Here is a 144,179-nt window from a genome sequence, read left to right as displayed (position 1 = left end):
AAAGAAAAACTCTTCAGAGTTCAGCACAGCGCAAACTACTATGCAAAACACTGTGTTGGAAAGAAACTGATGGCAAAATAGGTCAAAATGTGTGACATGTTTTCACTGTTGAAAACATATCACTTTGATTTAAAAGTAATCCCTAGCCTGATGAAAAGTTATCGAAATAAATGTAACAAAACACACATGGATCAAAGTTAGTGGAAAAGGCAGTTTTTTCTAGGCCTGAATCTCCGAAAACCATTGCATCCCAGGCAGTATTATTATTAGCCAGGTAATTTCACCTTAATAGCAATTTAACTACATGACCTATTAATTTTTGAGCACTCCACCCTAATACCTGACCTCAGCTGCCCCATATACCAAGGAGGCTTCTTCTCAGAAGCAAGTACTAAGCTGAAGTTTACTGTGCTGCAGGAGATTAGGTTGTCATTTTAACTTCAGAAGAATTCAGTATTAGCAGACAGATCTGGGCTTTCTGTAGTGCAGGGCTTTCTAACACTATGGCTAAAGAAGCCACTACAGAATGACATCCTAGTAGTTGTAAAGACTGCAATATTAGCAGCAGCAGAAACAAAAAATTGTAGAATCATAGAATATCCTGAGTCAGAAGGGACCCAAAGGAGTCATCAAAATTCAGCTCCTGACCCTGCATAGGACAGCCCCACAAATCACACCATGTGCCTGAAAGCATTGTCCAAACACTTGAACTCTGATGGGCTTTGTGCCACGACTACTTTCCTGGGGAGCCTGTTCCAGTGCCCAACCATCCTCTGAGTGAAGAACCTTTTTCTAATATTCAGCCTAATCCTCCCCTGACACAACTCCATGCCATTTACTTGGGTCCAGCTCCAGGGAATCCTTCCTACTCAGGAAATAGAAGAAAAAACAAATAACAAAACGCAAACAAACCCCACACCAAAACCAAAACCAAATAAATAAACAATCAAACACACACATTAGGAAGATAAAATATCTCACCTTTGCCTAGCATTAAAAAACTGGTTTCCAAGGAATAGATATTAATTTATTGATATACTGTAGATTGTTTCATCTTCTATTAAGGTTTTTTCTTTTATCACTGGGGTACATGGGTTCTACCTGGATTTATATATACATACCCTACTGATTTGTTTGTTGGATCAGTATGCTGTCATATCACTGCCATTTTAGTTTCTACTTATGTTGGCAGCAGAGCGACACAAAAGCCAAAGGCTCTGTCACAAAGTTATTACCTGAAACTTCTTTTCCCTACTTTAAATTACTGTAAATTGAAAAGACTACCATCATCACATGATGATTAGTTAACTACTGTGAATACATAGGAAGCACTATCCAGACAGATAGCCTTTTCCTTTTTATTCCCCTGTGATTGCAGTCACAAACCCACTGGAAAATTGCATATAATTCAGGATGAGCCCACAACTTCCAGGAACCAAATGCAGTGCAAAGGATTTTATGACTGACTTTAAAGCTCATTACCACTAACTACTCTTGGCAAACAATTTCTTAATGATATGATGGCTCTGTTTTTTTGATTTTTTTTTAATAAACTGCAACTATGCATTTTCCTGTGCGTTTCTGTTCATAAAACAGATGATCAGAAGTATTTAAATACATGTTTTCTGATCTCAGACATCGTGGAACCTTTGCAGACTGATAATTTATAGAAATTCAAGTTATTTCTCATAGCTAGGTCAAACTGTCTTTTGTTTTCCAGTCTTTATCTTCTGTTTTCATATCAGGACAACAATGCTAAATGCTTCCTTTCATCAATCAAACAAAGTGACTTAGTCCTATTCTAAAAACTATCCCAGCAGCTCCTCCTAGCTCCACTGAGAAGGACAATACAAAGACATCCTCCTAGAAGAGCTCCAAAAGAAAGCAGAAGTCAACCACAGCTAGAGACCCAACCAGTTTCTTTTGGATTATTCAACTGGACCCATGCCTCTTCAGTACAACACCCCATTCTACTCCACTTTTTGCAAAAACAAAAGGAAAATAAAACATCATCATTTGATCTTTCTGATCTGGTACCATGATTAGTCTTACGGATAGAGAACTACTGATAGCTTCATTTGGGTTTTTGGTTTTCTAATAGACATGTTCAGGAAGATAAGTTTTCTGAAGGATTTATCATTCTCAGAACCTCTTGCTCTGTATATTTTTACCACAGTATGAGGATGGAGTAAAAAGCCAATAAAAGATAGCTAAACTTTAAAAAATGAAGCATTAATTTACCTTGAATGAGCAGTCTGGATCAGTGAGCATCCAAAACAGTATCTCTCACCAACTTTAGGAATCATGTTTTTTGCAATAAAGGAATTGTTTCTTTTTGCAATGCTGTTAATTGGGGTAGTGTGACAAGAACACTCCAACAGCAATTGACTTCAGGAGGGAAGTACTTGCTACCTTACAAAATACAAAGCAGGAGAAACTCAGAGCAACTGCTTGGTAAGTTTGCAGCTACATTCTGGTGTAAGAAAACATTCTGGGGACAAGGCATTGAGAGGAGAGCAAACAAATTTAGGAACTCTAAACTTTCACTACTTCATCAGTCAAATGAAACTGTAAAGTCTTTAAAGTCAGACACATTAATGTGCATTAGTGCCAGCAAACTACTCAAGCCTTCAAAGCACAAAATCCCCTGAAAACTCAGTCCTGCTGCCTGTACTGGAGGTTCTCATGCCCTCTACAATCACCAAATGCTTCAGCTTAATGGGGCCTTTAGGAACAGGGCATAGTATAGATTTTAAAACTTCTATGATACGAAGTTAGAACTTAAAGAAAAAAATGCCTTTAAAGTGGTGCCATCAGGAAGAGTTGAGAACAAGCCTTTTGCAAAGGGCATTATCAGTTGTAAACTAGCATATGAGGAATATATCCTAACAGAGTTAAGTCCAGTCTATATTTGTTACGGCCAAAAACCATAGTGGTGTGAGAAATTTGTGATCAGTTAATTTTTCAAGAGAAAAGACAGAATAGTGACATAATTTTTGGCATAGAGGATGAACATGTCTAAGAGGAAATGGATCCCTTCAATCCTTTGAGGCCAAGAGCTGACTGCATTAAGCAGGGCATGAGCCACACTCTGAAGACCATGGGAAGGAAGCCCACAAAACTCTTCCCTGTTATACCTTCTCTCTAACTAGATAGCAGCTTCCAGAATTCAAAAGTCCTTTTTGTCATTTTCTCAGCTGGACTAACTAAAGAATATTTTTTACGTTGAAAACAGGGAGCAGTGTGGGCTATGGACTCTTTTTGGAAGAAACTGGGTTGATTTGAAAAAAATGGAGAAGTTCAGACATTTGGCTACATCCTGTCCTATCCACAATAGTAAATATAAGAAAAAAGGTCATCAGCCTGTGAACAACTTCTTGTGGATCTTAGAACAGTCAGATCAGGTAATAATTACCATTTTGTAATTAAGGCAGAAGGTAGCCTCCAAATACCTTTGAAATTTTGCATTCTCTCATTTCAAAACCAACTCGTCATTCAACATATCCATCGAAAAGGTGAAAAAAAGTTACATTAAAAATGGTGTGAATTTAATTTCTTGATAAAAAGGCCAATTTCTTGATAAAAAAGAAGTTTCACCAAAAAATTCTTTGCTTGTCAAAGAATATTTGAATATTGAATTGAAGATAGTAGTTTTAGAACAATAGTACACGTACATACCGTAAATAGATTTCTGCAGCACCAAGCCAAATAACACTATGGACAGCAATTAAAATCCCCTCTGTTTCCTGATCGCTTCTAATATGTGGAAAGGGACATTTTTTCCTATTGCAAAAAAGTGAAGGATTTTGTATATTTCTCTGCTCTTAATATTTTAAATATCTTCAAAGAAACATAAATTTTAGAACACCCTTGTGATAAATCATTAAATGCCTCCAATGTAAAAGGAAACTCTTTTTACATGTCAATTTAGTCAGTTCAGCCACTAATTTAAAGCATGCAACTGCTTCAGTTACCAACCAAGACCATGGCAGAAAATTACCTAGTTTATTTTGATTTATAAAATAATTGATATACCAAAGGATTGCCTAGGAAAGGATGTCTTTTCAATCAAGTATAAGAGCACAAAGGTCAGTGAGAATCACTCTTACTAAACCCCCTTTAGTCATTCACACTTTACTGCTTTTTTTCTCTAAATCATAAGTTGCTGTTTGAATGTTTTTATTACTTGTACATAAAAACAACCAATATTTTTGAAGAATTTCCCCCTCCCAATGCAATTGTAGCAATTTTTGTTCACAGTGTCAAATATTTGAATTCCCTAAGAAGAACAGTTAAAGGTGGTTAGGAGGGGGGTAGTTTCAACAGCACCAAAAAGTCTATTGAAACTAGAAAAGTGATTTTTATTCAATTCAGAACATGTAGCTGAGTTTTAACCTGATCTGTCTGCTACTATTACAGCTGAAAAACATTTCAATGTTTTGAACTAACAGAGGTTCAGTTCTAGTCTCTGTATAAATATAAAGAAGTCTTGAAATCACTACTGAAAGTCAAGAAACAAAACCACAAGCTCCTGAAACACCACCTGCAGTGCCCAAAAGATAATACGTTGCCTACTTGCTGTTTCACCAGTCCATTCATAAATCATAAGGCTTAAGCATCAGATGTGAACTGCATTTATGTAAGAGCTTTAACAGTCCCACAGAAGATGTTGTAACACAGCAAGTAAACAGGAAACCAGCTAAAGAAGGACATTAAACACTTAATCAAACAGCAGTGTAGGTTGTATTTCAGATCTCATACAATTACAGTTACTTCGATTTTTGTTTGTTTTTTTTTTTAATCTAAAAGTTTGGGCTCACTCAGAGGAAATGTTTTGTTCTGTGTTAAAGGGTATAAGCAGGCATATTGCTCTGTACTTACAAGGTGAGTATCCCTAGTCAGAAATTCTTAATCCTGCAACAGCTACAGTAGTTCAAGACCTTTCCAGTTTATGAAGCCCAGTAAAACAAGATTGCTCTGTTTACTCTCCCAGATAGCCATGGTACCTTCATGGTTTCAGTTAACTGCTGCCTGTGTTTGGAAGCAGATTAAAAAACCCTCTTTTATACAACTTATTCAATATAGATAAACCCAACAGACCAACGTGCAAGAGTTCCCTGAAACACCACTGTTACTCAGAATAAAGAAGCCACCTACCATGTCCTAAATTAGATGGTTACAAATAAATGGGAGGAGATTGCATCCTCTCAAGACCATATTTAAAAATTCTGTCAATAAAGTTAATGCAATAGTTTTAGAATGGGTTGTTTTGGTTTTTTTCTGTAGCTGGTGATCTGTAGTCATCTAACACTATGTTTGTAATGTAAAACATTGCACTATTTGTAGACTTGATTGACTGTTGGAAAACCAGGGGGTAGATTTTTCATTACAAAATTGGAAGCAGTTATAGGAGGAGTAAAGTTTCTGAAATTTATTTTAGCATCATACTTTAATAATAGTTTCTTCTCAGACCTTTCATCCCAGATTGGGCGCCTGCAAACTCTTCCGCTTGCTCTGTCCCTCCCAGCATCAGAGACATCCTTTCTCTGAGTTCTTGTCACTGCTTCTGTTAACAATGAAATTGCCTCACACTCTCCCATCTCTCTGTCTTCAAGAATTTCTTTGCTGCTCTTTCTTAGCCAAAAAGCCTTTACTGTGCCTTTCAAAGTCCTCTGAATTTACACTAGCAGTGTTCCTTGCTTAACACGTTCCTCCCACCATAGGCAATCCTGAGCATCAGTGTCAGACATGGACGAACACAAATAGTCTGAGATGTCCTGAAAATGATCACACATGAAAAAAAAGCCCTTGATCATGTGAAGTAAGATTGCAAAAGGTAGCCTAAAAACAAGAGGAAAACTTGGTGCTGTGGTAACAGCATACAAAATAACTATCATAGAAATAACCAGTGCTCCAGAGCATGTAGTCAAGAAATTTCTCTGCTCCTTCACTGTTAATACAGGACAAAGTAGACTTTCAAAGCTTTTTTCACCCCAAGTGCAATTCAAGTATTCATAACATACTGCCATGAAAAGCTGTGAAGGTCAAGAAATCAGCAAAGTTTGAGGAGTGAGTGGTCCCTCCTGTGGGTGACAGAACATCCATAGTATCATAAATCATTACAACTGATTCAGTGCAAGAGACATTAAACTACAGCTTTCAGGATTTAAGCCAATTTCAAATGATTACAACTCAGAATAAGCCTTCAAATGTCTCTGCATAAGCAAAGGCCACGTAATCCCATCTTCGTCTGATGTATATGACACTAATCATTGCTGCTGACATGGTATGGGATTAGGTGGGGGGTTGGACCTAATCCAAGATGGTATATCCTATATGCCAGCTCAATTCTACTTTTAGCTTTTCTGCTAACCCCCTTCAGGGTGCCCAGAAGCAGAACAACCATTGCAAGCATTTGTTTTAGCTTGCAACCTTCAGACTAAAATGCTCCCCCAAAGACACAAAAAGAACCAGTGCATCACATAAGGGTCAGAAAAAGAATCCTTCCCCCAAGCAAGAAATGCCATCAAAATATCTCCCAGTTTTCATAATTTTTAATTCTGCAGAGAAGCAAATATTCAGGAAAAACAGAGAACAGATCAAAACTTTTAGAAATTTGAATGTGCTGACTGAACTACAATTATCTATTTAATCTATCTATTGTTTCTGAACTCTGATTTTTTCATGCTAGACTTGGAGAGAAAGGGCAAAGACATCTAGCCAACTTTTGCAGCATCAAGAAGGCTGTTTTAAAATACATCAGGGTTTGAGAAACCTGGTGAGATCCAAGACTAGCTTTTCCAAGCATTCCAGTACTATGAGTCAGCATCACTTCATACACTTACAAGCATAATAATTTTTTAATTCTTTCAACAAATAAATTTCTATCTACTAATATTCTGAAATTAAAACATTTAGTCAAGCTAATTTTCTAAGTTTACAACTACACATAAAGCATCAAATTCTGCAGTTCAAGGTGTTTGTTTTAAAAAAGTCATCACAAGATTACAAGGACTGAGAGTTCTTAATTCTAATGACACTACAAAACAGCCACAGTACCAGTACATTTTTCTTTTTTTTCCTCTTTTCTGATCAAGCTGTGAAAAAAATGAAAAAGCAGGGAAAGTCCTGATATCAAATAAAAACCTTCTATTTGATCTCCTGCAGCCAGACTTTCATCTCATGAATTTTTATAACATGGCCAGCTACGTTCAACTAATCCAACATCCCCTTGACAGCAAACCCTTGAGATTCAGTGTAAATCAGCACCCAGAAGTATGAAAGGATTCTTGGGAAACCTCTAAGTCATCAACTCTGTTAGAAATAAGGAATGTGATTAAAGAAAACAAAAGTATAAGCAAGCCCTCACAATATTGTACTTTTATTCCTAGAACTTTCCTTTATCTTTGCAAATTAAACAATTCACACAATATCTTTTTTCCTCTTTTGCACGCCTTGTTCACAAGCACATATTGCATCTGTCTTCTCCTCCAAATTCCTTGCTGCCTCTGGAGCTGCTGAAGCTTTTATCTTCACCTTTTTGATATTTCCTGACTGCTAGTATACTTCACACATCTGTTTTTCCAGAGTAACAGATGTTGTTGCTCAACGAAGACAACAGTCTTTATGTTTAGACTATGAAGTGCAGAAAAAGCATTTACAGCTAGTTTCTGCTTTTTCTCATGAGATACTTCAAAAATATAAATGCTGCAAATAACGTGTGTTTCCAGTGCATGTGCCCAGGGATAAAAAGCAAACCAAACTGCAATGGACCTAGATCATTCTTGCTGCTCAAGAGGGCAAAAGGTGGCATCTTTCTCATACAGGAAAAAAATCAAGGCTTTAGCCCACAAGTGGCTATTAATTGCATGTAATTAAATCCAATAGAACTATTTGATTTTGAACAAGATAGCAATGTAGGATGCATTAATGCATACTAATGGTATTGTCGTGATTCTGCTCTATTCCCTTATGTTTTGGTTTTGGGCCTTGTTGCTCTCTAACATAGTGAACCATCTAGAAACAAAATACCTCCAAACTGAGACAGAGAAAATAGATTTCATCTGACATCTCACAACCAAGTCACAAGTGCTCAGAGATTATAATTCTGCTCACAACTGTAATTTCTCCTCATGACTGCTAAGTTATTTTCATATATTAAATGAGTGTTTCCCTTCCTGAGATTTTAATACCGTTTTAAATTAATCCATTTCTTCAATGAAACCACAGGTGTGCCCTATATGTGCTTGCAGTATACCTTTAAAATTATGTAGCTCCATAGAAGAGTTCCTAAATTCTGCTGAAGTGACATGACCATGTTAGAACTTAACATAAAGATTGCTACTCAGTCAGTAGAACAGTGGTCTCTAGGGACCAGCAGTTTCCCTCCCACATTTAGAAACATGCAACTGATATGTAACATGTCCAAGGACGTAAATGCATCTTTATTTCTATGAGAATCAAATATCTCCTCTATTACTGACTGACATGTTTTGAATTAGGAGGATTACAGTCTTCTCTTGGCTTTTGCTTTTAACTTTTCTTCCTTTAGTTTTAACTGTGGAAATTATAGCTGCTGTATGTATATATATAGCATTACATATAAAAGGTATAAATCCTCATCAAACTCATAGAATCATAGAAGTGCTGATTGGAAGCCACTTCTGGAGGCCATCCAGTCCAATCCCCTGATTAGTGGTCCATCTCTAGCACTAGAGCAGGCCTTGTCCAGCAGAGTTCTGAAAGGCTCCAAGACCACCAATCACAAGTCTTCCTGGCAACCTGCTCAGTACTGCAACATACTCTAGTGCTGCACCACCTTCCTAGACAAGAAAGGCCACTCCAAATGTCCCAAGAAGTGATTTGTCCCTTGCTTTGCTGTCTTCCACTATCCAAAAAAATCCTTCTCTACTGTGCTTGTAACTTCTCTTCAAGTAATCTGAGGCTGCCACAAAGTCCGCTCTTAGTTTGCTTTTCAGTAGTCATATGCTGCCATCAATAACCCTTTCCTGGCATGATCCATTGGCACCCTTAACCTCTTTCCACAAGTCTGCTCCCTCTGACTATCTTGGTATCTCTCCACTAGACCCTTTTTTTCGAAGCAGGGGACCCAGAGGAGGATACACTACAGCAGCTTCAGCAGGAATAATACCATCCGGCTGGTCACACTTCTTCCAAAGCAGCTCAGGATAAGTTTTGTCTTCCAAGGCAGCTCAGGATAAGTTTTGTCTTACTAATGATGAGAGACCACTGCTGACTCATGTTCATCCTCATGTCAGGATTACCCATATTCCTTTAAAACTGAATAACTTACTCCTAAGCTTCCAGGTTATTTTCTTTGAAAATCAACTGCTTTCCTGGGCATCATAGCAGCTCCTCAGATGATTTTTCCTGGCTATTCCCTAAACAAGCCAAAGTTTGCACTCCTATAAGGCACATCAGGAGAACAAGCAGATAGTCCATGTCTTTGTGGTATCTTTCCATAACATTAAATTTCCTGAATTCTATGTTGACAGAGAAGTTCTTAGCAGACACTGCACTTCTTTTGCTGCTTTATGTGTGTATCTTCCCTTTCACATATCTTCCTTCTGCAAACATCCCATTTCTCCTTCTCACTTTCTTTTTGTTTTTCCTCCAATAAACTGGAGATTTTTTTGTCGTGCAGCCTTGACTATTCACATAATATTATGTGGAACTGCTTTCAAGTTCTACAGAAGAGTAGAATAAACTGCTCTTTATGCAAATATTCCCTCAATGGTACTTTATATAACAGCTCTTGAGGACAAAATACTGAGAAATTTATTACTTGAAGAGACACAGTATTTCTTCTAGTGACTGCCAGGCAGTGTTTTCTGATATTCAGTAGCACAGGATGCTGAACTTCTGGGAATCATGGAAAACTAGGCACAATGTCAGTGGGCATCAAGGGCACAACTGGCCATGTCACAATGCACTGCACAGTGTGTACGTATCTGGTACCGTGGGTTCACTCTGTAACATGGTGCAGGGTCTGCCCCCACATGTACCCTGAGCACAGGGCATCAGTAAGGGAGCCCAGAGACTCCTTGCCTTCTCTGGTATGCTTTCAGGCATCAAAAGACATCACTCTCTATCCCACTCCAGATACATCAGATACATCTTGGCTGCTTCTGGGACCACACTGCATGTAAAACAGAGCAATAACAGACTATGCAATAACATGGTCTACAGACACAGGCCAGCTGTCTCTTAAGTAGAGATGTTAAAATAATATAAACAATAGAAATATAGTAAAGTGCTCTTAGAAGTAAATGTCTGTGATCCAATAACTCAATTATCTAATTTTCTTACAACTTTGCTGTTTGCCATCAGAACTTGCGTGCACTTGGAAAAAAAAGTGTTTGCCCATTTGGGTTTGCTCAACAGCTATAATAAGAACTTCCTGAATTTCTGTACTCCTTCTGTGGAAAAGATGTCAAAGCACTCAATTGAAAAAAAAAAATATTTCTAGATCATTATGGATGTTTTCCCTTTATAGAAACTTGCTGATTTTCTCACTATCACATTTTGAAGACTGCCAGCCATTTTGTTAAAGTATTCCCCCCACCTGTGTCATCTCTAACTCATTCTGCCAAGTATCTACTTTTAAGAATATTGTTCCAACTTTATCCTCACCATTCTCCTTTATTTACTATTAGGGCTACTTTCTCCTATGTGTTAGTTTCTGCAGATCTGCTGCAGCACTGCTTTTTTATTACCCATATTTGGGTAAAATTCCTTCCAATTTTATTTGCCTATCCCTCCCAGTTTCAAGAAGAAGGGATAAAAGGCCTGAAAAAAGTGCACAAGAATTATCAAAATTATACCTTAACAGAGGGTAATCTAGTTCCAAATACTTGATATTGTTATTTCAAATCAGCTCAATGCTTAAACAATTTACACAAGGCCTCAAACTCAGATTGTAATTAATTAATTCATATGTACTTATGAGTACTATTGTTATTCTAGGAGAGAATTATTTTTATGACATAGCCATATCCAAAACATATATATGATACACCTAAATGTTACTTACTAATCTATAATTGAATCTATTACATTTATAAAAAGACCCTGCATGTCAGACAGTAAATGCATATAAATTCATTATGCCCTTCTCTGAAAATATGTCCTTACACTTGTAGCAGTGTAAAAGCTGCACCTTTCAACCTGAAAATAACAAAATGGAAACGACAATACTGCCCTCTACTTACATACCTCATTGCTTTCAGTGGAACCCAGCACAGATTTCCGAAATAACAAAATGCTATATTAGCCAAACGTGTATAAATAAGGGTCTGGATTATGAAGCACTTCGCAGCTGGGATGCACTTGACTCTCACAAGATAAAACTATCAAAGCTGAAAGTTTCTTGAGACAATTTACATTTTGTGATGACATTCCCTTGAATCTTAAATATAGCAGCCTTTCTTGTTTGTGGGCCTAGAGCTCTCCTCTGGGAATGGAAACATTAGCTACTGATGAAAATATTCATGAACTCTTTGTCATGCTGTTTTTATGGAAAGAAATTCCATCTATATCATGATCATGAACTGACAAGTAAACTAATCTTTGTTCTTATGTATTAGTCACATTTTCCCTTACGTTCTTTGTAGAGCAACTGGTACATGCGTATTTAATTTAATTCTGTATAAATATTCAACAGGGCCTTTATCATATCACCTTGATAGCTCATTTGGGCTAATAGCAATTAGCCTTAGAGCCAGAGAAACAATCAATTTTTTACACTTAATACAACAGCATGTGACGTTTATCAGCACCCAGCCTTGCAGAAGGGAATGCTGATTTAAGAGTAACTAATCCTAAACTTGCATGTCTTAAGGAACTGGCCAATGATAACTAGGATCGCCACTTTTCTGTTCACTTTCAGTTACAGTATTCATCGATTTATTTGCAGATTTTACTCATTCTTGTGTGCAAGCATTATTCAAAGAAGCCTTCAAGTGATGATCCACTTGAATTTTCCAGTTAGTACATCAGATGATCTTCTGTACATTGTTAAATGCTACAGGATATGTCCTGCACATGATGGTGACTGTTTAATATTCAGAACAACTTTGTGACGCAAGACAAATAAACAAAATCTCTCTAATATGCTTATTGCCCTCAGAACAGTGTCTGCAGCTTTCTGAAGGGATTTGTGTTTCCAGTTCACCAAAGACCTCTGAGACTGCAGAGGGAACTTCTCACTCTCATCTTCATTGACAGGACATATTTCTACATTACTATGAACACTACATTTGCCATTAAAGGTGCAGGGCAGGCACTTTCACTGTATGTATCTGTAGTTCTCCTAGGAAGTGATGGAGGGAAGCTTCCCACATAATTTGCCTCTTCTTTGGAGGATATACTCTCCGGTACTATAGCCCCTCAAAATGTAAGGGCTAAGAGAGATGGAAGGGGAGAGAGTCATGACCATGCAGTTGCACTAACTGCATGTTGGATGGGGCACAGAGAAGATGCCTAGGAGCTCTGTGCACTAACTTTAAATCCTTGGCTCTACTACCACTTGCTATTGCCAATATAACATCACTGTACTGGGACAGCGAGACCAGTTTTCAAGTTGCTGTTGAACTAGAGGATATCTTTTCCACCTGTACTATTTATATGCAGGATTTTCAGGAAGGTTATGTTGCACACTACTCTATTTCTGACCAGAACACATGCATTCAAGGCAGCCTACAATCACATACAGCTTAGAAATACAGTGGGATGAGGGAAGAAAAAAATTCTTACATAAGCTACAGCATCATTTACTGTAATACCAATTGAATTTGCCCTACAAGCCAATGATAGTGAGCTCAGAGTTATCAAAAGTGGGTTCAACTATCCAAAGAATGTCTCTGGGCAGCCTATTTCCCTGATTACTTGTTCTGCTCCCTGATGCCTTTCTTATGTGGGAAGATGCTCTAGCTGTTTAACTTCATCTCACTGGAATGTGTTTTGCAAATGTTTTAATAAGTTATGACCCTACTTGTCTATGCAATGCAGTTCCTCAAATACCTCAGCTGTGCTCCCCTCAGCTGTTTAAGCTGCAAATTCCGTAACGTCTGTGATGTTTAGGAAAAAAGGAAGTTTATATCTAGTTAAATAGGGCTGTGACAAATTCTCTGGATGGATTAATATCTAAGAAGAATTTACTTTTTTTTTTTTTTTAAAGAAAGTATATTTATTACCTTTCATGATTCCTAGGTATCTCTCAGGCTGTGCTGGATGTTTTCCACCTCCCACAGTGTGAGTGTCACAGGAGATGTAACCTGTTTGCACATCTCTCCATACCTGGCAGCCACAGCAGCTGACAAGATGCTCACAGAGGAGGAGTACACTACCTACTGCTTAACTGCTCCTTCCCAGCATTGGCATCACGTTCCACTATGGTCCAAATACTAAGGTGTGGGAACCTTTGCCATTCATTGGCTGTCAAGGAATCTTGATATTACTTATACCATCAAAATGCTTAGCTAATCATTTTACTTAACCAGATTAGAGAAAAATCAAAAGGCTAAAAAAAGTAGCTTCAAACATGGCTGGGGGAAGACAACCCCAAATCCAAACAATAAACCCAATGTATCATGCCCATCACATTGCAAGAAGGTCAGCATGAAGAGACTGATAAATCATTTTGCCATCACATCTAACAAGGTTTGGAGGAAATTATCTCCTCGGAGTTTTGTCAATCACCTGTCTCTGCATTGACACTTAAAGTCATTTTTTGTCAGTATTTAACTCACTCAACACACCAGTTCTGGTTACTGCCTTTGAATATAATAGCAACTAATGTTAAAAATTTTCTAATATTTCTAAATAAATCCTTCAGTATGACGTCTACACTTCCAACACAACGAGAGCACCTTGAGCCATTTTCTCCCCTGTCAACAGAGCACTTATCCAGTGCAAATCTGCCACTAGAGATAGTTTCATATCCATCTTTAGGATTGGCCATCTGCTTTGGGATTTCTAGTCACAGACCTGGACACTGGACAAACACCAAGTAGCACATGCACAGATACACACAGCAGACACAGAAACTGGACCACGTGTTCCCTCCTGAGAGATGGGAAATCTTTGCCCTTGGGGGTGCACCTGGTTAGGGCAGTCGGTCTGGCTGGTAGATTTTTGTGAAGGCATCTTAGATCCCCCACATACAGAAAAAAACCCCAAACTCATCAAACTAAAAACAAAAAACCCAAACCACAAACTTCTTACACACTTCTAGAGATCAATTTATGTAAGTCAGTCAAAAAAGAGGAATAAGACACAAGGATCTTCAGGAAGGGAAGATGCTTTCTTGCTTCCCATAGCCCAGCAGACACAGGGTCACTCAACCATTTTTGAGTGCAACACACCCCCCCCCAGGGCCCTCTCTAAAGTACCCTGGGACAGCAACTAGCAAAATGAAAACACGAGCTGGAAACTAAGTCATGTGCATTAGATTTAGAAGTCAGGCTCCTTTTTTTTTTGTTTGTTTTTGTTCTTATTTTTAGAAAGTAGGATTAATCACTGTAACAAATAGCTAGGAATTAGTGGGAGTTTTGACACTGAGACCAAGTGCCCTTGTGGAAGACGGAATCATGTTTTTATTTTTTATGTAGGCAGCTTGTGTTCAATTCTGTCCTAAAGGAGAAAAAAACAAAATGGCCTATAGACTGCCAAACTAAGACGAAATTAAGTGATCTAATCAGTTTCCTGACTTAAACACTGTAAAATTAAAAAAATTAAAAAAAAAATATGAAAACACTCATTACAACAGCAGCAATAGAACTTACCCCTAACTTTCCTGGCACATGGAAGAATTGCTCATGCTGGCCTTCCCTGTAGAAATAGACCAGCCTAAAGACAAACTAGTTACTTACTTCCTAATATAAGGACTTTTCTTGAATTACCTAAAAGGAATTTGTATTTATCCATAATTGAGACACTTTCTCACCACAGAAATTACTTTAGGAACATACTTGCTAGCTAATGTTCACAGCTCAATGAGTGTTTTTGTTTTTTAAGGTACCTCATCTAATTAGCTTGTAGTGGAAGACCACTCTAGAGGGCCAGCTCCCAAAATAGTTATCTAGATGTTTAAGCTTATTATAATGAATGTTCACTTGCTTAGTCTCACAGCACAATGCCAAAAGTTTTTTAACATGACTTATTTTTCCCAAGGTAAATTAGCATCAGCTTTTTCCTCCCTCCCTTTTTTTTCCTCCTCTTTTCAGTATCTTTCCTCGAGTATCAGATGTGCAGGATGATTTTTAAAAGCACATTTAGCACAAATCTGTGAAAAAGAATTTTAAATAAGATTAGAATATTTTAAAAAAATTTTTTTGAAAACCCAAACATTAAATTAGGTAAAACAGATAGAAAGCTTTAATAAAATTCAAAAAGGTAGCCTTTCTCACAAAGTGTATTTTTATTTTGGTACATCTATTTCCTTATAGATGTTTGTTGGTTCCTTTTATTATTTTAAAGATGTTGGAGAAAGGCTGCTACACCAATTTTCTGACCAAGTTGCATGATCTTGCAACATCTCCCATGGTGTGTTTAATATCTGGGACTGTTTGAATTCTTGCAGAACACTCCATATCAGTTAATAGACTACCTTGTCTGTGGCACTGCAGATGTTAGAGGAGTCAAAGGTTCATCTCAGCAAGACACTCATAGAAACCATTCTTACTAAAGATAAGGCTTCTCATGAATAATGAAAGAAAAAAAAATAAAGGCAATTTAATCCGTTGTCTTTTGGTTCATATTTCCTGTCATAGATGACTTTTTTCTAATTTGGAAAAAGTATTTCAAAGCAATAGCAGGTTTTTTTATTGGTTTCGTAACTTCATGGTAATTTCCCACTATTGTGGTTGTGATATTCAGAGCTATAGAGTATCAAAAAATATCCACTTTCCTCACAGATGCCCAGCCAGTTGACACTACTTTCCCTCAGAAAAAACTCTATCCCATTCTGTAGTAAAGAAACAATTGTACAAACTTACATATTCTTACTACTGGAAAAAAAAAAAAAACAACAAAAAACAGCAACAAAAAAAGAAAATTAATCTATGCCTCGTAAAAATTTACAAAAAACATTTAAAACTCTGAATGCTAGGATCAGTCCTCTAAATTCAGCTTATAGGTGATGTTTTTCTGTTGCCTGGACTTGTCCTTTAAATAGCACTGCTCTGCCATCAGGAGACACCGCATTCATTTCATTTGGCATCACTGGGCCTCAAAGCAAGAGAGATGCTTTCCTCCAGCAGGACAGAAGACCTGGTAATTTTAGTTCACCTTCTTGCATGTTTTGAAGTCACTTAATCCTCTATTTGCCCGTCTCTGAAGATAATCTCGTAAGAAAATGAAGGTATCTTATTCATAAACACTGTTATCAGAAAGCACCACCTTTCCCTCTGCATACATCATGCTACTGCCACAGTGTCAGCTGCTGGCATCCTAAATAACCAAGGATTGATTTATTTATTAATTTTTAACCATTGTATGTTTTGACACTTCAGTGTCACATGAACCACAGTGTCAGATGAACTTCAGATGGGTAGGTTTCTAACATAGTTGTTCTGGGTTTCCTTTTAAACAAATCAGAAAAAGGTAAAAAATGTTGAGAGTGCAGATTCTTAGATCTTTGAAGGCTTTGGACATCATCTTCCCCCCATTGCTTTGGGATGAAGAAAGTGAGCATCTGGAATCATGTATCTAAGCCTGAACTTCCCTGCAAAGCCAAGCATTTAATGCTCAAACTGTGACTCATTACAAACATTAGACTATCAGCTATGCTTCATCTGAGGTCACTGAGGTGTTTCTCTGTAGTAGGTGTCTGATTATTATTATTATTATTGCAGATAATGGACAATTATCTGCTGTTCTCCCTTATTGATTTGTTCCAAAACTCAAAAATTTGTGGATTTTGCTTCTTCCAAAGGAGAACTGTAGCCTGTATAGCCCCATGCTTCCCTTATAATTCTTTATATATATTTTTTTTTTAAAATAGAATATATGGTCACTCACATATCAAAATTAGAACTTAGGGAAAGAGACGAAACAGAGGTTAAACTAATGCCTTGCAGGAAATTACTCTTTTTTGATGTCCATCTTCAACACATGCAACTTTTAAAAGCAGGCCTAGAGGAAGCTAGTGTAATGAAAGGACTAATCTCAAATCAGATAGAAACAGACAAGAGGAATTACCAGCTTTACATTAAGCACATTCAAAACATTACATAGCTATCCAACAGCAATACTATGTTCCTGTTTTCATGCTAAATAACCTATATAGAAACATATGTTAGAAGCAGAGCTCAAGTATACTGTATTAGTCACAAAGAGGAAACACAGAAGAAAGCAAGAAATTCCATTTTAGAGGTTACTACATTTATTGTCTACTTTTACTGATCACAAAAACAACCAAAAAACTGCCTCAAACCCACAAAATAACTGTTTAACTACCCTGTATACATAATTGGATGAAGTTCAATAAAGGAGAACCTTATTTAACTCTGGTTTTAAAATAAGAAAGCACCTAATTCTATATATTTAAAAATAGATTTAAATATTACTTATGTCAAAAAATGCATGAGAATAATAGCATGCTTTTTTCCTTTTCATTGAAGTAACCCACAGATTTCGTGCTATAAAAAGACTCACGGATTCTTGAGACACATTTAAAATAGTAACTTACCACGATTCATTTTATGCACTCAAAAATGTAATAATAGACCTCCCCTGCATTGGAATTTCATTTTTTTTTTCCCACATCTAAAAAGGTTTTAAATGAAAACAACTACTAAATCAACTCCTTTGACCTTCATGTGATAATCACATGCTTGTTTAAAAAGGAATAACTAAGCATGCAGAAATGGAAGTGCTACTATTGCTCTGTCATTTATCTAATAATTGTGTTCATAGACTTAACAAAAATATTCTCTCGGAAAGAACTCAAAGAAGGTTATGCAACAGTGACAGACATCGTCCAGTAGAAAATACTTATCTATTTTAAGAAGCTAAAAATGTGGAGACTGTACTTTCTGCAAGTGTATTAAAGATATAAAAATGCCACAACTGCAAGTCACTTGCACTCTGAATATTTGTGATAGGGAAGTGTCAGAGCTGGCAGAGCAGTAGACTGACTTTTTGAGGGGGCTCAGAAATCCCTACCACTTGCAGCATCACACTTTGTAGAAAAGGGGGTGAGATTCAAACAGTCTTGGGTTTAGTTTCTTTGAGAACAACGTGTTGCAGAACTGCTTCACCACTGATCCCTCAGAGGACACACTCAGCACTCAGTTGAAGTGTTTAACTTCAAGAACAGTTTCAAAAATTACTTTTTGTTCTCCTGGCTAAGGAGCTAAAAGCAGTGCTAGAATGTTTTGGACTGTCTGGGTACTAATTCCTGGGTTTTATGTTAAGAGGAATCACAGGAAGTTTCTGACACAGATGCTTCAATCCCTACATTTACCTCCTCTTCCTCACACCTACATTCAGGGAAAACATAGCCACAGAAGCCTGGGTCAATGCAAGAAATGGCCAAAGGCAAAGCAACATCCTAAAAACCTGTCTGTGACCCTGCATCACGAGTACGAGCACAGGACAGTGCCAGAGTCAGAGCTCTGGTCTCACTGAGGTCCACTGCTCCTTAACACATACTCCAACATCTGCTCTCTCCTTTGCTCCATAGTTACCAAAAATGACAAGGTATAGCCATAAAGGAAAATAACATCCAGCCTGTAGCAAAGCAATTCAGCTTCTGCAGAAATCCCCTTATGGACAAAAATAATTATAATCCCCCACTGACCCAGAGAAATAATTAAACAATTTAAATGTAATAAATTCAGAGCCATTGAAAACATGAAAGGCAGGTGAAGAGTATTTACGAAAGGTGGTGTAAATTCTGTGACAAGTAGAAAGCAAAAGGTTACTAATGAAGATGGTTATTATAAACTCTTAAGAATACTCTTCTCACACTGTGTAAAGTTCAGCAAAAGAGAAATGTAGCCATTAGCCCAACATAAGGGGCTTGTCATTTTTCTCATGCCATCTTTTAAACCAGGTTTCCAAGAACATCTACGGGGAAATGACTGAACGACCTCATCATTAAACTTCCTTCTTAGATTACTTTATGCTTAAAAGTACAAGACATACTTTACAGATTTCTTTTCCTTACAATAAAAATAATGCTTCGTAGTATAATTTTGGTTCTCTTTATCATTGTTGAGGATGCTTGAACAAAAATTTCTATGAAGTTAGAAAAAAAAAATCAAATTATGCACTGAACACCTGAACAGGTTTACGATTTCATCTTCTATAGCTGTTATAGGAAGCAAGGAGAGAATAATAGACAACACCATCTCTAAAATGTTGATTTTTGTCTCAAAATCTGATTGACAGTGAAATTACAGCAGAATTACCTAAACTAGATTGAGATTCAATGACTTCCCAAGATGTTTCTGCAGAATAAACTGCTATGTAGCCTGTTGTTGAAAACAAAATATCCAAGACAACAGATGTATTGATTTCAGTTGTTCAAGAAACACATAATCAATAAATACATAATTTTCTGATGGGTAAAGGAACACAAAAAATAAGTTTGTAGAAAAGTTTAAATTACACTTTTTTAAATAAGTACAGAAAAGGAAATAATTTTAACCTCTCCTCTTTCTCATAGTTTTTTAACGTATCTGTGAAAATATTTGGTTATAAGAATGTTTTGTATGAAGGAGAGAGACTGGCACTACCGATGCCTACTAAACAGTTATCCCCTTGCATATAAAGTATTGTAGTTTTATCTTGCAGTTAAAGAGAGAAAAAAAACAAAAAACCCCCAAATAAAACCCCAAACACTGGTACCCCTTGGAGAAAGCTATTTTCATAGAGTTCACAGAGAACACTGACGGAATATTCTGTTTAATAAATGGTCTAGTAGTTAGACAGCAGATGATCCCCTTCGTGCCAGACTAGGTTGTGGCATGTCTACTCATAGTAGTCAGATGTACTTCTATGGGACGTTTCAAGTTCCTAAGAGTTGAGATTTTCCAAAAAAGAACTTTCTCCTAAGACTAACCAACCAGTTCCATCACCAGGGCATTAAAGTTTGTGCACTTTTTTTTTTTGTCACCAGTGAATAGGTTAAAATTACGTACGTGTCATGGAAAATATTATTCATCTACACAATGAGACAAATGCATTTGCTTCATTTAACCATACAGGGAATGCACTTCAGTTGTCAGCAGTAAGCTCCTCTTTCTGAACTCACCGAAGAGCTGGGAAAAGTGAGACTAAAAAGGCAGAAGAAGAAAGATTATTGTAGACGGTCCAAAGGTACTATACAAGAATCATGGCTCATCCTGCTTCCTGTCCAGTACTGGTTTAACAAAAATTTCTCAGGATGATTGCTGGGTGACTATATGAACAGAAAGTCTGAAAGTTCAAGATGGCACTTGTAGATTAGCAAAAAGTAATTTGGCAGATGGAAAAGCACCAAGATTGATTTTTTCTTCTTTTTTTTTCAAATACTCACATTATGAAAGTCTAATACAAAGCTGAAAAACACAAAAGATCCCTGTAGATAGAAATCAAAACCTACAAAAATCCACTGAAAATTAACGTTTTTCAGATAAACCATGGTAAAAAATTTGGGTTTTTTGTGTGCGTGTTACATCCCACAAGAAAAACCCCAGAAGGGTATGTGATTCGATACACAGCACAGTATAACCGCATGTGTTGTATTAATATGGGAAACCGGTTTATGGAGTAAGAACTGAGTCATGCAGATTACCAACATACAGTTCCCAGGGGTACCTGAGAACCACAAGTGTCAATCAGGACACAGATGCAAGGCTGTAATTTTTATTTCAGGTGTCACATGCCTTTGCACACACGACTTTCTCACTTATGTAATGGAGAGAGCACAAACGGTGAGAGCACAGTATTCGAAGATATAAACTGCTACGCTCTGAAACATCAGTCCAAGTATCTCAAATTGGTCACCCTGGTTGTCAGGGACCAAAAATAAGTGAATTATCCAGAGACACTCATGTCTTACGTAAAGAGGCACATAGCAAGTGTTCTGCTCGGAAATTGTCATCATAAAAAGGACAAGAATGTAATCATATGTTCAAGGCAAGGTTTTAATGCATAACTGAGAACAGATGTGGAAACACAAGCTGAGCAAAAGAGCACCTAATTAGCTAATTGAAAAGTGCATCCTCAGGCATATGAAATCCAAGTCTGACAAGCAGTCATAAGCTGACATTTCTCAATTTTTCAGTGCTTAAAAACTTAAGCATTGCAAAAATTGAAGCATATGCCATCACAGTATACACACCCATGCGCACACACACAGTAATCATACATAAAATTATGGAATATTTTGGGTTGGAAGGGACCTTTTAAAGGCCATCTAGTCCAACTCCCCTGCAATAAGAAGGGACATCAACTCAGTCAGGTTGCTCAGAGCCCCATCCAGTCTGACCTTGAATGCTTCCAGGGATGGGGTATCCGCCCCCTCTCTGGGCAACCTGTCCCAGTGTTCTACCACCTTCATCATAAAAAATTTATTCTTTATATCTAGTTTAAATCTACTCTTTTTTAGTTTAAAACCATTACTGTTTGTTCTATCCTATACACGGGTTCAAAAGATCTCATATTCTGGACTAGTCGCAAATCAGGAACAACACTTACATGTACTTACACTTTACTGTTAATCTGGAAATTTTTTTCAAACTCTATAATGTAGTGTTAGATGGTCAACAAAGGCACATTTAACTGCATGTCTCATATCTGTGGCAAATTCTTTGTGTTTACAGGAATTCACTTATCCGTAAGAGCTACAAACACAAGGAATAGAAATATGAAGAGTATTACAAGGTCTAAAATTAAAAGAGGATATTTTACTGCTTAGCTGTTTTGTTGATTAAATGTTTTTAAAGACACAATCTCTGAAAAAATATTACAGTCTAATTCAAGAAAGCTTATTATATACCAAAAAAGGGTAATTCCCTTACAGCCTTTTAAAAGCAGTTGACTTTAGGTTGTTGATCTCAACTGAATCTAAAATACCTTTTTTCTGTGTATAGAATAAAATAAAATAAAAGCTCTCTTCAGAAGTTTAGAAAATTAACAATTTTCTACAAAATTATCATCTACTTTGCTAAGCTCAGTATTCATCATAAACTTTTTCTACTATTTCAGTCGTTGTGCTAAAAATACACCCCACCATTCACAAGAGACATGGTAGTCAATGCTGACCAGAACCCCACAAGAGGCATAGCTCAGCTGTCTCCTCATTACTTTGATTATATTAGACATTAAGTGCCAGCATTTCAACTGCTTAAATAATACAGATCCAGAGAGGTGCACTGGTTCTTAAAACTGACGGTTACTCCCTAAGTATCCAGGATCTTTACACTATGTTTCTTTGTTCTTCCTTGATAATTAATACATAAACATAACATCCTTGATAATGACTATAGAATGTGTAAGCTCGTAAGTGTTAAACTCCAACACAACAATTTTTTTGGTTATACATAGGTCTTACCTTTGTACTTAATCTTCAAAGAATAAAAATGAGCCATTACTTACTTTATAATTTTTTCTGCACCTCTAATACTCCCAGCACACGTAAACAGGACCAAAATATAGCAGCTTTGATTGCAAGTATCTGCATTTGCTAAAGGTGTGTTCACAAGCACACATCCACGTGTTCAGAACAGGTAGATCTCACACAGAGATTTGAGACAGAAGAAAATACTAGAAATGCTCACCCCACCACAGAAAAAACCTTCTCCTTACTCAGTAATCCTGCCTAAAAAGTAAAATACAGTGAAAAAAAATCACCTATTAAGAAAGTCCCAACATAAACAAGTAAAGAGCAAATTTAAGTCCAAAAAGCAAAACTTTGGGAAAGGAAACCAAGGTTGCCACCCACAACTAATTTCAGAGAATTGAGCCAAAAATATGGAGCAACTATTCATAAGCACAGTGAAATACCATAAATTCACGGTACTTGAAAAATTCAGTTAGAACTATGAAACGGAATCACAGAATCAGTCAGGTTGGAAGGGACCACAGTGGGTCAGCTGGTCCAACCTCCCTTCTTAAGCAGGGTCATCCTAAAGTACACAGCACAGGATTGTGTCCAGATGGTTCTTGAATATCTCCAGTGAGGGAGACTCCACAACCTCTCTGGGCAACCTGTTCCAGTGCACAATCACCTGCAGAGTAAAAAAGTTCTTCCTCAAATTCAGGTGAAACTTCCTGTGCATCAGTTTCTTCTTATACAGAATAATCATCTAATATACAGAAAAATAGTCTGGTGTGTTTGCTGGGAGCAGCTGTAGAAATAACTACTTGGTAGCTGCCACATTTCTTGCATTTCCAATTAAATAGAAAACATTTTACAGTGAAAGCATGTTAAAAGCTAGCATTTACCTAACATAGATTTTGAGGGGAGAACTTAGAAATTACTCAAATTACACTATCAGTTTCAAATGAGGCTTCAAAACAAAGGACCAAATTGAATGTTTGCCAAGTTAGCTGTAAACTGAAGACCTGTCATAGCAATTCAGTCTGAGCAGGGAGTTGGACAAGACAACCTTGGAGGGTCCCTTCCAACTTCAACTGTTTTCCAAGTCTGATGCTGCTTGAGTGCATCAACACTGAACTCAATTCTTAGCTGGTATTTGGGGACTAGACTTTCCCATGCTCCTCAGTATTTTATGTGGATGTTGTTAATATGACTGAGTGTTAATACAGTGAGTGCTAAAGGAAGTAAGTGTTTATCCTTCATCATTTATCATTGCTGCTTTAGGACTGCAAAATGGCTTGTAAAGTGAGCTGAAGACATCAGTGACCTTAAAATACAGCACTGACATAGCTCACCAAAGTTTAAAAGGCAAATGTAGCTTGAAAAGGCAATAGAGGCAATATAGTTCTTCTCCGTTTCTAGAATTATTAATTTGGCACTAAGAAATAATTCCCTGCATTATAATTTATTAACGAAAAAATTATAGGAATGAAAAAGCACTACAAAGTACTAATCAATTTTTGCCATAACTGCTTACAGCCAATCTGGCTTCTAGCTAAAACTCCATAAAAGAAGAAAGGATGCAATATTAGATCACAAAGAAAACTAGCACTGCAAAAAGGCACACAATAATTTTGCAGAGGGCAGACTTCCCAGTCCTACTATGCAACATGTGTAACAACAAGTATATTTAGAGAAAAGGGTATATACTTCAGTGTAAACTGGTCCTACTCATAGACCACCTTAAGACTCAAATGAAACAAAACTAAATTCTACACAGCAAAAGTTCCTGACCCGAGACTTACTGCAGAGCAGTGTAAAAACTGATATGCTTCTCAGAATATTCAAATTGATACGGCCTTCCAAGAACATTGCAAAAAATTCCTTTTAAATTATCACATCCTTTTTGTGTTGAATCTGCAGGACAATATCAACTTTCTCTACCATTCACTTTCCTTTTAGCAATTAAAAAAATTAGCTGCCTTTGTCTAAAGCCAACCTTATGGACTAAACATGTATTAGCAGTAGCACAAGAGGCTTTTTTAGTAATCGCTAAATTTCCAACAGGCAGCTCCACAAAAGAATTAGGGAAATCTGAGTTCATCAAAAACTTACCCCCCAACTTCTGCCCTACCCCTTCTGAACATGGCCCTCATCCAAATCATATAGCTATACACAAAGTTTTATTATGGAGCAAGATGAACTACATAGGTGGTACGTAACAAACATAGTTTCAAGAACTAGTAAGGCTGTGACATACAAAAAATATGTAAACTACATTTTTCTCAATGACTGTTCAGAATCATTACTGAATATGTTAGGAGTTTGTTTGACAGAATTTCCATTTTGAATATACATAAAGATTATAAAATGAAACACATGACAAATACTCTGAAAAACCAAAGCCATTGCTGTTTATTTATATTTTAAAAATATGATGTCATGTAACAATAACAGATACATCCTGGTGTTCTTTTAAGTGGCAGATATCAGCAGGGAAGGACTTTTTCTTCCCCCATAGTTTGCATTACAGCACTTTATTTTAATCAATTTATTTAGGTGCTTCACAAGTTCACTTTCATATATTGTTCATGTGTTTCTGAGTTATATAAATGTCAGTCATGCCTCTATCTTAAACTAGAAATCAAGCTCATTTTCATAGCACCACAAATCATCACTGCTACTGTCCATAAGCTTAAATATATATTTTTTTAACCTAGTAACAATAAACTGAGACTAGAAAGTTTAGATTTTTTAAACAAAGACAAAAGAATTTCTGACTTTAATTCTCAGCATGGTGTTCTGTACTCACCTCTCTTTGGCACTCAGGTCACCATCTCCAGAGCCTGCAACAAATGAACTTGACGGTATGTCATCAACACAGAGCAGCAAGACACACACACAGGCCTTAGTGCTTAATGACATTAGATTATCAGAAAAACATTTATTTTTGTATGCCCTAAAGAAACTGCAGTGTGGAGGTACTCTGTCATGTAGGACCATCATCAAATTAGCAGTTTTATCCAACTTGGAAGAACCTGACAAACAACACATCCTTTCCTCCATGAAGAAAATTCTACAGGTCATTTCACTTATCTTTGAAGTAGACTATTCAATAACAAAAGAGTGGGGTCTTACATTATAGTGCCAGGTTACCCACTGCCACACAGATCCATTGCTCCTACACAAGGAATAACTGTCCTCCCAGAAATGGAAGGATTCTGTGCCTCTTAGCAAAGCCTGATGGCTTCCAGGAGACAATTAATCACTGAAGAACAAATAATATTCACAGCAGTAGAGATTATGAGGCTGGGAAAGTTTTAACAACAGGTTAAAAGACAGAGGCTTCTAAACACTTGGTATATTAAAAGGAACGAGTGTGTGTACAACTTCTTAAACCACTTGTGACTCAGTTGACTATAGGAACAAGACTACACCAGTTGCAGACAGAACTGAATTCCCATTTAGAAGGTCAAAAATTCAGTGATTAAAAAACCCATTGCAACATGGGTTGTTGGTTTCATTTGGTGGTTGGGTTCTTTTTTATGCTTTAAACCTGTCCTGTAGATCTATGATATTTATGTATTTGACACTGGGCAGTACTAAACTATGGTAAAACTATTTATTGAAGAATAAGGTCCATTTCTGAGAACTAATTTTAAAAAGTCAGTACATAAATTAGTACATTTAACAATCAGAGAAGAACACTACTTGATGAAATGACATTCTCTTTTCCAGAGATCAAATGTCTCAGATTTATATAATCAAAGATATCATACAGTTACAACCCCATGCATTTCATAAAAATCTGAACTTAAAATTGTTATGGAACAAAATTTTAAATAAAGCATATACAGAAGTTTCTGGGTATTCAAGTGGACTGGTTAGTCTGAAGAAATATTATATGCAACATATGGGCAGAAGCAGATATTTATCTCTTTTCTCTCGTTTATCGCTTTTCTTCCACCCCACACCTTCTGAAGATAAATCAAAAGTTGATTAACTCTGTGAATTAAGTCCTAGACATCAGCTCACAATTGAGCCCATAACTTCACTTTCCATTGACTACACATTTATAGTACACCCTTTTATGCTGTTATTAAAAATAAATAAGACATTTAAAAAAGGTATCTAGTAAAACTATTTTTAAAATGTCCTTTATTCATTTAATATGCTGACAAAATTAAAATTTTTGTCTACTTAAATTCTTTTTTATCATTACAAGGTAATTCTTGCAATTCCCAAATGTTGTTGAAAATTACTACCTCTCGTAGAAAATTTGGGTATTTCTATGTAATGAAACTGCTGGAGAAATCACAGAGAAGCTGCAACAGATTACCATGAAATAAATATCAGAGTTAATATTTAAAGGCACACAGATACTTCAAACACATACGGTTTCAAATCTTTATTGTTTTAAAATTCTACATGTCTTTTACAATTACAATAATTTGTTACTTAAATGACTCTTGTATGGTTAATGTACAATGAGTTTTTTCCTGAAACTCAACCATGAAATACAATTTCATCAATATGATTTTTCTAAATAGATTAATACAAGATTTCTGTTTTGTTGAGAAGAACAAGTGCTTCACTTTCAACAAACGGCACAGGTGTCTTCCCTTCAGAATCTGTGTGATCAATCCATTGAAAGTGCTTTTGAAGATTGCAGATCTAACTTTGACTGATTTTCAAAATCAGTCTATCAAATTACAAGGGTTTTTTTAACATTAAAGAGCATTTTCATGTAATGAAACAAGCTGCAGTAGTTATTTTTATTCATCTACTGAGGCAAACTCATGTTGAAGAAAAATTATATGATTATCTGCATGCAATGAACACTCCTCTTTAAATAGTTGATGAATTTTACACATATAAAGAATCTGTTAAAGAGTGCAAGTACTTTGATAATGATTTCACAAAAGGACATATGCTGGTAATAATGGTAACTAACATTTAACATCTAAATACAAGCTAATGTATATTTAACAGGCAATTAACATGGTTAACAAACCATGTTTCAGGTGGTTGCCCTTCGAGAAAATGAACTCATTTGGTCCACACTCTTAAAAGTTATCTGGGTAAAAAAAAAAAAAAAAGAAAAATCAAAGCAGTTAGGGCCAGAGTTTTTGATGAATTTCTTGTTTCTAAAATGTCACCTGTTAAAAAGTAAGAGCAGTACATCAATGACGTATCTTGTCTCATGACCTCAGTATAAAAAGATGGCCTGGTATTCGAAGCGATGAATGAGCACTGAAGGACAAGTCAAAAAAAGAACGGAGACAAAAGGAACTAAAATTTTGTTGTGTTATACTTTCTTGTTCCATGGTACTGCTTTCACTCTGTAGAATTTTGTACCCAAAGGAACTTTAAATCTGTTTTGTGCCTACAAGAAAAAAAAAACCGAAACAACAAATTAGAAACCCATGTGGGATTATTCCTCTGATTTTCATATTTATAAGCAGAAACTGATTCCCACCTCTCAGCATTTACTAGACCCTTATGAGTCTGGCAAGGTTTGGGCAGTGTGAATGCAAATACCTAATCCACTGTTCACTGAACCCTTTTCTAATTCCCCCTTCTCTTGCTATTCACTGATGTAGAAGAAGAACAGGAATAGCAGAACTTAGGGCAATTTTCATCTAACTTGTTATGCAGAAAGTACTTGTCACAATTGTTACAAATATTTAAACTGATTTTCTTCTCTATTAATTGCATATGATTTTCCATTACTATTTCCTTACCTTTTTTGCCTGGCAATATTCCTTTTCCATCACTTTTCCTAGCACCCAAGGTCTCCGAGATGCACCTGATGCTAAAGAGAAAATACATTTATTACTTTAGATAAGCAGCTACAGGTAACAGGATATTACATTCCATTTTCATTAAAAGCAGAAATTCTCAAAAAATTCAATTTTTTTAATAAATGAACAAACATTAAGTTCAGATATCAAGACAGCTTACTGGCATTTTCAAACGAAAACTTGATTTTTCAGTTCAAATTTTGTTTTAAAAACTAATATTAGAGAAGACAATAGCAAATCAAAACTGAAACTCACTAATGAATCAAAATTATTCTCACTAACCAAGTCTGACCTTTTGGTCTGACTGAAGGCAGAAATTTCTTGAAATATTTCAAAGGACAAATTCTTATATACTCAGCTATTATTACTGCTTTTACTGAAACATTTGATTATTTTTCTATATTAGTGATGGAAATTAGTTACTCGTTAGTATCCCTACAAGTCTGTCAGTTTTGGTTGCAGTCTTCTGAGAGTACCTGATACTGTTCAGAAAGGAGAAGAGTGAAAAACCTCAATAATAAAGTGACAGATTAAAAGAGCAACAGTGGGCATAAATAAACTTCCAGCTTATACCTATTTCTTTAACTGTAAGTAAAACTATGTGTCTTGGATTCCAAGAAATTACATCCATTTTACTAGCTTTGCTCTTTTATAACTATCACTAACCACAGCATAAAGAAAATATCAAAATAAATAGAAGGAAAAAAATCACATACCCTGTACATAATAATAAAAATAATGCTTTTCTAAGGGTGACTATTTACGAGATACTGTATGTAGTGACTAGAACATGATGCACTCAAGAACCACACTTTGAAATTTTATTAGTCTTCAAGGTTAAAGTGGCAATTAGTAGTGGAGTAGATTCTGTTCTACTCCACACTCCTACAATCAGTGCAAAGAACTCACACATGGACTGAATGCTCAACAGCTAATATTTAAATTACGAAAAACCCTTTTTAAATTAGAATTTGCTGGGCTGACAGGTTTCATTGATCTAACAGAGATAGTGAGAGAGATGCAGGGTTTTTTTCCCTTACATCTGCAGATGGAAATTTCCATATCCCAAAGGGACAACACTGAAACCATGTGGTCCTTCCTTAACCAATTTCAGTATTGTCATAACATTTTAAGCCATCGTAATGTAAGTAGAGACATCCTATGATAGCCTAGATCCCTGATACTTAATAGTTTAGGTAGATCTATATGGAATTAACAATTTGATATGTTAATACAAAAGGTCAGGTTTAGATGCAACATTTTGGCAGCCCTTAAAACAATAATTTGCATTACCTAGATCCATATCAATTTTAACCTATCACAAATACAACTGGTGTTCTGGACTTCATTTTTCCCACTTCCCTGATGGAGGAATAGAATCAAGAAGACACGGTTTCCTGAAGCACCGAGACAGAGACAAATGTGTTCCTCAAGCAAAAGGTAAGTCTTCAGTGGTTTTTTTTATGTGCGGTTTCTTCAAATCTGAGACTAATTAGTTAGCAAGTGGTAAGGAATGGAGCAAGTTAAGTCCATTTGAAAACAGGACAGTGAATTATGTACTCACAATAACATACCAACTGACATGGCTTTTACATTATATACGTAAACCAACAGTATGAAAATCTACCATATTTCACATAGCTATGTATGCACTACTAATGCTATAGTTCAGAACATATTATATCTGTAACTAAGACAGGCATTCTCCCCATATGCTTCACAGATGACACATGGTACACATCCTTCAGCAGACTCAGAATTCAGATAGGGACTGGCGGTCTTCTGGAGACTACACAACTATTTAAGATCTATCATCTTTCATCATAACTGAAATCTATTGTGAGTCTGCTCATTGAAAATAATTTGACAGCTTGTGACATGCAATAACATGTAGAAACTTTCACTTTAGAATGAATACTAAATTTTCTTTTAATGCATATTCTTAGACATTTCCGAAAAGTTGGGAGCACAGGTGGGTTTGCAAAAAATACTACACATGACAGTTTAAAGCCATTTACATGAATCTATTTCATGTAGCTCATTTAAAAAAACCCCTTGAAGATTAAGGGAGAAAAAAAGCAAATGTGCCATCAACATCAAAAAAATATACAGAAAGTGTTCTATGAAAACTTATTAGCCTTGTTAAATACCATTTTAATTTGGTGGAAAAACAACCAGCAAAAATATTGCTTGCAAATCCCCATATACTGTTGTCTACATTTTTTTATTTATTATTCATGCTACTAAATAGTTGAAGTAACCTAATGGGAATGTTAACATACTCTCTGTGTGTACAAAATGGCATTTTCTCCCCCCCCCCTTTTTTTTTACAGCTTCTTTGAAGATGCAGATACTTTTCCCTATTTTTCCAAGATATTAACATTTATACAAATTTTTGATTAAAAATGTTCTGTCCTGAAAAATATTTCGCATTAGAACAAATACCAAAAGCTACAAAGATAGCTGACAACTACCTGTATTACATGCTTCTCATATTTATCACATATATATTTATAAAATCACTTACTAAGCGTTAGAAAGTGAAGAGTGTTATCTGTAGGAGGAGTCAGTAATTAGAAGAAATCTGACACTTACCACACTCACCTGGTTTGAGATCCAGTGCAGCAAGGGACTCTGAGTGCAAGAAATACAAGGTTGGACTAACAGTGAACAACACGTAGTTGTCATGCCTTTCGTCCAAGATAATGAGAACCAAGTCGCCAACCTGAAAACTGGGGAAAAAAAATAAAATCACAGAACTTAAGAAAAAGCATAGAAGCTTAAAACTACATTAATTACACTACATTTTTTCCCCATGTACTGCACAGACTGAGACTTAGTTGAAGAGCAGATGTTTCCACTTGCTACACCAACATATATACATTTTACATTTTCAAGTCAACAAAACCAGGCTACCTTTTGAAAAGCGTTTTTGAAATGTACTACATCAATCAGCTCAAATTATTTTTTTTCAAAAGAACTGTCAGCTTTGTTTTAAGAAAAATAATCAGAAATGCCTAACAAAAAAATAAAGTTTTAATTTTGCATTATTTCTATTCACTCAAAATTAAGATAACCATCGCTATAGCAGTGTTTACAAACATTCTTTTGATGTTTTAAACTGAAGCTAATTAGAACATAGAAAAATACAGCAAAATATTTATGTACCTTTCAATCTTAAAATCTTAAGCACACAAGACAAAGAAGGGATGAAGTGCCCATCTTTAATCAAAGGATTAAAAGCAAAATAAACACTGTAGTAACTTTACATAAAAAATTTTAAAAATCTGCTTCTTCCTGACACTAGGGTAACATAAGAAGCCACCAAGTTCTCATGCCAAGTTTCAGTAAAATAATTCAAAGAACTTTTTTTGTCTCCAAACTTCCTTTCCACAGTGTAAATGTGTTGCAAGTAAATTATTTAGCCATTAATGAAATGAATTCTAAAATAGCTACAAATTAGGCATTAGATCACGAGGGGGGCTCTAAGAATATATATTACTAGTCCTCTGGGGATGGGGGAGGAAGCGGCAAAGAAAGCAGAGAACTCTTCTTCATCAAAGGAGACTACAGATACATAGTCAGAGACAAATGAGTAAATCTAGAAAATTTAGCTCATCTTCTTTAAAGTTCACTTTTTGATTAAATAAACAGTATTCCAGGCTTTTCTGTCTGGACTTATTATGAAGACTGGCTATACTGACTTAAAGACATCTCTATTGGAAAGACAACTTCTTTCATCATGTTTCCTCCCAAACGACTACCAAGAGAGCTGCCAGAATATTCAGATTCTCAAGGGAAAAACCGCTCCTTCACACACTGACCTTGTTACAATAAAAATGCAAACTGGTGCAATTCAGAAAACGTGAATGGAATAATCTGTGCTCGTTTTCTTACCAAAAAGATTTCTTATATTACTCAAGTAATTTATAAGTCTGATAATAAGAAGTTGTCTGTAGCTTTCATATTTTGCAAGAATATTTCTTTTTCCAGCAACAATTCTACATGCAGCTGCTAACAGATTGACAATACATAACAAAATGTTTGAGTTGATTTAATTTCATTCTGTCAGGATAAGCCAAGAGTTTTGAAGACTTCAGGAAGGTAAAACTCCCCTCGTAATATAATACAGCACTATGCATATTCAAAGGTGAACAGATTTCTTTCTACTTTCTCTTTGCATGACTTCAAGGTTACAGATAAACAACGAGTAATCTAAAGGAAAACTCAGGGAGGATTCTAGAAATCCCATGAAGTATTATTGATATGACCCGTGTAAAGAAAGCTACAGAATTCAAGAAAGTCAGTGACATATAGAATTCAGAAAGGCTGGTTTTTTGTTTACAAATTCGTTTTCTAAAATTTGATTTGCGCTCAACTGGGATGCTTCGATAGCTGATGGCTGAAATATAGAGAAGATCTATATATCTTTTCACCACAGAGCAAGAACAGAAGAATTGTGATATTCTTTGACTATACACTTATTTTATTGAAAGCACATCCATCTGTTGGTAAGAAAATTAACATGTACTTACTCTCTAATTGCTATTTTTTCAGAATGTCTTGAGGATACTGATGACATGCTTTGGGACATCTATAAAAAAAGAGAAAAACTATAAAGTAATGACAAGCTATGATGAAATGTACATTACAGGTAAGAATATGGTAAGATAATTTTTATTTCAAACAGTGTCTAGTCTTGCAGATTTTATATTCATTCAAAAACCAGCATACTTTTGTCATCCTGTTCTGTAATGGGTTTGGTTGTTTGTGATTTGTTTTAGGGTTTCGTTATTGCGCCTTTTTTTTAAAGGCCTACATTTGATTATGAAATTTCTTGCATAACTGACTTCTCCCTCATTATTTAAAACTAAGAAGGGCTTTCCAGATCAGTGCCAGTCAAGATTTATTCTGAGCATAGACAAGATCTATGATACAGCTGTGCATGTAACACAGAAGCCACTGGCACTAGAAAAGGTTGAAAGCAAACACTGAAGGTTAAACATACTTATTACAATTAAACTCTAGATGTTGAACTCAATATGTTTTCTCAGTTTTTCTAAGAACTATCACAAAATCTGAAGTTTATTACAATAAAGACAGATCAGCACTTCCTGGAATAAAACTGGAGTCAAATCAACTAAGACCAAGTGAAGGTTCAGTTATATGAGGTTTCGAACATAAGAATTCTCCTATATTTAAATTCATTTAAATGAATGGCACATGGACTAACTTCAATAGGACAAACTAGACCTAAAAACAAATATAACTGTACACAAACTTTCTACAGTAACTATGATAATGAGAAATGAAAGTGGGTAACACTACTTTCTATCTACAAAGGAATACCTGGCCCACATGCAGGTAAGTAGTTAGAGAAGTTGATCTGACGTAAATGTATCCGTTTCATTACCCTCTGGTAACTTCCTTACAAAAGACAATTTATAATTGCTCCGGAGAAACTGACTAGAGGTCCTGCAGATTTTCCATTCATTCCTACTTCCTGGATTATTTATACAAGCTATTCAGATCTAGATTGCTCATACTTGAAGTTTAGCACATGATTTTTCAGCTGTAACTCAAATATTGCTCCCTACACCATATTTCCTATTGTCAATCTTGCCCTCTGCCTTCCCCAGAGGCAGCACCAGCCTGTCTTCACATGAGCTTGAAGCCTTTTCACAATTCAGTTTCTACATTTCTTCAAAGAATGAGTTCAAATTGAGTGCAGTACAATACAAAAAGCTCTCAAATTCTAATGATGCTTTCAGCAGTTTTCTTCAGAGGATCCACCTTCAGAGGTTTTCTTTTTGTTAGAGGCTACATTTGTCTTATTCACGTTGTACTTCTCTTTCTTGAAAAAGTTGCAGCTAGCATGAATGTTGTCAAATTTGCCTTGATTGCTCACAAAAGTGCCTGAGAGTTCTTTTCAGATATTAAAATCAGAGATTTTCTTGCTATTTTAAAAACTAGAATAAGTGTTAAATTAAAATGCAAACTAGCCTGATTTCTGTATTTTTCCTTAATTTCTAATTTTAAGGGAAACAGAAGAAATGAGAACATTGAGAATAATTCCATTAAAACTTAGTAAAGAATGTTTTTATGAATACAGTTCTTATGGTCTTTACACAGAAAAAAAGGTTCCCTTTCTCAGTAATTCATATAAAATAAAAGAATCCTGTAATAACACTCCTAGTACTAAAATAAGGTCCTTTTTATTTTTTATTCCTTGCAGAGGTAACCCACAAGTTCTTCTGCAAAAGACAGTGACCCTCAAAGATTTTCTTTATTGTGCAGATCCCCTTCTAAGTTGCATATCTGAAGAAGCTTAATAGAAATAAACACTGATATTTAAGTGTTGATGTATATTTCAGTTTTATAAGTGCATTGGGAAAGAGAGGGAAAAGGATGAAAACAAAAATAAAAATAAATTTATCTATTAAAAAAACAGATTATAAGTAAAGAATTGAAAAGGTATTAATTTCCTATGCCCAGTCAAAAATAAAATTTGAATTTTTTAGGGATCATCTTGGCCACAGCAACCACAAAGCGATCAAGTTTAAAATCTCTGTTGACAGGAAAAAAGTGCTGGGAAAACCTCAACTCTGGACATGAGGAGAGCAGACTTCAGGCAGCTCAGGGAATTAGTACGTAAGGTCCCCCAGGAAAATGTTTTTTTCAGGTGCCGAGGTCCATCAGTGCTGGTCACTTTTCAAACATCACCTCTTAAGGGCACAGGAGTATGCAATTCCCAAATGGAGGAAGTCAAGTAGGTGAGGCAGAAGGTCAGCTTGGCTGAGCAGGGATCTTCTCTTGGAAATAAGGCAAAAAAGGAAGGTGTATGCCCAGTGGAAGCAAGGTCAAGTGACAAAGGAAGAATTCAGAGATGCTGCTTGCTGCCATAGGGAGAAAATTTGTGCGGCCAAAGCTCAGCTGGATTGAAGCTGGACAGAAATACGGGGAACAATAAAAAGCTTTTCAAATACATTAATGGCAATAGGCAGTATTGAAATATAATTGGCCAGTTACAGGATGGGAGTGGTCAACTCATAAACAGGGAGAGAGACAAGGCAGAGGTGTTTAACACTCTTTGCCTCTGTCTTCAACACAGATGACAGACCAAGGGGTCTCAGTGCCCTGTGAGAATGATCAACTCTCAGTCAACCCTGAAATTGCGCAGAATCTGCTGCTCCAGCTGGATCCCTACAAATCTATGAGGTCTGATGGCATTCATCCCAGAATCCTCGAAGAGCTACTGATGTCACCGCACAACCTCTCTCAATGATTTTTGAGCAGTCTTGGGATTCTGGAGAGGTCCAGCTGACTGGAAGCTGGTGAACATTGTCCCGATTTTCAAGGAGGGCAAGAAGGAGGACCCAGGAAACTAGAGGTCTGTCAGTCTCACTTCAGTGCCTGGTAAACTTATGGAAAAGATTATTCTGGGAAGTACTGAAAAACACCTGAAAGACAACGCAGTCATTGGTGACAGCCAGCACAGCTTCATGAGAGTAAAGTCCTACTTATCAAGCCTGATTTCTTTTTATGACAAGGTAATCTACCCAGTTGACCAAGGGAAGCCAGTTGATGTAATCTTCTTGAATTTCAGTAAAGCTCTCAATATTGCCTCTCACAGTACCCTTCTGGACATTTTGTCCAGCAGACACATGGAAAAACACATCATGGTGGTGGGTGAGCATAGGGCTCACAGGTCAAGCACAGAGGGTGACAGCGAATGGGGTAACATCAGACTGGTGACCTGTCACTAGTGGAGTTCCACAGGGCTCCATCTTAGGCCCTGGGTTCTTTGACATCTTCATAAGTGACTGGAAGGGATACTAAGCAAATTTGCAGATGACGCAAAACTGGGACAAGCTGTTGACTCCTTCAACGGCAGGTAGGCCCTGCAGAAAGAGCTCAACAAATCAGAGGACTGTGGAATCACCAACCATATGACATTCAACAAAGGGAAGTCCCAGATTCTGCACCTGGGATAGGGCAACCTTAGATGTATGTACAGACTGGGGAACGAGATGCTGGAAAGCAGCACTGTGGAAAGGGACCTGCGGTTCCTGGTTGATGGCAAGTTGAATATGAGTCAGCAGAGTCCCAGCAGTCAGGAGGGTCAACCATGTCCTTGGGGGGCATCAGGAACAGCACTGTCAGCCAGTTGAGGGAAGTAATTGCCCCACTCTGCTTTGCATTGGTGCGGCCTCACCTTGAATACTGTGTGCAGTTTTGGGCATCGCAATATAAGAAGGACATTAAGCTGTCAGAGAGTGTCCAAAACAGGGCAATGAAGATGGTGAAGGGCCTTGAGAGGAAGCCATATGAGGAGCAGCTGAGGTCACTTGGTCTGTTCAGCCTGGAGAAGAGGAGACTGAGGGGAGACCTCATTGCAGTCTACAACCCCCTTGTGAGAGGAAGAGGAGGGGCAGGCACTGATCTCTTCTCTGAGGTGACCAGTGACAGAAACAGAGGTAATGGCCTGAAGCGTCAGGGGAAGTTTACATTGGATATTAGAAAAAGGTTATTCAACCAGAAGGTGGTTGGGTGCTAGAACAGGCTGCCTAGGGAAGTGGTCACAGCACCAAGCCTGACAGATTTCAAGAAGCATTGCCCAATGATACTCTTGGGCACATGGTCCTGTGCAGGGACAAGAGTTGGACTCAATGATCCTTGTGGGTCTCTTAAAACGCGACATTTTTCACAGAATATGCTAACTTCTACTGGAGAAGCTTATCAAACACTTCTGCTATGAAATGTAACTTCCAACTACACAGATATCAGTTTCTACCACACTTCTGCATATCACCTGCCACTTAAAGAAGACGAGATCATCATGGTCAGTCCAACCAAACCATGTATCTTGTTTCCCACACATAGTAATTTCTTAAAGACCTAAAGTTGAGACCTGCTAGCAAGGATAAATAAAAGAAGGATTCATAGCCCAGGAATCAAGGGTGCTTTGTCACCATATTCTTTTTCCTGCCATAGGCATTGACTATTACTTAAGCATTTAAGACAATGGCTGTTTGCATTTCCAGTGGGAAAACAGGTAGAATTAAAAGTTTCACACCTTACAAAAGTGACAGGTGCAGTTTTCCCAAAACCATCTCTATGTTATTGCTAACACTCTAAATTAGTTTTAATGTAATTCTCGTAAACTGGCTGTCAATCTACTGTTGCTGAAAAACTAAGCCGTGGAAATTAACTCCCTGTACCCCAAGCCTGAATGTTCTATGTTTTTTTCTGGAAAAACTCTGTTTCTCTCCAGTCCTGATAATTCCCATCCTGTGAATCGTTTCCATGAGAAGACTGCTAAGATGAGGTACTTTTGAAAGGTTATCAGGTTACTTACCTCTTGCCTTAACACTGAAAACATTTTTGAAATTAATAAATACACAATTTTAGATTTTAGCAGACTTAACAGTTTTTAGCTTTCGTTTTTTCACAAGGCTTAAAACATGCCTTGCACAAATACTTACCAATCTTTGATTTAATCTCTTATTTTCCTCTTCTTTCAACTGCAAAGTCTGAAAGAAAATCTCATCTGATGAGTTAACTAGTACACTTTACACAGTACAAACATTTAAAAAAAGTTTTGATATGACTAGAGCCTGACTACTTATATGATACTACAGCCTTCAATTCTAAAACAATTATCAAAATATATTTTGAATAAAGACATGTAAAAAAAAAAATTGAAGTCTACCAATTATCCCAGTGCTACAAAACCCACTACTAAGCTGTATTTACCTCCACACTCATATTTTCCTTTTAGTTAGAAAAACAAGTCACTGATAGAACAGCAAAAGTAATGTATATTACTACATTAAAGCTTCTACTCATGACAAATCCTTTATAATCAGATGACAGAATAAAGCAGGTAAGCACTTCTGCCAGTAACATCCAGGCACTTGCATCATAGAGTGCCACAATGTATCAACAGAAAACACTAGTTTTCTCTATCTGGTCAGAGATTTTAGTCCAAATGATCCTAGAAAGCTGAAAGTTAAGGATATTGTTGTTTTGGTTTTTTACAGTCAACTTTAAAATGGTAACTGAGATGGAGTTAGACATGACTGGACAGTTAAAATTTCCTGTAATTTGAAATATTGTAGTGTAACAACAATCTCATCTTTTCCCCAGAATACAGCCTAAGAGAAATTATTCATTTCCATGAGAAAGCAGTAAATCAATTCTAATTCCTGTCCAGCTGCTTTGTATGTCTTAATTTGAAAAAGTAATCACAACTTTTTTTTATACTGCAGAAATTCTCTGGATCAATGTCACCTGTCACTTCTAAGAAGAAATATTACATCTGAGTCATTCACACTGAAGCCTACATAAACAGAATAAAACAAAGCTAGGACAAGAATAATGTACTAATACTTCTCTTGAATTACTTCAGTGAATTATACTGATCCAAAAAGAGTACAATGAAAAAACATGCCCTGAAATTATATTCATAATCCTTGCAGACACTGTCTTGCATCAGAGCATATAACTGGTGACAGCACAAATTCACACGCACATATTTATAAGTAATTAGTTGTAACACTTCACCTCCCAAACAATCTACTCACTCTTTCTAACAACATTATCCTCTGCTTTTCTTCAGACATATGGACATTTTCACTAAAAGAGAAAGAAAATGGATAGGTTAAAAATGAAATTTTTTTTCATGATCAAAAATATCTTTTCCACACCCCCCCACCATCTTCACTCAGTGAAGTGTGCTATAATATTGGCTAGCACAGATGGAACAGCCCAGAAAGATACCTTAAGAATCAGCACTGACATCTCTGGCATGTTTTTGGGGATTTTTTTTTCTTTTCTTTAAACCAAGGAGCTTCTTTGTTGCAACAAGCCAGTCATTGATTAGTCTATCAAGTCAGATAGGGACATTTCTTGGTATTTCACAATATCTTCAAGCCACCAGGATGAAAGATACAGCTCCAAATGCTTTGACAGTTAACTCCTGATAGTGCAGTTCAGCTCTGTGATGTCATATTTTCCTAGTCTGTAGTTTAAAGGCTATTGGGAAGTAGTTTAGAGTGCCCTGGGACCCTTTCCTAGAGACACTAATGTGAACTTGCTAATTGTTTCCATTTATCTGTCTCATTGAACACTGGGTCATGATAAGACAATACTCACACTGCAATAAGAAATTTCTTAATATAGAGAGTAATTCCTAAAACAATTAAAAGGTATTTTAAAAGCAGTTTAATAGGGAAGAAGCAATGCATTTTATAGTCCAAACTGATTTGCTCGGAAAAAGAAAATGGACAAGTTTTGGGATGAAATATGTCAAGCAAACTGCCAAGTAGAACTTGTAGCAAATTATAATTAAGCCATGCTAATCATTACCTCATTTCAGCTAAAAGGCTGTTTAGCTCTCATGTAATAGGAAGTAGTCAACATAAACCTGTAATAATTTCTGTATATTACCTGACTTTTAATACACTGAGCCATAATTTTTTTTGTTCACAAGCTTACCTTTACAATTATTCTTTTTTGTAAATCTGTTTTGAGAGTTCAAGACTGGAATGATTACTGTAAGAAACATCTCTCCTTCTAATGACAGGGTACTTCCTCATTTTATTATCAGTGCAAGCTTAGTTTGGTAAGCAACAACTGTTTTCATCCTCACTTCCACAAAGCTATTTAGTTCTCTGGGTATGCACTTCTAGGTTAGGGCATACGTCGTGATGGACATTGATTAAGTGAATGGAAGTGTATCTGACAACTCTGCTTTTGTTCCTCTGGCCAAAACCTTGTGTCTTTCCCAGTCAGGTTCATTGCTTCTATAAAAGGTATGGAGAAGTCTGGGATTGTTCAGAAAGCTAGAGGCATGAAAATGAGACACTGTTCAAAAGGTATGTCCATAACATGTAGCCACCCAACTCATTCACTATCACAGTTCTTCTTCTGTTTAACTTACATTTGGTATACTTAGATCTATTTTTTCATCTCATGACTGTGAGGCCAAGTTTCAGCTTTAAGTTGTATACTTAAAAGTCATCAAACTCACACATTTCTGATGATTGTGAGACCACAACTGTATGTTCATTTACATTTAAAAGAGTAATTTTAAGAAGCATATCAAAGGTGGAAAGAGTGTTAAACATGCCCATTTGTACTCCACAACACCCAACAGCGTACGCTTCTAGAATGGGCGCGTGCTTTGTCTATTTCTACTATAATGCCCCATACTTACTGCACAGCCATCATACTGGTTTCCATCGTGGAGTCCATTCTCCCTTCAGCCCCAAAGTCAGAAACCAATCTGTCTGTGTCAGTGGGAACATCAGCTGCACAGGCTCCACAAGCTTCTGACGCTGCTGCCGAGTAGGTTGATGGAGAAAAATTACTACTTCTCAGTTTATTAACTTCTTCTTCAAGCTTCTTCTTCTCTTCAAGCAAGCGAGCTCGGTCTTCAGAAAGTGTTTCAATCAAATCTATGACACAAATAAGCAGAAATGCTTTTAATAACAGCAAGCACTAAGGATCAAAACCAACCTGCAGCGAATAGAATAGTCCTATTAGAGAAGACAAATACTTCTGAAGAACTTTGCTTACCCTTATCTTTTTCTTGCTGTTGTGTAAGCACTTTTAATTTGTCACTAAGATCATTAATTATATTTTCTTTTTTCATTTTCTCTCTTGCCAGAACAGTGTTAAAGTTGGTCTGAAAACAGAAAGGAATTATTACTGAAATAAGAAATGTACTGTATAAATATAGTGCAAAATACATCACTGGAACAAAAAAGTACAAAAGACAGCACGCATTTCAGTTTTCTAAATTCTAATTAAAAAAGGAATCAAAACTTGTTTACTTATTGCTTTGGTGAAGAGATACGATGTCTGCAACATTTTGATGTTTCTCCATAACAGTTTTTTAAAATTTATTTTGTTTTTAACTCTCTCGTTCCCCCAGGCCCAGTACCCATAAATAGTACAATAAAGAAATCATTACAAAAAATAATTTGCAAGTTGTTGTTTTCTTCTTTAATTATCATACTTTGTATTTCAGTTAATGTAAAATAGCTGTACGTTTTGTATTTAAAACAGCTACTTTAAAGATTATTAAGACAAAGCTGAAATGAATGTTACATACAATAACAAAGAAAAATATTAATATACTGTGATCTAAACAATACATTTCAAGTCATGCATTAATTGCTCAGGGAACAATTAATTAATGCAAAAGAGATACAGGAATCCTGGTTAATAGCTGGAATAACTGAATATAAAAATAGAGGTCAGCATAGCTGTCAGTCTCAATCCAACAACTCTGTTTATTCAGTCTTTCTACTGACCATTACACCCTCATCCTTTTTACTCTTAGTGTGCTGTTGAAGAGAGACAAAAACTACCAACACCATCTATCAAAATGATACGTGAAATTAATTTCACTTTTTCTGTGAATTTTAAGATTGTCTTGACCTATCCATACCAACTCTCAGTCTTAAAATGGAAAATATTTGGCAGGCTACACACTCTACATAGTGCACAGCAACCTTTGGCATATGTCTGCATAACAAAACTAGCAGACTATAAACGTAAGTAACACCTTCAAGAAAATTTCACAGAGGAAACAAATAATGACAAAGAAGACAAAGGTGGGGTTAAATACTCAAAATATTCAATAATCAGCAGAGTCAGTGTGGTAAACTGTTAGCACTGACTGATACACCTCTTTTCTGGGTTTAAGGTATTTGTTTGCTTGGTTTTGTTGGGGTGGTTTGTTTGTTAATAAAAAGTTTCAGCTTTCCTCAGAATTTGCTGTGAATGCCTCAGAACCTTCCCTTCTATGCTCTGCTGCAAAAATGAAGAATACTATTAGACAATGAGTAAAATGGAATAGTAAAGAATACTGTGATGAAAAATAAATCTAATAGTTACCTATGTAGGAAAAAATTCCTGTTAGATTTACTGTGTAAGGCTCACCTCAGTATTAATGCTTGCAGTCCAAGAATTTCAATAATATTCCTTTTTTTATAGCTGTCTGCAATTTTGTGTTCTATGCACCAAGTGATTCATAGCATTCACCAAGCTGGCTGATCACTACCCTGTCTCTTTGTCCTTATTTGATCCCACCATAGCTAGAGTAAGTAGAGGTGCTTAAAACAGAAAATCCTCTCTCAGTGTTTAAATGCAACAAAGCTGTAGATAATAGCTGTTGCTAACAGAGATTTAATTTAAGAACTCAAGACCTTTTGAAAGGAAGATGTGTGGATACAGATATAAAACATTAATCTAGTGCAGTATGATTTTGTATCAAGGTGTGGAGTACGTAGTGTTTCTAAATTCATTATGTAAAATACAGTGTTAGCTTTAAACCTAAAACACCACCTGTCCAGGCAAACAAGGTTTAAAAGCCAGTAAGCAACATTCCAAATCAATTAGTATTTCAAATATATAGTGTTGTCCAAAATTTTGTAGTAACTGGTATCTTTCTGCAGTTAAAGAGACGAATGAATAAAAATTTCAAGTAAAAGAAGCCACAAAAATTGAATCTGGATAGCCCAGTTTCTTTGTCAGTTTTTTATTTTTGGGTTTGTGGATTGTTTGGGGTTTTTGTTTGGTTTTGGGTTTTTTTTGGGGGAGGGGGTGTTTTTGGCTTTTTTGGGGTTTTTTTTTAAATGTATAAGTGTTGGATTCCATTAACACATCATATCCTGGTGCAAACTTCCAGAATGTGGAAGTGTTACGTAGCCGAAGAGAAAACCCTACTCCAACTTCAAAACAGCAAAAGAACACATAACTGTCATGGGAGCAAAAGTAATGAAAAAAAAGAATCAACTTTACCTGCTGTTCTGCAGTGAGTGATGTTCTGATGTTCTGCACTTCTTCATTCTTTCTTTTCTCTTGTTCTTCAAGTTGCTCCAAGAACTTCATTTTTTCTTCCTGAAGCTTCTCTTGAAGTTCAGCAACTAAAGTTGATTCAGCAGATGATTCAGCAGGAGGACTTAAAAGAAAATGTTTGGGCTTTAAATTTGCAGCATATACTGAGTCCCAGAGTACATGAAATAAGCAAACACACAAAAAGTCAGAAGTTCATTGTGAGATATCATTTCTGAAATATTTAATAAATACCGTATTACAATTATGTCGCTATTATTCAATTTTACCTTTTAGTCATGAGCATCTCACCAATTCTTACTCTTGGGCATTCTGTTTGTTTAGTGTACTATGCTGGCTAACTGAAGTTTACTGAAGGGGGAAGGCTTTTGTTTACACTTTTCTAAACATAACAGAAGGTGTGAAAAGTGGTAAAAAGAACAAAAAACTACCAACTTCATGAAGATTCTTAGTATATCAAAATACAACCCCTTCAAAACTCTCACATAATTAAAACAATTAAGCACTAAATCTGATGCTTAGGAATTCAGAGACAAAACTCGAAACTCTGGATTGCAAAATCTGGAGGACAGCAGTAATCATAAAGGGACAAAAGCATCAACAGTTATGGAGGCAGGAAGGATAATGATCTTAAATGGTTTCTGAAACAGGCAATGTTACATAGGCCAAGTATTTTCCATCACTGAGGCAAAAACATTAACTATGCTCTTCTCTGTTTTGGCTTGAGTTATCAAGAACCACCACTGAAGAATTTCAGAATAGAGAAATCCCTTTTGTTGGGCAACATTTGTGAAAACTTGTATTATTTTAAATTTCTATTATTCTTCTACACCAGAATCATATTTAAACCCAAATCTTTTAGCTGCACTAAACCAAAGCAGGAATCATTTGCCTCTCAAATTGGCTGCCTGGACTACTGACTACAAATGACAGCCAGGTAAAAGATATTCTTGTTCTTCAAAGAATGCTCCCACACTACTAGTTTTTACAGCTCATCACTGTATCAGGCTTTAGGTTTACAGATTTAATCTGCAAAGGTCTTGACAACTACAGCATTAGTGACAATGCCTAACTTTTTTATTGTTTTCAAGATGCCAAAAGCACATATCTTCACATTGGGGTTTCTTTGCAAGTAAACAATGTACTACTCTAAGATGAAAGAGGATGTATTTAACAATGCTGCCACTGTTCTATTACATGGGCATATACTGAAGATACCAACTATTATGCAGCAGCTAAGCACTCAAAAAGCCCTTAAGAAGCTGTAAACAAAAGAGTTCTGAAAGACAACTGAAGTTCTTAGAGTGGCAAAACAACCTTTGATATTCCAGAAATCAGAAGTAAAATAAGCAGAGAACAAAGTAAGTAATGAAAAACCCAAGTAAATATTTTTTTGACCCACAGAAAAAACATTTTTGTGCTTGAATAAATTCCAATTTATTTCTAAATGAAGCCTAGTTAAGGGAGAAAGAGCATGTGTTCTCTGAAGAAGCTTCAGAGACAGAAGTGGACAGACAATACCAAGGCTGGAAAATACCAAAAAAGTAATTCCTTTTTCAAAGCAGTGAGGATTCCTATTTTATAATATTACAAAGGATATTAAAGATAAATCTTTTAACTGATCAGCAAACTGCTTAACAACAAAAGTCATTAGAGAAATTGTCATTTTCAGTTGGCTAGTACTACATAAGGTAAATAGGAGAGTTACAAATGCCTTGCAGTTTTATTATCTTTCCTAATCAAAACCACTTGATTTTCAGACACACCAAACCACATTAATTTTCATACGTTGGTAACGCATGGATCACAAACATTTCCTTGTCGCCCCCAAATATTTTTTTTAGTTTACATGAGAGTTCAAAAACTAAACTCCTGACACTAGTGCATACTCCAGTCAAACTTAACAATCCATCGCTCTGTCTGTGCCTTCTGAATGGCTAATCTAACATTACTCTTGCAGAAAAGAATGTTTATCTGGCAAACATATAGGCATGTGCCAAATAAAAGTTGTTTTCTACCATTACAAGTTAACTGCTTAACAATGACTGAGGATAACAAGTCAACTTGAGTTACTGACATAGCTAGGGGTCTTAGGAACTCGAAAATCAAACAACTAAACAGTGACTTGGAAATATTAACACAGATTCACTCTATATACATGATCTCTGGAGATAAAACATAGAATGTCTTGATTCCTAGAGAAAAATAACTAACAGCAGAATAAAGGCATTAAAAGGAGCCCTAAGAGGCAATAAATATTTCAGTGTCACACTAAAAATCAAATTACTTGACAGAAGTTATAACAAACTAACAGCACTTCTTCAGACTGAAGCAGATAATATTTCCTTGAAAGAAGTTATTATCTGTTTTATCCAGTTTGGATAAGAAGATACACAGCTGTGCTCAGAAGTTCAAATTTAAGTGTAGGTGGATTTAAAAAGTCTGATGACACAGCTACATCTTTTTCCTGTTGAGTCAAGTTTTTCAAATTTGTACAGTGCATTAATATACAGAAAAGGAAAAGAACATAGAATTTATCATTTTTCTTCTCATTTCATCATATTTCATGGAGAGAATATTTCCTTCAAGTAAAAGAAGGGCTGTTCTTAAATTTCATTATATCCTAATCTTAATTCAAAGAATGTGATATTACCTTGATGCATTTTTTCATACATTGGCATAAAACAGACACTAACACAACATCATTTAATGATGGATATGTTTGCATATGAAAATCCTGAGGTAGCAGATAACTCAAGTGAAGCAGATACTCCCATTCCCCCTGCAATGGGTGTAAGTGAATTGTGTGCCTGTTGGACCCTCTGCATAACTTCCTCTCTGTTTTTTTTTTTAACATTCCACTGATATTTGAAAGTTAAAAGCTAACTTAAGTCTGTACTCATGTTTTGCAGTATTCTTCTGGCTTTTATGCCCATTCTGTCCATTTTATTGATCTTTTCCCATTTCACATACTTGGTATAACCTAATACCTACGAAAAAATTCTCTATTTAGGTATTTTACAAATAAGATCTATCTGATGCATTCATTTACACTACAAAAACATAAATGACAAATTCTAGCATTTCAAAATAAAATACTATTGCTAAGCATTAGTCACATTGAAAAATTCTACTATTTCCATTCCATAACAACATAATCTAATCTGCTGAGAGGCATTACAAGCCAGTAAGTAGATAAGATACAAGAAGTCAGAAAGAATAATTCTATGCATGCTTTGCAAGGGGAAAATGTATTTTTCTTTTAAAAATGAAAAATCTCTGCAGAAATTAACAAAGAAAACCAATGACATTAGGATGTTCTTTAAAATTACGTTGCACATTTGTGCTTCATTACGGAGCTCAAACTGAAGACCCTGAAACATATAAATGGAGTAGCAAAAGTCAATGGAAGTCTAGGTGGTCATGAGACAGTTCTCAGCCAATCTTATATAAATTCCAACACAATTTTCCATGACACCATTATCACCAACCTGGTGTATAGTCAGCCAGTAAAAGAAATTTACCAGCCTAACCTAAAACTTAAACCACTGCATGCTGCTACAGTGCAAAGGATGGGAAAGCAGCAGGGCAAAGGATGGGAAAGGAGAACTGAGAACACAAAACTAGGAATTTCAAGTAACCTGCTATTGCAGAAACACTTTTTCAACGTAGCATTACAAGACCAAAATAAAAAACCTTCATTGTTGTCTGCAAATAATATTGTATAAAATTTTATAATCTTTAAGATTAACTACAGACATGTGAACACCATTACCTATAAAATGGAAGTAACTTGAAATGTGAATATAGAAAGCAACCCAGTTAACGCTATTACATAGAAATTTTACTTACTGCATAGTGCATCATAAATATACCATACTGATTACTTTAAAATACTAGGAAAACACAGTAACTTAATTATTACAGTACCTCTGATTTACTTGCATCTCAAGTTGTTGTATTTTTTCCAAAAGTCCTTTTTCAGCAGCTTCCCTCTGTAATTCAAACTCTTTACAAGCAGTTTGCACTGCATCTTCTTTTTCACAAGTCAGCTTCTGAATGAGCAACTGTCTGTCTTGTTCTTGGTTAGATACTAACAGTTCTTTCTCTTCTTTTAGCTTATGGATAATTGCTTCATATTTTTCCTGCTGCTCACAGAGAGACAATTTTTCTGTTTTTTCCTTTTCTAGGGCACTCATTTCCAACTCTAACTTACTCTGTAGTTCTGTTATTTGCTCTGAAAGTCTTTTTTCTGCCTCAGCAGTTTTTTTATGAAGAAGCATTACTTTATTTAATTCAGTTCTAAGCAAATTTGATTCTTCTTCATATCTATCTACTAGCTCAGAAATGCACTGATCTTTCTCAATTGTCATCAGAGTCCTTAGTTCTGATAAGCCCACTTGATATTCATCACTGCTAATTTGTATTTTATTGTTTAATTTATCTATCTCCTTTTTTAAGCTTTCTGTTTCCTTATCAATCTGAGATCTTAAGGTCTCTTGTTGCTGGTTTCTGCTTTCTTCCAAAAGAAGCTTCATTTCATCAGTTTCTGCCTCTTTCAGGGCAAGTTCAACTTCTAATTTGCACCTCAAATCAGACAGATCTGAAACCTTGAGTTGTAACTCTTCTACTTGTTGTTGTTTCTCCTGCATAACTACTTCATGAGATTCCTGCATTTGTTCAAGTCTATGCTGGTTCTCTTTTTTTAATTTATCCAAACAGTCCTTGTGCTCAGCTAGCACCTTCTCAAATTCCTGTAAATGCCTGGCCTGTAGGTTGCTTTCCAGTTCTTTTAAATGGCTTTGCTCTAAACTCTCGAGTTCTGCCCTCAGGAGTTGTAGTTTTTCATTGTTTTCAACATGAAGCTTTTTCAAGTCTTCAAGTACTATTTCACGTGACTGCCTCAGTTCCTTAATTTCAGAATTCTGTGTCTCCATTTGGCATTCTAATTCAAGTAATTTCTGGTCTTTTTCATTCTGGAGGCAAACTACAGCTTCTTTTTCATTTTTTACCATTGCAAATTCATCATTCTTATTCTGAAGAACTTCCTCAAGGCCTAATAAGTCACCTTTTAATTTTTTAATCTTCTTTTTATTTTCTTCACCATCCTCCAATAATTTATTAATTTTAGTTTCATATTCACTTTTCAAAGACTGTAATTCATTTCGATGCTTATCATTTAGTGTTTTTTCAAGTGAAAGTTTTACCTTCTCAATTGTATTTACTATTTCTAAGGAAGTGCATTTTAAAGAATTAGAAAAGTCACACTGTTCTCTTTGTACAAGTGTTCTAAAGCGGCAAAGATCTTCTTTTATGCCTCTTAAATGTACCTTGGAGTCTTGGGCGATAACCCTACACTTCTCCACACAAACATTGAGAGAAGCATTTTCTACTGAAACGTCCTTTACACAAGAACTTGTATCTTGCATACGTCTACTGTCTATTGCATTGATAACTGAAGAATAAAGAGATTCCACCATCATTTCTGGACTTTGTGGGTCACTTATTACATTAGGAGATACCGGATTTTCCTCTATTACAAATTCATTTACTGCTGACATAAAGTCAGATTCTGGACTTTCTGCTAATGAATCCAAGTCTAATGATCCTTGCTTAAGAGCTTGCTCCAAGTGCGGATGGGCAATAGTTTCAAAATCAAATGTATGAGCATCAATGCTGTCTGGAGACAATTCTTCTAATGGAGCTGGGGGACACACAGAAGGACACAGGGGACCCTGAAGACTGAGTGATGGAGGAGTTCTCGAAGAGGTAGCAATTGCGGTTCCTGTTGTACTTTCCATCCTTGGTGTGGTAGCAGATTGTGGCGAAGCTTGGCTATTGGAGGCCTACAAATAATAAAATACGAATTCAACACTCAACAAAGCGATAAGCAACACTGTTAATATTAAAAATTGATTAAAAATTACCAAGCGAAACAAGAACTTTAAAAACAAAAAATTAAGCCTTATTATTTTTAAGAGTCCAAAATATGTACTACTAAAACTTAAGTAAAAAATTGCAGAAATTCAGAAAGAGATCTTTTTATTAAGTTTCAAAAAAGCCTAAATGTAAACACCTAAATATTAAACATTCATCTAGCCAAAAGTCCTACATAGATCACATCCAACTGTATTTGAAAGGACTGAAACATAATTTTGGATGACAATAAAATGAAGTAATCAGTCAGAAATAGGCTTTGTTTTCTAACAGCCTATTGAACTCAGTTTTCCTAATAATTTTGTTACTAAAATATTTTTATTTTGTTATTGTAAATCCTGTTATTAAGAAAAGCATTGTAACCCAGTCATTATTAACATACCCAACTAAGGTTTACAAAAAGCTTTACTATAAACAAAAATGCTGTCTACTAATATATTATAAACATGTATGAATTGTTCTGCATGTGAGAGTGTAGAACTAGTACATAATGAAGAGCACATTCTAATTAAAAGTAACATTCTGACCTTTCAGAATGCAAGACATCACAGTCAGAGTGGATTTTTTACCCCTTCATGCACTCCCATAGATCCCAATTTTTGTCATTTTGCCTCTAGACCCTGGATACCACCAAACCTGATTCTGTAGCACCAGATCCTTCAATATTCAGCTGAAAAGCTAACAGTTAGAATAAACACACATAATAATTCATGAGTAACACCACCTTGTAAACCAAAAAAAGATTAGTTAAAAGCTTCTCCACTTTCATGGGACTGTCCCCAAGTAATTCTGATCAATTCCAGTGCTTTGATTCTTAAAAGGCTAAAAACTCTCCTTCAAATCAATTTTTTTCAATTAATTGTGATTAGGTAACATTTTAAACCTCATTATCATCAATTCTTGTTCAGCTTTATACGAATTATAAAGCAAGATCTCAAGTTCCAGTGCATATGCTGCTCTAAACTGCATGTTTGAAGATGAATCTTTTCATGTTAGTTTTTACTGAATAAACTTTTGCCATCCACTAAATTCAGCTACTTGACTGGCAACAGTTAGTAGAGCTTGGCAACAAGTGGTCAGCAACAGAACTCCGTAAAACCCCAGAAGTGACAGACATTGAACTGCCGGTGTATAAATACCCAATTTTTGTTTTCTCAATCTTTTACAAATAATTGTTATCTAAAAAGGTACCCAATACTCCTCTGTACTGTGCAAATGTTCTCTTAATGGAGATGTAGTGTGATTAACAATTCTCAACTCTGATTTAAGAATAATCTATTTCCAGCTCCAAAGCTCATCTATTTAGCATTTAAACCTCACCTCCATTAGCCTTTGCATCTTTATGAAACTAAATCACACAATGATTTTGAAATTCAGTAATGAAAACCCACTCTAAAAAAACTTGTTGTCATAACATATAAAATATTGTCTTTATTTATCAAAAATGAAGAGGACATGAGATGAAAAATTAAAGGAAAATGCTCCTTTTTAGTGTTACTATTAGGCCAGGCTTAAGTATTTTTAAAGTATTTCCCTTGTGTTTAATTTCAGCTTCCTGTTTATCTCAGAAAACTTAGAAAAATAAATGTTGAAGGATCCAGGCTGATACATGCCTGTATTCAACAAAAAGCCACATGCAAAGGAAAGATGGTATCTACTTTTAGCAATCCTGCAGAATCATACTAAAAGGTAAAGAATAAGAATATAGCATGAAGAAAAACAAAAAAATAATTGTCACTCTGTGAAGCAACACTCTAATGAACTTGGTTTCCTCATGACCTGGGGTTGTAATGTATTACACACCTCAGCAGTGGCTGCTGTGAGCTGAGTGTCTAGTGAGAGTACCAGATTAATGCCTAGTAAAGAGTTAAACCTCACATTTTCAGGAGCTGAAACTATACGAAGAGCTTTTTTACTATTGCTTCTTCCCTAAGAAGCCTGTGTCTGCCTTCTAGTCTGTTTTACAATCTACAGACAGCAATGTATGCATGTGTCATACACTAATTTCTGTGGTGACGAAGTAGAGTCAAGAGTGAACAAGAAAAAAATAGAAAGCAGAGACAGAAAAGCAGAATTAATTTCACAGTTCCCAGGTATTGTTGGATTACATGCCTTGTTCTAGTTATGTTACTACAATAAACATACTCAGAGAATGGGGCAACTCTTAGAGAGATTACAAACAGTGTTTGAATTTAGAACTCAACTAGAAGAAATGGTAGATTCATAATCTGATTTGAAAAGTCAGCTGCTCTTACAAGAGAAACTTTTAACAGCAAAGGATTGCATATGTTAATCACTTACTAACCGTGGAGCAGACACCTTAATCATCTTACCCAACTCCTACCAGCACCTTAACTTTCTCCTGGACACCTTTTAACCCAATCGCTGATCTGCTTAAACTTTCCTGTATTATGGAAATAAGAGGGCACAGCCACATCTTTGATGTGAGACTATTAAATTACAAAGAATGAGCAGAAACCATTAAAGAGGAAAACAGATTTCAAAGTAGTAACAAATTAAACAAATATCCACAACCATATTCTTTAACTACCCTGATGTAATACTAAAATAAGAAATCAGATAGAGAAGCACATCATCACGTTCTATGAACTTGGAAGCTGAAACAGTAAGAGGTATGGGGACACTTAGAAAGAAATACTCTTAACACCCCTAGTAAGGTAGTGGATCTCCTCTGACTTGCTCTTTGCTCACTTGTCTACAGTCACAACTTTTCTCTCCTGCCTAAAGCAACTACTAAAAGACCAGTTGCTGTAGCTGATGCAGTAGGATGAGCTCCCATTTGACCTGGAAAGACTTCTGCACTACCAACAATTCAGGAGAACTATCTTAGTCCAATTTAAAGAACCAGGCTTCTGGTGCCACTAGCATGGAAAGGGAGGATGGGGTCAAATGTGTCTCCTTGGGAAAGTGCAAGAGCAAAAATTTGCTGTATGGGCAACACTCAACACCTGACCAGTTGTTGCCAACTCTGCACCAAATTGGGACAATATATCAGTTCATCAACAGAATGTGTGGCTGCATGAAGTTGTAGGCATCTTCGGGACAATCATTAAATGTTTATTCATCCTTCTAATTACTTACTCTAAATTCCTATCAATACTAGGGGTAAAAAAGGAATATTTAAAAAATTATTTCAGTAATTCTACACAAAAAAAAGGCAAAAGTAGCATAATTTAAAAAACACTTCTAGATTATCTGTGGGAAAAGCAATGCAGAGAAAGACTTTTATCATGTAGTAACAAGAGCACTGTCTTTGAGAATAAAAAAAAATCTCTGACAAATCTATTTGCTTCAATTCCAAAAAGAGTTAAAATGAATCACTGAAATTACACACAGAAATGGGCATTTTCAAGACGACATCATGAACGGCCCAGCTCTAACTGTGCAATGCAATTTACTCTAAGGAAAGAGACAATTATCCAAATCTGTCTAAACACTTGACATTTCTGCGTCAGCCAGGAATCCAAAGTGGTCAAAGTACAGCAAAAGAGAAGAGTGGGAAGAATATTCTCCTGATGTGACAAACATCTTTTTTTGTGCAGCCAGATACTGACAAAAATTTCTCAGATAGGCAAGTCTGAACCAAGAAGGGCAAACCAAAAAGACTTCAAGAAGTCAGGTACATTTCCTGTTTATTTTTCTACTGTTACTATGTATATTTTGAATTAAATCTTAAATTTCTCACTCTTCTGACATTGCAAGCCTTAGTGAAAAATTAATTTACTAGAACACCTGTTATTATCTTGGTTTCGTACAAGATAAATTTCAGGATAGACCATGTTGAGAGTGAACTTCTGTATTTCAGACAAAGGTCTGTTGAAAGGGCATGTTCAGAAAACTTCAAGATATCACAGAATTTACACCACTTCCAGGCATTTCAATGGCTAACAGCGTTAAGGCCCTAATATTCTTGTTCTTAATGGCTGTTCATTTGAAAAACCATCTTCATAAAGAGAGAAAATAGCTAAAAAATTACTTAGGTGACACACCTTTTCTATGTTATAGAACAAAGAGCAGCCCAGATTTCATATTTTACATAAATGAACAGGAGATTTATTGGAAGTCTTTCAAGTCACAGAGAAATAAAAAGAGAGGACTTCATGTCACCTGGTTTAAGCAGGAAATTGCTATTCAAAATGAAACATGCCCACAGCCTTAGCAGTTACAGAAGATGCTTCTAGTCAGTCAAGTGATACAAGAATTTACACCATAAATGACAGCAGTACCCCAAAGTGACACTGATTTTCTACAGAAAAACCTCCAAACTTGAAGCAGTCATCTTCACAAAAAATCTTAAACATTGCTAAATTCACCCAGAGTTTCACTGAGACAGGCTGCAGTCAGAACCTAAAAGGACTCTGATATATTACGAAAGTTACAGGCTGAACACACAGAAGCAAAAGTGATTGGCAGAAACGCAGTTTCTAGGGGAAGATATCCGCTTGACAGGCAGAAAAACTAGGAGAAGATCTTTTTGCCATCTGTTCCTTCTGTACTCAAAGAAGAAAGCTGCACAACAGCCAACCAAGGCCTTAAAATCTCCTTAACTGCTTGTGCCAAATGGACCTAAGAAGCAACGGAGAAATCTAGAGAAAACAGCTTCATTGAATACTAACTAAAGTGACGAAGGCAGAATGCAGACATTCTGTAGACAGAAGATTTGAAAGCGGTAGAAAAAAATATTAACAGTGTAATTCTACTTCTACAACTTCTGCGGAATAGAAGCATCTGTTAAATGTTTAGAAGCTATTGAATATCTTTTGACTGTTCTCTAGATACTCGCTTTATGCGTTTGAAGAGCTCAAAATTTATGGAATGTTTACTAGTTCATGATTAGAAAGGAAACTTATGCAGTAATGACACCAACTAATCTTTACATCAGGAAAAACAAAGTTGCTTTCTGAAGTGTTTTGTAAAACAATATCATGAAAATATTCTACAATTTTGAATATAATATTATCTTTCTTATTGGTAAAGGAAAGAAAAAATACCTTTTGTTCATTCAGCAGGTCTGTAATCGTTTGTGACATTTCATCCGAGCTCTGTGCTGCCTTTACCAGGTTATGTAGAGCACGTACATGCTGGTGAAGAGATTCGAAGTCACAAAGTATGGGAACCCTTAAAAATAGTACAGGATTACTTTTTTTTCCCCACACTGTTAGTTTAATATTCAAATATATTAAAGTGTATATTTTAACAACACTAAACTTCCCTCTGTATAAGGTTCATACTTGATTTATTTAATCTATTTTACGTGGAAAATCTAGTAAGACTAGGTATTTGCACTTGAAATTAAAACCTTGAGAGCTTTTAAGGAGTAGATAACAATAAACACAATGGGCAAGTAACATGTCAGTCTTTTCTCCCACAGGAAACATTTGCCAGTAGGACCCAGAGTTACAATAACAATAAGAGAAGAGAATTGGTAGTGATTAGATCTGTAATTGAAGCACTTATGTTTGCAAATGACTCTATTCTTCTCTCCAGTTGGATTCTCTTCAACACAGCTCTTCCTTTGAAGTAGCAATTAATTCTCTACTATTTTATTTTCATGATAGGTAACCCAAATTAAAAGACTGATTTATGTGTCACGATCATATTGCAAGTGTTGCAAGATTACACCTCAATGTATTCTGCATTCTCTGCTCAATATATAAGGCAAGTGGTATCTGGTATATTTTTGTAGAATTAAGATATCAATAATTGCTCAAGCATATAATTTCAGAAGACTGAAGCACTGTAAGTAAATTGAAAAATCATTTTAATTATGCAGCTCAGGGGTTCAGTCTGATAGAAAAGGATTTTGTGCTGGGTCTCAGTTCGCCTGTTGCTTGCTCTTTACATGTTAAATGAATATACCAAAGAATGTACTACTCAAGTTTCTTCTGAAGCTCAGTGTCTACCCAAAGCGTGTGACAGCTTTGCACTTGAGTTCCAAGTTCACCTCTATTATCTATATTTTCACTAAATGCAACACTGAGCCAAAAAACCAGGAGGAACACGACATAATCCCACCTCTATTGCCATCAAGTGGGAAACTATGTCACTACAATTCAGACCAACTAAAACAGTTTAGTTAGGGATTGGTTTTTGGACAACAGCAAGGCAAAATTTGCCCTCAACTCAGTACAAACTTCCCAGAAAGTTTGTAAAATTCTCACAAATCAAAAAATCAGGCAAACATTAGCAATAAGATACTTCGGTTTGCACTTTTTCCCCCCGCAGAATCAATGAGGAACAAGACTAAGAGCAGAATAAGAAAAATTAAAAGGGAGCATGAACTATAGTGTGACGTAGCACAAATCCACTGTTAAGGAGACCAAGTTCACTACACTTATTCTGAACTCCAACAACAATACCACAAAGATAATGAATCAAAAAGAATGCCAGCACAAAATATAGGTGAAAAAAAGCAGTTAATTCCACACCTGCATTAAGCACCAGTAACAGGTATTGGACTGCCACTGTTGGTGAACATGATAGGTAACTGACAGATGGCAGTGAAGCATCGGCCTCTTGCATTTACCTCTGCAAATGTAATCCCATCTTTGTGGGATTGTGGCCTTGGGGCAAGGAAAAAAAAAAAAGAAACTCAGCAAGTCTCTGAAGATCTCGTCTAGTGAAGGATGGTGAAACATGAAACATCCGAATGTAGTCATACTGATAGATCTCCTCTTAGACAGAACCTTACAGAGAACTTGCTACTGCCCGCTTCTTGCCCATTATCTTGGTTGGCATTTCTCCATCTTGACTGCTCCAGGTTTAAGACATGCAAGTTCAAAAGCTCACTCTAACAGTCATCTTTTCCAGAAAGACAGCTCCAAGTTCTAGATAAGACACTAAACCTGTCATGTTTCTTGTGAGACAAAACAGTAGCTTTCCTGTTTACATATGCATGTCCGCCTCACTGCTGGGAAGTAAGAAACACAGAAACAAAGCTTCTACTCAAAATTATGGATTTCCATAGACAGCAGAGGCACTTGGAAAATACACTTCCTAGTAAAATCAGTGTGTTAGAGAAAAAACAGTAATTAAATATAAGAGATCCCTATGAACTCATGCTGAGCTAAAGACATTAATTTTATTTCCTCCGGAATAGCGCATAACAAAAAGCAAAAGCAAAAAAAAAAATCTAATCTAATTCTGATCTGACAAAACAAAGTTATGAGTTTATTTCAATTTGAAACTGACAACATTTTGTTTTTTAAACCATGAGGCAGCTCAAAAGAACACCCATCATGCTTTACATCTCAATACAGAATACATGTGTGCAAATCAAAGCTTCAGTACATGAAGCACATAGATATGTATCAGTGAAGACCATTGGTTAAGGATGGTATCAGTTCAGAAAATATCCTTGTCTGTTCTTCATGGAAAAAGAATCGGGGGTTGGAAAGCTGAAGAAGGTGGGACCACCAGGGGGAGGTATTTCTGTAACACACAAAGTTTAAAAAGGTGCTTTACCTGAGTAATGGCTGTACTTCTGAAGGACAAAGAGACTGTAAAAACTGCAAGTCACTCAATGAGATATCTGGAAGCTCACTGTCAAATCTGCGAGGTTTTCGTGTCTGTAAAGAAGAAATTAATTTACACATTGTTGTAAAGGTAAAAATCAAGATTACCAAGGAAGGATTAAAAAGAGCTTAATAAATAACACAGAAAAGATGTTAAACTGATCACTCTCAAAAGATTTTTTTTTTAAGAAACCATGTCCCATCCCCCTAAAAAAACCAAACCAAACAAGAACACAAAAAAAACCCCAAAAAACACCTTCACATTTGTATCCACTACTTCTATCCATCTACAAGCATCTAGTCCAACTTCCTCCCTATTCCCAAGCTTCATAAATATTATGGATGAGTTTAAAAGTTAAGGGATAAGAGATGGCATTGAAGTTTTATTTATTATGCTGCTGAACAGACAGTAAAATATTAACTCAGTTCAGTATTTGAAACAGTGAAATGAGTAGCATTCCTATATTCCAAGTATCTTTAAAAAAAAAAAAAAAGCTGGAAAGGAAAAGCTAAAACATTAAAAAGGTAAAGTGAGATGGCAACATTAGAATCAGGGAGTTAGCTTACTTCAATTAACCAAGCTGTACAAAATCAAAGTTAGCAGTCAATGCTTAATTACAGATATACTTTTCACCTCTTCATGTTATCAGCCAATTAAGAGACAAAAATGCTTTTCCACTTATTCAGTGATTATCAGGAAACAGGGAGACCTTTTACTTGCTTTTACCATCCAATTAATTTTATGGCTCTATTATTCACAAGATGATTAGATGATCAAATTATTCCTCCTGGCTTCTTTTTTTCTGACCATTAACAACAATTTTTGGTTCAATATCACAGACTCCTTAATAAACAGGAGTATTAAGTTGACATTTCTTTTCCCGCTACACTGCAAGTTACAAACCAGTGTTAATATAGGCCACTAGCTCCCAGCCTTTTCATTTGTGTCACAGCAATGTGACAAGGATATAGCTTGAATGAATTAAGCTTAAGGTTTTTAATTCCTGAAACTGCTGTATACAGAAATTAAATAAACCCAAAGATACGAGTACATACACAAAAGGATGGAGGCCAGGAGTCAAGTCCTCTAAACAAACGATTCCTTAGAAAAGACTTCCCTGGGGAGGGAAGAGAGAAAAAAGTTATTTAAAGAAAGAAATGTAACATACAAACAATGTCTCAACAGAAAACAATTAAGTTACTTCAATTTTACAGCTGAACTACATTTGAAAGCTAACTATGCCATTTGTTGACAACATAAAATTGTGAATGACCACAGAACTTCAGGCAAAACGTCACCATTCAGGTAGAACTTCTCACTTCATGGAAGCCTCCTTTTGCTTAATGCTCACCCATACAAAATCCTCAACTTCTTTTCCAAACCTTCACTCTAACCTTGCTAGTCTTCTTTCCAAAAATTTATTAATTTAGGTGCCAATTCAGAACACAAGTTGCAGACTTTGCAGAAGGAGTAATAAGAATACTTTTACCAGCAACTTCATTTCTAAGTTTTCTTTAAACTTCTGATCAAGGTCTTTAGACATGGGTCTTAGTTCTTGGGTTTTTCTTAAGTAGTCCAGAGGAAGTCATAGCAACACCCAAATATCCAGTAATAGTTTTAGATGTGTTGTTTAGAAGAACAATAAAGCACACAGGGAACATTTAAACCAAAACTGCATTAAAATTTAATAGTTAGAAATCTTATCTTTAACAAACATTAAACTAATCACAACTTTCACAGTATTTTGGATAATTATATGAAACAGTTCTCTGGTTTCATTAATAGAAAAACATTTTGTTCACAGTAGGAACACCTGACACACTGCATGAACTTCCTATTTAAGTTTAAAAAAGTTATACAGGTATTGAAATTAAAATATAATGAAAGTATTTTAACTACAAAAGTTATACTTCAAAACAACTCTGATTTCACATAAGAGAAAGTACTTACTGAACAGTTTACCGAAAGATTCCCTTTTTGCCTTTTCAGCTTCATATAGGTGTTTCCCATCTTTTATTAAAGCACCCGCCCACTGTGAAAGGGAAAAAAATATGTAGTTAGTTGTCAATTTATACACTGATACAAAGGTTTGGTCTCAAAATTTTATTTACTTACCTCCCTGTAGTGTTTTATGAACATTTTTCTCCTCACAACCTCAACAACAGCTAGACAGTACATCTGAGGAACAGTACTGAGAGCCTCTACAACTTTGACCCTTTCTAGGAGTTCTGTTACAAGACGAAGCAGTGCTTGTAGTTTCTCTCCATCTTGGTCAGCATGAAGCATTACAAAACAACACCACCTACAAAAGTAGGTTACACTTTAGAAGATTGCAACTCAGTAATTTTTTTTCATTTAAATTAGGTTAGTAACATCTGGATGAAATGAACAATGGCATCATTTCACATGGGACAATAACAGACTATCTGAAAGTACCAAGCTACTCAGAATTCAGTAGTCACCTTGCAGTTGCCTGTTAATTTCTTACAGTAAGTCATCCACATCAGTGTTCAAAAAAACTCAACATTTACCACCATTTGAGTAGAGCTATTGTTTTGGTAAGAAATGATCTTAGCATAAATGACCTTAGGACCAATAATAATGTAACTTTCTCCAGCAGAATTAAAAAAGCTGATATCTACACAGTAAAAAAAAAAAAAAAAAAGTCTACTTTTAGTTTATAAATCTTATCAATATTTATTGAAAAGATATTGTCAAAGAATTAAGAACAAAACTCTTTTTGGGAAGTCCACACAAAGAAACAGCCCCTTTAACATACAAATTCTTGCACTTTGTAACCACAACTTCAATTATCCATGATACAATCAATAGATTAATTTCAAGCACAGCCACCAACATAACTAAATCACAGGGTAACTACTGAAAAGGTGATCAACTGGTGGGCTTGAGGAGAAACATTACAACAACTTTGCCACTAGAGAATACATACGGTGGAGGCATATACCACAAGTTAAAAAAAAAAGAAATTGCTTTTATTGAGAGAAGTCAAGCAAAAGTGAAACAAATACAAACAAGTCAACTTTAAGCAACATACAGAGAAACTACAAGGCATTCACTCTCTCATAGTAATGATTTCCTTAAGACACACATTCCTTAAACAGCCTTGCTGCAACCTGAAGCAATAAAATTTGCGAAGTTGTAACTTACTTCAGTCTGACTTGCAAATTATTTGCAAGTTCTTGTTTGGCAGTGGTACATTTCTGTTTAATATCTAACAGTTTTCTGTGATTAGTTAACATAATCATCAGCTGATTTGCATGACTCAAACACAAATCAGGCAGCACAGAAGGATCTTTCAAGTTCTCAGCTCTCTTCTGATTAGCCAAAAATCCCTAGAGGAAGAGAGACATTTGTTACACAAGTTTTGTGACAATCAAAAAGCATGGAAATGATACATCTCCTCTAGAAATGCAAGAAGTTTAATAAACCTACTGTAACCATTGAGGAGTATAACAAAAAGATACATGGAGAAATCAAGTTTCAAAGCTGCTTTCTTTCCATTCAATAGTCCAGTCCAAATCCAATACTTCAGTCCCAAACAGTTACCAACACAACCCTAGTAGAACTTTACACAACTAACCAACACCAGAGAAAGGTCGCAAAAATTAATGTTGCAGAAGAGTAGCTGCTAGGATAGAGGGGACCAACCATCATCCTAATTCCTGCAAACAATCTTGTTGTTAACTTCTGGCATATGCAAGACTTAATACCAACTTAAAGTACATTCAGTACTACTGTGGGCTAAAGACTATACATTTTTTGAATAAAGAAATTCACACTACACTAATTCTTCTTGAGAGCCAAGATCAGTCACACATTTTATTCACATGTGGGTGGGCATGGCAAAGAATTACCCATTGTGGATGGTTACAGGTAAACCCTAAAAAGGTGGGAGGCAAAACAGGGAAGATGGCCTGCTGTTGATAAACATGTCTTAGAGGATTGATTACATGAGATAACATATGTGCACATACAGAAGAAACATGGAGACTGCTGGCATAACTACTGTGTTAGGCCATTGTATACTTCATCTCATTCAATAGACAAGATAAAAATATTCCTGGAAACAGTGTGGGTTTTTAGGCAAGCAAATACCACCCAATACCACCAATTTTAGCCTTGCTGTTGTCCACATTCATATCTTATCTCTGACACGTTGCTTGAACATCACAATGGTAACTATATTTGTAGTTCTACAAACTTGTTTATTAAGTCTTTTTCCTTAGTAAAGAATTCAAAACCAGGCAATAGTTTTAAGTGTTTCTTTCTGAAGCTGAAGTTGATGAGAACAGAAAACCATAGAGTTATATGAAAAACTGCCGAAAAATGAAACCAGTCATTACTGATTTGATATTGAATAAAAACAATCTTGTCCTAAATCATCATCATCATGCCTAGGCTTAAGATGCTATAAAACACATTTACAAAGCCTGCAATAAATATTTATATCCTCATGAGAGCAGCACAGAAATCAAAGTAACTATCAAACAAGTACATTCAGTATAATGAGAAGGAAGATGCCCACCAAAGATGCAAAAGAATACTGAAGAATCAACCATTTACTGAACTCTGAGTAACTTCTGTACTGAATGAGCAAAGACCCTCTAGGAAACCAATATTGGCCGGAAACATTTTAACTGTATGTATTACCTGAACCAAGCAACTCAATACCAGAAAAGGTGGGGAAAACTGTTATTGATGAAGAAGAGAGCCCCACCAAAAGAAGTTGGGCTGTTTACTCAAGTAAGACAGAGACACTGAAGAAACATGCTGCGACAATAGCTAGGGAATTTTCAAGCACTGAAATGAAAGGCAGTATGGGCATGTGACAAAGACTTGAATACTTGAATACTTTCAAATCTGAGATTAACAGATGTTTATAAACATTAGGACAATCAGATTCTATATAACTTTGCATCAGGATTAGAGAAGTCAAGAAAACAATTGCTTTTAAATAGCAACTCAGTAAGCTTTTTAAATGAATCACATGGCACAGAGCTTGAAGTTCCATAAAACTGGATGCGGTGAGCTAGAAAATCTTTTTCAGCTTTACTTGCAGTTTCAAAAGGTTATTCATGAAGTTGAGTATTTTTGAGATTTCTGTATCTGTGGACTCATCTTTAAAGTAAAATTTAAACTAAAATTACCCTAGCATGCAAATCAGAGAGAAAAATCTTAGCACACTTGAAAAAGGCCAATTAAGAAAAACTGCAATAAACTGAGGGAAAGTAGAAGGGTTAGGGGAACACCAATAAATTGTGGAGAAATCCAATATGTAGATAATCAATTGTTCTCAGAAGATCTTGCCTTTCTAACTCTGATTAGGTCACAGGATTCATGACATGCAGCTCACAGTCAAACTAAGAATGGTCTTGAAAAATAAGTATGATAATGTCTTTATGGATTTTTCCCAATGACTATTTCCAAATCAAAGAAACAATAATCATAGAATATTTAAAAACATTTTAGACTGAAGTTCAGACCATCAACAGGGAAGGCAGCAGTGGTGTAATAAGCAGCTAAGAAGACCCTGAAACAGTATGAACATACAAATCTAAATTTTTCTTTGATGTAACAAGAAGCAGAGGAAAATAAAAGTACAGAACCAGAATCAAGGTCATCTGCCAAAAAGTTTCACAGTTTAAAAGAGCTAATAGAAGAGTAACACTTCTATGAACCTAACTAATAGAAATGTATTTAGATGCAATAAAATGTTTTAAAAAGCTACACTAACTAATACGGAAATTTAAAAAAAAATATAAAATCCAACACAAGGTAATGTTGGAAAGGATAAGCTCTTGGGCAGAATCACATTGAAAGATTAGAGAGGTTCCAAATTTTCTAGAGGCATATTCTTATCACATAATGCCACCTGCTGACCGCAGCTCTATACGCTCATGTTACAAATCCCAGCATCCACAGAGAAAACCAGTTTTTAAATTTATCAAGGCAGTTTTTCTTATTAAATGTTAAGGGCTGTTTAATGGTCAGTTAATTGAACAGCCTAATGGAAATCAAAAAAACTCCTAAGGCAGGTCCAGGAACAAGGAAATTAACTATGCAATGAGGTCATCAAGCAGCAAATGAATTCGTTCCGTGGGACAAGTTTGGTTTGAATTTTAATAATGAAACTGAGATTGGCATAGAAAGTCAACTCAGATTCTGGACAGAACAACAGCTTTTCCTGGCTAGGGGAAAATAAGCCTACAGCTTCCAAACCAAATACTGCCAATGAGATTAACACTGAGATGTTCCTTATCTTTGTTCTAATAAAGTGCCTCCACATTATTTCTTTATGAACAGGAACAGTTCACTGCTGGAAGGTGTGAGGTTAAGAAAAACTATAAGTGTTTTCATATAGCACCAAATATATATATATATATATATATATATGTTATAACACAAATTGCGAGCACTATCTTTAAATTGAATAGACAAGTCCTCATCTGTATTTTTAAATATAATTAAGCCCTTGCACTTCACCAATCTTCTTCAATTTCCATGCAGACTATCATTTTAATGCATAACATGATACCAACTCTAGTATCTTAAAAGCATCTAATTTTTTTCCCAAACAACTACTAAAGCTGGTATGAAAATACTTACTAAGGCTCAAATATAAAAATCAATTCATAAAAGCATCTCACAGTACACTTAATTACTTGTTTAACCATGAACATTTAATTAATTGAAGCTTTAAAAAACCCAATAAAATCCCAAACACACCATCACATTCTAGCAGACTTTTCTTAAAAGACATTATATCATACATAAAGGAATAGACAATTTGTAAAACAGAAAAGGCAAAGATGAAGATTTGAAAGTTAAAGTCTCTGACAAGTCTTGAAAAGATATAAGTTCTAAATTTACAGTAGCATTTAAACAAGGTGATGAAATAACTTTCCTTTCCAACTGACTGTTAGGAATCTCACTCAAAAGTGGGACTGGTAGACTTGAGGTAGGCTCTTCATCCAAGGGAAGAGAGAAAACACAGCAAAAACCACCACTCACTGCATGGAGCAACCAACTATAGGGATCGAAGACTAGCTTAGCCATCATGCTAAATTACCTTGCATTTAGCACTGGCCTACAAAATAAACACACTCAAGACAAACTTGCTTCTAAACTTACTCACTGAACTTATCTGAAAAGACAGGCTCTGCTTTTAAACAATGCTGCCAGAAGTACTGGTAGCACCTGCCTTTATGCACCAGACCGAAGAGGCAGCAGGAAGCCTGGATCCTACACAACTGTCAGCCCAGCTCTCTTCTCTAACTCTCTCCAAGATAGGGAGGTAAGATTATTAATTTATTCCTACTAATAATTTATCAATGTGCAAGTAGAAAAAAGAAACTCATGCCTTTCTTCACGATGAAAATCTGAACATCAGCAGGTAATGGCTATATACAGATTTTTATATACTTTCAGCTGCAAACAAGGCATTAAAGGACAACCTTAATCATAGAGTTGATTGAAGCTCTTCACAGGAACTGTATTTAACATAGCACCTTTCATATGACATTGTAGTCTTTTTTAAAAACAGGAGCTATATGTTTTACATTTAGAATAGCCTTTAATCAAATTTCTTATCACTTAAAATGACACTGTCTAGTGGAGACACACTACTCTCCTCACTACAATGATCAACCATTAAGCCCATTTCCTCTTTCCTGATCCTGTATCATTGAGTTACAAGTTACCAAGGACTCAGTATTGACCTTCAAAATATTAAAGTATTTCTACTTAACTCTTTCCCTATCTCTTCCTAAAGTTAAACCACGTGAAAACATGACCACAGGATGCAAAAACTGCCAATATTTACATGCCAAATTTTTATGAATATAGTATCCTTTGGAGCAACTCCAGTGTGATACGTTGAAAACTATCTTGCATTAAAACATGCAATTGTTTCACTGTAACTTTAACAGTATACAAAAAATCTACAATCTTCCAACATTGCACACACAAAGGTGTATTACCTGAGCAAGTTCTTTTTGTTCATTCACCAGTCTGCTGCAGCTTGCTATCATCTGGTCCAATGCATAGAGTCTATCCTCAAGACCTTTAATAGCCTTCATGTTCTGATTATCTAGTTTGGCGATAGTTTGGCGACATTCTGCCAGAAAGGGCTGGATGATCCTTGGATCAAGCTAAAAAAAAAAAAAGTTTATTAGCAGTTGACACACTGAAAGGTGATATAATTTAGTTAAATGAGATTTTTTAATCTCAATATTTTTCTTTCCTTTTTTTTTTTTTTAAATCTAATCTGTGACTACATCTGCCATCTGTTTCAGAATTCTGAGTAAATGAGTCTGTAGATTCTATATCACAGTATGAACATCTTTCAAGTATTCCAACCAGGCCATCATAGAAATCAGGATCCTCGTAAGGTGAAGGGACATTACTTGAGGGGACAAAGCAAGGTGCAGGGAGAAGCAGTTTAAAGCTAATGGACACAGTCTGCCCTGGAACAGAGTCCATACAGCTACAATCAAAACAAATCCTGAATGTAACTCAATGGAAAGTGCAGAAGGGAGGGTGATGGGAAAAAGCTGCAAGAACTGTCAATCTTTTCCCACTAAATGAATGTTTTAATTGACTACTCAGATAAGCAGATCAGTTCTAAGCAACTGGAAAACATGTCATGGAGCAATAATGTATTTGTAGTACTTCTAGCTAATTTTTTTTCCTAATAGAAACATATTTTAAAAATTATGTCATCATATTCCTTCACAGCCCATCATCCAGAAAAAAAATAAGTATCTGAAACATTAGGAGGCTGCAAATGTCCACAGATATTAAGGGTTACTCTTCAAGTTTCATCATAGGAGTAGTGAATTAAATTAAGAGTTCCAAGAACAATGGAGGTAATTGCAGCATCTTATGAAGGACAGAGTTTAGTCTAAACCTGGAATATATTAGTTAGGAACATAATCAGAATCATTAGGTGCTAGCAGAAGATGAACAAACTTGCCCAAATTTATCTGAAGTGGGTATGCCATCTCTTACATGAGAATCTTGTGAAAAAGAATGCTATTCATGAGGTCATACTATCTGTCGCAGCAGTGGCTTCTTTCATCATGTGCAGGATTTATGCCACTTACAAATTAAGGAGTAATTATAAAAAATAGGTCTTCCATTTCCTTCAAACCGAAAGACTTCAGGGGTAAGTACCAAAACCCAGTAATTAGCCCATAACTTCTCAGAATAAATAATTAATACTGTTATTCATGTGACAAAATACATCCAAATTCTCTGAAAACAAAGGTTAATTATTAGTATGTGATGTCTTATAAATCTTGGACTTTCTCAAGTGAATTGTCCATCTTCAAGAACCGATAACAAAAGTAGTCTCTGGTATTAAAACCAGACTGATTTTATAGGATCATCTTCATTGCCACCCTATTCAGGATTACTCTTCTTCAACATCCTGAATTAATCCACTGCAGTATCCAGAACAGTTTCTTAACAGACAAAATACAAAAGAACAATATAGTGGGGTTTCTTATTTTCTTTTTACATCCATATTCTACCTGTGTTTTATGTCTTTTTACAGCAATACAGGAATGGCTATTCCTCTCATTCCACTCTATAATTTATTTTCTTCCTCCATTCTTTTTAACCCATCTTCGACATAATTGCATCTCCAGCATTCAGCTCTACATTCACAGGTAGACAATATTGCTCTCCTCATATTTTCCAAGTATCTTCCTTTTCTAGCCTTTTATTTTAGTGGCTACAGCACTTAACAGAAACATCTGGTCAGCTCCTACTTACCCACTGCTTTTACTGCAGCCTACAGGTTTCTGTAATTAGAAGTGTCATTTTGCAGAAACACCTAGGGCCTAGAACCATCAGATAACTAGCAGCACTCTAGGTAACACACCAGTTACATCAAGACTACCAGTACCGAAGGTATAAAGTCCTTACTCTGATGCCCTACACTTTCATGAAAATCTTACCTGAATTCAGTTTTTCAACAAGAATTGCAATCACAAACCATTTGTATGGTTCATATTTCCAAGAAGGAAAGGGCATGGAGAGAAGGTAGGCAAAACAATCAAAAAAAATTAGTGCCATTTTCTTCTAGCTTACTGTGTTAAAGTGTTATCTGAAATGAGCATTAAAAGAACAATTATGCCGCAAGATATTTAGTATTTTCTTTTCCTTTTCAGCTGCAGGTCATTTCTTTTTTCAACTAATTCCGTATCAATGGTAACCAAAGATTCAATCCTTAGTCTGTGCTGCTAATCATAACAAGTAAATTAATGTTTTCCTAAGGAAAACCAGGAACACATTACTTCAAAGCTCTGGGGTTTTTTTTGTGAACCCAAATGGATCAGAACTGATCAATCACAGTTCTGGAGGTGGTCAGAATACTCTGACTGAAGCATTTTCCCTACCTGCTAATTCTGCTTATGCCAAGAATACAAAAAGAAACTTAATTTTTGCAAGTTCAATCACATTTTTCCCCTAAAAACTAATCATCTTAAATTAAAAAACAGTTATGATAGTTAAAATAAAGCATTTCTGCCTAGTTTTAAGTAAGACAAGGACAGAAAAGACAAGTACAAGACAGCCTCTCTAAAACATGTGATGTATGTCAGATAAGACTATGAGCTGATTAAAAAAGCTGGAGTAAGTATTTAACCAAAGTATTTTTTGCATTTTTCTGTCTTTAGGTTCACTCTAATTTATTTGGAAGCAATTTTTTAATGTCTGACTCCTAAAATACTGATTTTTAAGTGACACTACATTCGTGTCCTGTTAATATTACATAGAAATTGAATTTATTGTCTCACAACCAAACTAGTGGGTTTTGTTACTCTTGCTCTAAATTAGTAGAAAGCACCTGGCAGCATTACTGAACAAACAGGACAGAGGACTGCCTCAGACTTTAGCAAATAGGAAGACTTTTACACACAAAATCAATTATTGTTTTTGCTAAAGAAAAAAAAACTTGTCACGTCCAATTTTTTTCTTAGCCTTTTCTGCACTACTAAAATTCAGAAAGCTTAATATCTTAAACAGCCTTTAATATTATTAATATTATTACTTTTAAGATAGAATTGAAAAAAATCAGTGCAGAACTGACCACATCATAACGTTCCCTACAACGGATGGGTTTTAGAAATAACAGTCAGTTTTTCAGTCCTACCTTACAGAGGAAATGAAGTGTCAAAGACAATAGAAATTGTTTTCTTTGTTCAAGGTATATTGAGTTGCAACAGTATGATGTTATACATATGCAAACAAGGCTAGACAATGTAAGAAATATCAGTTACAGTGAAAGGAAAGAGAGAAGGAAAACTATAGGCAAAAGAATTTTAAAAGATTATAATGCTCACTGATTAAAATAATCTCAAAAGTAAAGTGAGCAATGTTTTATTCTACCAGCAGCAGTAATACAAACTGACAGTCCCCAGACTGATTAGGCTCTTCTGAGCACATCTGTATCAGCTAATAAAGAATTCATAGATATAGTATATAATTTATCATAATTAACCACATGAATTTGTTCTATATTTTAATAAAGGCTTCAGTATTTTAAACACAAAGAACATTAACTTTGGTCAAGGAAAACCTTTAGTTTTATTATAAACGTAATTTCTACAAAAAAGGGAAAGAAAGAAGTCATTTTGCTTAAATGTTACAAGAAGCTATTGACTTTCCAAAGGAATGGCTATTTGAGAAACAAGCAAGGTCACAAGCATCCATTGTGAAATTATACATCTTCCTAAAGCTCAAATTCTTAACACCTGAACTCTTAAAACAATTTCCCCACCCTTATCCATACCTAGTCTCTGTTTTGGTCTTCATTCAGACCATTATCTGAGAAAGAAGTAGTTACAAAAAGTTGAGACACTTCAGAAGCACCTGCATCTGGAACAGGCAGCAACATTCAATGGAATGCAATTTGATTTTAAAAAAATTAACTTACCCTGCTCATAGAATCAAAACATTTTCTGACCAGGGATTCAACATCATTAGGTCTATCTTGAACATTTATCCAGTCTAACAAAGACACATTGAAGGAAGGCTGATCATCATCTTTCAATTCTACTGATGTTTCACTGTCCTGGACAGTAGCATTTTGACCACATTCCTTATCATCTTTTACATTTTCAGGGTCTGTGCCTTCCAACGTTGAATGTTCAACTGACTTGCAAAATGATGCTAACATTGATTTATTGTTCACTTTAGATGTATCAGGATAAAGCACCAATTCAGCAGATTTCCCATCCTCAGTTTCGTCACTTTCTGTTCCTCCATGCTCAGCTGAAGAATCCAGTCTTCCTAAACACTCTCTGTAACTATGTCTTGTTAGGCACTCCAGCAGTGGTATCTTGGCCATGATAGAAACAGCAGAACCCAACCTTTTTAAAAAAAGTGAAAAGAAAAAAACCATCATTATCTAGAAGCCAATGCGGCACAAAATCTTAGCTACAAATCACCTGCAATATAAAATACTATTTATTTTAGAATTGAAACAGATCTCAAAATTACTTTGGAACTACTCATTCAAAATACTCTGTTCAGTATTAACATCAAGAAAGGACAGAGGAAGAAATCAGGTTTTGCTCTCTTCTACTGTAGAATATGAAGTATTCTAAACTAGGAAGTAAGCTGATAATGAAGTGAAAAAAAAGAGTTCGAAACTGAGACATACCCATTTGCTTTTTTTTTTTTTTTAAACACACAACTGGGACTTCCAATCTGCATGGATACCAATGCTTACTATCAAAGATTTGAGTATCCTCTGTCCAACTACTTTTGCAGAGTTTGAATAGTTTCTATATATTTGGTAAGAGCTATGAAGTTAAACATTTTTTAAAGATAAAAGTTATTTATGGTTTATTTTTTTAAGTATCCAACATCCAGTTACACTCTACTGGGCAAAGCACTCATATAAATACCATAATACTATAACAGCCACAAAGATGTAGAAGATTTTCCTCCAAGTAACATCCAGAGTATGCAGGACACAAGTATACACACACATACATACATATATGTACACCCCCCCCCCAAGGTATACATATATACTCAGAATTTGTGTTATGACTTCATACTTTGAACACAGACTGTAATTGTTAATATCTCCTCAAGTGTATTAAAAAAATTAATTGAAAAGTGTAAATAGGTATTTAAAAAATCTTAATGTCTAAATTTATTATCTAGCTATTTCTCGTGTACATTTGGAATGACTCCAGCTCTTAAACAGCTGTTCATTAATGAGCTTATCTTCCATATAATTCAATACAAGTTATTTTGTGCTGATGAATACATGGAAAAATGTCAGTTAAAGAAATAGCCAGCAAAGAACAGAAAGAATGTTCTCCATGACGCATAATCAAACAAACACATGCTTGATTAATCAGAATCAGCACCAGACATACAAGACTCAAAAGCTATGTTTAAAGTATTGAGACTGAATTTAATAGCAAACCTACTGTGTAAGTTTCAACTTGATATCATCTATGGACTGCAAATAGCTTGAATACACATTTTCAAACTTGAAAAGCAGCTTTTGGTAAGAGTATGTACAATCTTCCAAGTTGGCCATTATGGCAGCCCAGCCTTGATGTTGAAGATGTTCATCGTGTACAAGACCTTCACAAAAGGAGCAAAGCTTCTTGGCAACCTCATACATTTCCTGGGGGGAAAAAACAAAATAAAAAATTCAGCGAAGTGCAAATCATGTTATTGTGGTAATTACACTGAAGCGAAGATATTAACATAAAGTGTGAAATTTAAATAGCTAAAAAGTTGTACACCTTAAAACTTTATCAAAAACAACAATACTTCCTTTATTCTTAAATAAAAAAAATTAGTTAGATGACAAAAAACTATATACTATTTACTGAGAAATAAATCAAAAACAGGCAGGTGAAAGTTGCCAAAAGTACCTTATAAAATTAATCAAATGCTGCTAATATAAAATATTACACACAACTAATAATGTTTCTAACTAAAAATGTGATAGAAAAAGCTGGAAACAAGGTCCAATAAGGAGAAAACTTTTAATGGGCCAAGTAGAAACTCAGAACAAGACAATGAACTGCAGGATCAGTTAGCAAAAGCACAGGTGCAACAAATGCAAGAAGTGATGCATGAGGAAACAGCAGGGTAAATAATCAAAGTCTTTTACTGATTAATAAACCAGATGCAACATGATGAGCAGCAGTGCAGAGCATCCACAAAACTAAAACATAATGCTGCAATTTGGTATCTAGAAAACAACGTGGAAGTTTTTCTGTTAAAAGTACTGGATGACACAGAGCCATTTTACAGTCATAAGAAGGCAAGAATTTACCAGCCCATATGGAAAACTTAAACAGACACCTACATATGGCAAGTATCATATCTTACTGTAAGTGCACTAATAGCAATGACTATTGTAATCAATTCTAAAGTTTTAACTAGTAGGAAGAGCAATTATTTTAAGTTTAGCAATTTAAGAAAACAGGCTGTTCCCCTCAAAGGGCCTACTAAAACACCAAAATGAGAAAGTAAGTCATAAATCCTTCAGCTTAAAACTTTACCAATAACATACTACATTGAAAATATTTTCCTGAGCATACCTGTATTTTAATATCTACCTATCCTATAAAAAAGTCTTTCCACTTCCTGCAGGCTGAGCACATTGCTAAACTAGGACTAAACACAACTTTCCCGTGCTATTGTAAATGTAAGAAAACCATGCATAGAGAAACAAGTTATACAAAATACAGTGAGAAAGCAGTGTTAAAAACCCAACACATCCGCATATTTCAGAAGGCATTTGCTGCTGAACACATGGGGTTAGCAGCACACATGCATACCCAAAAAAGTTTAGGGACCAACATCTACCTTCCCAAAATAAATGACAAAACTGCAGAGCATTTTATCCAAACATTTCAGAATTAATACTGACAAAACCTGAAAGTTGTGAACACCCTCCCTTTTTTATAAGTCCCAAGCTTGTCTCAAGCACCATGACAAAATTCCACTGTCCTTCAAATCACTGATAGTTAAACTATCAGCAGACGAACAATGAATATACAAAATACTTACATACACAACTCCAATGAAATCCAAAGTTATTAAAAATTCCTATGACTTTTTAGTAAACATGGTATTTGTCTTATTGTTTTCTGAACTTTGGTCACTTCCTGCGCATGTGAGAATAAGGATTTCCGGTTTAGAAGAACAGTTATTTTAATTGCTGTACGAACTCTCATTTCCTAAGGTGAAAATCAACCAATAACACAACTGGAACAGTATCCAGACAGTGCTGAAATCTGCAAGTAATTTTCTCCAGACTATACCCAGTTTGTCCATACAATTTATATGCCCATAAACTGACTAATGCAATACTGACAACTTGAATAGTTTTTTTATTTTCTTAAATTCACATTGTATGTGAGTTACTTAAAGGCAAATTGTACAGTACATAAAAAAAAAAAAAGCAGAATTACTGCTTCCTCAATTATCATATTAAGAACCAAAAGAACAGGCTGTTTTATCCTAAGGTATACTAAAAAATGCACCAAAAACATGAAGCTGAAAAGGTAACTAAATGTGTCTGTTGTATTATAATCTATGTCCTGGAAACGTACATAAGCATTTTACTTTCAATCCATAAACACTATTCTCTTCCTCCAAACTACCACCAATAGTTCCAGAAGTGAGAGTATATACAGAACCACACGGTAGTTTGAAGACTGAAACAACTTAAGCCACCTACAAAATCAAAACTGATTATGAAGTCTTTTTATGCAGTTCCTTCAAGTGAGTATTACAGTTTAACTAGGAAAGTAAAGACTGGGCTCCAACGTTTCTTTAAAAGCCCTGGGTAGAGGTGTTTGTTAGTTCTGTTTTCCTTTGGACAAACTCACTTAGCATGGCACAGCTCAAGTATTTAACACATTCAAGTAGACACGAGTCTTCATATGACCAAATTTTCCACCCAGAGACATACCCTTAACTAGTGGACAATGTTTGCTTTTTCAGTGAGATCCGTTTATTGTGTTCACACTGGAAGTCAAAAGTTACAAGTTAGTGTTGCCCTATGAAGCGTTATTATATAATTTTTTATGCTCTCCTGAGAACCTTAAATTTGTCAGTTTAGTATTTTAGTTTTAACAAGGTTGTTTCCCCAGCAAAACACTTTTCAAACACAAAACAGAAGTCACAAGTCAATATATTTTAGTAGGAAAAAAAAAAATCCTCACAACTGAGATCACTTATTACACAAGTGATGACCAGCACTGACACTCTGTATCTAGGAATCTACCCTGTGGTAGATTGGGTAACCAAACCAGAAGCTTGTGTCCCAGCAGTCTGGTTCCCAGAAAAGTGAGACCGAACAATAGTATTTCCCAGAGCAGCAAATCAGTATTTGTTAATTTTTTAAAAGCCTCATAACAGAATCAGGAGTTGTCATATAACAGACATGTCCAAGGGAACTATTATATAAAAATACCCCAATGCCATCTAAGTATTTAACCAGATATCACTGTTAGAGGAGCTGCAGCTACTTAATGTATACACAGGAGATGTGGACATTAAAACAAAAAAACCCTTTATGAAAGCAATCATAAATATTGCTCATAAATCATCTCAAACATAATTATTGAGATATGACGTCTCTCAGAGGCACTTTTTTTTTCTGAACTAACACTGAGATCAAAATTCATTAGCCTGAAAACATAGCTAAGTTTCTTTCAAATAACAAGTTTTCAAAGCTACCTGTAAACTAATAGACTACCAGTCAGACTGTACAACTAAACAGACAAATGCTTCAGGGCACATATGCAAGGTATTGCAACACCATTCCATAATATAATCCTCCCAAAGTTATTTTTACATGTGCATCCCAAGTGCCAAAGAAATTCTCTCTAGGTGGTGGGAGGCAAACAGTAGAATTCTCTCTGCATGGATGAACCTGAAGGCAATTAGGAGTCCACAGAAACATAGGCAGATGCCTTTGATGCTGGTTATTTGGGCAATACCATGAAATGAGCCCATTAAACAGTAAAGAATATTACCCTGGATTCAGGAGGTTGCAAGTAGATGGTTCTAAAGAAGTTCAAACCACATGGAGTAGCTACTTGTCCACATGCCAGAACTGTTTCAGTCTTAGACTATACTAAGCAGACACTAGTGCAGGCAATAAGAACAGTACGTTAAACCACTATTTTATGTATTTTAGTCAACCTTTCTTTCAAAATGTGAGATTCTGCAGCAAGAAGACAAAGCAGTGAAGTTTTTTTCTTCCTTTGGAGTATCTACATAACTTAAAAGTACTTAAGAAATGTTTAATTTGTTGTAGCTTTTAGCTACACAAATGTACCTTTCTCAACTTTCCATCACTTCTGAAATAAAGTTTCAAGTAATTTGGTTTGTTTTTCCTACAATCTCCACAGACAACATTTCTGTGGAGATCTCAGGCTACTTTAGAAGGATCAAGACCAATTTATGTCATATAACTGGCATGGCTGTATGCAGAAAAGAATTAAGCAGCTCTCCTAAATGAATACAGTCTAAAAACTGAATTATGTCAGGCACAGAAATAAAGGCCTGCAGTCCAACACATGTTTTAACGCTTCTCAGTAAGGTTGCCAGCTTCAGCACAGAAAATGAAGCCTGCCTAACAACAGGCTTGCTTTTGTCATTGACTTTTCACAGACGCACTCAAGGGTTCTTGGCAGACACCCAATGGTTCACAGAGCACAAAAGTTAACTTCAGTTGCCTTGTAGGGCTACGTTCATCCTACTTGGCTACAGCAGCATACCTAGAACACTGACAGCCTCACCATACCACTGAAATGTGGACCTCGAGAAGCACCACCACCAGTACAAGACTAGACAAACTCAGGCTAATCTCCTCGTGCTGTTATGTTGAAGAATAAAGATATCTTCACTACCAAATTTGTCAAGAAATCCCCAGAGCAACCAGAAAGCTTTTTATCTTTGGCTGGGTTTTTTAACAGTATTTAGTTGAATTATTTCCTTTGATAATTGCAACCTAAGTTTAGGCGATTCTTCTGATCATAATTACTTCTATTTTCCATGTTTCAAACAAAAACCAGTAGAAGTAACAAAATATGTTTAATCTAAAGCAGAAATTATCTCATAGAGTGTTTTGCATCAATTTCAAGACTGTCTTTGCATCCTACTGTCATAATTCTGCTCATCTGAATGAACAAAATCTGACCAAGGTCTGTTTGTCTTAAGTGGTCTTTGGACTTACCTCTAAAGAACAAAAGTTCTCAGGAAATGCAGGGTTCTTTCCATTCTCTACAACCCTGTGGTAAAAGGAAACAAGTCATCAAAGTCCTCTATTGCCATGTGCCTGAAACCCTGTAAAAAGGACTCCTTACAGGTTTCAGTCACCCTAAAAATCAGCCTCAGATCAATAAAAAAGATCCTTGAAAGTATAATTCCACAGACCCATACACTGTATCAGCAGACAAATGCATTCACAACAGGGAACTGTTACCTTTTTTACCAAAATTAATAACCAAGACCATTATCCCTAATGCATACACCTCCAACTAAACCATCAGTAAAGCTACCAGAATAACCACTTCATGATTTCAGCTTTTAAAAGCTGTTAACTTCACTGTGAGGGAGACTTTGATATTTCATGGCAATTTGTCTCCTTTCAGTAGACAGTTGATTATTCCAGTCTCCTTTAATATTGGTCATTTCAGGTGACTGCATCTTTTGGGCATTTGTCCACACAGTTCATTACTTATTTCATACTTGGAAAGTACTTATTTCACCAGCATAATACAGAATAAGTTATTCTGTAAGTCACAGCTTAATGACTTTTTCTTCAGTACTGTTTTCACTAGTTCTTCACACTGACATTATAAGCAGGTTTGGAGAAGTCAAATGATAGAATCTACCACTGAAAAACACACTGAGAACCACCACAGTCAGGTAACCAAACCATGGTACAAGGTAAGTTTTAACTTCTACCACCTTGATTCCAAGCCATCCAACTCTTTTTCTGGTGAATTTTTTAAAAACATGATCTAAAGTTCTGGTTACAAAGGTTAACAAAAACAAATGCTAGAGCAGCATTTGGAAAGATCTACCTGAGAGCACATCTTTCATTATCCCTTAGGACAAACCTATTCCATTTTAACCCAACTTTCTCAATTACTTTAAAAGATTGAGACTGATCACTAATCCAAGTTACAAAGAAATCTGGACTTCCCTGGAGGAGCTAGAATGGCGTCTGACCATTAGACTAGTAATTTAGCCAAAAAATTACTTTGGTCACGCCCTTGTTACAAACACTACACTACCTTAAGGAGCATGAACATTTTAAAGTAACTCTTTTCCAAAGAGTCTCAAAGCAGCTTTCCAGTAGAAGAGAAAGAGCGTTTCTCTAAATAGATACACAGCCTTCAGGAAGCATGACTATACTTCTTGGCTTAAATATTATGAAGTGTTTGAAACTAAACTAGGAATAATGTAGGTACTATGACTACAGCTATGATTTTAGGCAACCAAATTAAATGACCACACAGTTTCTCATCCTCATTTCCACTTCTCAAAAAAAAACCACACAGGAATTGACAGTAATCATGACAGCAACACCATCACATGAAATGTGAAACATACCCACTAACAAAAAGTCCAAGTTTTCAATATCCTTGTGGGAAAAATAACAAGGGGACTTCAGTTAGATCACTAAAGAAAAAAAATAAATAATCCTTTCTTAAAGGCTAAGCTACCAGAAATTATTTTAAGGAGCAGTGTTAGAAGACCACAAGATTAGACAAGATTGACACAACATAGTTTACTGCACAACACACTCTCTAGAGAACAGATTGTCTTCTCCCAAGCTGGTGTGTATGTAACTTTCTGCAAACACTGTGTGCACCTCATTGTCCACATACTCCAGCTCAAGGTCAGAACTGCTGAACTGGGAGAGGTGGGAAACCAGAGCCTTGTAAAAAGGTAAGCTGGAACCGCATAGGAACAGATATCTCAAAGGTAAGTTTTTAGTCCAAGAGAAATCAGAACACTGAGATATAAAATGAAAACAGGCTTAGAAAGTTGCTTTAACAGAGATTTAAAAAAACCAAAAAATCATAAACAAACACATTACGCCATGTAGAGTAAAACCTATGTCAAGATTTTCAGTTTAAATGGTAAAGGAACAGGTTCAGATAACAGATTTAGCTTCTTTAAAGCTACCTAATCTTTATACCGTGAATTCTACATGATGAGATCATAGGTAGTGAACAGGAACTTAATGAAATCTGTAACAGATGTTAAAATCATGAAAACATAGAGAAAATTGATATATCTTGATATGACTAACAGTACCATTGAAAACCAAACATGAGGTAATAAGTTTCCCACAGGAATAATTTTTGGTTAGGAGTTATGAAATCTAAAAAAAAGGCTACATGTAAGTTAATGAAATTAGTTTCAATTGCGGGTAAAAAAAAGCTCCTTTTACATATACTTATCTAAAAATGCATATGCAAAAGGCTGTAAGAATGCAGGGCCTCCACTGTGAACTAAGATGACCTGTGGTTATACCCAAATAGTAACAAATATTAGAGAGAAAAATGCAGAAAGCCTAAGTATAATTTAAGTCAATAATGGCCAGTTTTAGACATAGAAAAAATGAAGGAAAGGCCACAAAGGCATGGACTAGTAAAAATACTTCTTAAAGGAGAATCCAGAGTTACATTTATTATGGGGGAAAAAAATTAAGGTTATATACCAGTGTATACAAAGTAGAGATCAGAAAAAGGGAATAAAAAAATCTGTCCACTTTTCTCCACAGTACAAGTAAGGTTTAAAATAAGGTAAAACAAATTAAAAAAAACCCCACCTTTCCTACAGTTCTACAGCATAGTTGCCAAGTGGTATAACAGTTCAAATTACAGATGCCAAAATTAAACTGAACAGTTTTCAGGCAGGCTTAAAATGAAGGAGGAAACAAGAGAGGAATAAGTCTTCACCCCCTGAAATATTCATAATCTTTCATACAATGAGTTTGTCTATTACTACAGTAGACTTAGAGCATGAAGCACAGGAGATAACCAAGAACTCTTGCATACATAATACGTTAACAGCCATCTTAAAAGCAATTTTTACTATTTCATATGCTGTTTACAATTTCTTATGTCTGATTTTAAAAGTCAAATCATAGATCCTCTGGGCAGAACAGATAGCAGATTAAACAGAAACCAGTAGCTATCAAATATTCTCCTCTACTTTTACATAGTTATGCATCACTGCTTCTTGTTGTGGACAAGAATAGGAAAGACTTTATCACGAGCAATAATCTAGATTGCAACTCTTATATTTTCCTACTCCCAAACATTATCATCATGTATTAGCACATGCATTAGTAGTAAGTATTAATTACCAAATTTAATTAATTAAAATGTCTTAAATAATTACAACAGGCAAAAAACTCTCCATCATCAAGTACTGTCATTCTGCTTTTCTGGTAAAGTAGGTTATTGTTTCTCTAAAATTAATAAAAAGACACAGCTTGGATCATTATATGGTAGACTTTTCCTGTCTATTTTGCAGGAAGTCTCCCATACAGTGTTCTCTGTGGCTTTGGATGCATCAATCACACAACTACAGAGGTTCAGAGCCTTTCTAACTCTCCCCAGATCTTAACTGATTTTGAGAAGGATTAATATCCTATGTTCCTTCTTCCTCCCAAGCAAGAGGCTTATGGTGAAGCTTGAAGAAGATTCATGTTCTAACCACATTCCCAGTTCTCCCTCAGTTTCTTCTGAATTACTGCTCAATACGCTTCAAGCAGGCATCACAAATAACTACTTCAGCACAATACCACAATACTTCTTTATACAGTTTTCACACCTTGGTACATCTGAAATCACAACAGACTATTTACTCATCTTCCACCACACATGACAGTTTTGTCATTCCCCTGACACCCCAGAGAAGTACCCAATTCATTTTCACAGCCTAACACACATCCTATGGCTTTAAAAGATTTAACATCTAGGACAAAATTAACTGTGGGTGTAAAGTATTTCAGATTTACGAATATTACTACCTATTTAGCCTTTAAATAAATTTCCAAGTTTTTCACCAAAGAAAAGTCTACTGTCACTGCAGCCCTTTTACAAGCAGGGAAGAACTGGCAGAAGTGGGGAACAAATAATCATCTTCCCAAAGGTAAATCTGCAGGCTAAAAATAAAACCTCCATTCTACTTAGATTCAAGTTTAAAGACCTTTAAATACTGAATTCTTCCCCTCCACCCCATCCTTCAATAATACTAATAAGTGTCATTGAGTATGGAAAGATTTATTTTCCTCTTACAAATCAACTCAAGATCACTCTCTCTACATAAACTTTCCAGTCTGTAGCTAAATATATAGTATTACAAACCTGCCATCAGAATGAGCCAGTAAAGATCTAAATAGCATATTTAAAAGCACAAACACTGCAATAAACTCTTGTGCTCTGCATATTAATGCAACCTTCAGAATCAAGGGGGAAGCTTGGGTAGCACCAACAATCTTTTTCAAGTCTAAGTAGCAATAAAATCCCTGGAATAAAAAAAGCTTATTCCAGAGTAATTAAGTATGTTCCATCATTATATAGCAACTTTATCAAACTGAAAGCAATATTAAGAATTTTTAAGACCAGAAAATAGGAGATGGGATGGAGAAGATAAAATATCAACCATGAGAAATGTGAGACTGAGTACCACCACCTTTCACTTCCATTACCCTAAGTAAAACACAAACACGAAGACCATACTAATTACCACAGTCCCCCTTCCATATCAAATCAATGTTAAGTATTTAGCAGCTACCAGTCTTGCTTATTTTATAACCTCCTCTTAGCACTTCACAAGAAAAGGTTTTAAACCACTTTCAGTTTCAGCTGCTAAAACCCAGAATCCTCACACTCTTCAAGGAGCACAATTGAAAACCTCCCACTCCTTAGTTGAATTCACATTAATATCCACTCTTTCCCGTATGACAGTCATGTGATTCACAGATAACCAGTAACTCAAGGCCCTATTTACAAAGTCAGCAATAACTGTCAACAGGTGGGAGAAAGAGAAGGAGTCTACTAGACTCAATCCTTGCCTTAAATCAAACAGTATGTCAAGGTCAGATTATTTAGTAAAAATTCCCCCTCCCAACAGGTCAGGATGCCAATGGAAAAAACAAAATCTCTGTACTATATGCAAAACTTAACACTTTTCTCTGAATTCAGCTGTATGGCATTAAAATCTAGCCATTTCAAGCACTAAATATTCTTCTAGACTGTAATAAAGTTGTCACTGAAACCAAGAAATTTTATTACCAAAACATATATTACTATTCATTTTGTGCAAAGTGCTACATATAACCATTCTCCCACTCCCAGCCATCAGAACCTTAAATAACCTTTAGAGATATTAAATATATTTAATACATTTAAATGTAAAAATTGAAAAGAAATTAGATCAGTTCCCAACAAGAAGAAACACAATCAGCCCATCTACTGAAGGCATTGTGTCAGTTTTTTGAACACATCAAAAAAATTGCTGCTCCTACTTCATGCACACTTGGTATCTTACTGACCACGCTGCAGGAAACGAGTTCTCTCAATTAAAATAACACAAAAGTAATCAAATTCGGATTCTGACTAGTTTGCAAGTAAATATATGCAAGTAAAAGCCAGTACTCAATAACAGGTAATCTGAATTTTAGCAAAAGGAAGCTTAGTTTTATTAATTCCTCACCAGTTGTTCAGACACATAACATGAAACAGAAGCTTGGCAAGGTGCTTTTAAAAATTATACTGCTAATTTTCTACTTGGGTTAACAATGTTTCCAAAGTTACTTTTCTGATTTCAGGTTGAGGCAAACAGAGGACACTGAAAACAAGGCAGCGCATTAAGGCATACATCCAAAGCAACCAGATTGCTTTTATTTTGCAAATGGTGTAAACATATCCATCCATAAAGGTGTCTTATATTATGCTTTTGAAAGAAGCTCTGAACATGCTAAAGAAGCAAGCACATTTCAATACTTACCTTGAAATACTCTGAGATAAAGGCTCTGAAGAATACATCATCACTACCATGCCGTTCTTACTGCCTTTTGAAAAAACTATTTCATATTTTACAGCAAGTTTCCCCTCTGACATATTTTCCTTTGGTGTGCAAATACAGTAAGAATCTACTTACCACAGCAAGTTGTGTTCGTGATGCTACCGTATGAAACACTGCAGGCATCATAAGAGATTCTTCTACTTTCAATTCCATCTCATTCTCTGCTGAAAACGTAGTTTTGGGGATAGCTGGTGGACGTTCACACAGGATCATTTCTTTGTTGAATAAAAAAATTGGATTGGTGTCCTATACTCAAAAAAAGAAAATGAAACCAAAGACTGAGTAAAAGCAACATACTGTTTAATCACCAATTATTCCACTGTGTGGGTAACATGTCTTAAGAACAAGTTAAAATCTACACGTATAAGGTGAATACAGAAGGAACTGTTCCTCAAATTAAAGAAATCCAGCAAACAGCACACTGTGGAAAAATACTTAAAAACTCCTTAGTAAAACATCTTTTTCTTCCCCTATAAATGACAGTCTAGACTAAGAATGCAGTATGCACTTACTGTTCCAGCACTGTAACTACACACTCTTCTGTCTGGTGCCATACACTCTCCTCCATTGACTACTAGCACTTGGTGCTGAATGGCAATCTTATACTTTGTTTGAATTGCATGTTTCAGATCAGCCACACTGGAAGAAATGGGAAGAGAAGATGACACTATCAGCATATTGGTGTCTCTAATTTTACATACTCCTGTAAGAGGCACAGGTGACTTGTCAGTGTCAAAGTAGAACATTTTTAAAACAAGCACTACTTTTTATCCTGCACAATGACATATTTCTAAGTTTCTTAAGTGTCACAATATGTTGCATTCTGGATATCCCACTAATAAGCTCTCAGCTAAAAGAAGACAGCCTCTGCATCACTGGTGCATCATTGGTAATGTTTTTCCAAGATCTGTTTGTACGCTGAAATTCTGGATTAAGTCATATCAAGCATTTAGGATAACAACTGTAAAAGTTGTATTACGTTCTTTTAATGCAGACTTCATGAACAAAGAGCTGACTTGATAAAACCCTACAAGAGAAGAATATCAACACTTCATTATGTGTAATGTAAGCACAGTTTCACCTAATAAATTGACTGATTTATTTACATGAAATGCATTAATAGCACTGAATAGTAACAGGAAATTTAACAATCCATATATATGCAACAAATTTGTGTAAACATCACAGACACTTTCAATGTAGAAACAGTATATCAATAGATCATCCCTGTTCTCAGTTTACCAGCCTCATACTTGGATTTCTAGGCGATGATACTATTGCTTATTTTAGACTGTCCTAGACTTTTTCTTTAAAACACAAGCAAACAGCAAAATAAACAAGAATATACTAATCTGATACAGTTACTGAACCAAATTATAACACACAGTGGTAGTACCTGTGCAAAGATATTAAAAAGCTTCAGAGTATGAAGACAGTAATCAACACAAGCATCAATGGTTTTGATATAACTGTCAGGAAACATAACAATGGTACTGGTTGTATGGTACTTGAAAAATAAAGCTCATAAAGATCAATTATCTAAAATAACCACGATTCAACACAACATCACAAACTCATTACAAACCTCTCAGGAGCACAAGCTTGTACCTACTAGCTGTGTTACAGTAACCATTCACCTATCATCTCCATGGTCTTTAGGAAGATAGCTTGGCCTGTCCATGTACAAGGAAACAGGCAAAGAACCCAAGAAAGTTAGTCTTCCTAGAAAGACCAAGTCTATATGTACAGATATACAGAATAAGATATTAAACGGTTCAACTGAAGAGTCCCTGATTTCATTTGGTTCACTTGCTGGAAAGCTTCTTTTTCAGACAACTATCCAAATCAGCAAAAAGTTGGCCCCTACTGGATTATTAGGAGCCTGGAATGGCAGCTCAGATGCTGTACCTCACTCACCATGATTTAGAAACGTAATGTCTAAATGTACTAGGACACCATACAGGGGTATGGGCACATCTGCAAACGACCTGGTAGAACCAGAGTGGCTGAAACAGTATTTCACACTCATAATACCCTGTGTGTCAACAGGCTTTAGAGAACAGCATACAAAAACAATCAGTAGACACAGTCTTAGAACCCTTCCACCACAAACAATTTTCAAAATCTGAATTCACTTGCTGAGTCACGAAAATTACAAACAGGAATTCAGGAGAAAGAAAACAATGCATTTGAGTACAAAATCCATGGTAAAAGTCTTTTAAGCACAACTACTTGTTGTAACTCATTCATCACTGGTAGAGCACGAAGACAGCAGGTAAGCTTGGCTCTTGCTACCTACAATGTGTCTCGCACATGAAAACAGTGAAAAAAGGATGCAACACAAAGCACACATTTGAAAGATGATGTAAAACATTTTGGAGCCTTAGAGCACAGGACAGAACCCACTTTTACCCATCCAGAAAATGACACAAAAACCTTCATGCCAATTCTTTAGCATCTAATCTAAAAACATTAAAGAACACACATTTTCTTCAGGATAAACATACTGACAGGAGAAAAAGAAAAACCTCCACAACTTCTTCTATGATGTCAGCCAGTGAAAAACAAAACTCTTACAGAGGAATCATAAATAAAAACACCATTCAATAAAAGAGCACAAAAGACGAGAAGTCATTCTGACAGCTTTTTTCAAAAAGCAGCAAAAATACTACCAGACTCAGCTAAGAGTAGGTCAGTCTCTGTCACTGCTCCAGAAAGTAAATAACCTCTCTACTCTTTAATGGGATCTCAAACACAAAGAATCACCTGGCAAGGCATTGAAAATGCTAATCACAAAAAAATGAAGAAAACCCACAACCAAAATCCACTCAAATACATGAACACCTGTGAGAAAACTATATCAACATACTAAAAATATAACTGAGTATCATCTATCAAGAATCTAGTATATAACAACTATATATGCTTTTTAATTTTAAAAAATCAAGCAATATATAATTAATTTACTCTCTTACTTTTGCACAGCAAGTTCAGTATCAAACGTAAGGGTAGTTCCAGTGTTGACCAAAAATACATATAGCTTCATGATGATTTCTTTAGGTCTCTGAAGTTTATAACTTCCACTGATAAAATCATTTAGAAACTGAAACAAAAATTTCAAGTGTTAGTTTTACATGAGTTATGAAAAAGACATGCACATGCTTTTGAAAAAATACTTTCAGATAAACAGTGAGTGAATACATCATCCCTCACATTCCACAGTTCTTTATCTATTTCTAAAGATAGAGATGCTCCTCTGATCAGAAACATGGGCAAGGTAAGTCTCTGCATGTGCAAATGCTTAGAAGAACACATGGAAATATATACTGAGAATGAAAAAATTAAATAAAAAAAAATTAAAAAAAATGTGACTTCCAGTTGCAGATCATTATCTGGCTTGTCTCAATTACGAAATATATTGTTAAAGCCCTTGATACAGTTATTTCCAGACATCCTTTCTAGATTTTACAAACAGCAGCATGACCTTCCTCAACTTACAGCAACAAAGTCTGTCTGCTCACTAATATCCCTATCCATACTTTCTTCATTCAGACATATTGAAGCATTGGTAAAAAAAAAAAGAAAAAAAAAAGAGAGAAATAAAAAAGGTAGATTTCCTTTTTGTATTCCTCCACAATAAGTAATAGTTTAAAAAAATATTTTCCTCTGTTATCAGTATTAGCTAAATCTGTAGCTACCTTCTTTGTCACCAATGGCAAATATAGAGTATGTAAGAAAGAATGTGCAGCCCAATACACAGGATGCATTTTCAGTCTCGTGCCCCACAGGCACCTGGAGGAGCAACTATATGCACAGGTTTTTCCAGTGTATGTGACATTAAAAATCTTGACCTGCTTCATAAAACATTGAGATCTGAGATCTTATCACTGAAATACTCCTTACTTCTGAGCCTTTTTTCTCTTCTCCTCCATAGGAGCTAGGAAGTTTATGAGTAATTTCTGCCACACTAACAGAGTTGCTGCAGAATAACACTGCAGTCACTAACAACCTGAATTTTTTTTTGTTATGTCGAAGGAGTTACAAAAAGCTGAGTTGTAAAAGTTTTAGCCACTAAGTAATATTTTTATATCATTATAAAAAAGACTTTTTCGATCAAATTACTACACAGGTACTATAAGTGGCCCCTCATTCCCTGAACAGATATACAAGATCTACACAGCTAACTGTATAACTCTCAACTTAATCTGAATTTGCCTTTATCTCTTTGCCTACACCCAGAAAAACTGACAGACCACAGATAAAAATAATATGCCATTAAAATGAGGAGAGGGGAGAGGTTTTACCAGAATAATTATTTCAGAAAGTCAAAAGAGCTTTTTTTACAAGAGAGTGGCTTTCCACATATTTCTCGAGCATTAATTATAGTACATAAACTAGTTAAAACATGTGTTTTCACATCAAGACTTCAGAAACACCTGTGGTAAAAAAGCCCCAACTAAATAATTTGATCTGAACAGAGTTTTGTTGTCCTTACACTTGAACTCTACTGTACTAAGTGGTAATAGTTCCATTTTGTATTGGGACATGAATATATTCTATAAACCAAATTATTAGATAGGTAAAAACTGTTGAACACCAAGAACAAGCTAACAATTATTTATTTATTACTAAATTCTTTGGACTAAGTTTCAGAATTGATCGGTCTCCTGCGCATAACCTTCTTTTCACAAAGAACGTATTTGTGACTGTGATCCAGGTAGAATTAGAAACAAACATTAAATAACACAATGTTTCAAGCAAGCAGCATGGAGCACACAGAAAAAAAAAAAAAGCTCTTTTCAATCTAAGCATAGTAAAAGGCATGTACAGTACCCAGTTTTCACATAAACATTACTTTCCAGGCTGAAGTGAAATATGAGAGAATGTGTTCGTCTCATACACAAAGTGAAATTTTAAATAATTTACCCCTCAATACCATAATGCTAAACCTAACTAACACAGAAAGAAGAAACATTATTAAGATCAAGAATATTTATGACAGCATCTGCCATGCATCAGCAGTCTCCAACTTTCTAACTTCAAGCAAAGAAAGAATTACCTTCAGGCACTATACAAAGTTACCACCTTCTTCAAATTCAAGAGGAGAGTAACTGCACACATTCCTTTACTTGATTTTTGGCAACAGAGTAGCATGGCTGTTCAAAGCCAGAGAAGATCTGCAAAGAAAAGATACGAAAATGCAATTACAGGTGTTATTAAAATGCCAGGATTTTATGGTCATAATTGCATCTAACCCAGAAATCAGTGCATGTCAATGCCAGAAGAATAATTATATGATAGTTATTTTTTAATTAATAACACTATCCAGTTACAAATCTGCCCAGAACTGTTACACACCTGAACACTTTTGCCCATGAGTTTTGTTGAAAGTAACTGTTAATGATACTTTTGAGTGTTTACAAGGAGAGCATTTTAGCTCATTAAAAAGGAACTGCTTGCATTTCCAGTAACTGAAATTATTGTTCAGAACTAGTGCAGAATGCTGATACAATGATACCGAGAGCAACAGCAAAAGTCATAACACATCCAATCTATCTAAGACAATTCAGCATCAAAAGGTATACAAGCTACTGATGTTGAATGAACAGCTATCTCCAACAGACTCCTTCAGGAATCAGCGTCACCTTCCTCACCTGAAACAAGGTAACCTATTATGCTAAGCCACTTGCCTACTTTCAAAACATGTGTTAGATTGATTTATTCTAATTTCTCTTCTAAATAAAGTGAAGATGTTAACCATTCCCAGTCGCTTGTCATTGGCATCGTTGCCAGGGGCTTCCTCTCCCAGAACTGCTTTTTAAACTACAGTGGAAACTGCAACAATCAAAATGAGCCAGATTACCAAAAGTGATCTTTTTAGGCTACCCTAGTTCATTTTAACTGTTTTCAGTTAAGTAGCAGTGCCAAAGGAGAAGGAGCCCTTGGCAAGGAATGTGTTGATGAGCAGTTGGGCTCAGGGCAGTAAAGCAAGTGCAAAATCAAACTCCAAACTGCAAACAAACACTATTTCTATCATGCTAATGCCCCAGCAAGCTTTCTGAGAAGATGATCAGGCACTATAAAGGGTGATAATCCATTACTAAAAATAGGCTTGCTGAAGCCTGTAAACCATTAGAAGGTGTAAACCATTTTATACAACTCATGCTACTAACATTAAATCAAACACTTTGTCCCAAATTTCAAACCTTACGATAAAGGAAAAAAAGTTATTTTATGGGCACAGAACAGAGACATTATCTTCCTCCCTCCTGTCCACTCCCTCTTTACTCCTATGAAAAACGCACACATCATTTTGTTAGAAGGAAAGGTACAATAAAAGGGAAATAAGCAATGTGTTTAAGTACTACCACTAGAAAAACGATAATTGAAGTGTCTTCCTCCAGTTTAGTTATCATCAATCAGGAGTTGTACTTGAGCAAAATGAATTTATGAATATTTGCTTTAGATCAAAGTAACGCACAGTAACATGAAACTACTGAAACACCTATGCTGCAAACTAGGATCACAACACAGGAATCTCTAGTCTTGTAATTCCTTTGTAACCATTAAGGAGACAAAAAACAAGTGGTATTTCTTCCACCCAACATTTTAGCCAACAATCCTGGGGGCAAAAGAACTACACTAACACAGGCAGGACAAATTTGTATTAGATTACTCCTTAAAAAAAAAAAAAAGAAAGAAAAAAAGTAGAATTCACAGAAACACACAAGTCACCCACTCCCAAGGTTGTTACAAATTTCAGTGAATGCTTTCAGGAAGAAAGGAATTGTGTAAAGAAAGGTTTCAGAGAACACGCGCCTTTAACAGCAGCCTCTCCTACAGACTCACTAATGTCCAACAAAGACAGGCTGCAGTCTTCCCTTCCCTCAGCAGGAGCTGTGTCAAGTGCCTCTCTCCAGATGCCTGTTTTTGCAACACTGGAAGAAAATGAATTTTGAGAGCTCTCCCTAGTCTTGCATGTCTGGACAACATATGTCTGACTCTGAACAGAGTCCCAGATTAGTTATGAGGGGAGGAATGTATGAAACTCATCACAGTTGCCTAAGTTTCTTTTCCTTCAAAGGTCAGGTTACTGCAGACAAGCAAGCAAGGTCAGCTACATATCACAAATTAGCCTTTAAGTTTGTTCCCAATATTCCAGAACATTATTATTCATCAGTAACCTAAGTTCTTAAAATAAGCTTGGAGTGAAAGTAACACCATCAAGCTTCAACAGAATATATCCATAAGCATTTTATTATTCTTCTTCTTGTATTACCACAACAGGCCATTAGGAGAATTTCAGGGTTTTTTAAAATTTTTTTAGTATTAAACTGCTATATAGTGTTACAAGTTTCAAGTTTTTGTGTTTTAGTGCTCAAATTATTTTAATTCGTTTTAATAGAGGTCGAACAATTACAAAATTTGACAGCTACTGAAGACAGAGCTGCTAACTATGTAATCAGACAAAACCCCAAATGACTAATCCAACCAGATTATTTTTTTAAATTGTGTGATTTGCAGCATTAGATCCACACTATCCTATAAACTAGATCCTTGAAGTTATGGGATGGAAGTTTGTATGAGGAACTGCCACAAATTATCAGTAACATCATGAAAAAAAACAGCTGAACATTTGAAATTTCTGTAACAGCTGCCAGGGCAGACAAAATATGGTAGATATAAATATAAGAAAAAGAATGAGATGACATCTAAGTAAGAACAGCCCAAAGTAGTAACAGCTTCTGTAATTAATTCAGAATACGTATACTTTGTTACATTAACTAACAAAACACCAAAACCAGCAATGAATACATTATGTCAGTTGTGACATTTATTTCACTGCTCTATGTTGTATTTACATTGCAATGCAATTACTGCAGTCTTTTCCTATAAGATATAAACTCTTCAACAACTGACTACTTTTGAAGTCTGTGTCAATCAATACTTTCAACACATGTTGTTTACAAGTATGGAGATGTATTTTATTTAGTTCAGAATATGCTCATTGTTACATCTGTAAAAGGAAATGAAGGTCTGTTTACAGACCCTTCCTTTTCGTCATTACAGTACAGACATCACAGGTTTCACAAAACTCCACAAATAATCCTATGGCTACATTAACCACCCATTTCTGCCCTTAAGTGCAGAATCTCTGTTCCATTACCTAACGCTGACCGTTCCATTGTTTCACGGTACAATTCTTTTCAGCTTTACAAACGCAAACTCTGAAACACGGCAGTCAGGGCAGGACAAAGATAGAAATCAACATTTATGTTGTTTGAGTTTAAAGAGACACTAATCAACTTCACTTTAAAGTCACTATGTTTCCTCCACATTATCTTACTCAAGTTAACACATACGTTTTTGACATCTCATTTCCCATACTTCCTTTATAAACTGGATTGCAAACTGAACTTAAGCAAATGAAGATACTGATATTTTTTTCTTTAACTCCAAAGAATTTTAACTGAACAATGCCAAAGCTGTGACTTTCCTTTAAACCCAGTGGTTTAAAATTCCATCTACAACAACAACACACCCGCCATATAAGGTACCTTGCTCTTTGTTCCCAGAGAAGTATGGCTACACATTTGTACACTAAGCATCATACTTATAAATGCTTCATCTTCCAGGTCAGATAGAACCAAGAGGTCCAAACTCTTTCCCCCTTATGTATATCTCCAGGTTGAAAGGGGCTCTAATCTGATAGCAGATAGAACTACCTGATCAAGGCAAGACTCTCACTGTTCGCTCAGTGCCTGCAATTCCACATTGCTATTAGACATTCACATAACTCTGTATGATTGTTATCTGTACACCGCTAATAAAGAAGTTTCTCTTCTCTTACTGCAGACCAGCTGAGGCTACACTACAGGTAACAGAGTGTCTCCAATATGAATCATAAGTATCACCCTCAATTACGAGGGTCAGGAGTCTCACGGGACATCACCACAGAATTTCTGCCTGTCAAAAGGGCAATTCATCTGAGGCAAAGGCTGACAAGTCTGTCACATGCTTAAAAAGACTCAAGTGCTATTCCTCATTCACTAAATATCTTCTTGGATAACATCTCCCCTAAAGGGGAATATACCTTTATTACCTCTGGAGATGGAGAGCCAACTTTGGAGCACATTAACATGCTATGAAACTGTGCTTTATTTCCACAAAACAAATCTTAAGGTTTCCCTTTGAGATGCTGCAACTCCTGTGATTTCACCTTTATCTCCTCTCCTTTTAGAGCAGCATTTCCTGTTTCACTTCAACTTAGGCAACTGTATAACAGACCAGTGCAGAATGTTCCTTACAATTCATTATGTTTTCTTCTATAAACCTGCCTTCTACCTCCACTTCTTTTTTTTTTCAGGTGCCCTTCTCAAAAAATGCTCTCTTGCTCCAACTTGCAGACTCCACAAGCAAAGTATTTTATAGCACATAAATCCTAGTATGAAAGGAAAACGAAAATAAAAATTGAAGCTGAATTTAATGACACTAAGACTTTTCTTCATGTTATTTGTAAGATCCTCTCTAAAAGCAGACTTCAAGGAGTTTTCTCTCAACTGCAACCAATGCATCTAACCAGAAATATCTTAATTTTGCAGAAGATTACTGCTACCACCATCAGAAGAATAGAAAGAATGACCTCATTGTGAGGGCACACATTCTTTAGTAATGCTTTATGCAACAGAAATGACTGTGTTTCTAAACTACAATGCAAATGCATACCTTTTTCTGGATAACCAACTGTTGAAAGGAAATATGCTTTAAAAGGCACTTTAAAAACTTGAAAGAAAAACTAAAACAAAAATAAAAAAAAATCCTAAGCTATGTGATGAATAAATAGTAGAGCTCCTCGTGACCCAACTGCAGAGAATAATTTCATCCCTCACTCCTCCAAAATAAATTTAACCAGAAGACCTCATCTAATCACAGAGATATATGTTATTGCAGGTGGAGATCCTATCTCCCATTACCACCTTATATCAAAGCCTATAAACTTCATGTTCAAGCCACACTGCAGTCTTAAAGAAAGACTGTCAATCCCTGACATCTGTAAGGTGCCATCTGGAGCTCTATTTATACTGTGTTGAGATGTGCATCAGGCACAGAGGCGGTTACTTAATTACAGCAACTCCAACAGTCACTTTGTTGTTAGCAGCTCTCAAACTCAGCTGCTGGTCAGTAAAGCAAGTCTTTTCCACCCAACACAAGAAATAAGCTGCAATTCTGCAGAGCAACCAGGAAACATCCCTAAGTGCCTAAGCAGAATTTCAAAAGTCAGTAAATTCAGTATTTCAGAGTATAAGAGGCTTCTTCCCCCCTCCCCTTCCTTTAATATGAATCATTTGATATAATACTAACTTAATACTTGAGTTACACATCACCATCATATTCAAAGTTGTTCCTGCAACTCTGAATTACATGGAAGCTCCTCCCTCAGCAATGTAGGTGCCACAATGCCTTCATAGATCCTCAACAACATCAACACTGAAACAGCAGGAGATCAAAAACAACCGCATCTGGGCAGGCAAGAAAACATGGTGCGTGTGTTTAAGTGTAGCTTTGAAACTGGCGTGGCCCAAAACAATGCAGCTTCTTACAAGTTCAGACAAAACTTACATTGTGAATTCTAGGAAAGCAAGAGTCTGAAACACATTCATGAGGTAACAAGCACATTATTAGACACTGTGTCATGATTCCATATGTACATAATTATAAAACTTGAGATCTGATAGTTAGCATCTATTTACACTGCGGGTTTCACTGATTTGAGGAGCTGCCAAAGCACAATCCATATAATAGATCAGACAAAAGTTTTTCTCCTTCAACAGTTAAACACAATTTTACCACATTTTTCAAAACCCCACATCTCTTACATGATAGAAAGTGAAACTTCTATGCCTCAGTTAGCAGGTACAAGTCAGAAAACAAACCAAGGATTCCTGACGATCTTATTGCTAGGAAACAGCCCACGGCCTGTAGTATCCTTTTTCTTTCTTTCCTTTTTTTTTTTTTTTTTGGTTTTTAATTGATGGAAACAAGTCTTTCCACAGCTGTCTGTACCTCGGTTTTTGCGAAGTTAACTGAAGGTTTTGTCAGATTTTTCTTTTTTTAAATGTATAATTTTGCCATTTCAAAGGCATTTGTAGCGTACAAGCCTCCCTCAAATTACAGAGATTAATACATTCACTTTGCAAAGAATGGCGCTCTTGGGTAAGTGGAGCTTCAGGTGGGTTTATTCAAGTTACTGACTGATTTCCTACTGCTGGGAAGGTTCTCCCTGTAGACATATACTCTTTAAAATAATTAGCATGTAAAAAACTTACAGTATTTGGAAACAATTCTGCAAGAAACAGACAACAAAAATTTCTTTCTTGCACCAAACTCAGACAAGTAGGCACCAGTGCTTCTTCCACTAACACGCTCTCTCTGGTTAACCAAGACCATGAACACTGGTTATAGAAAAGAGCACCAGATTTAGGAATCCCCTTCCTCAGCCAGTTTTCCTGCTCCTTTCCCTGCATCAACTTTCAGTGGTGCAACTGTCCATACTTCTCTGGAATAAAGTGGATTACTTTGCTGTAACAAGTTAGAAACAGCTTATTTCCCCACGATACCAACAGCTCAAATTGATTCCCTGATCTGGTTCACCACACAGCTCCACAAACTGATAAACTTCAACTAAGGTTGGAAAGAGGCCAATGAATACATAGGATACCAAACATCAGAACCATCATTCAAGAAGACAAGTGCGAATTTTCAGAAGGCATCACACTCCTAACTGCCCATGTCATCCTCAGTTACTAGTAGATTGCTTATAAATTGAAACCTATTAAAAAAAAAAAAAAAAGCCAGCATCCTCTTAAAGAGCAGGCTAAGATAACTTAAAAATGGGCAATTATTAGAGATGTAATTCAGGACAGAGTTTCTCAAAATACAGTCTAAGAGGCCGCTCATCCTGTCCTCCCCTCTCTAGATATACCATTATAATGCTTTTTCTCTCTCATGTAGAAAAGAGAAAAATCTTGGCCAGACCCACTTCAAAAGATGAAATCACAGAAATTAAGACTGATTAAATGGCAATTATTTCACAGAAATGAAAGCACTAAAGATAGAAAAGAAAGTAAAAGATTGAAAATAATTAAATGTAAGACAAGTAAAAGTCATTGTGATTTAGTCTGACTGCCTACATAACAGTCTCAGGTTCTTCCTGAATTAATTTCTATTCATATGCAATCACGCTTTCAAATAACATTAAAGTTTTCCTGTAATAAGGAAATGCACCACCATCTTGGAAAAATGTTTGAATAATTTGCAACTTCCAAACTGGTTTCAAATTTTTCTTATCCATATGGATGTTTATAAATTTAGCATTTGAATGTCATGATCTAAAGATGAAATTTCTCAATTTTTTAAAGTTACTTATAATTCACATGTCACCTATGAACTTCCTGCCATTCATCAACATTCTTTTTTATTTCAGTGGTATCTGAAACAGGTAAGTACAGGACTATCAGTGAGATGCAGAGCCAATATAACCCCCAGCCTCCCTAGGAATACATATTCAGAAATCAAGTCTAGATTCTTGTTGGATGCCACATAATTACAAATCACCTTCAGATCTCTACTGGCATCAATTTGAAAGAAGATAACAGCAATGTGTTCAGAAACGAAAAAAGCTGCAGGATGTGTTTGAAGAATATTGAATTGTCTCTTATCTCAAGAAAGTGTTTCCTAATTTTCATCTGCCCTTCTTTATCTTTCTGGGATATAAGTCTTTGCTAGTTTAAAACAGCTAACAAACAGCACTAATAAATCCCTTCATGGAATATTACTAACTTAAGAACTACATAACCTCACTAAAAAAAAAAAAAAAAACGAAGAAAACCAACAAAAACCACAACTCACAGCAGTTTATGTAGTAAAACTGTACTCCTCTTTACTGAACCCTGGTTGTGCTGTATGCAGCCATAGTGTGCATGTGAAATTGTTGTTATATTTATTTTTTAAATTTATGGGTATTTTACCACCAAGCCTTTCACATAAAACATACACGAAAGTTTACACGTTACCCCTCCCCCCACCCTTCATTCAGATAGAACTGAGAATTTTGAGTCATATTTTTAAACCACTCACTGAGAATCAAGTCCCTCTCAATCAGCAGGCAACATGAGTACTTGCAAAGAATATTTTTAAATAGACATATAAACTCATGCTGAGTTTACTAGTAGAATATTTGCAATATAGCATAAGCACAATGTATTAGAAGAGAGCTTCTAGTCCAGTTATACAATATACTCTTACATAAGAATTTCTGCTTCATTTGAATTTAATAAAAATACACACTCTGGAGGATGGAAGGAAAACTGTATGAATAAGAGTACCATTTTGTCAGCAAGAACTGTCTATCCTAAGCACAACTACAATAAATAAGGGTCAAATTTCCACACCTTTGACACACCAGCAGAGCTACTTGGCATCAACAAACTCAAAATAAAGTTTGAGATAAACCACTGACATTAAGAGTCCCTGCTATATCAGGAAAAAAACACCATTCAAACAATATAGAGCAAAAAGTGCTGCAGTCATATCTACAACACAGAAGAGCATATTTTACAGAATGCAGCATGAACAAGTTCTACAAAAAAAATAAATAAATAAAATGGCAGATAAGTCAGTTACAAAAGAGAACCTGAACACTAAATCAAAGTAAAATTTCAGAATTTAGAAACAGCTACCTCAAACATTTATAAATTGGATCTCATCTCAGCAAAGTGCAACTCTTACAGAATTAATATTTTAGCTTTGCTAAGAGTGTTATGATTTTTTGAATTTGAATAATACAAGTAAAACTCTGCCTTCAATTAGTTCTTCAGTGCTGCTTTCTAACTCTAAAATACATATTGTTTTCAATCTGTTTGAAATAAAAACAGCATATTGGCCTGTCAAACACATCTTCAAGAATAATAATGAAGATTGAAGTTACTAGTTCCACCTAATCCCTCCAAATAAAAAGACAATGCAACTGAAATACTGAACTCACTATTTCACCACTACCACAACTTTCCTACTTTCCTGAAAAAGCAAAAATACAGTTGCACAAGTAAGTCTTATGGGGTAAGAAAACATGAGTTATTTCCTAAGGAAAAAATAAAAGCATGTTCTGAAGTCAGAGACTCATTAGAACATTACTTAAGCAGAGCTGCTCTCAAATACTTGCATGTCATTCTTATTGAACCTACGGCATTACACAGCAAGACAGACACAGGACATTTGGAACCCGACCAGTCGACAAAGCAGTTTTACATTTTACTTTCAATAAACAGGCAATCAACGCAGGTCAGAAAGAAATTCATACAGCACTTAAGCCTTTTCGCATAGAAAGCAGGCTACCAGATTCTACAACAGCTTATTTTCTAGATGCACAAACTAGCAGAGCTTTATATATAGCACATTGTAATCGTTTCACCTTGATACGATAAAGACAGCAGGCCCAGCTGCAAAATCTGTTTCCAAACAAAACTGCCAACATCTTGGATGGACATAAAAAGCGACACTGAGCTGCTGCTGGTAGTTTAAGCTCAGAACCATGCTGAAACCACAGACTGCAGACCTGAACAACAAAAGAAAAAATACACAACTGGAGATGGATAGAAGACAAGCAACAATTGCTCTGACATCCCTGGTGTTTCTCCTGACCAGCCTCATCTCAAACTCTGAAAGAAAACGTTGTGTCAATAAATCTTTTTTGATATTTCTATCAACAATGTCCAACAATTGATATTAAGATACTATCTACATATTATTAAGAATTTAGTTATGCATGAATCCCATTAGAACAGACAAACTATACCCACTTCTAACCTTGCTTACAAATAGGGATAGAAAGAGCTGATACATGTCTATGATGTCTTCCACCTTCTCGTCTTCAACTGAATTCAAAATTAAAGAGTGGATCTGCAATATGAATTAACTCATAAACAGACAAGTGACTTTTGCACAATGACAGAATGCTAATTAGCTCACAAAAATAATTGCTAGCATTTTTTTTATCACCATTAACTATGCTGTAGGCTTTTGCAACAAAGAATTCATGTAAGGATCTTTCAACTTGTACACCAAAATCATTACTTTGACAAATCAGCTATAAAATAGACACTCTGTAATTCCTGGAATTAGATTAGTAATTTACATATTAGTGATATTTTTCTTTTTTTGCCTGTTTGGTATCAGTGCATTCAATCAGGTCCTGCAGTATAATACATTATTATGTAAGTTGGCATCTCATAATCAAGTGTTTGCTATTCAATAATACTGATTAAAAACTTTGCATCAGCATGCTAACTATTAATAGGGTCCTTGAAAGTAGTAAGGTATTAACTTTTTTCTCCCTCCTCTTCAGAAACTGTTCATATATTGTCATTGAGCTGTGAACCAAAAATCAGGAGCACAACTTTCTTGAGCAACATTTCATATGCAGGAGACACGTGACTGCTTGGGTAGTATCCAAATGACTGAAGTAACTCGTGTGACAGCTGGGTACACACACTACAGTTTTTCATTTCAACTTGTTTCACTTTACCCCAACATGTGAATGCACCCAACCTGTGCAATATAAGTCTCAAGAGCCTCACATCACTCTGAGCCAGTCCTCCACAGAAACTAACTGCTAGTTTAAAACCAAATAAAGACTTAAGAACATACCGATAACAACATACCCTAGAGGACAACACACACAAAAACTACTGTAACTGCCACTCTCTTATCAAAAAGAGCAAATCAACATGTGCTGCTCTCCTATCCCCAACATACCCTCAACCCCCTAATTAATGAGAATAACTGAAGTTCTAAGAAATGTACTAACAGTTTAGAAATTCAGTTTTTCACCTTAACTTCTGCAAGACCATGTAACCTTAGCTGTGTTCAGCCAACATGCAGGGACACACCGTTTTTTAAACAGACACCACAAAAGACCTCAAAATAACCCTTGCCCTCTTCTCCAGTCACAGCATAAGTCTGCTGCATACACTTCTAATTATAAATATAGTAACCTGACATGGGGAGAGACAGCCCATTGAATATGATCCCAGAGATTACTAACTCAAATCTGTGCTGAGTACAAGTCTAGAACAATACAATAAACATAAGGTAGATCACTATTCTACAATCTAAAAAACACACAGCTACCTGCACAAAGCATACAACTATAGTATACTTCCAAAGCACAGTTAGGTCTATCTTACAGTAATCCATTATCCCAAAACATCCTGTTTGTATTTCTAGCTCTATAACTGGTGCAGCTAAGGCTCCTTATCCCGTGTTCTTCAACAATTTGTTTTCTTTACTACTCCCAACATAATAAAATACCACTTTGAGTTCCAGAGAGCAGTTACAATACGTAAAATATATCCCCTGCACTTTCATTTAAACTCAATGATGTTTAAATACCTAATTTCTTCCTTTAATATTTGTTTCTTGGTACAAAAGTAGAGCACCAGATAACAGTAAGGCCCTTTCTTTATGTGCTTCGTCTTTTAAAAGCTTCCTAAGGTACTACATATGAAACACTCTTCAAGATCAGAACTTAAATATACTGTAGTAGTGCACATTTTCATTATTATTATGAAGTATTTCCATAGAGATGGACTTTTTACAAGGCTATGTATGGGACAGGACAAGGAGTAATGGCTTTAAACTGAAAGAGGATTAGTTTAGACTGGATATTAGGAAGAAATTCCTTACTGCAAGGGTGGTGAGACAACTAGAACAGGTTGCCCAGAGAAGCTGTGGATGTCCCATCCCTAGAGGCGTTCAGGGACAGGTTGGATGGGGTTTTGAGCAACCTGGTCTCCTTCAAGGTGTCTCTCTGCCCAAGGCAGGGCGGTTAGAGCTGGATAATCTATAAGATCCCTTCCAACCCAAACCATTCTATGATTCTGATTCTGTTTATAGTGTCTAGTATTCCTCATAGTGCTTCTCAGCTATATAAACCTGAACTGTAAGAAGTAAGTTTTTCCATCCTCGTTATTTCTCTATAATTACTAAGGTATCTTTTACCATACCTCACACATTACCATCTTTTAAAAACGCACACCTTCAGAAGTGTAAGTTCCTCCATAAACCCAATGGCACAAACTAATTTTGACACACATTTATGTGAGCAGAAGGAAAAAAAAAACACCAACAGCTTAACCTTCTCATTCTTTCCAATAAAAAAACAAAGGTGAAAGCTTAAAATACAAACCACAAGAAATGGCTCATGACCAGAACATACCATGTAATTACTTCAGACAAAAAACAAATGACACAAGAGAAGAAAGCTAGGGCCATATGAGGTTTAAATTAACATTTCTGGGTTGGTTCTGAGTATCTCAGGAACTGACGTGACTTTTTATTTCCTCTCTACCTGACGTTAAGTAAGAAGCATGAGCATTACAAAGATCAGCTCATTTAATTCTCCCAGCTCTTATATTAGCATTTCTACTTCTGGATCACTGGCAGTCAGTACTTTGGGGGTCAGTGAGAGAGAAACGCCAGCACTGGTCAAGACAACAGCCTGAAAGTCTACTGGAAAGCAATAAGAAGAAACCGATGGGAAAATCCAGCACACGACACATGCTTCCTCGGGAGCAGGAACAAGTAAACAACCGAGGGAAAGAAAGAACAACGTTTGTAAACACACGTCGCTTCTGCCGGCGCTCGCCCGACCGCCGCCGCCGGCGAGCACGGAGGCGCTGCCAGGCTGAGTCATTCCTTGTAGTAACTTCACCGCGAATCCCTCGCCCTGGCAGCGGAGCCCTGGGCAGGCAGGAGCACCCCGGCCTGCCCGGCGCTGCGGCTGGGAGTCACCGCCCCCCGTGCCCGCTCCCCCCGCCGGCTGCGCAGGGGTCATTCCGCGGCACCGGCAGCAGCGGTGGGATCCCGGTCCTTCTGCACTCCCTCCCCACCGCCTCCCGACTCTTTGTCGCCGGCCCCACGGGTACAGCCCCGTGCCCAAAGCCGCGACCGCCGCCCCTCGCCAAGGCCGCCCTCCCGGTACCGGAGTCCCCGCCTCCCCCGCGGCGGGGAGGGGCCGAGCGGGGCGGCGGGGGGAGCCCGCAGCTCGGGGGCAGCGCTCCCCACTCACCGGAGGATCCGGCGCGGGCAGCGCCGCGCATCCTGCGGCGGCCGCGGTGGCGGCGCGTCCCCCCCCGCGCCGCGCGGCCGGGCCAGGCGGCTCGGCGGGGGCACGCAGCGCCTCGGCGGTAGCCGCGGCCGGGCGGGGAGAGGCGGCGGGGCGGCAGAGGCGGTTCGGCGGATCCGGTGGGCGGGCCGGGGGCGCGGGAGCAGAGGAGCCCAGCCTGGCGCGGCCGCCGCCGCTGTTTGTTGTTGTCGTCAGCCGCTTCCGGCGCGAGGGCTGCCGGGAGGGGGCGGTGCGCGGGAGGCAGCGCGCGGCGGAAGCGGCGGCGGCTGCGGAGTGCGGGACCCGGGAGGGATCGGGGTTGGAAGGGAGCTGGGAGGTCATCCAGTTCCAGCCCTTCTTCCTGGGCAGGAACACCTTCCGCCAGACCAGTGCTCCATCCAGTCTGGCGTTTGAATGCTTCCAAGGATAGGACGCCCACAGCTTCTCTGAGCAACCTGTTCAGTGCCTCACTACCCTCACAGTAAAGAATTTCTCCCTAATATCTAATCTAAACCTACTGTCTTTCAGTTTAAACCCATTCACCCTTGTCGTCTTACTACATGCTCTTATAAATAGTCTTACCCTATCTTTCCTGTAACTTCCCTCCAGGTACTGGAAGGCCACAATTAGGTCCCCCCAAAGCCTTCTCCGGGCTGAACAATCCCAACTCTCTCAGCCTTTCCTCATAAGAGATGTGTTTCATGCCTCTGATCAACTTGCTGGTCCACCTCTGGACTTACTCCAACAGGTCAATGTCCTTCCTGTGCTGGGGGCCCCAGACCTGCATGCAGCACTCCAAGTGGGATCTCAGCAGAGCAGAGCAGAGGGGCAGAATCACCTCCCTTGACCTGCTGGCCACACTGCTTGTGATGCAGCCCAGGATACCTCTCGCTTTTGGAAGTCGTGCCCTCGGCCTTACCACAGCACATGGTTTCTTCTATTTCATTTTACTCTGAGATCACAGGAGATCAAAGACTTAGGAAATCTATAGAGAGGTTTAGAAAAGAATAGAAATCTATCTGGTGTGTTTTGAGTTTTATTGTAAAAAACGACACTGAAATAACTTTTCTGCGCTTCACTGACATTTTGAATTAAATAATCATTTAAAAAAGATGTTTTAGATGTCTTGCAATACTTAGTTACACCCTGAACTAACAGAAAAATGTCAGCTTCTGGTAGAGAAATTTATCAAACACTTTTGATATGAAATGTATCTTCCACCTACATAGATATCAGTTTCTACCACACTTCTATGTATCATCTGTCACTTAAAGAAGGCAAGATTACCATGGCCAGTCCAGCCAAATGATAAGTCTGCTTCCCAAACACACAGTAGTTTTTTAAAGGCCTGAAGTGAAGACCTGCTATAAAGGATAAACTGTATATAAATAAAAGGAGAAGGATTCATAGCAAGGAATCAAGGACTCTCTGTCACTATATTCTTTTTCCTACCATAGGCATTGACTATTATTTCAGCATTTAAGACAATGGCTGATTGCATTTCCAGTTGCTAGGGAAAATTAAGATTTCACACCTTAAAAATCTGAGGGGTCATCCCAGCATGGCGTGGGCAGATGAAAGCCCATCATTTGCATTTAAAAACATTCAACTTGTCCCCTCACAGCAGGGCAGGGTGGCCCCAGATGTGCTCACCTCCCAGGTCAGACTCCAGGCTTCCTCCCTCCCTGCAGAGGAGGATGGGCCCCTATGGGAGCTTGGAGAGCTTTTGATGCAAAGCAGCCCGTGAGCTGTAGGGTGGGAAGCACCTGTCTGAGAAAATGAAACTGAACCTCAGACACGTCACTTTTGGGTTTCACTTTTATTACAAGTTTCTTTAAAGGCTCAGCCTGCAGAATTTTGCTTTGAGATGAGGACATTTTCACTTAGAGAAGAGCGAATTGGAGAGGGGTACAAGCAAGGGGCTTGTTTGACTTGGAACTGCAGGTGGGAGTCACGACACTGGCATTACAGACATCCTCCAGCCAAGATCCCTCGAGCACACCATACAGCTGGATTGTACCTTCCCTGCCACCTCACCGTGACCTCTCCCTCTTCTGTAACATACACCATAGACAGCAGGGCATGGAATATAGGAAATTCAAAGTATAATATTGCTTTGTATATTCAGATGTAGAATATACTCTCCACATCAGAAGAGGATTGCAAAAGAGAGTGCAAGCGTGTCATGGTCCCCAGTACAGAAAGGACATTGACCTGTTGGAACGGGTCCAGAGGAGGCCACCAGATTGATTAGAGAGATGGAGCATCTCTTCTATGAAGAAATGCTAAGAGAATTTTATTTGTTCAGCCTGGAGAAGAGAAGGCTTCAGGGTAACCTAATTGTGGCCTTCCAGTACCTGAAGGGAAGTTACAGGAAAAATGGGGCAAGACTATTTACAAGAGCATGTACTGAGATGACAAGGGTGAATGGGTTTAAATTGGAAGAGAGTGGGTTTAGATTAGATATTAGGAAAAAATCTTTCCTGTGAGAACTGGAACAGGTTGCCCGAGAGGTAATGTGGATGCCCCATCCCTCAGGGCTGGGTTGGATGAGGCCTTGAACAACCTAGCCTAGTGAAAGGTGTGCCTGTCCACGGCAGGGGCGTTGGAACTAGGTGATCTTTAAGCCTTTCAACTCAGGCCATTCTATGATTCTATGCATTCAGTAAAAAAGTTAGGTCCATTATATAAAGCATTTTCTTCCCCTCACAAAAGTTTACTTTTAGATGTGTTTAAACATACACATAGCCCTTCACCTAATTTTATTTTTACTTCAAGTTCACCAGCTTGTAAGTCTACCACTTCTCACAAGCTGAATCAGGCCTATGATTTTCGCTGTAAACTCTTAGTAGCCACCTCTGCTACATTGGAGAGCTTCCTGCCTATTTGACTTATGAAAGACAATGTTGAATATTCACAGCCTGTCCAGACAGGTATTTCTTGGAAAACACCACTTTCGTGGGCTTTTAAAGGTAAACATAGCTGCTCTACTCCCAGTTGCCACCTTGTGGCACCCCATAAACAACTACTCCCCAACTTTTCAGCTTGTTAGGAGACGTCCAAATTACCCACGTGCTGAAAGACACTTGTGGCACTTCAGACTACAAGAGTGAGTGGAGCTGAGAAGACATCGGTACTTGGATGAACAGATGTAATGTAATGGGAAATATAATACAAGTTTCAAAGCAATTCAAGGGATCTTTCTGTAATGTAACACTGATTATGTCAGAGTTGTGTTGTTTTAGTTCTGCAGATGTCAAGTTCAGCTTTTTGCATCTCCTAAAATGTTCTTCTCCTTCATAAATTCTTTGATTGTGGTGAAGGACTAATCTTTATTGTGAAGGGAATGATATCCAGCTAGAACCCAACAGAACAAGTGCCATGCGTGCTATAAACAGAGGTAAAAAACAACTTTGAGTTTTAGTAAGCCTGAAGCACCAATAAGTCTCATTAAAATTCTCTTGAGGAAAAATTACTGAGAGTGACCTCTTGAAGTCTGAGTAGCTGAGAGACCAGCAATAGTAGCAGCAGCATCTCTTCAAACACTGAAGCAGCAGTGCCAACGGGCTTTGTTGTTTTCTGGCAAAGCACCTCTGCTGCTCAGGCTCTCAACACTTGCATAAAATGAGGCTTCAGGCGCTTAAACATTGTTCTGCTTTTTGCAGCACGTGCAGGACAACTCTTGATTGATTTGAGAGGCAGCTCAGGCTGGACTGAAGCAGGAACTTCAGTTCTGAGGAGTAAGCAAAGTGCTGCTAGCAGAGCAGGTTGTTCTGGCTTGTTCTTGTAACATTTCATTATGTTGCTTCCTCTCAAAGTGATCCAGAGCCACTTCATGCCAAGCAACTAATTACAGGATTTTTTCATAAGCCCGTCTGAACAAATCCTAAAATTTAACATGTATCTGGCACTTCTATCCTAAAAAAGATTATAAAGATTATTTTGCTCCAGGATATACAAAAAGAAAGCATCTAATCAAGGTTACTGATAATTCTTCACATTTGCAAAGTGCTGTACCAAATGTAGGTTATTATTCTTTCAAGATACTGTTTAGGATCCAGCTGCATATTTTTTTCACATTCTGTAAAACAGATGAAAAGGTTTAAGGAGTTTTTCAACTCCTGTCTGCTTTTAATTTTGTGTGCCAAATTTGTTACACCAAAGAATGTGCCTCTTTTAAACTACATATTTATGCAGCTGTAGTCAGAGAGCAAAAAGAGCAGGCTGCTCTTCAAGGCAAGGCAAGCTGGAAGCCAAAGATGGCAGCAAGGCAGGCAGGGGCACTGCCATGGACAAGGGGCACAGTCCCACAGTATCAGAGTGAGGTCTGGTGACAGTTTTTCTGTACGATTGTAGTCTGCCATGCCAGTAATGGACCAATGCTGTCAGTATTTATTTAGTTCCAAATGTACTTGAAAAACCACATCTTCCTATTTTTTTTAGGTCTGCTTGCCATAAATTCTCCCTGTGTACTTCTGCTTCCCTTACTGTTGTTTCTTGCTCTAACCCCAGCCAACCACTAAGTAACACAAAGCTGCTTGCTCACATAAATGCCCTCCCCAGTGAGATGGGGAGGAGAATCAGGGAAAAGATGTAAAACCCATGAGTTGAGATAGAAATTATTTAATAATTGAAATAAAATAATAATAAGAAAATAATAATAATAGTAGTAGTTGTAGTAGTAGTAGTAATGGAAAGGGAGACCAAAAAAAGAAAGAAAGAAAACCTGAGACAGACAATTGAAGCCTAATACAGTTGTTCACCACCTGCTGACTGATGCCCAACACTTCACTGAACAGCAATCAGCCCCTCCTGGCCTCAACTCCCCCCCAGTTTATAATAATGTTCTATGGCCAGTTCAGGTCAGCTGTCCTGGCCCCGCTCCCTCCTGGCTTCTTGTGCACCTGCTCGCTGGCAGAGCCCGGGAAACTGAAAAATCCTTGACTTGCAGTAAGCACCACGTAGCAACGACTAAACCATCGGCACGTTATCTACATTATTATCACACTAAATAAAAAAACCACAGCATTGTACTAGCTATTAAGACGAAAATTAACCCTGTCCCAGTCAAAACCAGAACACATTGCTATCTTCATCAGTTTCCCTTGATTTTTGTCTTGCCAGGGTTTTTTAGGGGTTTTTTTCCCCCTTTTCATGTGCTGGAAACAGCTGCATTCATTTCCCTACTAAATCGGGCTGATGTTTTAAACCCAAGTTCTTTCCTTCTCTGTTGATGCTTTGTGTCAATTTTGCAAAGTAATCTTCAGTAAGCATTCATTTTCAATACAGTCTTCCTGCAACTAAAAAACTACGTCAAAAACCAATATTTTTTTTAAGGCACAAAGTATATATTACTGCTCTGAACTGGAATACACAACATATAAATACCAGTCTCCAACACAAGTGCTCCTGCATGTTTCGAGAGAGACTTCAAGAACTTCGATTATCCTTTAATGTAGCCCAGCAGTCCATAGCAAACACCAGGTACTATCTCATCTCTTGCTGCTTTCCCAGAGCACTGACTGGTCCATAAGCAATTAGTAATTTGTTTTTGAATGGTCAATGACTCAAGAGCAGCTGATGCCATTTTGAAAGCATGCCACTCCCTCTGACCTCTTTATGGATCATTCCTAACCAGTGATTTTAACATTGTGTGGCTTCCCAATATGTTTCAGTAATTCTGACTACATAGGTTTTGAATTCATAAGTGATTTTTTTTGTTTACTGCCAGAGCTTCTTGTAGGAAGGAGATAGTTAGCTTCAATTTCACATATAGGTCATGAGATCAGTTCTTGGTCCTGGGCAAAAATATGCAGAGGACATTTAAACCTCAATTAAAGTAAGTCAGAATGGACATACCCTCAGAAGTGTTTAAGGACAGAAGCTCTCAAAGGAAAACAGGCAGCCTGAATAATCCTATAAAAGTCCCCTACTGTGCATTTTCATTTAAGAAGCCCCATTTGTGTATTATACCAACTGGACTTTCCCACCCCACCCCTTCTCAACACACAGATGATACTGAGTGCAACAAGGCCAAACAAGCAATATAGTGAAGACTACATGGAACAACAGTAAGGTTGTTATAGAAAGGTATTTCTGAATATTTAGTGTTACTAAGAATAATTCCCATTTTTTACTCTCTATCAGCTTTGGGTTTTTTATAATAAAACGCTAGAGTCATGTTCATAGAATCATAGAATGGTTTGGATTAGAAAGGACCTTAAAGGCCATCTGGTTCTAACCCCCTGCCATGGGTAGGAACATCTTTGACTAGACCAGGTTGCCCAGAGCCCCCTCCAACCTGACCTTGAACGTTTCCAGGGATGGGGCATTCACCATCTCTCTAGGGAACCAATTCCAGTGTTTTATCACCCTCATTGTAAAAAGCTTCTTTCTTATATCTTGGAGCTTTAGTGAGGGCTGGAGTTAGGGACCTGCTAGCGAGCAAGTCATAAGCCTGTATTCCTTTTTTCCCTTTTTAAAAATGGGAGATTTGCTTCCCCTTTTGCAGTTAGTAGGAACTTCACTGAGCTGCCATGACTTCTCAAATATGATGTAAAGTAGCTTAGTCACTTCCTGTGCTAGTTCCCTCAGAATTCATGGATGCCTCTCATCAGGTCTTGTGCACCTTCAGGTTCTTTAGGTGGCTTTGAACCTGATCTTCTGCTACAGTAGACAGTTCTTCATTCTTCCAGGACTTTGCCTTCTGCAACTCAGGCTGTGTGGCTGGAGCACTTGCCAATGAAGACTGAGGCAAAAAAAGGCATTGAATACCTCAACCTGCTCCATATTCCAGGCAACCAGCTCCCCTGTATCCTTCTGGAGAGGACCCACATTTTCCCTAGTCTTCCTTTTATCACTGATGTACCTGCAGAAGCTTTACTTGCTGTCCTTGAGATCCCTGACCAGGTTTAATTCTATCAGGGTTTTAGTAGTCCTAACCTGATCCCTGGTTGCTGGGACAATGTCTCAGTATTCCTTCAGGTTACCTATCCTTACTTCCACCTTCTGTGGGCTTCCCTTTTCTGTTTGTTTTTGTGCAGGAGCTCCTTGTTAATCTGTATAGGTTTCCTTGTTCACATATACAATCATAATTTCAAATTTTAAGTTTAATTCCTGCTAACAGTAAAATTAATTACATAGACAGATATTTCAGTTGAAGAAATCATACCAGTAATAATTTAGCCTGGATTGCTAGAAACTTGGTGTATTTTTCTTTTTACAGTAATGAAACAGGATAGACTGTCCCCATTTACAAAATATCATTATGAATATCTAAAGGTCTTTCTGTTCACAGATGACATACTCTGATTCTTTCACGATTTGCATCAGCCACTCTCCTGGTTCTGTAACCATAAAGACAGAATTTATAAACTAAGGGGTTCAGGCATACCTGCACAGCTTCTGCTCCTCCCTTAGCCCTGGCAGTGAACTTGTTTCTCACTGTAACTCCTGGAACAGTATGGGAATCCAGATGCAAATTTTCGGCATCTCCAGCTGAAACCACAGGCTACAGGCCAGCCTGCATCACAACAGCTGGCTTGGAACTGTACCTCATCAGGCACTCCAGAGAGCCAAACTTGAATGCTTCTAGGCTATGTCCACTCCTTCTATATTTAGATTTTAATGTGCAGTCTATTTTTTAAAGGCTAGAAAAGTATGGTTATATTTAATCTGAGTCAGTAATTTAGACATTTGGGGGCTTTCTATATTCCCCTCTCCTTCCCAATCTTTCTAGTAGCACAAATCAGAAATTCAAGATACAGAAACTCTTTGTTTAAAATATTTTATTAATGTATTTAAATAAACTACTAACAGCCTTAAACCACATAAATAAAACTCACTTTGTACTTACATAAAGATGAATTGTTAATGGAATATTAACATATTGAATTAACTTTTTGTCCTTTGTTCTGATAAGTTATAGTGTTCTGCCCTTTTTCTTTCGGTTTTATTTCTGAATGGAATAGAAACAAGACCATCTCCTTTTTTTTACAGGTCTCAGAGTCTCAATTCAAATTGAACTCAACAGATTAAACCAAAATGATGAACTAAGTACACTGAAATGATGATTCTTTGCATGTCCAGAAGAGACTACCCCTTTCAAACATTCCTAAGTACCTAGCTATATTATTTTAAAAGATACTATTGGCATAGACTAATTTAAACTAGATTTTAAATAATTTTCAAGAAAAAAAAAGAAAACTATTCTGAGTGCGCTTGCAGTCATTACTCACTTGTAGGAGCTTTTTTATATTCATTGATGAGATCAGGCGTAGGTGCTGGTGGAATCCTCTTTCAGAGCTTTGCAGCTTTGGAATTTGCTCTTCACTTGAGGTTTTCAACACAGCAACTCGGATGACTGCTGATTTGATTGCATCATTTATGTTTCCTATGCATTTTAGAAGCACATATAGATTGTTCAAATCTGTGTACAGAAGGAATTGTTTAGAGAGCTAGAGATTGTGGTAGGCTATTTTGAAGCTAAGAATATCCAAAGCTCTTAAATTAATGACTTTCTAAAATGCATTTCTGTAATTATTGCATTTAGTATATTCATACTCCAATGTGTGGAGGACAACCAAACAGAAACTAACACATAAAATTCTCTACTAATTGCAAATTACTCTCTTCTATTGAAATAAGCAAGTTAGAGGGAATAGAGATCAATACCTGCCTAATTATTTGAGCACAGGAAAGAAAAAAAAAATATGTCAAAACTGTAATGAGAAGTCTGCTCTCCAGAGTGCCGTGTGATGTACATTTCCAGGCTGGCTGCTGTGATGTTGTCTGTCCTGTGGCCTGTGGTTTCAGCTAGAGATGTCGAAAATCCCTGCTCCTTGCACAATATCCCTGCTTCCTTGAAGACTTGATTGGGGTTTTAGTTTTCTTTTTTTTTTCTTTTTCTTTTTCTTTTTTTTTTTTTGTTACACTGTAGGCACAAAATCAGGTTTGTGCATAAAGTTTGGAATTTTTCCTTATTTAACAGTGAAGAAATTAACTTCAGTAAACCGTATGTATGTTTTTTTCCTCAAACACATAATCCCAGTCAAAATTTACTGGTATGAATCCATTTTCACTGAACATTTCTGAGCAACATTAACTGTTCTTAATCCTTCTATCTGTGTTAAGTGAATTGAACTGTTGGCATTATGAAGAAACAACATGTTATAAACATCACATCAGAGTATAGATTAAGCAGTTTTATCTATTTGGCCTTTGTGAACATAGCCCTAACATTACTACTTCCAATCTTCTGAAGTTTCCCTGATTTTCACAGTTTTATAATACTTTAGTATTATAAAATACTTTAGTTGGCCACAGTGTACGATTCCAACTTACCTGGACTTAAAAACTCTTGTCTGTCTAGTAACTTTCTTAATTAGCAGCAGACAATTTTTGTGTCATTAAAAGTTTCAGCAGGTTGTTATAATCTGTGTTTAGTTCTAGTAGTTTGGGGAAAAAAAAGAGCAACTGACCCTACCTTGGCTGGCTATGGACCATGTTTCATAGCTTCCAGTTCACATTACTCCTATCAGTTTCTCTTTTCCTCTGCTTTGTTACATAATACTGATCAGTTTTGTTGCTGCTGTTGTTTAATTTCAAACTGTGTTTTTATATAACTGGTGAATGTGGACAGGCTCTTAACAGTAGCTCTCTCTAAATTGTGGAGTCTGGGCATTTTGTCTGCTTATTAAATCCTTTGAAAGATAATAAATTTTCATTTACATGTTTCTTTGTATGTGTTTTTCAGATTTATTTTTCTCATTACTTTCACCTCTGGAGAGTTAGGCAAAAGGAATCGCCAAGTTTACATATGTCCCCTAATCTTAAAAAAATATACATGTTCTGAATATGAGATGAAAAATATTGGTGGTCACTGAATAGTGACAAAACCAGCTGAAGAATCAGTTAATCTATATTTATCTGCAGAAGAAATTGTTGATGTTTTTGTCCAGCATAGTTATGAGGTTATTTTTTAAAGATGGAACTGGAGAAACTGCCATAAAGAATTTTGTTTAATATTTCTGTAAGCACTGACTCAATTTACGAGTTTGCTTAGGGGGAAGAAGAGGAGAAAACCCTGGTCTTTCCCAAATACTTCTTAAAATCTGAGGCTGCTGAAGCTCGGGTTTGCATTATGCTCTCCAGAGCCATATAGAAATTCAAGGATTTCCTGCAATTCTCTGTAATTCAGAAATTCTCCAGACTACCATCTCAAAAGCCCTTTTTCCCCCCACACACCCTTAAGACCATTGTGCCTCTTACTTTTTTTGTGAAGTGTATTCTAGCATTAATCAGGGTGTTTTGTGATTTTACTGCAGACAGCTAATCTTAAATCGGCACACACTGCTAATGCTCTGTATGGGATTTCAGATCATAGAAGCGATGTGGAACTTGCTTTAAGCAACTGTGTGATACATCATATGGCTCAGCCAAGGCTGCAAAACCAGTGAAGAGGAAATTCATGATAGACTACCCGAGCCTGAGCTCCTTGTTGTTGCAGCTATGGCACCAGCAGGGCTACAACCAATTTACAGCCAGCAGAATCAAACCTTCGGCAAGAAGTTTTATGGTTAAAGCAACTATTTACATTAGGGATTACATTTCTCAAAATCTATGAAAAAATAATCTCAAATTGCAGATAAAGATTGGCTAGAGTACTGCACAGGTGTACTCTGAAAAAATACAACAAAACATATTCGTATTGGTACAGGAAGTAACAATAAAACAAAGGGATTTAAAGAAATCAAAGTGCTAAAGAGCGCGTAAAAACACTTCAAGCTGTAAGAATAGCTAAGCAATGTGTTTAACATTGTTGTTAGGAATTAAAAAGAAAGAAATATTAAGAACAAAAAAGTGACGAGCAAGAGCAAGGAAGATCCAAAAGTGGAATTAGACACAGAAATGTTACTCTCTTCAGTGCTTGTGATCAGAACAGGCCCTGGAAAACCTCAAGAGATCAGTTTGTGGTTCCAGTTCAGCTACGTTTGTGCAGTACCCCTGAATCCTCAGGGAAGCCAGACAAGAATTTCACAACAAATTTCACATTATCTTTTTTAACCGTCCTGCTGTGGTGATTTGTCCCTAATGACAATTTTTCATATTTCCCTGAAGCTATAGACCTTTTTTTTTTAATATGTAGTAGAAAAAAAACCCCCACTTCTTATATAAGTGCATAGGAAATCTAAAAGCAAGGTCTGAGCTGTAAGAGTAAGGCTGAGAATTCTGTGGTGTTACCAAAAACAAATGTTGTGTTTCGTCTCAAGCCTCAACGGAAAATTTATTTAGGTCCAGTACTGTCATGTTGTCATTTTATAACTGCATCTGTGCATCTAGGCTTGTTCTGCTCACATTCATGACTGATAAAGCCAATATGCAACAGGTTCATTTGCTCGTGAAGGGGACAGTAACAGCCTTGCATGAAGATCATCTTAGAAGGCAACATTGCTTTGTCCTTTCTCTGCAAATGGTCCAAAGGATGTATCCGGCAATAGTACGAAATATAATGGACTCTTACTTATTCTTCTTGTTGAGATTTCATTCACTGTCTCCTGCTCCCCTTATTCTACCTGTCCTGGGCTTATGAGCTAATCAGAGTAGTATCTCATCTGATACCTACTCCTAGTTCTTGAAAGAGGTGCAAAGAAGAATACAGTGTGTTCCACCTTGTACATTAGAAACTGGTGCTTTCAATCCAAACAGTATTACACTATTTTTTGAAAGTAGATTTTAAGGAAAATGGCAGGGGTTTTAGTTATGCTGTTATCATGCTGTTAGCTTTAGTTAGCAGACGGTTTTTTTTCTTCTTTAAAAGAGCTTCTTCTATGTTACACTAATAACTGAATAATACAGGCTATAAATCCCTGGCTGTTGCACAGATGCTGTGGTTTAATCCTAGCAACAGTATTTTGCAGTACTAAAGCCACAACACTAGAGGTCATTGGTAGTCTTTACATTTTTAATCTGTCTGAAGGCAAGTATTGGAGCTCTCAGGGCTTAGTGATAGGAATTGCTTTTTTAAATTCTTTAAGTGTGGATTATGCCTGGGATTCATATTCACTCTTGATCTATGGTTTCATAAGTTTTCACACTTCCTTTTGGATTTCTCTTAAGAAATATTTTTAAAATAGTCCTTTTATTTTTATCTTTTTAGAAATATTTTAGAAGTAGGATAGCAATCCCAGAGCCAACAAGAGAATATATGCATTAAAAACAACACAATGGTCTAGCAACCTGTATGCCATTTCTATGCAATTTCTTTCTTTCTCTCCAATTGGTTCTAGATTATTTTTCCAATCTCTTCTGATATTTTTATTAAAGATCAATTTGAGGAATATCTACTGAATTTCAATGCAAAATGTAGTATGTAGAATCCTTTGTGAGATTAGGAGAGTTTTCAGAAAGTTAGTTATCTTTGTTCTGTTTCTTTTAGAACCAAGTGATTGCAAAGTTGTCTGAAAGTCTTTTAGCATTTCCAAAAGTTATATCCTTGAATATTTCTAATGCTCTAACAAACAGCAAGTAGAAATTTGAAGGTCCAATGTAGCATGACATCAAATGTTTAAGTATTGATACTGAGATATTATAATAGATACGTATACTTAATTTCACAAAGAATTAAAGGTGGTTGAACTGCTTAATGGTTTTCAAGTTTTGTTCAAATTGAAAGTGTCTGTGTTCAAACATTAAAGATAACTATAACAAAAAAAAATCGTAATTCTTTTTGTTTGTTTTCTTAAAACAACAATTTAGATGGGACAGTCATCTCTGGTATGGTATTTTCTACGGAGTTCCAAAGTTGCCATTAGATTTTCTTTCAGCACAGTTTAATGCAAGGAAATGACAGATCAAGTTTATAGAAAATAAATAATGCACATATTTAACTGGGTTCCAAGTGTCTTTGAAGTTGCCATATAGACCTCTCTGAGGACATACTGGGACTTAAAAATCACCTTCTGTTCATCTTAGTCTAACGCTAATAATCAGACATCACTACTCATGACAGTAAGCCACCAACTGAAAGATGACGACTGTGTGTTTTGCTCACTGAAAACTGGTAAATGTAATTGGTTATTTTTATATGTAGTAAATAAATAAAGAAAACCATTAATAAAAGTAATATTAAATAGGTTGAAACCTTTATTTTCCTTACCTCTTCAAGTTCACTATCTACCTTAATCAAGAATGCCGAGTGTAGTTTAGTCTTTCACTAACTCCAGATAAATATTTTTAAATGAAATTTTTGTAAGGGCTTTATTATTTTTTTAACCTTAAATTGTATGGACACTGATCCAGTTTCCTTCAACTGAACTTGTAAAAATACTGCTACCATGTTGCAAGGATGAGACGATAAATATGAATCTGTTCCTTTTAAAACTTTAATATCAGTGCAATATTTATCCTTTTATCTGTTCTTCAATTCTCATTATTCTTCAAAGAATAATTGGTGGGGTTTTGTTGTTTTGTATTTTGTTTTTTGTGGGTTTTTTTCTGAAAGGGAAACTTTTTTTACAGATTTTTTTCAAATTACCCTTTTATTAATAGTTTTTTTATGTTAATAAACTACCTTTATGTAATTTTGGGTTACTTGGCTTCACTATATTGCCTTTTGCCCTTGGAGTAACATTTATGAAGTAAACAGGTAGTGTACATTTGGCACCAACCTTACATTTGAGAACAGATATTAATGCCCTGCCTTAAGTTTATCATTTTAAGTGTCTGGTGCCATGGTTCCTCCAAGCTAATTTCACCAGGGCTAAACAGATTAAAAACATCTCAGGTTATTTATATTTATTTTTCCTCCTGTGTCCTTTCAGATGTGTAAGCATAGTCTTTGCTTTACTCAGAATAGCTGGTGCAGTATTTGAATGTTGTGAAATGAAAACTGACTTTGATCATGTGTCTGTGGCAAGTACATGTAGGTAGAAACAGCAATTTAATATAATCTTTCATTCTGAAGACTAATAATATACTTCCTTGAAAAAGTGATCAAATATTCACAGTGCAATATTAGTAATTAAAATTATAAACATGGGTGTTTATGAAGAGTAAGACTTAAACATGTAAGCCATCAATATGGCTCTGTTCTTCACTGTGCAAGCTGAAACAGTGCTCACCTTACAATTGCCCTAAGTGAACATGACTCAAACCTGCTTTCTTGCTACTTTACGCAGGAAAAATTAACAATTTGTGGGAAAGTATGAAATATATTTAATGCATTTTCTTGTTTTGGCAATTAAAGTTTTAGTTGGTTTTGTTTATTTTGGGGTTTTTTCGCAGTATCTTCTAATGTTTTTCTTCCCTGGATATATTTACTTCTTGCTTCTGTTCAGTTGTACTGAAATATTTTGACTGTGTTTCCTTCTGGCCCACAAATCCCTTAAAGCCCCGACACAAGTGAGACCTGAAATCACTGTTCCTTCCCCTATCTTCTGTAATGGTATTGGTTTCAAAGCTCTGTATTTCCTCTCCATTTCATATTTCCTTGCTAGGTAAGCATGTTCAGTGGCACAGACTTTTTCAAGGCTGAGTAACTATATGGACAGAAAAAAACCTTGAATATTCAACTTTAGGAATTACTTTCTGATTAAAAGTTTTTAAATGAAGTTGGGAAAAATAGTATTTCATTCTTCTATGTAATCACCAAACACTTACAGAAAGTATTTTTGGACACTAGATGACAGTGAAAGACAGTAATTGCAAACAAGATTTTTATAACTGATAACTGGAAACACTTATTCTGTAAGGTTATGTTATGATCACTGACACACCACTAATGTTATTTCTGGAGCTAGATATTTTGCATATAAAAGGGAATATTCTTGATGTTGTCAGTTTTGCTTAACTTTCTGGTTTAGTATTTAAAATGTTAATGCCCCCTATTTTATTTCTTTTCTTAGAAGGTTGTGGCATATTTAATTTAAAAATAAATGGGATTACTGGTTTTGTGACAGAGAGCCAAACTTGCACAATAGAATGACAAAAGGATCACTGCACTAGAAGGACAGGACTCATAGTGCACTTTCATGTAATATTAGACTTCAGAGAAGAGGTTGATAACAGAAAAAAAATAAAAGGAAATGTAGGGATAATAAAGAAAAATTCTTTTTATTTCTAGCTACCACAGCTTGATAAGGCCAGAGATTTTTTCTTATACTGTGGCTATTTCTGAACAGCTTCTGGATAAAGTGAGCTTGTGCTTTGGCTCACGGTCATTATAAAACTAGATGTCCATCTCTGACATATGATCCAGTATCTGGAATCTTATATGTTCAATGTCTACATCAACTCCTGGTAAGGTACTATCCAGTCATTTCCAATTTTATTTTCCCTGCATCCAGCTCACAGCCAGACCTAATAGCATCAAATAAAAGTAAAGTATACTCCAGTAAAAGGTCTGATTTTGAATTTTTAATCAGGTAAAAAAAAATTTAAGTAAAGAAAACAAAATTTTCCATCACTGAGAGTCTCGTCATTAAGGACTTTGAAAACTAGATAAAACATGTACTTTATCTTTGAATTCACATGCAGTAAAGCTCTGAAGTCTGAAAAAGCATTAATATGAATTTTTCTTGCCTTTGAGCCATTGCTATTCCTGCTATCAACCTGCTATCCCATGTAATAATAAAGGAATAAAAGTACACTTTTTTATAAGCATCTTTAGAAGGAGCAAAATAAAGACAGCCAGTAGTTCAACATGTGGCAGAGACTGGCAACATAGTATTGTTTCAAAGGAAAAAAACCAAACAAACAAACAGAAAAAGTATTAGGGCAGATAAAAGAAATATGATGTTCACAATAAAAATGGAAAAGATTGGGAATGGGTCCCAAGACACTGTATTTTAGATGGATGAGATAGCCTACCAGAACTTAATTTAAAAATCATGATGCCTTCTGACTACTGGAGACAGTATGTTTTGGAAAACACAATATTAGTTAACAATCTTTTTTACAAACATATAGTTGGCACTGAAAAAGAGAGCCTACTCCAGAGATTTGATCACAAAGCTTTTTCCAGGTCTCTTATCAGTACACTTTGGAGTATTCTGATATGAGAACAAGACTGCCTCATGATATTCCAGGCTCTCTCATTTGAGATCCAGACTGTTCAATCCTGTGACACTGTCAGCTGGACCTTAGCATCTACAGGCAGCAGGTAGGTAGGCTGAGAAAAAATCAGTCCCAAAATATGGGCAATAGTAAGAAGTGCACACTGCTTTAGAAATTGTATAGCCAAAGTAAATAAATAATTTCTTTAAGCTGTTTGTCCATCCTCATTTCTCAGTTGCTTTCCTAGGACCTCAGAAGAAAACAACTCTTTTCAGTATAGAACTCAATTTTAGATTAAAGGTCTCAACCTGAAGAATGAACATATTTCTGGTTTGTGACGTAGTGAAGCATCTAATGCAGCAAGGGAAGCTGAGGCTGAAATTATTTTGCTCTGGTGCTACAGACAGCCACAGTCACTGGCTGAAGAGCAAATAATTTGCATCAGGGATTTTTGCTTGGGAATAATTACCTTTTGCCCAGATTTTATATCACAAACTTAAAAAAGGTAAAACTGTTCAACAGAGTCATGCTTTGGGCCAGGAAGAATTCCTGGGAAATGAAAATACCGTCCAGCTAGTTTAGTAAAGACCGTCATTCAGTAAAGATTCAAATTAAGGCATTCGTGACATAATGTTGTTGTAGGTGTGGAAGCAAGTTAGATACAGTAAATGTTCCATAGACAATGTATAAAATAATGCTAAACTCAAAACTTTTTATGCACACTTTTTAAAGCATAAAGTATCTGATGAAAGAATAGGAAGCTTACTATTGCATGGACATACAGACTTTCATTTCTATAGTTTTGTGCTTAAATAGCAGAGCATTCTGACTTCTGATGTGTGATACAGTAATACTGTCTCCAGTGGAATTTTCTATAAACATGAATTTTCAGAGAGACTTTCAGAGTCTGATTTATAAAACTGTTACAACTATAACTGTTAAATAAATGACTGGGAAGAGCATAATTTGTTCCTTCATTTTGGGTATTGGAAATAATTGTGGGTGTTTCTCTCCAGACTCTTCTCCCTACACCATTTCTATGGAAAGAAAACTGAAAGTTTCTATCTCACAGGGGATCTAAAAAAAACCCAAATCATATGCAAAGTCAAAATATTTTGTTCTTGTTTTTATCTATGCATATTTCTATTGGATGCATATATTTTTATTGTAGACATTTTTGATGTTCCAGCTGAGAGAGAATTCTCTCTAGTGAAAGGGAGAACTATTATCAAGAAATTAGCCTAAACTGTTGGGGTTTTCTTGCTAATTTACAAAACACAAATACCGGAAATTTGCTAGCAAAGCAATGATAGCTTTGTAAACATTTAGACTAAGCAGAAAAACCTGTTTCACTTCTCTTGTGTTACCAGTCTTTGCCCTTGCTGCTGTCAAAGGCAGGTGTGCTTGAATGTCAGAATCACTACAGGATCTGGACCAAGCAGTACTGCTGCAAACCTAGGAAACAAAATTATAATTTCACATACATTTTAAGCTTTAAACCACTGCAATTTCAATTCTAAGATGAAAAATGTGCCAAGAACTTGCTTTAATTATTTTCCTTTGTACAAACTTCTTCAATGTGTAACAATATTGTGATATACAAAATTACCAGCTACGGACAATTTTGTGAGGAAAGAGCCAGTTTTTAGTTTGAAATTCAAATTATATTGTATAGCTATGCAGAGTGGGATACCAGCTTTGTGAGGCCATTTGTAAGTAGCAAGACATGCATGCCTGCAGAAGTCTTTTTTTTTTAATTTATTCCTCAGCAGTTATTTCTAACCACACATTAATAGAAAAGCTCCTCCAAATAAGCCTTTATTCATTAAAGTATCCTAGAAAATTCCTGCCATTCATCTTATATCCTTAAAAATACTTCTTCATTTTATAGTAAATTAGATACAATGAGAATAATACAGATATGGCAAAACATACAGAGTTATAAATGGTTGATTTAATCAGTATAATCTAAAATCTAAAAGTACAGCTCAAACTGAATGACCTGCAGGTTATCATATTGTCTACTAATCTGATCCAATTGATAAAGAAAATAGTAGCAGTCTTTTAGAGGTCCAAAAGATTCCATCAATTTTAACAAAGGCTAGATAGATATAGCATATTTTATAAGCCATGTGAAAAAAATAAAAAATTACACACATATGTGCACACCATATGCAAGCTCCCCGTTTTAATTAATTATTTATTTCTTATCACTAAGGATTCAATGGTTCTCTGATTATAGAATAGTCACCAAAAGTGCATCAGGCTTTTGGAACTGATGTATGAGTGAATCTTCGTAAAACACTAGGATGCATTTCTTATGCAATTAGTGGGGATTAACCACTGGTTTCAATAAGGTCAAGATTACATTTTATGAACACCTATATCCATAAATGATGGTATAATGCAGTACAATAGTGCCTGTGTTGCAGTTTTAAAAAGGTAGAAGATACACAAACCCCTTACAGGATAGTTGTAAGCATAGTACATGGAGTGCCAATAGGGCATGCCCAAGAAATGACACAGATGTTCAGGGAAGTTTCACTGAAACCAGTAAGTTTCAGGTCTGCAATTCATACATTTATCTGATAAATCATCACCACCAAAATGTGTCACTGTGCAATGAGTGGCAAAGTGTAATCAGGTTGTGGTACCTCTAATGTTGGGTTAGCAGAAGGCAGTGTTTAATCTATTTTCAACAGTTCTAAAGAGGCATTTATTGCTTTCATTGACCTTATAAAAGGGTGACTAGATGTAGCCATTTATTACTTTCCTGGGAAAGAACAGAGATCCTCTCTGCTTAACTTGAGCTTAGAATCACAGAATAATTTAGGTTAGAAGGGATTTCTGGCATCCAGCCCACTCCCAACTCCCCAGCCAAACTTGCAGGACCAACTCCAACATCAGATAAGGAAGCTCAGGGCCTTGTTCAGTCATCTTTTAAATATGTGAAAGGATGGACATTTCATAACATCTTTGGTCAGCATATTCCAGTGCTTAACCACTCTCATTTTTATGTTTTATTTTTCTTTATATTTGACAGAATCTCCTCTCCTACAACTTGTGAGTATTGCCTGTCATTTTATACACTTGATGGAGAAGCTGGAGTGACTCTTGTATTGCCAGCACTTACATGGCTGAAGACTAGTTACACTCACCTTTAGTCTTGTCCAGTCTGAAATAAACCATCTTCTTCAGTGTCTCTTCAGGGTATGCTACAGCACCCTGACCATGTTACAACTTTTATGCTGAACTTTCTCTGGTTTCTCAGTCTCTCTTTGGTACTGGGGTGGAAGGGTACAGAGCAGAGAGAGAATATAGTAGGTGAGACATACCCTTGCAAATAGTAAATAGAAAGGAATAATCTATTCCCTTGACTTCTCTATACACTCTTGCTAATGCAGCCATATCATCACTGCAGGGACACACTGCAACCTCACCTAAACTTTTACCTACCATCATCCCAGGCTGTTTTCTGCATGGTTAATCCCCAGTCAGCCAGAGTAAAACCTCTGCTGCTGGATGGGATTATTTTGTCCCAGGCATTGGACTTCCCCTTTATCTTTGCTACACTTTCAGAGGTTTCTCCCAGGAAGCCTATTCCTCATGCCTGTCAAAGCCCCTCTGACAAGTAGCTGTTACTGCCAGCATATTGACCACTCCCTCCAACTTAGTGCCACTCACAAGCTTGCTGAGGGTGCACAGTGTGTATCCCATTTGGGATGTTAAACACTCTCTCCCCATAAATGGAGATGTTAAACACTATCGGCTCCAGAATCAATTATTGGGCATAGCACTCGGCACTAGCCACAGTCAGACTGCAAACTGTGGACCCTGCGTTGAGGCTGGGTCCATTTTCCACTGACCCTAAAGTAAAGCTATCCAAACCCTCTCCCTACAGTTTGTCTCTAAGTATGCTGTGGCAGAAGATATTGAAGGCCTGGCTAAAGCAAAGGTTAAAAAAATTAACTGTTTTTTCTGTATTCACAGAACCAGTCAATTCCTCATGGAAGGAAAAAAAAATTTGTCCAGCTGCTTTGGTAAAGCCCCTCTGGCTGTTCCTCATCAGATGAGGAACAGATGCTTACCCAGCATGTACTGGGAAACGCCTTTCAGGAAGTTCTGCTCAAAAACAGTCCCAGAAGAGATGAGGCTGCCCAGCCTATACCCGCCACCTTGCCCCTTTTTAAAGGCTGGCACAATACTAATCTTTCTACTTTCTCATAATCTGTTTTCTGGTTCACATTCAAAACAGGCTATTACCCTATGGCCATTTTGCTGTTTCTGTGATATTTGCCATCTGAAATTGAATATTGTTGCAGTACTATATGACCTGCATAACACTTCTAGGTAAAAAAAAAAATGACAAGTTAAAAAAAAGTCTTGATCTCCAGCCCTCCAGTGTTCTCAAAGAAATGTTTCAATTGTTATGTTTACATCTATAATAACAGGAGTTTAAAGAGCTACTATGCTGAATGATCTAAAAAAAACCCTCCTAAGTACAAAAATGTCTGAGGATGTGACATGAATTACATCAAAGAATAACACTTTCTTTTGTTACATAGCAATAATAAAGCACAGTATTTAATTAAGAAGATAATAAGAAAAAATCTACATTTACATTTGTTTAAGTAAATCAGCTATAATTGAGATTCAAAAATACTATCCCATGCTCTCCTGAGACTTTATCAAATAATTTCCTGGGTGACGAAAAAGCAGAGAATTTTGCAAAAGCAAATCAGTGTTTTCTCCAAATTATATATAAAAATTCTCTAATTTTAATTTCGGTGTCGAGAGATTACGAAGATCAGCAAAAGTAGAGAGTTTGGTTACAGAACACTTATATTGTGTTAGCTAGATTTCATAAATACAACTAATTTTTCAGAAGGATAGAAATTGCACTAATAAAAGGAAAACTTATAGTTTTAGAGTTACAGCTGAACACATTTCTAATCACTTGCCTCATAGTTTAGCAAATGTGTTAATGCAGACTTCAGAAGTTGTGGATTCTCTTGTGAAACCATTAATTGAACCAAGGCAGTTGCTTGTGGTTTAACTTGTAAAACCACAATTTGTACTAAGCCAGCTGCTCAGCAATGAGGTTTTGCCATCAGTTGGGTTGATATAGCAACAACAAGTGTTTGTGAACCTGAATAACCTTCCATTCAAACAGCAGCACCTTGGAATAATGCCAGCGAGAAAAGGCTGCTTTTCTGCAGAAGACAAGTCCATGGTAATGGAAACTCAAAAAACTTAAAGTGCACATATCAAGAAAAGGCACTTTAAATGGTTAGATCCATAGTTTTGACTTGACGAAATGTGTAAAAGTTGAAAAATTTCCTTGAGTTACTGAAACACCTAAAATTTTTGGGAAGTGACAGCAATAGTTTTGGTGCTAAAGCAACTAGAATATCAAACCCCTCCTAATGGTATGAGTCCAATAGGGTCACTAAAGCCCCTAGCTAACCCTTTTCAAATTGCTGCCTGCATGGAAGCACCTAAAACTAGCCTGCAATATCAAAGGAAGGAATCAGAGGAATTAAAAAATTGTCCTGTGACAACTGGTTATTTTCATTTTGTCATACCTAAGTACAAAATCTATTTAAAAGTATGTTTTCCCTCCCCTCCAGAAATTCACCCTGCCACTAGTAAAGGTGAATAAAGCTCAACTCAGTGGAAAATAATTTCTTAGTATGGGAAGTCACAGTTAAGTTGATTTAGAGATGTCAAAACAGGGAATATCTGAGAAAAAGTTGACAAAAAAAATTTTACCTTCCTATGTATGTAGATCTGGGAAACAGATTGAATAGAGATAAAAAAAGGTTACTAAAAAGGGAAAATTAACTTTCAAAAAATCTTTGATTAGTTTAATTATTAGTTAAAATTATTTGCATAGATTCTTGTTCCAACCTCCTTAAGGGATTTAATAAATTATATACTTGGAGATATTTATTTAAAAATATTAAAGATAAACAAAACTGAAAACTGTAATTATACTCCTTCAAACTCCAGCATTAAAGAAATGCTCTGAAACAGCATTTTCAAACTCCTTCTTTAAAAACAAAACAAAAAAACCCACTTAAAATTGGAGAATATGTTTGAGAAGTAAGGGAAATATACTGTAGTAACATATGCTTTGCAGAAGGGAGCACAGGCAGGAGAGATAAATGTGGAAGAAGCAGAGGAGAGTTCCTCTGTCCAACTATGGCTGCAATATAAACTGAACATGTAGGACTTTTGCAAATCATCACTGAATACAGATTTATGGTTACATACATTTTTTGTGAGCAAATCAGACCTCTTTCCCTCAAAACTAATTGCTAAATAAAACCCAATTCAAAATCTGTGCTCCTACTTCTGTATTCATTTGATCTAAAAGAGTAAAAAACCTGGCCATTTACCTATATTTAAATTTTACAGCAGAAAGTCAGTTGAATGACTTTTTTAAGTTACAAAAGACTACTGAGAAGAAAACTTTATCTTATCAATTTACAAGTAGAACCAATTTTCACAGTGGAAGTATTTAAGGGTTTCTTACGCTATTTAATAAGAAATACGTCTTCAGAACAAAAAGATACTCTACATGATTTTAATGAGGCATTCACATGCTTTCTTGGTGTCTGGTGAACAGGTCCACTGAGTGTTTCAAACGAGCTTGAGAGGACCTTAGAACTGCAAGTTAGTGTGAGCAGAAAGAAACCATTTATTCATCTTTTGCTTGGTGCCAGGAGATTACTGCTATTTTTAGATATGCAGTCCTCAAGACAATTCAATAATCATATCAAACAGTGGGAAAACTGAAAGTTGCAGAAAAGTTGAGGAGACTAAATCAATGAAAAACTACATCTTTAACCAAGAGAAAATAATGTTAATAAGAGTTAGTCATAAGTACATAGTTCTGAAAAGTCAAAACAGCACAAAATCTACTAAACCATAATATTTGCACAAAAATATGGTCAGGAGTGAAGATATCATGAACCAACATTAATATCCATTTCACCATATATATGTATTTAGTCAAGTGATAGTTTCAATTGTTCTGTAACAGATATATCCATGAAGTCTGGAAAGCAATGGAGTGCGAGAACAAAAATCTGAGAATTTTTTGGTAATTTTGTTGAACATTTTATGTGCATTTGGTTTCCAAATATTTGAAAGGGAAATGCAGAAACATGAGAGTATCTTATTAGCTGGCTGCTTCTGCTAGGATGATAAGTGATGAAGCAATGTGCAGTATGAACTTTAACATCTTTAAATTTCAGAGTTGGTGTTTCATTAAAATTAATTCACAGTTCACAGCTCTCAAAGGATAATTTCAGAAAGGGAAAGAAGACTCACAAGCACTTGTACTCAGCTCATCACAGCAAAGGAAAATCATGAGCTTATATTTACATTTCTTTGAACAGACTTACTGTTCCAGTTCATTGCTTTAGTTGCACCACTACAACTGTCTGTGGAGCTGTGTGGTAGACAAGGAACAGAGACTAGTTAAAAATAGCCTTTTTTCACTACTGGTTTAATTTTCAGCCATGAATTTCCCCTTCCAGTTGATCACAATATATTAATAAGACAGTGGAACAGGAGCAGGGATCAGGGCTGGAAGCAGCTTATTCTTTTATTGTAAGAAATAACCTATCATGCTAACTGTACTTGGAGGTTTGGCAAAATTTGCCATCTGGGATGTATCAGGGATGAGGATTCCTGTTTGAAACACAACTCCAGTTCTTCTACTTGGGAACCTAGTTACATGTTTTCAGGTTGCTAATGTTCTCCACTAGTATTTTTCACCACTTGAAATCTGGTTATGCAACTTGATCAAATTATTTACCCTCTCAGAACATGACCAAGGAGAATTACAGAGGAGACGGTGACTGGGTTTGTAGGGGACTAGAAGAAGGAAATCCCATTCTGCAGAAAATTCTGAAATTAATTACTTTTACTTTTATTCCTCATCAAATCCTCCCCTTGCTCAAGTAGAGGGAGTAGGAAAGGTCACAGTACACTGAGGAGCTGTGTTAGATACTTGGCAAGCTGAGATAAGTTGATCTCTTGGGAGACTGAAAGTGTGAATGAACAAAAATTTTCATGAAATACAGCAGCAAGTGACCCGAATATATTAATATTGATAAAATATAGAATTCAGACTACATTTTGAGCCACTATAATGCAAAATTCATGTTATTTATTCAGAGAAATGCCACTGAAATACTTCTTTTCTCATTCATTTTTTCTCAAATGAAACTTTATGACCATTATTAAGGAAGAGGAGAGATTATTAAGAGAAGAAATTAGCAGAGATCTTACTGCAGAGAAGTGAAATTCTATTCTTGTTAGAAGATCAGTACAGAGCAATACATTAGGGCCTTTTTTGATGCCTTTCAAACAGTATAAATAAATGTTCACACATAGGCTCTTCCATCTGCCTTAGCCATAAAAAGAATCACTAAGGTGTTTTTGAGTGTGAACTACTTTTCTTAAAATTCTAGAAGAAAGAAACATAATGTTTCATCTCATCCAAAAATCATTCAGCAAAAGAGGAACGAGCAAAGCAAAGATCCAGATATCACTGAGGGTGAAATATATTCTCTACTTTGGCATCCAGCAATCCCATCAAAGCCAAATGTGCTCACAGACAGGCTAACTGCTGTTAATACTTGCTTGAGGTGCCAAAACTGGACACATTAGAAAATGAAAAATTAATGAGCATACATTAGTTTGTCTCATAGCTGTCTATGTTAGTAAAAACTGTGTGATATCGTATGGCAGACGCCCATGCTAAATATTTTGTTTTGCAAAAGTTCTCTTTAATATTTCTGTTAAGTATCAAGTCAAGGTTCAGTCTCTCTTACAGAATAGTACAAGTAAAGGTAAGAACTAAAGATACTACTCACCCTCCCCGACCCTCACTCCACCCCTGCCATGCATCAGCCCACAGAATATCCAGTTTTCAATAACCCTTTTGCACTGCAGACCTTAGGGCAAGTCCTGTAGCAGTACCAAAGGCAAAAGGCAGAGAAAAATGTCTATCTCATAGAAAACACCTCACAGTACTTAAGGTAGCTGCCTAAAATCATACTGTGTCCAGGGTATATAATTTATTGATTATTGCTTTGTTTTCTTCTCAGTCACTGCAGGTATCAGGTGTGATGTGTGTTTTGTTTTGTAGGACAAAACACTTTTGTTTCTTTGTGCTATAGAAAGAAAGAAAACGTGATATTATCCATTATTAGAGAAGACAAAGAAAAGTGGGTGGTTGATCTTTGATGGTAACTAACTCCAAGTAATTTTTTTCAGAATTTGTTTCTTAAAAATTAATCCAATTATAGTTTAATCCTACCATGGTTATTAATCATTGTTTTTTTCTGGTTAGTTAATGATGCATCAGAAGTCATACTTTCAATATTCCTTAATTTGTAGCACTTTTCTTCAGCATTTTAACATTTAACTCATTTTTTCAATAAAACTCTACTAAAGGCATTTCTTCTGGAGTCTGGCAATGTCTCCTGACAGCATTTAAAAAATATATAAAAAGACATTGTTGTGGGTTGACCCCCACACAACTGCTTGCTCCATCCCCCTTTCCTCCAGCAGGAGAAGGAGCAGAATAGGAAGGAAAAAAGAGAAGAAACTCCTGGGTTGAGATAAAGACAGTTTAATACGTGAAGGAAAAAGAAAGAAAAAAAAAATTACAAAAATAGTCATCATCTCAAGAAGACAGAGTCCCATCTAGTGTCTGAGCAATGGCCCCAAATCTCTACCCTCTTTTTTCTCTGCACCAGTTTTTATTGCTGAGCATCCAGACCCACATGAAGAGCAAATAGATAGCTTTAGGCCCTCAATGCTTTCAGTTTCTGCAGAAATCTAGACACGCATTAAGGAAAGAGCAAGACACTATTCATAGTCCCGGGACAGAATACTTTTTTCTGCCTATTTGCTCAGAGCACCTAATCTCGCCCAACAGAAATGCTTTTGTACAAAGGAGATATTACTGAAAATACAAATACACCAAGCAATCCTTTTTACAATGAAGAAAGACAGCAGTGAATGCAAAATGTGATCAACAGCATGAACTAATTTTTTTTTCCCAACAACAGTTCAAAATAAAGGCATTTTTATGTTAGTGTCCAATTTCATCTGGAGAATTATTCTTCAACTCTAACACAATTCATTTTAATGCAAGTGTACAGTACAGAATATAGAGGGTTTAACTTTACTGGAAAAAATATTAGCATAATTTAATTACTGAAAATCTCAATTGTTAGAAGCCTTTTAAAACAGAGGGAAAAAAAATTATGTCTGTAAACATATGTAAGGCTAAGAGTATGGGTTCTTACTTCATGTGGTGCAGCTAAATAGGATATACTTTACCAGATCCACGTAAGTGACCAACAGTGTCATCATGAGGAAAAGTATTTCCGTATATCCAGGCAGCACCGCTCCTGTTTCATGTTGTGCCTGTGGTCTCTCGTGCTCCCACTGCTCCACTGTGAAGAGCCTGTCTCTGTCTTCTTGGTATGATATCTTGGGTATTACATGTGAAAATGAAAAAAATGTTTTTCTATTTGTTGTCAGTGTAAAAATATAGACTTAAGACATGGTTAATGCAATCACATTTCTGATTGGCTGTGCGATTTTTGAAGAAGACTAGGAATACATAGCGAATAGTAGTTCTGTTATTTCCAGAAGACCAAAAGAGTCACATACTATTAGATATATAGTGCCTAAGCTTACTTAAGTCAGTTTTATTTTCAGTAATGGATGGTGTTATATCTTTTGTACTTCATCTTTGACAAGAAATAATATAGGAAAATACAGTAAATCTCACAAGAACACCCCTCCTGAACAAGTGAATGTTAAAATTAGATGTTTTGTTGAGGTAAGACTCCTAAAAATTACCAAAAAGTAAACATCAAATGCTTCCTGATGTACAGTTGAGAACTGAACTACGCTTCCATGCTGGAGGAAGTACAGCAAGGCAAGAATCCCAGAATCACAAATTCATCAAGGTTGGAAGAGACCTTCAAGATCATCTAGTCCAGCTGTCAACCTAGCACCACCCTAATCACCCCGAAACCATATCCCCAAGCGTCATATCCAGATTCCTCTTGAACATTTCCAGAGGTGATGACTCAATCACCTCCCTGGGCAACTTATTTCAATACCTGATGATCTTTCTGTGAACATTTTTATTCTAATATATAATCAGAACCTCCCCTGACACAAATTGAGGCCATTTCCTCTCATCCTTTCACTTGAGACATGGCAGAAGAGACCGACCGTCACCTCACTATGATCTCTTTTCAGGTTGTTACAACTACTGAGAGCAATGAGGTCCCTCCTGAGCCTTCACTTCTCCACACTAAACAGCGCCCATTCCCTGAGCCATTCCTCATGAGAATTTTTTTCTAGATCCTAAAGAAGCTGCCATAATTTCAAGCTTAGCTTTACCAGGGCTCAATCCATATTTTTCCAGAGGTCAATAATATGCATGGTTTTCCAAATACTCCAGTTGTAATTTCATTCTGATGCACATAAGCAAGAAAGGTAATGTCGACATTAACTTGAGCTTATTACAGCTATGGTCATGTAATACAATTCAGCCAGTCTGTGTTTATGAGATCAGTCGACCACATATATCAGTGCATGGATGTGTATAACCAGACACACCCTCTGTGTGAAACAAGCTGTAAGCCCCCTGAGAGTGACCAGAGACTATTCACTGCAAGCATTGATTAAAATGTTCCTGCTAATTTAACTGAGCTCTGTAAAATAATATAAAAACCATTAACTTCAATGATGGCTGTCTGTGTTGGAACAAGATATTAGATGAACCTCATACCATACTGTTTAATTGAGTGTGGGTAGACAGATAAATTATATTCACTAAACCAAGTTTGGATTGTTGTAGTCTTTGCTTCCCTGTAATTGTTTTATGCCACTGAAAATTATAGGGATGAAAATGTTGAAATCAATCAGACTTGTTTTTCTTTTTCTGAGCAAGAAACAGATTAGCAATTTTATTAACATTTGTAGACAGGTGAGTTGATCCTTTACTTCTCCCTCTTAAATATATTTTGCATTTCTAATAAATTACTTACATTATCAAGTAAATATGTTTTGTGTATGTTCATGACAAAATTAATAAGCACTTACTCTTAAACAATTACTCCAATGCCCAAATGTTGACAAGCTGCTGCTGGATCTGGAAGTTGAAAACCAGTTTGTAATATGGTCAGTAACAAGTAAAAAGATGGTTAATTTTAAACTTAGAAGGATAGGACACAACTCAAGGGGAATGAAATTTTTAAAAAAATTTACCTTGGAAGTGTACATATACAAGACTGCAGAAGAGAAAAATAAAAATACATAAATGTGACTGATAAAGGGGAATTGTTTTAAAATATTTTAACATTTTCCAGAGAAGGAAAGCCCTTTTACTTTAAACTCCATAATTGTTGAGCTGAAATGAAAACTGTCAGAAAACAAAACTCAAATTCATAGCACATGGGAAATAAAGGCAAGAAATTCAAACTGATAAAAATGAAATGCAAATAAATTTGACAGTTACAAAGAGGAATACATGAAAATTATGCCCAGGAAGACAAGGATAAGATATTTTTTAATATTTTAAAAACACTAGAGTCCAACTGTAGTACAAGTTCCATCCAACTGCCAACATATAACAACATCTGAAGCAGGAGCTTTACACAGGGCTGTTGTAGTAGCTTTTAAATGTACTTGAGAAAACAGGTGAAGGCACAACTCTACCTTTGGATACCCTTGAAAGCTTTTCTTGAAATGCTTCTGACTACAAGAGCTTTCCCCATAGCATGGTTTTAGGGATTTTAATATTGGTAGGCATAGAATGACTTGATATGTTAGAGAAATCAGGGTTCATTTTATCCCTAGAGACCTTTTCGAAAACATAGGGTTGCAATAGTGCAATAAAATTGCAATAAAAATTCCCAATGCTATTAAAATTCCACTTAACCAGAACCTCTATCGTCCCATTCGTTTCTGAGGTAGACTCTTGATCTTCTGCATCTTAACCAGGTGTTGTCTTATCCTGTAGAGGTCCTTATGGTTAAAGGCTGAAATGGCAATGAGGTTTCAATTTATTTTTTTGCCTTAAAATGAAATCCCTGCTTTTACGGTCTTTCCTTCGGTCTATGGACAATTTTAGGTCACAGTATGTGCTTTTATGAGATAATCTTTCATGCTGTTTATACTACTTACCATCTATGATTGAACAAACATAACATTTTTTCTCTCTTAATTACTATAAAATCTTCTGACTATAGATATTGATGGTACCACATCTTTCTAAGAGATCTGCTATGTAATTTGGCCAGGTTTCACATAGGCATTTTTTTTTACAACGCTCAGTGAAAGTTGAATTCATGGTAGCGTTGATACATCATTCAACACCCATCCCACACTTGAAAAGCTCAAAGAACAGTCACAGACTATGTGTGTTGCTTATGCCAAAAAAACTCCACACTTTTAAAATGGAATTTAAATTCACCATTGGCAACTGGAAGGATGAAGAAAAGCCATGATTCCATTTTTGATGGATAGGTACACTTTCATAAGACTGTTCATTTATAACTTAGTCTCATTCATAATGTCATCCTACCGAGTCTTAAAATTAAGACAGATTTGAAGCCTTGTGAGCTTCTCCAAAAGGAAAAAGAACACCAAAAAATTACTGAAGGATTTGTTGTGGGGTTTTGTGTGTTTTGGTTTTTCTGATTTATTAAAAAGTAAACACCCTGTTCAGTAAGGACTGAGTAGGCTCAGTTTCATTTCAAGCCTTTCTAGTGCAGTCGTTAAAGCTTCTCTGCAGAACTGACTTTCCAATCGTAGCTTCAGATGATCTGAAACCTCCCTGGAGTGGAACACTACATATCACAGCGAATGTACACTTTCTGCTTCCTCTCAGTACCTTCTGATACCCACAAAGCGACACGATCCTCAGTCTACAAGAGTAGCTGTCCACACGCGCCCAGCTGCTTCAAAGAAGACCTCTGACAAATGCCTGCCAGGTGCAAGCCTTGCTCCCTGTGCTCTAAGATAGCACATTAGAGGTGTCAGACATGGACTTCGAGGGCAGGTTGGATGGGCTTTGAGCAACCTGATCTAGTTGAAGATGTTCCCACTTATTGCAGAGGTTGGACTAGAACATTATTTAGCCTTTTTTAGAGAATAAGGTGGGGGGGAAGCAGAAGAGAGAAAATTAGCCCATCTGCTTTAATCCATCTGGTAAAGTACTATTAAATCTGTGAACAAGTGTAATGATATCACTGTGAGCACAAGAAGAGAGTCAACATCAAGAAACAAGGAATGGTGAGTCAGCTTTTCAGATCTACAAAAGAGAGAAAAAAGGAAACTGAATGAAACTGCATTTGAATTTTCATGAATTGAAATAAAATGAAGATGTAATTTCAAAATTAAATTATGTTTCACTGTAAAGGGAATTTTTATAAAATTACCTTTATGTAACCATGGAAATGCAACAGAGGAGTATTGTGACAATTACCTTGTGTGACTATTGCATTGTTTAATGGTCCTTGTCCATCAGCATTTTCCAAGTCAATGCCACAACCTTTTATGCAAGATCATTATTTGAGCTAAGCATAGATCCAATGCACCTAAGCACATGCAGTGTTTCAGGACTGAATCTTGCCTCTTTCTTGAAAAGACTATAGATTAACCCCTCTAGAGGAAGCAAATTAAGGATGCACATCAAGTTAGTTGTCAAAGGCAGAGTAGAAACACAACTGAAACAATGAAAACTTTGTAAGTGGGGTAGTTATAATACCATACACACAGAGTTTTTGAACACACGCAAAGAAAGCTGAATGAGTCTGAAAAGCCAAGGTGACAGTCATTAGCCAGTGCATGAAACTGAAAGCACCAAATCTACATTTCGCAGTAGAAATAGTAATTCTCACAGAGTAAGAAAATGTCCTGCATGCTGGACTTCACTGTTACATGTAGTAGTGAAGCAGAAAGCTTAACAAAATTCAAAATAGGATAGGAGGTCCTGAAAAGGTATTTAAACTACAATAGTAGGGAAAGGAGAGAAAAACACCCAAGATGTCTGAGGAGTCCATGCTTCTGTGCACAGCAGTCAGTGTCTGACTGTCTATCACAAAGAATGGGCTGAATTGACATTACTGAAGTAATGTTACACTATCCTACTGCTCACATGACAATGTTGAAAATGCCCCAACAGTCCCCTTAACACAGATCACAGTTTTAATTCTGAACCTTACAAAACCTACAAGGGATATTTATCTCTCAGCTGTTTCTCTCAGATGCCAACTTTAGGCAAGTTGACTGGTAATTTACAGAAAGATTTAGGCACAACACTGTATGTGTTCCCTGACAATGAGAAAGTCAAAACCACCACTTAAGCACATGTTTATAGACTTGAGTCATTACAGTATTCTTTTTAATTTTAAAATAAGAATCATTATATCAGGATGTAATAAATATCTCTTAACTAAACCTTCCTTAGCACCTACTAAAGACAAAGTCAGAAGTTCTGACTTATCTTCAGGTAAGTCTGATGCTTTGGGTGGTTGTTTAGGCCAATCCTCTGAAGCTGTGCATAGCACTGCTAACACATCTTTAAAGGTTTGTTACCATATGATGCAAAGTATTGGAAAGAATAGCAAATACTAAAATGCACATTTTTAAGCCTGATACAAACATGCATCTCAAATCAGCTCTTAAGTTTCTACTAACAGTGACTCAAACACAAAAAAAAGTCCCTTGACCCTAAGAACTCGATCTAAGGAAAACAGAGGGAAACAAATATTACAGTAATCGCATCATTTAGTTTGAATAATTTTTTTCCCTAAAGGAAACAAACAAACAAAAATAAACAGACAACAACAAAACAACAACAACAACACCCATAAAAAGCCCCCCAAAACCCCCACCAAAGATATGAGATTTGTTGGTTTTATCTTTTTTCTCCTTTTTTGGCTGTGGTATCGCTGGAAACCATGTGGCACAGTGTCCCACCTCCACTTTTCTGTGTTAGTCACTGATAGATCAGCCTCAAAACAGTTTGAAAAGCACTCCCACAAGCACCAGAGACCTAATTATCTTCAAAAACTTTAAAAAGTATTTTATGTAACACTTCTTTTAGTGATCATCAATTCCAGAAAAGAAATATTTTTCATTTTTCTTTTGGAAGTTTTGTTTTGCTCATGACAGCTTAGTCGCTTGAGAAAAAAAAAATCAAATAATTGTGTTGAACCAGCTGAGATTTAAAGCTTTCTAAGAACATTTTGTCAGTGATTTGACTGTTTCTATCTTTTTTCTTTTTTCTTTTTTTTTCTTTTTTTCTTTTTTACTTTTTTCTTTTTTTCTTTTTTCTTTTTTCTTTTTTTTCCTCTCTTTAAAATATGAGTCCCCACATGAAGATTAAGCCCTTGTGCCAGGTATATCTAGCTGTCCTAAATTTCATGAAGTTAGGAAATGCACCCTGGGTGGCATCTCTTACTCCAAGCTCACTCCACAGGTTCAAGTCAAGGGATTTGATCTACAGATTCCTGTTTTCCATCTGCATCACTGATATCTTCAGAATCTTTGTCTTTTTCTGGTCCAACCCATTTCTTTTTCTTCCACTTGACCAACTTTTGGTTACCTTCACATTCCATTAAAGTGTATAATTTTTTTTTCTCTAAATGTCTCAACAAAATCCTTGCTTTCCAAGGTGGTCCAAACTACTGCTTCAAGGTCATTCAAAATTTTACCCTCTTCTCCCAGTTATCTTATTGTGCTTCAGCTTCACTTCCACTATCTACATTATCACCTATATAACTTTTTCTGTACTATCATATGTTTTTCTTTTGTCTATTCAAATCAGCTGTAAGCTGAAATCAACATTTCACTTAGACTTCCTACAGATAATGACACTGACTTATCCAGTAGGGATAAGACCGCAATATTGTTTACTTACTGTAGTATAACTATTGCAAAATATTCCATAAAATCAAAGAGTTTGGAACAAACTATCCATGAATATAATTCAACTTCATTTCCAGTTATACACTATGGATAAAAAATATTTGATATATGGCCTTATGGTAAAGAGGAAAGAATTCACTTTGGATGTACACCAAATCCATTTTGTATATTCCAGGACTCATACTTTGAAATTATATTGAAGTGCCTCAGTTTGCATTAGTACCTATGCTACACATCCACTAGGTATGTATTAGTACAAACAGACAACAAAACTACTGATTATGTCCTGGCTGGCAACAGTCTGTCCTTCCACAGAAAAGTCAGCCAGGCTAGAAAAAATCAGCCTGGACCCTTACCTTCCAGGGCAGTGAGAAATCTCCCCATGTAGACAGGCTTCAGCAGATTTTGCAAGATTTAAACAAAAAATACAAAGCAAATCAATATGCATTTTCATACTGATCTGCAGTGCAATTTGCAGGTGAAGAACTAATAAAATAAATCACCAAATTAAATACGTGAGGGAAAAATGTAAAAAACCACAACCAAAACCTGTATTTATGGTTTGTGTGAATTCTCATCTGTAAAGAAAGAGGAAAATAGCTAAGCAAGCAAACAATACTGACAGCTTACTACAGTAATGTAGTATTTTCATTTTCTTAATATCTATTTGAATTAAATACCTCATAGTATACAGTCTGGGTGTTTAAACTTTCACATTTTAATGTTTGTTATGTATCAATATTGTATTGAAGGTTTCACATAAATTGAGAAATTTGACAAAAAGTTTCGGACTCGCTTCTATTTGGAAATCCTCAGAGGGTGTAATTTTTCCTCTGGTGACTTTTCTAAATAGAATTGATTTTGTAAATACTCAGACAAGGTTTGTGGCCTATGTAGCTTTCATACTCCAGATTAGAACAGGCTGCAAGACCTTGTGATGCATTAAAAAGCCATTTTGGCACTGCACAAATGTAACCCACTAAATCTGTGCCTTTACACCGAAAACCCCAACTGGGACATGTTTTAAAGGCTGTGGATAGTTCTGGGGATTAACAGCAAGCTTGGCTAACCTCTGTTTATTTTAGGCACATTCTAGATTATTAGCTGAGAGCAACTAGCTGACTAAAAGTTCATGGATCAATTCAATATATGTGTAATCAATACAAAATTACACACACACAAAGAAAAAAAAAAGAAAATTTTAAAAGTTCATTTAGATGGAAGGGAAATCTTCTGCCAGATTTTTGCAATCTACTTTTGGTAGATTTTTTCTCTATATCATTTGAAGAGTAAAACTGTTTTCTAAAGTTTCCAAGAATTTCTCAAGCAAAATGAAGTAGATGACAAACAGTGTGGACATTATGTTTAAATATGATTTGTAGTCCTAGCCAGTTGACCAGGCTTTGAAGAACATTTCTGTTCTATGGAACAAGTTCTGTTCTATGGAACAAGAACAGACTGAAAATTACCTGAATTTACCAGCAATAGGCTAAAAAGACTAAGCAAAGTCATTGATATGAATTGAAAGTGCAGACAGTATTTTAGAGGCTGTGGTTGTAACCTCACCAGCAGGCTAGAAATTATAGTTAATTTCTTTCTAGTTTTCAGAAGTTTAATGCTTCCTGGTGAGGTTTTTGATGTTTTGTTTACATGATTTTCCCCTTCTCAAGAAATCCTGCTGTTTTGTTCTGGTATTTTCATAAAAACCAACAGCACATAATGCATAATACAATTAATTTCATTTTCACTAATGATAGCCTTCAATATTAACCAGTATCCAGCCCTTTTATTTTATGCAGCCCTGCTGTGCTCCGAAATATGTTAAGTACATGTAGAAGAAAGAGACCAATAAAACAGAAAATTGAATTTCCGTAAATATGCAGTGTAATTATGATTTCAAATAAAACATATGCTATATTACAATGGCACTTATTTGATAAATGGATATATGAGTAATTAAAAAAATCAAATTTCTACAACTTATTGTGGAAGTCTATCACTGAAATAATAACAGCAGTGAAAGCAGACATTTTCTCTGGTTTAGAATGTAGTATTTGAGAGCAAGAGAGGCTAGGGGTCTAGACCTATGTCTAAATAACAGACTTTCAGCTGGCTTTGAATAATGTTTATTCTTGATTTTATTTTTTTCTCTTATGGAAGAAAACCAAGAGTCAGAACTTCACTTTGTTTCATTAAACCAGAATTAGGTTTTTCTGAAAAGGCTATTTGAAAGTGGTTTTGGAAATTGTTTATCAAATGGAAAAGTCTCTTCAAAATTTCATTTCAGATAATCAAGTTAAAAAGACAATAGATGCTATCAAATATACCTAAAACAAAACAACCAAAAACGTATCCAAAATCAATGCTTTTCTTTTCCCTTCTTCCTCTTTCCTCATTCCATCTCATTTAATTTTGTATAAGCTTCTTTTCAGCCTGAACCATAATATTTCTTGAAATCATAGAATGATTTGGGTTGGAAGAACCTTAAAGATCATCCAGTTCCAACTCCCCTGCCACAGGCAGGGATGCCACCCACTAGATCAGAACACTTCCAGGGCTGAGGCATCCACAGCTTCTCTAGACAACATGTGCCAGTGTCTCACCGCCCTCACAGTAAAGAATTTCTTCCTAATAACTAATCTCAACCTCTCCCCTTTTAATTTAAAACCATTACCTCCTTGTTCTATTTCTGTACTTTCCATTTGACTGCTGCTCTATGGTTTCCATTCTTTTCATCCTATAACAGTGGCAAAGTAGAATAAACTATATGTTCAATTTAAATTACATACTCGTCTACTTTGAATAAAGAGAAATACTTGATAAGATGAATATTTTCTGTATTTCCTTCCACACAGACTGAGATTTTAGGACAATCACATCAGTCAGCTCTTCACCTTATCTCACTTCCAGCCTGTTGTATAATAGAATAGTGCATAATACAAGGCACCACTCATTGTTACTGAGCTGTCACAGTCTGCACCCAGGTGTTCGAACAAATCTCACCATGATCCTTCACTTTGACCTCAGTGTGATCATCACCTTTCACTGTTTGTCTGCAAGAGTCTGCAGGTCAGATAATCCTCTTCCCTAAGTCTCTTTCTTCTGACAGCCCTGTCTAGAAAACAGCAGGAAAGCTGTTCACTCTTCTGAATCTTTCAGCTTCAAACCCACTACATCAACAGGAAGACTCCATTCCTTCCTTTGGCAGGAAGGAATCCCTTTATCTTTCAGAGAGACAGGTAACATTTTTATCATCCTTTCTGTATTGTGCACCAGTTGATTCTTGTTCTTATTCTGCACAAATATATGTGACTCAGTATATCCTTCAACAACTCACAAATGATGATATTCTCTGTCCCATCACTAAGGAAGTATCCTTGTAGTGAGATAAGAAGCAGGAACATACATTTCTACCTTGCTTCCCTAGCTGATGGCTCAGCAGCTTCATTTCATCTACCTTCACCAGCAACAAATCTAACTGAGCAGGCAGTTAAATGGTGCAGTGAGATGTGGGATCAAAAGCCATGCAGGTAACCTGCAGTTCACACAGTACAGCAGGGTGGTCAGCTGGGTGCTCAACCACACATCTCCCAGAGCTCTTAGAAAATGTCAGGAGATTGTCTCTGATTACCCTATCAGCAAATCAGCTGGAGTGCAAATGTGCACTGTGGCAATTAAGAATTCATTGTAGTTACTTATAAATTAAATTTATCTGCTATTTTCTACTTCCTTTTAAAGGGCAGAAAAGAATTTTACAACTGATTATGTTGCTATCTACCTAAGTTTGTTTCAGCCAGCTCAAATAAAAAATGCACTGAAAGTGAGAAAGAGTAACTTAACTTTCTCCCTAAATCCAAAATAACCTCAGAATCTTCCATCCAGCTGCTATCTCACCCTGAAGAATCTCTAATTCCATAAAAATAAGCCTGGGGGCGTTTCTGGCTCTAAAGTTCACCAGATACCTCTCTGGTATACGTGCAGAATTACCCAGCTTTAACATTGCTGAACAAATAACTGGCATATTTAAACAAATTAGAGAACCAGAGAGGGAGCCTTTCTCTCCCAGGAGGGATCAGTCTGGTAGTCTCCCTTGGACTATGTGTAGGACATAGTCAGTCAGTGAACTGGAGTCTGATCCTGACAATTCAAACAGAAAGCCTTTATAGCAGCCCCTTTTTTATAAAGAATACCCTGCCTCAAGATGTAACATATTTATTGGAACACTAATCCAGAAAATGTCTATTTACCTCCTCTGCCTGATTTATTGTTACAGCTCCCAGATTCCCAGCACACACTTAAACAAAGTGGTTGTATGATATGTTGTTTTTCTAACAACACATCACTACGCTTTCTCTAGCTATTGGACTTTGGAGAAAACCTATGGGTTTTTTAATCCAAAGACAATATATTCAAGAATAAATAACTACTAGTTACAGCATATAATATCTGTAACTGAAATATCTGTAAACTTCCTCTAGTAAGAAAGTTGGGAAAGTGATTTGCATAAAAATGATAGCATTTTAAGGAATTGTGATGGACATCTCTATAGATAAAAATAAAATGATGGACTTGGAATTGAAAAAAAGATGGTCATCAGATATCATAAGCAGGCTTGTTCATAAGTATACCTGAACATCACTAAACAACTTATTAGGGTCAATGTTACAGCGAATCAACGTTTTTTTCTGTTTTGTAGCAATCAGTCCCACCTATCTTGTCTTCATAATGGTTGCATGGAAATAGGTACCTCTAGTCTTTTATGTTTGGCTGACTAAATTATTTCCTGTTATTTAGTCTTTAATCAATGTATTATATGAATTTTATTTCAGACACATCTTCTTTTTCAAGATGTAGACTGATTAGTTTAAGATTAATGTGCAATAGCGAGCAGATGATACATTAAATTGGGCTACACTAGGCTCTGTATGCATCACTCACTTTCCAGGAAGGTTGGGTCCCAGTGTAAGATTTTTCTCCTTGGACACAGTGAGCATTAGCTTGTGCTATTTGTTATCCCTCCCACAAAGAGAGAGAGAGAGAGAAAGAGAGAGGGAGCAAAGAGAAATGTCTGACCCTTATTCTGAACATGACAATCGGAAAAAAAGGCAGTATTTCAGTCTGTTACATCCTTAAAACATCTTCTAACACCGGTGCTGACATTATGAAACTAATTAAATACAACAGTCAGCTGTTTCCTTACTGTGTCCACTAGCCTTTTGCTACATATATTTATTTTCGTTATTCTCATTTTCTTTCTATTTCCTCTTCTAGTCCTTGCTACTGTATTTTCAAGTGCTATGTCCTCTGTCTCTGTGTACACGCATAGACATAGTGAAAAGGAAAAAATTTCCAAAGGATTTAGGCTCTTTGATTTTTCTTGATAGATACCATAGTAACATGGAAATCTTGAAGATCAGCAACTCAATTTCCCACATCTCCCATGTTTCTTCCCTATTGTTTCCAAGGAAGAGCTTCGGGAAATTGTCCTTCTCTGTTGGTTGATTCCTTCAAACAATAAAGGTTTCTTCAGAGCTAGTGACCTTCTTTCTCCACTTTCTGGTTACCCCAGGAAAGCTCCTGTAGTCCAACAAAGAAAGAATTACAGGCATATTTTATTTATTAGCATCGTCTAAGAAAGGAGTCTATTTTAGTTTCTAAACTTATTTTTTTCCTAGAACTGTGATCTGAAAATTCTCCACTTTTATAGTCACAGAAAAAAATACCTATAAAAATAAAAAGGCAGCTCTGTAAAAATTCTTGAGGTGTGGCAAATTCCTTGCCCTTAACAGCATATTTTGTTAAGACAAAACAAATTTTACAACTTTTAAGTAAGTTTATTGCATCCTTAAGATAGGTATCTCTAAATATGGCCTGACATCTACCTTATTCTAATTGTATTATTCACCCTGGATTTTAAATTTGGGAAATCCTTATGGTTCATTTTATTTTCTTTCAATATCAATAAGCATTAAATATCTAAAGAAGCTTTACCAGTAAGAGATATCTGTTCCATTTAATGGCCAAGTTATATGCCAATATTCATAAAATTCTATAAAAAATGTTATGAACAAATTCATAAAATTCTATAAAAATACAATGGAAAAACTTTTCTTTAAATACTACATGATAGTGAGCAAAATTTTATTTTGGTGGTCTTTTCCTGCCTGTCTTACAGAACCTTCTCTCACTCATGTCATGATTAAGTAAAAGTGACAGAAATATAAAAGTATAAGTGTCGCGACAGCCAAATATCATCCTTTTGATGAGCAAATGCACACAAAAGAAATGTTATAAGTATCTATTAATAGACAAAAATGTCTTGATCATCTACTACATTCCCTATGTTCAATTTCAGTGTTAATGAATTTTATTTTCCAGTATCATGGGAAGTGTACACTGTCTCAGATGGTCAATATGAGCACGTTCACAATGTTTCCAAGTACTCCTACCCCTGCTCTTTAACGAGGTATAACCTCCTATTTATTTAGGCTCGCAGTATTTATTCGTAGTGCTCTTATTGAGTCATTTATATTTATGGTGGTGCAGTTTCTTCTTTCTAGGATATACCACCATGATGCATTTTTGTTTTCTCCTAGCTGCTTTGATTAACAAACCACTCATTTCCTCACTTCAGCCTTTCTTAATTTTCTGTCTTCCCCAATAAGTGCTTAATAAGAGCTAGTGCTTCCGTTTACTTGTTATCCATTAAATTGTCATCTTCTTTTCCACTTGCTCGTTCCATGCTTATTCACTACCTTAATTTAAATTTTCGACCACCTCTAAGATGTGATATCTCTTTTAGTTTTCAGACTTCTCACCTCCCGTCCAGACAAAACTTCATCCTACTGAATATCTGATGTGCTTTTTTAGGAGCCTGCTAACTTTTTCACCATGGTAGCTACTAATATAGTTAAGCTTCACTTAAGGGAAATAAGGTTCCTCTTCCCCTAATTTCTGAGCACGTTTGTTTAAAGGTTTGTTTAGGATGCAAACCTTTTCCTGGAACTAATACCTGGAATTAATGCCAGGATCTACTAATATCAACCAGGACTGATTTTAGCTTTCAGTATTTCTTCTAGGTGTCTCCAGTTCTAAAAGTGCAGGAAGTCTACTACAAACAGGTTGTAAATACTTGAATTGCAGGTGACTTCTCCCATCATCCTGCAGTCACTGTTGAGTCTTATCACATGAAGGTATTCCCGCCACAAAGAAGTTATATTACAAATCCAAGATATTTGAGTTCCTCTAGGCAAGAGCATGTCCCTTTTTTCACGTAAGAGCCTTAGAAGTAGTATTGCATAGAGTTATCCATATGCTTTAGTGTTTGCCAAGAAAACAGGATAAGTAAATATTAGTAATTAATTTTCACTGTCCAGAATTAGAGAATAAGTTAGAAAGGCTTAATGAATAGGGATGCGGAAATACAAAAAGCTACAAGCTTTCATCAGTATCAATGTAAGATCTCTCCCTTCTTGTCATCTAACTACAAGCTCATCTGTGTGTCTGCTCTTACATAAACTTTAGGCCAGACACACTAGAAGAGTACTGCAATCCAAGGACACAGGTAAATTTTAATCTAAATATCTCCCCGTACTTTTTTTTTCGGATCTGTCCCTTTTCCCAGCATCTACTTCAGGATTTCTGAGAACAGAAGTCAGTCAGGACTTTGAACTTAGCTTTTTCCTCAGGGAAGCTTCCTCATATAGCCAAAAATGTAGAAAACACTATTGGCTAAGTGAAGCCATCTATAACCAGATATAAGCAGCTCATCAACCTTCTGAGAGCAAAATGTTGTTTCCTTCTTGCAGAGAGACTGAGATCTTAGGACAAAAGCAGGAGATTATCCACCAAGGTATTTATAAATTGTAAATCTATGTTACATGCACATATATATGTGTGTGTATGTATTTATATATACACACATATATATATATGAAAGGCATTATGTGTGTGGTTTTTAATAGATCTATGCACAATAGTAATAAAGCACATTTTTGGATTAATAACTTCCTGACCCTGGTTTGAAGCCTGCTATGACAGACACCTCACATTTTCCTCCAAACTAGTATCTATTCTGTTTCCCTTCATTGTCTGTGGTCAGAGCAGCAACACTTTTATTATTCTTTCATTGGACAATCAACTCCTGCAGAAAGCGTGTTTCTCTATCCACTTTCCTTATTAGCTAAATGTTGGTGTATTTATTCATACCTGTCTGTTTCTGTCCATTTCCAGGGCCCAAAACCTCTAACATATATTTACAAATCCGCCTTCTTTCTGGTACCAAACATGAGCAGTTAGAGAGAAAAACATTTCTCAGCCTTTGCTTAGAAAATCAGACACTGTAAATATTGGTGGTGCCAAGAACACTTGCCAAACAGAGATCAGTGAAATGATTTATATGTAAAATAACTGGTAGCAATAACCCATGACAACAGGAGAATTTTCTACTACTCCAGCTGTCATCCCAAATGGGAATTTCATTTATTACCCATCTATCCTCTTTGTAATTTTCCAATTGCAATAAGAAAACCTAAAGTAGTAACAAGTAATTAACATCTACTTTACTTGATTCTGAAAGTTTGCTCACAGTTGCCAGTTTAATCTACATATAAACTGATGGCCTGGCAAAATTGCCCTTTGAAAAAAGATTATGGTAGAGTTAATCACTGTGAAATCCTCAAGGCTTTGCAGATCATTGGGAAGGCATCCAAGCAAGCTGTTCAGCAACATTAAGTCTTTGCAGCTATGTTAGGTATGGGAGATCAAAGTCGTGTTTCAATATTTTATATAACCTTAAGTTAAAAATCACCTCTCATTGATATTAAAAGAATATTCTGTATTATTCTATATTTGAATTATTGTCAAGTTCTTTTATTTCTTGTGAATAATAAGTCAGAGCTTATACACGGAAATTTTTCTGCATATTTATTCACAAGTAAGTATTTAGCTTTATATATAAAACTCTTACTATGAATCAAGGTATTTTTCTGGAAGTTAATTTTTCCCTTGATAATTATGGTAAAGACAAAGTATGTACATAAGGCCTCTCTCACTGTACATGTACACAAATATGTCTATGTAGATACTGGACTGAACTTGTGAATTGGTACTTGTGAATCTTCTGCAAAAATACTCATAAAAGCTAAGACAAACTGTTGTGAAGTCTATAGTAATAATAGTATCATGAGAAATATACTAAGATTCTTTTTTTTAGAATAGTAGCAGATTCTTTGTCTGAACCTCTTGTTCTTTTTATCACCATCAAAGAAAGAAATGTTGGACGCTTTCAATTTAAGCATAAATCATAAAAGCGGAAGGTACAGATGTTATCAGTCTATTTTTCATGGTGGGATAAATTGTATTTTGCAATTTCTTAAGTGGCTGAGTTACATATGATTGAACAACTCAAACTTCAGGCCTACAAGTTCAGCTTTTTCAGTCATCCTTCTCAAGCTTTACTACATCACTTCACAGAGATGTGATACGAAATCCATGAAATCCATGCACGCATCATTTTCTCACCTTCTCACAAATCAGATTGAAAACACAGCTGCAGAGTTAACTTTCTCTTCCTGAGAAATTCTCTCCTGGCAACTGGAATTGGGATTAAACAAGGGAAAAAAAGAAAAAAATATTAATCTGTGCAGGTTTTGACCATTTAAAAGCAAAAAACTTATGTTGGCTAGTAACCAGGTAACTTGTTTTCCTAGTCAGTGTACTAGAGGCAGCAGACATGAACTGAAACTCAGGGGGTTCACTCTGAACATGAGGTAACACTTTTCGACCATGATGATGACCAAGCACTGGCACAGGTTTATCAGGCAGGCTGTGGAGCCTGCAACTCTGGAGAGAATCAAAAGCTGACTGGACACAGTCCTGGACAACTCCAGATGACTGTACTTGAGTCAGGGATTAGATCAGATACTCTCCAGAGATTTCTTCGAGCCTCAACCCTTCTGTGATTCTGTGAACCCTTAGGGAATTAAATACAACTTTGTCTAGCTTCTTTTTATTCTTCCACACATTTTGCTGTGGATGAATGACTTTGCATTGTTCTCAGCTCTGCATGAAAGGTTTCAGTTTAGATTTCTTCTGAAAATTCTAAACTCCCCTCTTTGTTTTTGCTTTCTAAAGAGAACTGGAAAATTTGCACCTGTCACATGACTAGAATTATATTTTCCAGGTTTTGTATATTTCCTTACACCTGCAACTCAGAATACGGAATCTTCAGACAGAAAGGAAGTTACTGCCCAAATCTACAGCCTGGTTAACCAGATTTTTAAAAAAATTATTCACATATTCTCAAAAGTCACTATTCATCTTGCAATGCCAGAAATAGTTCCTAAAACATATTTCAATGCTTTGTCCAGTTCAGTGTAATAACTGAAAGTTGCTTCCATTAGTCAGCAAACTTTTATAGAGTTTAATAGATCTTACCATTATGCATTTTTCCCAGCATTCAGCCCAAGTTGCCCTTTGCTCCATTTATTTCCAGCAGTGTTAATTATAAGCCACCAACGGTTTTTCTTCCTTCCTGGTGCACACAGTCATTTAATAACTGTATAATGACTTGGGCTCATTCACATAACGCTCAGTAACTCTTTGCTCTACCAGAAATCCCGCCGACTTCAACAGGCTGTAATTAATGAACCAAATCTTCCATCATGATATTCACTCTTAATGCTGAAAAGTTCAGAAACTGCATTTAGATCATGGGAAATAACTCAGAATGGCTCATTTTGAGAGCAAGTCTGTAGGATTTTTATCTTGTAGTCGAATGCAGACCTACCAAGAAGGGAAGAAGGGAAGAAGGTGGACACCTGAAGAAGAGAGAGCTGCAATGCCACATTTCTCAACTCTTAAGTAAACAGAAGTCCCTGATAAACAGCCACTCCACACAAGTAAGACCTGGCTTATCACAGACAGGTGATAGACTGCTGCAACATGGACTACATTACTGTGATTTTCATCATACCATGTTTACTTAAGACTGAACTGCATTATTACTTGGTGCTTATTTGCTTAACATCACACAAGAATATTTATTTTACTTATGAATGAAGATAAAGCCTATGGCACATTGAAACCACATAATTGTCAGGAAAAAAAGTGATATAGCAGCTTGTTTACACATTTGTGGAAAGAACACAAATGAAACAGTGCACTTAACATAAAATGGTGTTTAAACCAAAACATTCAGGAATATGAGTTTAAAGATTGAGCTCTGTCATCATTTTTCTCTAAGAAAATATTCTTATTAACAAGTCTGCTTTTCTGATGTCAAATAGAATATAAAAAGCACAAAATAGTCTAAAATTATACATAATATCCACAGAATGGTACACACAATTCATGGAGTATCATAGGCCATGGGCCAAAACACGGAAGATCTGATTGTCTCTCTTAATATAAAGGTTTTAAAAGTCTCCACCTGCTACTACTCTTAAAGGTACAAATGTCCTATGAGCCTGGAAAAAGGGGTCTGAGGGAAGCATCGGTCCATCAGTTTGGACGTCAAATTGAAGAGGTAAAAAATCTTTTAAACCAAAATGCAAAATTAAATTTTTAAATCATCTGATTTGTTTTTTCAGAAATTAAACTCTTCACCTGCTTTTGCCAAAAAAATTGTTCTGACAAAGACATTGTTTCCAGACACTCTTGAGTCTGGAAATGTGTCTTGTGACACATTGTTTCCAGAACTGAGAGTTGAGATAAAGAACTAGAGTTTGAGAGAGGAGAGTCTGAAATCCCCCTCAGATTAAGTCAGAGCACAGGCATCCATATTTTCTATCAGGCAATGATCTAAAACAAGGAAGAGATGCAGGAACATGGCTTCTAATCCACACATTCAAATTATACAAGGAAAGTACTAATTTTTGGGGAATAGGAAGAGGTGGTAATTACATCTTCTCAATGCAAATTCCTTGCAAATCTTGCCCAAGTCGTCCATATGCATGCTTGGATCTCAAGTAAAAGAACTTCCAAGGTCTTTTACTTTTCAAGCATTTTATAATACATCAAGCTGACTGAAAATGTTTCTTCCAGCAAATTTTCCTCTCCTAATTACACTGTAATGCTGACAAGCAGGCTTAAAATAACACCTGCAGCATTCTTACTGCTGTAACAGCTCAACAAACTG

General features: G+C 36.2%; 1 protein-coding gene across 5 annotated transcripts; it reads right to left on the bottom strand.

Moving 5' to 3' along the window:
- Window positions 1–26,948: 26,948 nt before the first annotated feature.
- On the bottom strand, window positions 26,949–99,014 carry RB1CC1 (RB1 inducible coiled-coil 1). 5 transcript variants are annotated; one of them, XM_032687056.1, is made up of 24 exons: window positions 98,966–99,014; window positions 85,898–86,015; window positions 83,814–83,941; window positions 81,351–81,477; window positions 80,914–81,084; window positions 70,173–70,375; window positions 68,660–69,095; window positions 64,698–64,868; window positions 59,866–60,050; window positions 58,813–58,999; window positions 58,648–58,729; window positions 57,753–57,814; window positions 56,647–56,750; window positions 54,174–54,300; window positions 47,155–49,070; window positions 43,171–43,330; window positions 40,939–41,047; window positions 40,577–40,817; window positions 38,943–38,994; window positions 37,842–37,889; window positions 32,892–32,950; window positions 30,952–31,088; window positions 28,297–28,367; window positions 26,949–27,938 (listed from the first exon to the last, which is right to left on the bottom strand). In XM_032687056.1, the coding sequence occupies exons 3-24, from the start codon at window positions 83,882–83,884 to the stop codon at window positions 27,861–27,863; spliced, it is 4,797 nt and encodes a 1,598-aa protein (XP_032542947.1). In that variant the 5' UTR covers window positions 83,885–83,941; window positions 85,898–86,015; window positions 98,966–99,014; the 3' UTR covers window positions 26,949–27,860. The 5 variants fall into 5 exon arrangements, with proteins under 5 accessions (XP_032542947.1, XP_032542963.1, XP_032542955.1 ...); XM_032687072.1 differs by having other exon boundaries at window positions 30,961–31,088; XM_032687064.1 differs by lacking the exon at window positions 98,966–99,014 and adding an exon at window positions 95,309–95,328.
- Window positions 99,015–144,179: the final 45,165 nt, after the last annotated feature.

This window comes from Chiroxiphia lanceolata, chromosome 1 (assembly GCF_009829145.1).
Source record: "Chiroxiphia lanceolata isolate bChiLan1 chromosome 1, bChiLan1.pri, whole genome shotgun sequence".
NCBI lineage: Eukaryota > Metazoa > Chordata > Aves > Passeriformes > Pipridae > Chiroxiphia > Chiroxiphia lanceolata.
This window is presented reverse-complemented; position numbering and strand designations above follow the sequence as displayed.

Excerpts from the sequence above, each read along its gene's own strand:
- RB1CC1 (XM_032687056.1), bottom strand. The coding sequence starts at position 83,884 with ATGAAGCTATATGTATTTTTGGTCAACACTGGAACTACCCTTACGTTT. Across the intron at positions 31,089-32,891 it reads GAAAAAATAGCAATTAGAGA|TTTTCAGGTTGGCGACTTGG; the intron begins GTAAGTACATGT and ends TTTTTTCCCCAG. Across the intron at positions 27,939-28,296 it reads AATATTGCCAGGCAAAAAAG|GCACAAAACAGATTTAAAGT; the intron begins GTAAGGAAATAG and ends TTTTTCTTGTAG.